Here is a 144,179-nt window from a genome sequence, read left to right on the forward strand (position 1 = left end):
CTAAACCACGTTGATGTCCAAAAAACAAATAACGTGCAACGTGTCAGCGGTGTGGAAATCAACATTAGTATTAGTCAGCATCCATGAGAGCTATCTGTGCGCTAGCTGTAGTTGAAAAAACTTTTTTGTGTAATTTTCTTCCTACTGGGAAAAGGAACAGAAAGAGTAGGCTAGGTGGAAGGAAAAGAAACGTTTTGAATTAAATGTTTTTTGTATTAAGAACAGGTCCAGATAGAAACTCGCCCGCGAAGGAGTGAATACGAGCAAAGCCTGTTAAAGACACATCAGTCAAACAATAGCCTACGTATGCTCAAATCGTTTCAAAATAGTAACACTCTGCAAATAATTTTTAATTTTATATATTGCACGGCATGTATTTTTATTTGTTTATTGTTGCAATATTAAAGGAAAGCACACTGACTTTAAGTGCACCCAAAACTTACAAATGATAGGATTTACTCTCGCTTATGCCATTCCAAACCTGTTTGATTTTCTTTTGTGAAACACAGAAGAAGATATTTGGAAGAATACTTACTATTGTCCGTACTGAAGTTAATGGGCCCCGAATGGTAACCATTTGGTTACCAACATGTGTTACACAGAAGAGAGAAATGCAAATATGACACGAGGAACAACATAAAAGTAAGACATTTTTGGGTGAGCTATCCTTTTAAGGGGGCATCGTCCCTCATCTTTCCCCACATATTTACAGAACTTTCAGAATCTTAAAAAAAAACACTGAACAAATATGAAGCAACAATTGGCTAATCAGTTATTTAAAACAAAGGAAATTGTGCAATGAGCTCTGTCAGTGTGAGTCATAAACAGCAGGTTTAACTTGCAGAAAAATATTAAAAACACTTTTGAGGAATTACTAGTGACGTTCGCTGACTGTGCAAACCAGTTCATGTTAACCAATCAACATCATTCAGCACAGGAGCTTTAAACCCCCCTGCTGCTGACCAAGCACTGCAGCGGACAGACAGACTTCAGTGCGTTTCATATTTTTATGAAAGTGAGCAAACGTGAGCAATGTCTGCAAACAAAGAGGGGATGCACTTCAATCTCATCGACGGGCCTGACGATGACTGCAGCAGTCCAGAGGTGCGATATTCAGGTATGACAATCATAGCATTTGCTGTCTTAATGTTTACAGGTACATCATGTGTAATGAGACCAATGTACACTGAAAAAAAATTATTCATTGTATTTACAAAACAATTTTAAGTGGTTGCAATTAATTTATTTTAGCTACATATATTTTATTTTAGCTATATATATATATACATTAAGTTATACATTAAGCAAAAACAAAATTTTGTTTATTTTTCAAAAATCTGTTTTTTTATTAGGTTATCATGTTTTTACTGTGTTAGTTAGCTGTATTTGTTCATTTTTGTTTTTACTTAATCCTTAAAAACCCGACTGCAGAAACTCCAGTTTGACCACCATCCACCATTATTGGAAAGCATACTGATCAATAATGATCAGGGTTTGAGATAACCTTGCAAAAAAATAAATAAATAACAAATCTGTAAATGATTCACTGAAATGTACCACATGTATTCCAGAAAGAATTCAAAAGTTTACATTTCTTGTATATTTCTTATCAAAAAATGTTATGTCAACATCCCTCATTCATTTATTTTGTACTGTAAAATTGTAAAATTCATTTTTTTGTACTGTAAAATTGTGCATTTAGAAGTGCAAGTTTTTATACAGTTGTTATATTGTAAATCCAGTTGTTTCACTTCTTTCTAGTATTTCAGAACCCAGATAAAAGTAGAAAGCAATTTTGCCAAGATCCCTTCAAGGTGGCAACCGCATGTCTGACTGCTTTCTGCCTCATCTTACTCATGATCCTGGTGGTCACAAGTGTTCACAGCGGTACTTCTCTTTTCTCACTTACATGACTTTAGTGTGAGTGTGTTTATTAACAGGTCTGGCCATTAAAACACATTTCCAGATTCAATTAGATATGAATCAATTCTGATTCACAATAATTCCAATTTGCAGTCAATCACGATGCCCATTTGTCATATATATATATATATATATATATATATATATATATATATTATGCAAGGAAATAGCTCGATGCATTATGGAAATGTTCATTTTAAAATTAAAAAACTTTACAGTATTACAGTAATTATTACAGTAAAAATAGAGAAACTTTTACTATAACATACTATTTAGTCTTTACTTTAAATTTAAAGTTTAATTTGCAGTTTATTTCTAATTAATTGTGAAGTTTACCAGCATTTTCTGAGTGCAAATTATTTATACACTAATTTTCTTTTTAGTGAATATGTAAAATTCTTAGAAAGTGAATTTTAATATCCATTTAAACTTAAATTATAATGACAATCTTACTATTTTTATCTCTTGAAACCTCCTATCATTAAAACACTTCTGCTTTCATTTCTGTTCTTGCGGTTTAGGCAAGGCACGATCTGATCAGGATTCTCCGTCCAGCACTGCTGAATTGCACATGCAGAAGGGCTGCGCTAACGTATCGGCTCTGACTGAAGAGCTGCAGGCCGTGAAGAAAGAAAAGAGTGAACTGGAGAAAGAACGGACGCAGTTGAAAAACAGAATCACTGAGCTTGGTTAGTGAGGTGCAAGTGCATGCATCAATGCATTTAACAAACAAAATCTGTTGCATTTCATAACTTTAAAATGTTGGGTCTTTTTAGAGGCAACCCCTGCACCACAAACCACTCCATTGCCAACGAAAAGTCCCTGTCCTGAAGACTGGAAGCACTTTAATGGCAGCTGTTACTACGTCTCAGAATACAGAAGGAGCTGGTCGGACAGTCAGATGAACTGCAAGCGGCAAGGAGGACATCTGGCCATCCTCCTCACAGCTGAGGAACAGGTATAGACTGCTCTTTCATTTGCATTTATGTTATAGAATGTGTGTGTGTGTGTGTGCAGATATATATGCTGTACATCTAATGACCTCAAGTAACACTGACCTTATTAGACATCTATATTGGTGTAAAAAGAACAGCATCTAATGGCCAACAATATAGAAAAGAGGAAGGGATCTTAGATGAAATGTGAGCCATTACAAAGGATCCTAATTCTTTTTTAATTGATTGACCTTTTGACCTGAAGACGTTCATATGGAACCTGCTGCCCCGTGGATACTGGAACGCTTTCTGGTTTGGCATAAGTGATGCAAAAGTAGAAGATGACTGGTACTGGGTGGACGGAACTAAACTAGTTGGAGGGTAAGAACATCAAATGTAAATCTTTGTAAGATTAAACTCTTGTGCTGGAAGTCAGATCCATATGGAGTATTGTAAACACTTCAGTGTTCTGACGCATCTCACATGGAGTTAAAACTGCTGAGTTATATTTTTTCATTTTGTCTTGTGGTGATATACTGAATCATCTCATCCTTCCTTTTTCTTCTTCCTCTTTGTTAAAAAATTATAATAAAGAAAAGCAATAAAGTAATATTTTGCGTAAAATAATTTTCTAATCATCAATACATCCTCAAAAATCATTTATATATTCTCAGTGTTTAATGCTCATTTGAAATTCATATGTTAGTGATTACTTGGGAATCAGAAATTGATATTTTACCCTTTACATATATACATATTATAGGGAAAATATTACATAAAACATTTATTTTTCTCTTATTTTGTGCTTATTTTATGCAAAGCAGACATGTGGTTTACAGCCTGATTAATGTATTATACAATCAATCAGGGTAGAAAATGGTTATATGAAAATAAAACAACAACTGTTTTGAGTGCAAGAACCATTAAGTGGACTTATACAGTGAATAAAAAACATCCCAAATGCAATGTCCCTTTTAAAAACTTAAGAAAAACAATATCATAAAATAAGACGCATGTCATTAACCTTAGTATATTAAACATATTTTAGTTTCATTTTATTTTGCCACTGTTATTTTAAAAATGTTGCTACTTCCACTGGTTAAAACCCTGACCTCCAAAAAAAACCTTCTTTTTCCTCCATAGTTTCTGGGAAGATGGCGAGCCAAACAACCATATTAATGAAGACTGTGGCTACATGATAAAAACAGATGTGTTAAGCCGTGTGGCTACCAAGAGCTGGTATGACGCGCCCTGCCACATGTCTTTGCCCTGGATCTGTGAGAAACAGGTGTCCTCGTGATCTTCTCTCCCACCACCAACATCAACAGACATTCACTGATTGTTAGTAATGCAAGCTATAATGCAATTTCCATTGCATTTAGAATGTCTTGGGATTTTCAGTCAGTGTTTTAGTCATGGGTCAAAAAAAGCAATTAACTGTTCATTTTAACTGTGTATTCTGATAACATATGTGCATTAATCTACATTTAGCTGTGCTTTTTAACACTGGATGATTTAGTGAATTCATTAACTAGGCAATTTTATAATATGTTGTGTTTGCTTTTTTTGGGGGGGGGGGGGGCGGTCATATTCCATAACAATAAAAATATAACAGTCATTTTATAAAATGCCCTGTTTTCTTAAAACTTTGGTTGGCAGTTCTACTTGCACTCAGTAGGGCGCAGCATTCAGTCAAGGTTTTGACCGGAATCACATGATGCGTTACGAATGGATCTGTCCATTTACCCAGTATTTTCTTTCTCTCATTAAATTTAATTGGCAAGTTTTCCTGCATTAATATCGGCAAACGTATCTCTATCATGTTATGAATGTTAAAAATAATCACAATAATCCCTAAAAGCCGTGCCTTTGTTGTTGTTTTTCTAGGCAATGTGCATCACTTTAGCTAAGGTTAAAATGATGTAAGCAGATAAACATCAAATTTCATTTTTGGGTGAACTATCCCTTTAAGAGCATATCCAAACAAGATTAATTAATTTAGACCATTTAAACCACACTAGTTCAGAAATGTGACCTGCCAAACTCTACAGTGAACGTTTTTGGAATGCAATACAAAGACAATCTTTTTATCTTCTTTATCTATCTGTTTTGGCATACAAAACAGGCCCTTGCCCTGTCAAGATCTGTATGCTGCTCGATTTAAGCGTTTGCATAAGGTGCACGCATGGATGCATTTTGGATCATGTCCTTTCACGTCCCAGCGGAGTGTTTTTTATGACAGTGCCATGACTGATTGCCACAGTTACACATAGTGAGGCCAGCTGCTTAATCAAAGTACTATATTTTACGTACATCAGCTTAATCTTAATCACAGTCCATAAACAGGTCATGTACTGAAGGAAAACAGCACGTAGGCTGCATCGTGTTCTGAGCTCAATAAGACCTGTTACGGCAAAACACCATTATCAACTATGATAGCCATGGCTTTTAAATTCTGCTATAAGATTAATTATGCTCATTGCACCAGAACAAGCAGGGCTATAACTCTTCACACTAAGAATTCTAGTAGCCTATTAGATGGAGATAATAAGATTAATGCCAAATATTGGCAGAATCGTAAAGTAAACGGTAAAACTGTAATAAATTTAAACGTTTTCAAACATTAGTTTGCAACAGCAGAAACAAAAAAAAAAAAAAAACTGAAAGGGGCACCGGAAGTTGTGCTCACATTAACACAAGAGAATGCTGACTGTAGCACACAGCATTTCCCCACTTTGTTCCATAAACAGTTCCTTTTTTGGACTAGTGTTTTTCTGACCCATCCATTTCTTAGCTAATGAGATTAGAACAGCTTTAGTGGAACAGGGTTCCTACAGAGTTTGGAAAAGTATGAAATTTGATTTAAGTAATTTTCAGGTCTGTAAAAGTATGGAAAAGTAATAGAAAGCGTATAGGAAAATATTTGCGCTTCCAGACTTTTGCCCCCATGTGTTTTTTTTTCTCTTTAATAGATATGTAAGAATTTTATGAAAATAAGTTTATTATACAAGAAGTAGCAGCTGTTTAGTGATTCTTTAGTGATTGTCAAACAGGAGTGGTGCACTCGGTGCAAGGTGTACTTTTTTTCATTTTGCATTTTGGGTTTCCTATCATGATATACTTAACACCATATTACATAGCCTCAAAGACCTTTCCAAAAAAAAATAAAAAATACAGACTTTGTGTGCACAAGAAACCATTACACTTAGCATATAGGACAGTGCACACTGACCCAACTATTGTGCCATCAACCCATTTCATGGTATATGACATGACATACTGCCCTAAGCCACATTTTGAACACTTTTTTCTTTTTTCTTTTTTACAAAACCAGTGTTTTTTTTGTTTTTTTTCGACCCTTGAACTTGGTAAATAGGACAATGCACCCAGCAATATTATGCCATCAGCCCATTTCCTGTCATGGCTTTTCTGCCACCTCAGAGGCTAAATTGGACTTTAGACCTTGATATTAGAGGTACTCTACTACTATAAGGAAAGCCAAATTTTGAGCATGTAAAACTATTAATTCATGTGCATCCATACTTTTGTTTTTTCATAGCAAGATAGCAGTGATGCACAAAGGGTTATATAAAACTAGAAATTGTGTAAGCATGCAAAAAAATTCCCATGCACATGTGAGTAGTTTCTCGAGGGCACAAAAAAGGTTCTTGTGTGCATGCAAAAGTCTTGCAAAAGATGGCCATGGACTCAGCTGCTCGGATTGAGTTGGGCAGGTCATTCCACCAGGAGGGAACATTTAATTTAAAAGTCCGTAAAAGTGACTTTGTGCTTCTTTGGGATGGCACAATCAAGTGATGTCGATTTGCAGAACACAAGCACATGAGGGCACATGAGTCTGAAGTAATGAATTTAGGTAAATGGGTGCAGAGCCAGTGGGGATTTTGTAAGCAAACATCAATACCTTGAATTTTATGCGAGCAGCTGTTGGTAGCCAGTGCAAATTGATAAACAGAGGTGTGACGTGTATTCTTTTCAGCTCATTAAAAATTAATCTGGCTGCAGCGTTCTGGATTAATTGTAAAGGTTTGATAGAATTGGCTGGAAGACCTGCCAAGAGAGCATTGCAATAGTCCAGCCTGGATAGAACAATAGCTTGAACAAGGAGTAGTGCAGCATGTTCTGAAAGAAAGGTCCTGATCTTTTTGATGTTGAATAAAGCAAATCTGCGGAACTGGACAGTTTTAGCAATGTGGTCTGAGAAAGTCAGCTGATCATCAATCATAACTCCAAGGCTTCTAGCTGTTTTTGAAGGAGTTATGGTTGATGTGCCTAACTGGATGGTGAAATTGTGATGAAACAATGGGTTTGTTGGACCACAAGCAGTTCTGTCTTGGCAAGGTTGAGTTGAAGGTGATGGTGCTTCATCCAGCAAAAAATGTCTGTTAGACAAGCTGAGATGCGAATAGCTACCGTCGGATCATCAGGATGGAATGAGAGGTAGAGTTGAGTGTCATCAGCATAGCAGTGGTATGAAAAGCCATGTTTCTGAATGACAGAACCTAATGATGCCATGTAGACAGAGGAGAGAAGTGGTCCAAGAACTGAGCCCTGAGGCACCCCAGTAGTTAGATGCTGTGACTTGGACACCTCACCTCTCCAAGATGATTGGAAGGAGCTATCTGATAAGTAGGACTCAAACCACTGAAGTGCGGTTCCTGAGATGCTCTTTGTCAGTAGGGTTGACAGAAGGATCTGGTGGTTAACCATGTCCAAAGCAGCGAACAGATCAAACAAGATAAGTATTGAAGATTTGGATTCCGCTCTTGCCAGTCTTAGGGCTTCAACAACTGAGAGCAAGGCAGTTGAATGTCCACTTCTGAAGCCAGATTGGTTGCTGTCAAGGAGGTTGTTCTGTGTGATCAAGGCAGAGACTTGGTTGAACACGGCTCATTCAAGTGTTTTTGCAATGAAAGGAAGAAGGGAAACTGGTTCTCTAAAATAGATGGGTTGAGGGTGGGTTTCTTAACTGGTGGAGTTATACGAGCCTGTCTAAATGTTGAAGGAAAAACACCAGTGTAGAGGGATGTTGATGTGAGTGAGTGCAGGTACAACTGCAGGAGAAATGGCTTGAAGGAGAAGAGATGGAATATGATCAAGCGGACAAATAGTAGGATGATTAGAAAGGATGAGTTTGGAGACTTCTGCCTCAGAGAGTGAAGAGAATGATGTGAATAAGTGTATGTTTGCTGGTGTTTACATATGTTCTGTAAAAAAAAAAATATTATCAGTTGGAAAATGATATATCAGCGACAAAATTATAAATCGGTCGGCTCTACAAAAATCTACTAAGAGGTTTGGAAATTTGAGCCTGGAAAAGTATGACATTTTGAAATGGAAAATATGTAGGAACCCTGGTTGAAGGTGTGGTTGATTTTAAGCACAGGGCTGAGAAACACTAATGTTGCACTGATGCAGCTTGTTTAGCTTGTTGAGTTAACATTCATGGGTACATCATGTTCTCAGCTACATTATTACATGTGTATTATGTATGGTATTTCACTGGAATACACTGTTTATAATAACAACAGGTTATCTGTGTTAATGAGAAAATATTAGATTTATTTCATTCATATGAAAAACTCAAACAACAAGGGTCCTTTTAAAAATGATAAATATTGTGAACAATAAGTATACACATCTTGTGGTCATTCATTATACAATGAAACACAACTGTACAGTGCTATTAATAAATGCTTACATTAATGTTTTTCTTGAATAGTGTTGATCACACTTCGCACATCAAGCATGATTTCAAACTGTCCAGCCTCTTTAGAGGAAAAATACACCTTGGGCCACATCTTCCTTATTTTGACACTTCTCACAATTCATACACTTTTTCTGACCTCTCATCTTCTTATCCCAACTGCATTTCTTCTGCCTTCAGTATTTATTTCTATGTAATACAAACATTTCTCTCTGCCTGTTTTAAGCTCTTCAATCAGGTTCACATGCATTTGATCAACTCTCGCTACTCCAGGCTTTCATACTCACACGGGACTCTGCATCCCTGAGCTTTTGCTGAAAAATACCCACTTCAGCGGCACCACAGTAATAACTTGTTTTGTACTAAGGAATCTACTGTATGGAATCTTAAATTCTTCAACATGCAGTTTAAGTGTTCCCAGACAACAGTACTCAAAGAGAACTGAATAAGGAAATGCTGTCACTGGTCCCTGAATGCATTCTCAATGGCACCCTTTCTTGGCAATCTCTTGAAGGCATTTGTCATGAATTTAAGGCAACCAGCTTCGGTGTTTCACTTTGCAGCCTTGTACGCAGCTAAGTTCAGCGGCTCTTTGCTCGGGACACACCAGTCATCAGCTTCCTGGTTGAATTTGTAATGGCGCAAGGCGGTTTGGTTGAACACTGGAAGCTTCTCTACTGAATCTGTAGACAGGGCCTGCGGGAAGAAGACTGTGGATTAATGATTTGAAGACTGACAGATCTAATGTCCAAAGTTTAAAGAATGTCAACAAACTCAACAGATAAGGCTAGTGTAAGCAAAACTCTCATTATGATATGCCATCTTGCTGTTTGTTTAACACTTCGCCTAAAAGTGCAAAGTCGTGCATTACTCATTGATCCAAACCCATATGACTGACTTACTTTTGAGGAACAAAAAAGGAGAAGTTTATCATAATGTTGACGCAGCCCATTTAATGATAACAAAGCTTATACCTCATATAGGTTTGGAACAACATGAGGATTCGTTTCAGAATTTCAATTTTTATGCAAGCTAACACTTTCGAAGATGTTTTTACCTTCAGCTGAATTGCAGCATCTGTACCATAGCCCTCCATTGGATAAAGCTGGAGATCACCTTGGAAGTAGCGTGCGTACAGGCGGGAGATGGGAAGGCCGTAACCAAAGCCAGCCTGAGGAAACAACAGGCAGGTTTGACTTTCAGTTTTATATGAAAAAACATATGCACCTGCTATTATGTAGTGGCCTAAGCTCTTACCATTGGGGTCCGCCGATAGTCACCAATAGTAGGTCTGGGCGCTGTTGAATACATGTAGCTAAAAAGTCTATCAATCTTCTTAAACGGAACGCCACCGCCCCTGTCACTGATCTGGAACATGAAACATGAATGTTTAGAGAACAATGACGTGTTTTGTGAGTTTCATTACATCAGATGATTAATATGAGTGGGTTACATGACTAAGACTGGGGGATTGACCGTTGTGTATGTGTAATAAGATAAATATAATTTTGCAAACATGGATATTCAGTAGCATTGCAACTCAATGTCTGCTTTGTTGCATGCTTCAGCCACCAAAAGGGCAAAGGTTAATAGTATCGTTACTACTACTCAGAGCTGGTTTCTGTTCATAACAACAAATGATCTCGAGAGTGGTTAGAATATTAATCTTTAGGACAGTTTATATAACATCATTATCAGTTATCAGTGAATCTACGGTGATGTTACTGTGTGAGGATGGAACCGGTGGTTAAGAAGAATGATTCAATCAAGGCGGTGGCCTCATATTCTAATTAAGGGTTTTATAGGTTAAAGATATTGTAGTAATCTCGCTGCCCAAGTTCTGTAAAATTATCATATTTGAACTATCATTTACCTTGATTGACAGGTCCTCTCCACCTAGAGCAACCATGACTTTGATTGGTGGCAAGGTGCTGCTTGTTTCATGATTCTCAATTGTGGCCCTCATTGCGTTCTAGAGTGAAAGAGATTTAAGAATAATTTATTTATAATCTAAATCTGGTTATCATTCCATATGCATCTGTATTATGCAGAAATAAAGCACCATGCCCACCTTGAAGAGCTCAAAAACCATGTGGAAGAGATGAGAAGGAACATATGATATCTCGATTGGCCGTGACTTGTTCTTTGCTGCAATGGAGAACAAACATTATAAAAAATACTGCGGTTTGGGGACTAAATTTAAATGATTTAAAGCAGCCCAAAACCATCTGGAGAATGTATTTGATTCCTCACTGTTTATCTCTCTAAGCTCCAGCTCAGGGGATCCGAGGTAATACTGCTCACAGAGCATTTTAGCGCTCTCATATGCATCTAAAGCAGAACACAGGATGTTAGTAATAAATTTTGCACTTGTCGCTAAGGTCATATTTGCATCGCGAGTCTGTAACAGTTTCGCATTAGAGCACTCACCTCTAATTACATTTGTGACGTCGCAGCAGGAGTCAATGCACCCGATGCTGCTGGGATGTCCTGGATTTGTGGAGCCATCAAAGATCAAAGCTAAAGATATATTACAGGAAATAAAAGGGAACAGAGGGTTAGAGGTGTACTGCAAGCTAATCATTCTCTCATATCCAGTAAATAATTAACTCAAACTAAAGCAGACTGGATTTTTCAAGATCTAATGAGCTGTAAGTGCTGAGAAAGTGATTACTGATGCCAAGTCCAGGTATTAGGACTAGCACAGATTTAGATTTAGGACAAGACTGGCTTACTGTGCTGGTTGATGAGCATGCGAATGGAGATGCGGCTCATGTAAAAGCGGTCCAGAAAGTACTGAATGTTTTGACATGTCACAGGATCTGCCCCAAACGCATCCCTATACTCGATGACACCTTCAGCCATGGTGGGTACCACATCATTGTGCCTGTTCCTGATGGTCACCAGAGTGTCCACAAATCTTTGGAGACAAACAGCAAAACAACTCTATGAATCCTGCCGTTTTATATTTTTTAACAATACTCTTCTGATAAAAGATGTATGTGGCTTGAAGAACCTACTCAGCAAGAACTTTAGGGTCATTGGGACTCTTGTCTTGGAATTCTAGGATATCCATCAGGCTTTGGATAAACCTGAGAAAGCAAGCGAAAAGACAAAGGGAATGAAAGATTGTACTGTACACCACCATAAAAGCAAGGTTTTTTTGGAATTTATTTTTTATTAATGCCACTGCAAAGTTACAATAAGACTTTTTCATCTTCAATAACACCCTCAAACTAAATGAATTTTTTCATGCTTGCAGGAACGATTTGCAATTTTTAAGCATTTATCAGTGTTGTTAAAAAACGTATTTTTTGGTTTTGAAAAATATAATTAAAAAAAAAACTAAATTATATACTACTGTTAAAAATAGTTGTGTTTCAAAACAAAGCTGAAATGAAATAACATAATAAATAAATAAACGTATTTAAAACTAAGTTGTTTAAATATTTTTAAGTACTAAAATGATTAAAACTAAATCTGAAATTCAAATAGACTAAATTAAAACCATTTAAAATGAAGATGAAAATAAAAATATAAACATTAGATTAAATATTAAACAACTTCTAAAGTCTTACAAAAGCACAACAATTACTAAAGCTAAACTGAAATTGGAACTTAATATAGAAATTATAAAGCTAATAAAAATATTGTAAAAATATTTTACACTATAATTATTTCAGATACTTATTTTAAATATATTAAAATAAGCCTCTATCTGCTGAAGATGAACCAAAAACAACTGATAGCAGCTCTCAGTGATATGTGTCGGGTCCCCGCTATAATAACAGCAACATTCACAAATGCTTACAGAACAAGCGGGAACCCAGTGGGCCTGTAGCTTTCTCTATTTCAGTTTTATCACGTGATAGAAAGTCTAAGGCCTTCTCAAGCCGAAGGGCAAACTCATCTAATCTGCGGCCTATTTTGCATCAAACTAAGATTGATGTAAAGACACAAAGCACTGCCATCAAGTTAGCACTTTTAAACATTCGCTCACTAAAAAATAATCAATGACTTTATAACCACAAACAATCTGGATTTTATGTTTCTAAATGAAACATGGCTACAACCAGAATTCCGGAAAAGTTGGGACGTTTTTTAAATTTTAATAAAATGAAAACTAAAGGGATTTCAAATCACATGAGCCAATATTTTATTCACAATAGAACATAGATAACGTAGCAAATGTTTAAACGGAGAAATTTTACACTTTTATCCACTTAATTAGCTCATTTAAAATTTAATGCCTGCTACAGGTCTCAAAAAAGTTGGCACGAGGGCAACAAATGGCTAAAAAAGCAAGCAGTTTTGAAAAGATTCAGCTGGGAGAACATCTAGTGATTAATTAAGTTAATTGATATCAGGTCTGTAACATGATTAGCTATAAAAGCTTTGTCTTAGAGAAGCAGAGTCTCTCAGAAGTAAAGATGGGCAGAGGCTCTCCAATCTGTGAAAGACTGCGTACAAAAATTGTGGAAAACTTTAAAAACAATGTTCCTCAACGTCAAATTGCAAAGGCTTTGCAAATCTCATCATCTACAGTGCATAACATCATCAAAAGATTCAGAGAAACTGGAGAAATCTCTGTGCGTAAGGGACAAGGCCGGAGACCTTTATTGGATGCCCGTGGTCTTCGGGCTCTCAGACGACACTGCATCACTCATCGGCATGATTGTGTCAATAACATTACTAAATGGGCCCAGGAATACTTTCAGAAACCACTGTCGGTAAACACAATCCGCCGTGCCATCAGCAGATGCCAAATAAAGCTCTATCATGCAAAAAGGGGCCAAGGCTCATTTAAAATGGACTATTTCAAAGTGGAATAGTGTTTTATGGTCAGACGAGTCCAAATTTGACATTCTTGTTGGAAATCACGGACGCCGTGTCCTCCGGGCTAAAGAGGAGGGAGACCTTCCAGCATGTTATCAGCGTTCAGTTCAAAAGCCAGCATCTCTGATGGTATGGGGGTGCATAAGTGCATACGGTATGGGCAGCTTGCATGTTTTGGAAGGCTCTGTGAATGCTGAAAGGTATATAAAGGTTTTAGAGCAACATATGCTTCCCTCCAAACAACGTCTATTTCAGGGAAGGCCTTGTTTATTTCAGCAGGACAATGCAAAACCACATACTGCAGCTATAACAACAGCATGGCTTCGTCGTAGAAGAGTCCGGTTGCTAACCTGGCCTGTCTGCAGTCCAGATCTTTCACCTATAGAGAACATTTGGCGCATCATTAAACGAAAAATACGTCAAAGACGACCACGAACTCTTCAGCAGCTGGAAATCTATATAAGGCAAGAATGGGACCAAATTCCGACAGCAAAACTCCAGCAACTCATAGCCTCAATGCCCAGACGTCTTCAAACTGTTTTGAAAAGAAAATGAGATGCTACACCATGGTGAACATGCCCCGTCCCAACTATTTTGAGACCTGTAGCAGAAATCAAAATTGAAATGAGCTCATTTTGTGCATAAAATTGTAAACTTTCTCAGTTTAAACATTTGCTATGTTGTCTATGTTCTATTGTGAATAAAATATTGGCTCATGTTAGGGCTGGGCGATATACAAAAAAAAAAAGATATCTCGATATTGTCACATTTTTTACGATATTCGATATATATCTCGATATGTTTGCATTTAAATAATAAAAAATAAAACATGATTTTCTTTTGCCCATAAAAAAAAAAACATTTAGATTAAACAGCTAATTTAAGCAGTTAAAAAATCTAGACCAAGAGATCACTTACTGCTTTTTATTAATGAATACATGTAGGCCTATATGTAACTGAAGCAGTGCAAATTAAGTAACAGTTACAGAAAGTGCATTCTGTCAACTTTTGTTGCAATTTTAGTGCATGCAATTCACAATTTAAACTATGCAACTGGGATAAGTATTTTATTTACATTTTTTAACAAGTTTTTAAGCTAAGAACACAAGTCTGTCAACTGTCTGTGGTTTTAAGAGAAGCTCTGTGGCATGAAACTATGTTCTTACTGAGTGTACTCACTATGTACTCACTAAAAACCCTCTTAGATGGGGAGCTAGTTGCTGAAGCACATAGCTATTTCTTATATATAAATATATATAAATGAATACCAAAGACTTTTGCATTTTCTTTGTCTATATTATGGAAACTGGTAAACATATCAGTGAAATTCCCCAATAGTAATTCCAAATGGCCATAGCCTATGTTTCTCTATTCAAACATCAGCGGTCGAGTAAGTGCATTTATTTTGCGATCACAAATGCAAACAATACAGTTGAGATCTCACGACAGAACACAGACCGGCTGAACGACGCTTTCATTAGATCGCTCAATTCCAGCTTGTTAGTGTTTTCAGATTATCGTCAGCGGCTCTTCCGCAATGAGGAGTGAGCACGTGCGCATGGTTGCCAGATTGCTTAAAATAAGCAAACACCGGGAAGAAAATGTATCCTTGTAACAGTGGAGCTCTGATTGGGAGATTTAAACTCTTGTTATCTGGCAACAGCTATCATTACAGCTCTCGTAGTAGAGGGGCGTAGAGCAGTCAGCAGTTACAGGTTCCTTTTTTGGCCATTCGGCGCGTTCTTTTGGGAAAGTATGCTTGAATTTGAAATATTCGATATTCCCGATATATTCAAATTGTACATCGTCGTCAAAATTATTCCGATAGTATCGCTAATATTTGATATATCGCCCAGCCCTAGCTCATGTGATTTGAAAGTCTTTTAGTTTTCATTTTATTAAAATTTAAAAAACGTCCCAACTTTTCAGGAATTCGGGTTGTAGAAGACAGCTGCAGTGCAACAGTCCTCAATGAAGCAGCCCCTCCTAACTTCACTTACATGAGTGTCTGCAGGACTGTTAGGAGAGGTGGAGGTGTAACTGCTCTATTTAAAGATGTCTATCAATGCAAGCAAGTGTCATTTGGTCAGTACTTGTCTTTTGAATATCTAGGGATTGTGCTGAAAGGTGCTCCACGCATTCTGTTTATTATTATTTACAGGCCTCCAAAATACTCTCCAGCATTTGTTGAAGAGGTCACAGAAATTTTATCAATGATTTCCTCAGAGTTTGACTGTTTTGCAATTGCAGGGGATTTTAATATTCACATAGATAATGCAGAAAACAAAACTACAAAAGAAATGATAATGGTTCTAAACACTTTTGACCTGATTCAGCATGTGCATGGACCAACACACAAAGGTGGACATACTCTAGACTTAATCATCAGTAAGGGTCTAAACATTTCATCCATTGTTATTAAGGACATAGCACTATCTGATCACTTCTGTATTTTCTTTGATATATTGATCTCTGCTACCACAGAATCTAGATGTGTTCTCGTTTATGCATCTCCTTCTGGAAGAGATAGAAGTGTACTATTTATAGAGGCTATATCTTTAACACCAAGCATTTCTGCAGACTCTGTTGATATTCTCCTTGATTCCTTCAACTCAAAAGTTAAGAATGTTATTGATGATATTGCTCCAATAATAGTCAGTAAGAAAACAAACAGACAGAAATCAGTTTGGAGAAGATCAACAGCAGTTCAGACTATGAAAAGACAATGCAGAAAGCAGAGCGGATGTGGCGGAAGACAAAACTTGAAATTTAATATAGCATCTATAAAGACAGCCTTCATGCTTTTAATGTGAAACTAGCCAGAGATAGACAGAATTTCTTCTCAAACCTTATAAACAGTAACTTAAATAACACTCGTACTCTTTTTGCCACTGTTGAGAGACTGACAACACCCCCCCCCCCCCCCCCCCCCCAAGTCAGATTCCCAGTGAAATGCTATCAGACAGCAAATCAAATGCAATGAGCTTGCATCCTTCTTTTCTGAGAAGATCATCAATATCAGGAAGGCGATTAGCACATCCTCAAGTAATGCAGAGGTCAGACAGATTAGGCCACAAAATCAAAAAGATACTATGTCGATTTTTGAAGCAATTGATAGCAAAATTCTGGAAGACATAGTGCAGCACCTAAAATCATCAACCTGCTGTCTTGACACACTTCCCACATTTTTTTCAAAAGTGTGCTTAACTGCTTAGAAGCAGATCTTTTAGAAGTGGTGAATGCCTCACTTCTTTCTGGGACGTTTCCAAACTCCCTAAAAACTGCAGTTGTTAAGCCCCTCCTGAAAAAGAGCAATCTTGATAACACCATTTTGAGCAATTTTAGACCAATATCTAATCTTCCTATTATAGGCAAAATTATAGAAAAGGTGGTTTTTAATCAGCTGAACAAATACTTACACTCAAATGGATACCTGGAGAATTTTCAATCTTGTTTTCGACCGCATCACAGCACAGAGACAGCACTCATTAAGATAATAAATGATATTCGCTTAAATTGTGACTCTGGCAAAATATCGGTGCTGGTTTTGCTAGATCTCAGTGCTGCGTTTGACACTGTCGATCATAACATACTACTAGAGAGACTGGAAAACTGGGTTGGGCTTTCTGGGATGGTACTCAAATGGTTCAGGTCATACTGAGAAGGGAGAGGCTATTATGTGAGTCTAGGAGAGCATACGTCTAAGTGGACGTCCATGACATGTGGAGACCCAAAAGGCTCAATTCTTGCACCGCTCTTGTTTAGCCTGTATATGCTTCCACTAAGTCAAATACTGAGAAAGAACCAAATTGTCTATCACAGATGATACCCAGATTTACCTAGCCTTATCTCCAAATGACTACAGCCCAATTGACTCCCTCTACCAATGCATTGATGAAATTAATTGTTGGATGTGCCAGAAATTTCTTCAGTTAAACAAGGAAAAACTGAACATTGCATTTGGAAACAAAGATGAAGTTTTCAAGGTGAATGCATACCTTGACTCTAGGGGTCAAACAACTAAAAATCAAGTCAGGAATCTTGGTGTGATTCTGGAGACAGACCTTAGTTTCAATAGTCATGTCAAAGCAGTAACTAAATCAGCATACTATCATTTAAAAAACATTGCAAGAATTAGATGTTTTGTTTCCAGCCAAGACTTGGAGAAACTAGTTCATGCCTTTATCACCAGCAGGGTGGACTATTGTAATGGGCTCCTCACCGGCCTTCCCAAAAAGACCATTAGACAGCTGTAGCTCATCCAGAACGCTGCTGCCAGGATTCTGACTGGAACCAGAAAATCTGAGCATATCACACCAGTCCTCAGGTCCTTACACTGGCTTCCAGTTACATTTAAGATTGATTTTAAAGTACTTTTACTCGTATATAAGTAACTAAATGACCTAGGACCGTAATATATTGCAAATATGTTCACTGAATATAAACCTAACAGACCACTCAGATCACTAGGATGGAGTCAGTTAGAAATACCAAGGGTTCACACAAAACAAGGGGAGTCCGCCTTTAGTTACTATGCCGTCCGCAGTTGGAATCAGCTTCCAGAAGAGATCAGATGTGCTAAAACACTAGTCTCATTTAAATCTAGACTCAAAACACATCTATTTAGCTGTGGATTTATTGAATGAGCACTGTGCTATGGCCGTACTGATTGCACTATATTTTCACTGTTTTTTTTTTTTTTTTAATGTAAAATAATTTTCTAACTGTTTTTAAATTCATTTCAAGTAAATGTTTTAATCATTTTAAAATTTTAAAATTGCTTGTTTTATTTTTGTTATTTTTTTTTCTTCATGATTATTTTACTTTCTTTTATGTAAAGCACTTTGGATTACCATGGTGTACGAAATGTGCTATATAAATAAACTTCCCTTCCCTTGCCTTACCTTGCCTAGCTATTAATAAAAACTATAGATTTTTTTCACTTTTTTATTATTATTATTATTATTTTTATGTTAACTGCTTCTATGCATGAGTTTCTCTCCTGGTTGTTATTCTCGAGTACACTAGAACCTACTGTTGTTCCATGTCAGTTCTCGGAAACAAGTCTGCGCGCGCACCTTCTCATATTTCACTTTCTGAAGTGATCCGCAGGATCCGTTACATAATCGTTCCCGCAGTCTAGTAAACAAGTGGGGGTGTGCAACGGTATTTTAACACCAAACTACATCCAATAGGCTCGTAAGCAAGCATTTACACGCACGTTTTTTAAAGAAAATGTTTTAGGCTAAGATTTACACCACAACTTCATTTCACAGGGTCAAGAACCCCAAACTATAAACTAGCGTAGAAAATTAGTAAGGAGGAGAAGTGCTATAGTAAGAAGTAATGTGATGATTCCTATAAGATTAGGCTACAACTTTGTTCCTAAAATGCAAGTTGTAGCCTAATGGAAACCGGATGAAGCTTGATCGTGAACTTTAAAATGCTGAGTGTGTAATGTACAGTAGAAGTGGCCTCTACTAGGAAAACACCAGGCTGAGGAACTGGGGTAAAGTTCATCGTTCAGTTAAGAGGCGTGGGACACATTACATAATGCACGCGTGTAAAATAGTTTTTTTTAATTATGATTGATATTTGTAGTAATGTATTAGATAACGCACAAACATGATTTATCTTGCTGTCTTAACTCAAACTACAAGACAGATGGGACTTTTAAAAAGTTAGTTAATACTTTTTTGTCTGATAACCCAGGGCATCCACTTACCAGCTGTGAACTAGTTGAACGGATTGAGTCATTATCAGTTTGTCTGGTAAAAGGTTGATCTCCTTCAAACTGTTGCTTAGTCTGACGGGGAGCTCATGTCTGAGAAAAGCGAAAGATGTTTTCTCGCACGCGTTTGTGGATCCTGAAAAGACAACGCGACAGTCTGAAAACTCCAAAACTCCAATATTAATGAAAAACAAACATAATACTCGAGCAAATGTATTTTATAACAAAAGGATTATCGAATGTTTTGTGCAATACGCATGCTAAGTGTGCACAATTAGCTATCACTGGAATTAAAACATTGCATGCAAAAATATTTTGCATAGGCCTATAGCCTGTATATATATATTTTAACTTACCGAAATCCAGAAACTGCTTCATTGACAGCGGTGATGGAGAAAATTTCGCGTAGTAATCGATATGCTTTGGTGCATTTAGCATTGCAGCATTCCTCATTATATATCTTACAAACTTCATCTTGGATGATCTAAATATCCGAACTCAAAACAAAAACGTTGTATGTTGTCAGATATCTAAACAAAGCCGTCGCTTTTCAGTGTAGAAGTTTTCAGTATATCCTCGAGTTTCGCGAGCAGTTCTTTATTCAGTCTGGGGTTGTCTTGTCTTGAGTCCCCTGTTGTTGTTGACAACTCTTTTAAAGTTTGTGTTCTTGCACAGTGACACGCCCACAGCACTACGTTGATATCGATGGTGACCAATTGGAGAGAGGAAACGGGTACACGTCAACTCTCAGGATCGCGATCAACATGCTTCCATCTACGTGATGTCTGTACTGTAACATGGAAAAGCATGCGATAGCTTCACAACAAAATGCCCCATAGAAAGGTCAAGTGTTACCGATCACCCAGTTGGACCCGAGCACAGGAATGTGTTTTGGAGCAGTGGCAATGCATAAAGCACGTAAATAAAAGAATAAAGAAAGAAAAAAAGAAAGAAAGAAAAATTGCTGTGAAAAAGTATGCCAAATGCACTATTTAAAAATGTAATAAAATGCAGTGATGCATCTTAGAAATGTGCAATATGCAATATTATGGTAAGTAGGTTATAGGTCAAATAATTAGAGTAGGACTGTGTTATTAATGGAGAGCTTATTTGACATCCCATGATGAGATGACTTCAGATGCTTGTGAATGAAAAAGGAATTAAATGAATGTCAAGGGTAAACAAGAGTAGTGTTCTTGCTTTAGAGCAGTTATAAATAATATAAATAAATATCATTTAAAAGGATCAGTGAAGCTGATGCATATAAAGGTTTATTTTATTAAAAAAAAAAACATTTTTACAAATGCATAAACAGGTTTTTTACATACAGTTCTGCCAATGAATGTTATCACAAAAGTTTTATATATATAAAATATATGTCTAACTTTAAAAAAAATTATAATTTTGCTAACTTTCTTCAAAATAAATGTTACTTGGTTAGAATTTTGTTCAATTCTATCATGTATCATTTAAAATAAGTGTGACTTTATTATCCAAATAATTTCTAGGGACACATATGCTCTATACCGTACATATTATAGGAGCTATTAGTTTTGTCATCACTGATAGATTAAGTCCTGTACAAGGTGAGAAGACGTCAAAAATAAAATAATCAGCTTTTATTTACTTATAATAAAGAATAAATATTTAATCATTAATCACAAAGATTACAGGGGTAAATCACAGCACCTTAAAGAAAAATGATAGGCTATATGAAAACAGGTCTAGATATTATTGGAGAAAGGAAAAACACTTTAATGCAAAGAAGTCAATCACTGTATACACTGAAGTGACATTTGAGACGTTAAAGAGGACAGTAAACAAGACTACTGAGAAAACTTGCATAATAGGCTAACAGTGTTGAAACCTAACTAAACGTCTCATGGCTGCTCCCTGGAGGAGGAAAATAGACTAACAAATTACAAAAGCACTGAGCTGAGGAAAGGTGTTGAAAAAGATATAGAATAATCTGTCTTTAGGCTACCAGTTTAACGAAACAAGAAACGAGTGACCACATACCAAAGGAAGTACCAGTCTGAACTGGCCATATGAGTCAGTATGAACTGCAAAACTGGACTGTGTACACATCACCCTATTAGGATGTCAAATGTCAACTCTAGTTCACATAAATATTGTTTTTTTTTTTCTTTCAAGCCCTGAAAAGTAGGCTAACTTTAAGTAAACTCCTTCCATATTTCATAATCTGATGGCTTCTGCAAAGAAATGTGGAGAAAAATGAATTAGGCCTATTAAATTGTGTAAAACCATTTAGGCCCAGTTGAAATTTATGAATGAAATAGTTTAGGCACAAAACTTGTCAACAGCGCCAAAAATATTTATTTTATTTTATTTTTTCACATAGGCTAATGTAACGTTAAAACAATTATTTTCTGATTAATATATGACATAGATTTTTCAAAAGCTTATTATTGAGGTAAATATTCAGAACAATCTGAACCAAACTGTCCTAAAAGGGGAAGGATGACAGGAAAGAAGGATAAAAAAAACTGTGCAGGAAATGTTGAAATCCACAGTGATAAATAAAAGGAACCTTGTTCTGGGATGCAATTTATTTCAAGTCGGAGATACATGTGAAAAAGGTCTAGCATTTCTGATCCTAATAATCACTTAATACATTTGATTAGACGCATGGCTTTTCTGCTGAGTAGCCTGGTACTGCTTTTAGGAGTCCTAGGTAAGTCCTTTTAGAGAAAATAATTGAATTCTCTTTCTTTTATATCATGCTACTGCTTCATCAAACATATATGTTTTTGAATATAATATGCTATAATAACATTGCAATAGGTTATCTGAAGGTATAACAATATCGTCGACAATGTAGTTATCAATTATTGTCTAGAGGAAATTCTATCATGGTGAGCATTCGCTTTTAATAAACATTAAAAAAAATAGACTGTGTAAAAGCATGAGTGAATAGTCAGAATAACATCATAAATCACTATACATCACAATATACAAAAATAAAACATCTTTAACTAAAGTATTTGTTATCTGTGTTAGGTTATAGATATTTCTTCTCTAGTAGTACAAAAAAATAATAATTTCAACATTCATCAATTAACTGACGTCAATGTGATTTTGACGTAATCATGCTCGTCGGACATTGCGACAGAGGAGAATTTTAAACGTGCCCTTAACAAACATCCTCTTTTTTTGCCATGTGTTTTGAGACAATATGAAATTTATTGAATTATTAAGTATAGCAGTTAGACTCAGGCTCTCGATTTGGCTGAACACTGAACAGTTTATTAACTCATCAGCGCTTTGAATCAGTGAAAGTTTGTCGAAATCAATCGACTGACAGTCCCATCTACTGGCCGGACTGTTAAAGAACAGACTATATAAAAAATACTGTGTGTCGATGTCGAAATCAGTGACCAAGAGGTCGCTGTAGAACGGTGCAACGAATTACGATAACAATGTTTCCTTGTGATTAGGTGATCTTACTGTGTATCTGTTCTTCAGATTATAAAAAGGTAAGAAAGACATGGTTCTTTAAAGAGTAGACTGAATGGTTCTTAATCTATAGCATCGCTGTAAAGAACCGTTTAAGCACTTTTATTGTTTTAAGAGCGTGTTCTTATCAGAGACATACATTTCTAGGATAGAAATGGTTACAGATTTTGTTATTGTCTTTGTGGCCTTGCCAGATTTGGTGAACTTGCTGTATGTGTGCAGTTGTTCACATAAGTCTGAAATGCTTTTGGGGATATAAAATAAATAAGGTTAGATATGATTGAGTGAATTTGGGTAGCATTAAAGTGATTCTTTGTGAAGTAGAAGTGGGTAACAGGGTTTTAAACTGTCTTGTGCTGCCTTGTCATTCTTGACCCTATTTCTGCAGCTGTTTACATTGAAGCAAAATGTTTTTTTTTTTGTTTTTTTTTTTTTTATGAAACCGAGAAGACTAGACCTCACCAGTGTGTATTTGAGTAATGGTAAAACCATTGTGTGTGAAGTAGCCAGAGCAAACACATTTTTTTTATATCATATTGCTGGGTGAGATTTCCAAAGAAAATATTACTAGAGAATATTAAAATATTGTGACTCCCAGGAAGCAACTCTCTATGGACAGTCAGCAAGATAACGGCTCAGAGTGGAGGATCTGTCACCATTCCCTGTCACTACCATAGTCTTCATAAGAACTTGGAAAAGTTCTGGTTCATAGGCAAGAACTGGCTTTCTTCCTTGAAACTGCGACCTACCAACCAAGAGAAGCGACCCGGCATCAGCTTTTACAACAACCCAGATGAACTGGTAACAACCCTGACCATGACAAACCTGCGCAGCAGTGATTCGAACCGCTACTGGTGTGCAGTCAAAACACGAGGTTCCTATCTCAGAATATCTCTAGAACTTACCGTCACTGAGGGTAAATGATTTTGAGATACTTAAGTACCACTAGTACAAAGCATTTGATAGTTCATCAGTTAAATCACTTATTGATTTTGTTGCTTGATTATTTTCAGGTACTCCAGATCTGTCAGCAGCCAGCAACATGGTGTCAGGTGAAGAGGGTGGCAATGTTACTGTACAGTGTCTCTACAGTGACAAATTTAAAGATACTGAGAGAAAATGGTGCAGAAGTGGAGATCTGCACTCCTGTCAAACGGCTCAGGATATAGAGCCATCCCTTGGTGCAGCTCTACAGATAAATGATACAAATGATGGCGTTTATACAGTGACACTGACAGGGCTGAAGAAGAAAGATGCAGGCTGGTATTGGTGTATGGCTGGGGATGTGCAGGTTCCTGTTCATATCAATGTTGATTCAAGACAACCCATTACAGATGCCAACACAAGTAAGAAATGATCACATTTCACATATCATTAACATGTACATTGGATTAACACCACACATCCTTACCAGACACGACACTGCGTAATTATATATAAAAAATAAATAAATAAAACAATTGGGAATTTATACCTCATAATTTTTCAATAATGAGTTTATATCTTGCAATTCTTACTTTTTCTCAAGATTGTAAGTTTATAGCTCGCAAATTTGATCTCTATTCTCAGAATTGTGTGATATAAATTTGCAATTGTGAGTTAAGTTTCGTGATTTATATCTCGCAATTTTGACTTTACAGCATACAAATGCACCTTTATATGATGATATTCTCACTTTATAATGCTCAACTGCAAGAATTTGTGAGATGCAAAGAAATGTCAGTCATTTTTTTTGTATGTGTCTGGTGGAAACGGGCTTCCATTCTCAAGATTATAATAGCCATAGTTATATTTACAGTGGGTAATTTACCTTAGATATTAAAAATAACATCCAGTGAAGTTCAAACTGTGAGGTCTATGTAACAAAACAAAAATTTCCATTACAAAGATTGAACCAGTAACTGATTAGGCCATGTATTTGAAATAATATAAAAATGCTTTATCAGCGATTTATTAATTTGAATATGTACTTATCCATTTTGTTGTGAGTTTACACTATTGGCAATGGACCTTTTGCCCACAGAATTTTGCTTGTGTCATTTGAGTCTGCAGTTCAACAGAATAGCAAAAAAATATCTTAAACACATTTGAAACAGGTTTCTCGAAAACTCCCTCATCAGTCATTGGATGGCTAAACCGATAGCCCCGCCCCAAACTCATGACATTGGTTGAGCCAGGGTTGCTATGTAGGGGTGACCAAACAAATACATTTTTTGAGTGAAAAGTTTTTAGACTTTGGGTGGAAATCATCCAATGTCTTCTCTCAACACATCAAGCTAGATAAGAACAAATATTTTATAGACTCTAATTTCATTTCTTTGGGGCTGGCTCTTATGTCCTGAGTTCTTAGTTTTATAATATTCAAGAAATTACACACTTCCCCTTTGAAGGTAACAGGATCACATGCCAACAAATGGATTTCATAATGAGTTTCTGGGTAAATCACAACAGCACATTCCATTTCTGATATAAAATGTAGTTTAGGAAAACAAGCAGCAATGTGTCAAATATGTCATATCTGTTTTTTTTTGTGTGTTTTTTTTACAGGACCTTTCATGTTTACGACAGCACAATCTTTCACTTCATCTAGCTCTTTTGATGTACACAACCATAATTCAGTAGCAACACTTGCACCCACACAATCAAAATTACCTGAAAGTACATCAGTTCAGACAGAAAAAACTGACCAGACATCTACGGCATCACCGGAGCAGTTTCATTCAATGACACAGTCCTCATCCTATCCAACCACAACGGAGAACTCAAAACATGACCCATCACACAGCAGTAGTACAGTTAGGACAACACTAACCAGCAGATCAACAACTCCACATGTTGACAGTAACTCTACAGTTACTCTGTCATCTAAAGATCTGACATGTGAACCCAAAACCCCTTATGAAAGCAGGTAAGGTCAAAATATACTTCTGTAAAACATAAGTACTACTGTATTTAACATCTGTTTGGATCTATTTGATACTGCTTAAGTATAAGTCTAACAAATTCCTTATTTGTTTCAGAGACTGTATTTGGGTGATTGCACTAGTTTGTGGTGCACTGCTTATATTAATCTTACCTGTGATTTCCTGGAAATTGTGGTCATGGCATAGTAAGACCTCTTATTATTATTATTATTATACTCCTGTTTTATGATGCATGTTATTATATCATACACTTAACTGTTCAATAAGCATTCACTTGTCAGTATTTACTATAATTTGTTTCTCGTCTATACTTTAAAAATAAATAAAATAATTTTTTTCTGACCATTTCAGCAAATGCAATCACAAAAGAGGAAGAAACAGAAATAACACACCTCACTGTAAGTAAATCTTTAACAATTTCAGAAATATTATATAACAAAATGCTAAATACTGTTTTGAGAAATAAAATAAGTAAAAAAATTAAAATACTCATTTAGACCGCAGAAACAACACAATGATAAACTTTGAAGACTGTAGATTTTATTTTTATGATTTTTTTTTTATTTTTGTTAGGCAAATGACAGCGTTGATCTGCTGGGCAATGAATGGACAAATGCTTCAGTTGTGCAGTTCAGCACAGACTCAAAAACTGTCCTAATAATGTAACCTGTTGTTACCTCCGGAACACAAAGATGGAAGAGGCTTTATCCTGTCTCTGTGTCAAGAGCCACTCTCCTGCAGAGTTTAGTTTCAACACCTTTTAGTTATACCTGAATCAACTAATCAATGTATTTGAGTTGGCTTGAAAATGACAGCCAGGTGTGATGGAATTAAACTTTGCAGGTAAGTGACTCTCCAGAAGCATGAAACGGTCACAGATGGACAGCCGGAAGTTGGTGCTCTCCACTTGTATAATTAACCTACAGCCTTTCATGTGGTATTCATATGGTTAAAAAGTAACCTTGTCTTTCATCCAACTCCCTACAAAGCTGTCAGCACACTTAAGAATCTGAAAAATAATAATGATGTCCAAAACGCAACCTAATCTTTAGTTTGTTTATAATTATATATTTTTTTTTAATATAATTTTGTATTATAACGCAAAGAGATTTATACATATTTAATTAGGGCTTAATTGTCCAAAACATTTTTAAGGTGTAATTTGAATGATCTATTTGGTTAAAAAAGGCCTGGTCACTCACCTAGACAGAAAACTTGTATTACATTAAATTAAATAGAACACTAAAATTAAATTTGTTTTGAGAAACCAGCCCTATGTAGGTCAACATAACTTGTCGTACTGGTTCAGGCTTCATAGAATTTCATCAAGAATGTAATCTCCATAAACAAATATTTTCTAAAGATATTAGATATTTTCTAAAAAAAAAAAAAAAAAACAGTTTTCTTACTATATGAACCAGTTTTATAAGGAAGCTGTGTCCTTTGATTCAACAATGCAGTTTCAGGCTTGACATCTAAAGTAACTACAGTATAGTTTTGTCTGACAGTCAGGATTTGTCAGATGTAACTTAAAGAAAGTTCTCTTTTGTCTCTCCTCCCCAGTCTTCACTTCACTTCTACTTGTTTTTTCTTTAAAGAAAGTTCATCTGTTTGTTTGCATACCTTCTGAGTAAACTTATAACTCAATACTAATATACTTAGTTGGTGTATGTGAGAATATTATATATTATATGTACAAACCTTTCAAGCAAAGCTTATTATAAAGACAGTTGAATGGAGCAACATGATACAATATATGAAAAAGGAGCACTAATAATGATTAAAGTGTAATACAAACATAAAAGTATTTTTTATTTCATTTTACTATTACTTTAACTGCACAGAATTAAAGGGGTACTCCACTCCAGAATGAAAATTTTGCAATTAATCACGTACCCCCATGTTGTTCCAAACCTGTAAAAGCTTTGTTCGTAGAGTGCAGTATCCCTTTAACAATTCCCAGTAAACAAACTACATCACAAACAGGACCAAACACTGTGCACTTGGACTACTTAATGATAAGATTGTGTCATCAAGGGATGAGGCTTCTTGAGTAGGCCATAAAGGAAATTAGCACCATTACATTTCGAGAAACTAATAAATTAAAGAATGTTTCATTGACTCTCTCTTTGCTGGCTCTTTTCTCTCCCTTTCTCCATCTCCCACTCCCTCTTTCTCTCTCAGGTACTATTTTACATACATGCTGGGTAGAATGAACTGTCTACGTTTTAGTGAGTGAGTGAAGTGAGTGAAGTGACATTCAGCCAAGTATGGTGACCCATACTCAGAATTTGTGCTCTGCATTTAACCCATCCGAAATGCACACACACAGAGCAGTGAACACACACACACACACTGTGAGCACACACCCAGAGCAGTGGGCAGCCATTTATGCTGCGGCGCCCGGGGAGCAGTTGGGGGTTCGATGCCTTGCTCAAGGGCACCTAAGTCGTGGTATTGAAGGTGGAGAGAGAACTGTACATGCACTCCCCCCACCCACAATTCCTGCCGGCCCGGGACTCGAACTCACAACCTTTCGATTCGGAGTCCGACTCTCTAACCATTAGGCCACGACTTCCCTTTGAACAACCTTCATCTATTTTTTACCAATTCGAGTGTAACCACAGCAAAATGTTATTAAACCATTTCAATGATTCATTATGTGCTAACTACACTCAAAAAAATATTTATGCCTAATTCTTAAGAATTTTGTATTTCAATTGCATGTAAAATTTCCATCCATTTTGATTACATATTTTTTAACATAAACTAATAAACTTTGTGATGCAAATTTGCCAACCTTATGTAAATGAAACAAGTCGGTCATAAGATTTATGTAATAGTACCAATTTATGTAATAGATCAACATGCTTCCATCTACATGATGTCTGTACTATAACATGGAAAATCATGCGATAGCTTCACAACAAAATGCCCCATAGAAAGATGATACAGCTGGATATTATGAGGTCAAGTGTTACCCATCACCCAGTTGGACCCGAGCACAGGAATGTGTTTTGGAGCAGTGGCAATGCATAAAGCAGGTAAATACAAGAATAAAGAAAGAAAAAAAGAAAGAAAGAAAAAATTGCTGTGAAAAAGTATGCCAAATTCACTATTTAAAAATGTAATAAAATGCAGTGATGCATCTTAGAAATGTGCAATATGCAATAATATGGTAAGAAGTTAATAGGTCAAATAATTAGAGTAGGACTGTGTTATTAATGGAGAGCTTATTTGACATCCCATGATGAGATGACTTCAGATGCTTGTGAATGAAAAAGGAATTAAATGAATGTCAAAGGTAAACAAGAGTAGTGTCTTTGCTTTAGAGCAGTTATAAATAATATAAATAAATATCATTTAAAAGGATCAGTGAAGCTGATGCATATAAAGGTTTATTTTATTTAAAAAAAAAATTATACAAATGCATAAACAGGTTTTATTACATACAGTGGCGGCCATGAATGTTATCAGAAAAGTTATATATAAAATATATGTCTAACTTAAAAAAATTATAAATTTGCTAACTTTCTTCAAAATAAATGTTACTTGGTTAGAATTTTGTTCAATTCTATCATGTATCATTTAAAATAAGTGTGACTTTATAATCCAAATAATTTCTAGGGCCACATATGCTCTATACCGTACATATTATAGGAGCTATTAGTTTTGTCATCACTGATAGATTAAGTCCTATACAAGGTGAGAAGACGTCAAAAATAAAATAATCAGCTTTAATTTACTTATAATAAAAAATAAATATTTAATCATTAATCACAAAGATTACAGGGGTAAATCACAGCACCTTAAAGAAAAATGATAGGCTATATGAAAACAGGTCTAGGTATTATTGGAGAAAGGAAAAACACTTTAATGCAAAGAAGTCAATCACTGTATACACTGAAGTGACATTTGAGACGTTAAAGAGGACAGTAAACAAGACTACTGAGAAAACTTGCATAATAGGCTAACAGTGTTGAAACCTAACTAAACGTCTCATGGCTGCTCCCTGGAGGAGGAAAATAGACTAACAAATTACAAAAGCACTGAGCTGAGGAAAGGTGTCCTATTGAAAAAGATATAGAATAATCTGTCTTTAGGCTACCAGTTTAACGAAACAAGAAACGAGTGATCACATACCAAAGGAAGTACCAGTCTGAACTGGCCATATGAGTCAGTATGAACTGCAAAACTGGACTGTGTACACATCACCCTATTAGGATGTCAAATGTCAACTCTAGTTCACATAAATATTGTTTTTTTTTTCTTTCAAGCCCTGAAAAGTAGGCTAACTTTAAGTAAACTCCATCCATATTTCATAATCTGATTGATGGCTTCTGCAAAGAAATTTAGAAATGTAAGAAAAATGAATTGACCTATTAAATTGTGTAAAACCATTTAGGCCCAGTTGAAATTTATGAATGACATAATTTAGGCACAAAACTTGTCAAAAGCGCCAAAAATATGTATTTTATTTAATTTTTTCACATAGGCTAATGTAACGTTAAAACAATTATTTTCTGTTTAATATATGACATAGATTTTTCAAAAGCTTATTATTGAGGTAAATATTCAGAACAATCTGAACCAAACTGTCCTAAAAGGGGAAGGATGGAAAGAAAAGGATTAAAAAAAACTGTGCAGGAAATGTTGAAATCCACAGTGATACATAAAAGGAACCTTGTTTTGGGATGCAATTTATTTCAAGTCGGAGATACATGTGAAAAAGGTCTAGCATTTCTGATCCTAATAATCACTTAATACATTTGATTAGATGCATGGCTTTTCTGCTGAGTAGCCTGGTACTGCTTTTAGGAGTCCTAGGTAAGTCCTTTTAGAGAAAATAATTGAATTCTCTTTCTTTTATATCAAGCTACTGCTTCATCAAACATATATGTTTTTGAATATAATATGCTATAATAACATTACAATAGGTTATCTGAAGGTATAACAATATCGTCGACAATGTATTTATCAATAATTGTCTAGAGGAAATTCTATCATGGTGAGCATTCACTTTTAATAAGCATTTTAAAAGAATAGGCTGTGTAAAAGCATGGGTAAATAGTCAGAATAACATCATAAATCAGTATACATCACAATATACAAAAATAAAACATTTAACTAAAGTATTTGTTGTTTGTGGTAGGTTATAGAGATATTTCTTCTCTAGTAGTAAAAAAAAAATAATAATTTCAACATTCATCAAATAAATGACGTCAATGTGATTTTGACGTATGGTTTATCAGCGATTTATTAATTTGATTATGTACTTATCCATTTTGTTGCGAGTTAACACTTTTGGCAATGGACCTTTTGCCCACAGAATTTTGCTCATGTGTCATTTCTGAGTCTGCAGTTCAACAGAATTGCATAAAAATATCTAAAACACATTTAAAACAGGTTTTGCGAAAACTCCCTCATCAGTCATTGGATGGCTAAACAGATAGCCCCGCCCCAAATCATGCCATTAGTTGAGCCAGGGTTGCTATGTAGGGGTGACCAAACAAATACATTTTTTGAGTGAAAAGTTTTTAGACTTTGGGTGGAAATCATCCAATGTCTTGAATGCGTTAGTCTTCTCTCAGCACATCAAGCTAGATAAGAACAAATATTTTTATAGACTCTAATTTCATTTCTTTGGGGCCGGCTCTTATGTCCTGAGTTCTTAGTTTTATAATATTCAAGAAATTACACACTTCCAGAGGTGGGTAGAGTACCCAAAAACTGTACTCAAGTAAAAGTACTTCTAGAAATATTTACTCAAGTAAAAGTAAAAGTACTAGTCTTGAATAGTTACTTGAGTAAGAGTAAATAATCGGATAAAAAATCTACTCAAGTAGTTAGTTACTAGTTACTTTGGGTCATATATACTGAGCCTATTTTTACTCCAATTTATGTAATTTATTATAAAACCTTGTCTGTTTACTTAAGTAACAGATATAGGTGTCATGCCATAACATATTTTTAATACGACTGACTTTATATTAAATGTGAATTTAACATTGAAAGTTAATGTGATATAAATATTGCTACTAATCTTTCATTGTTCAGAAAGAGAGCAAATAACATTTACATTATTAAAGATCATTTTCACTGACAGTCTAGATTTCAATCACTCTCAGAAACTCCCATTAAAATCACTGAAACTGTTAACACTGTGAAATCAATATCTTAAAGGGACACTTCACCCATTTGCATTTAGCTTTGTATTGTTAGAAACCCAGTCATATATTATAATGATCATGGATTTTCCCTTTATTTTTCCCTGAGATGGGAGAAATAAGGATTTAAGTGTTTTACTTCCTGCTTATTATGACGTAAAAATCGTCATTTTGCGTCATAATAAGCAGGAAGTCAAAATTCATTGAAAAGTGTAGAGACTACAGAGACTAGCTTATTATTATTCCAGGGGGTGGGACCCACTCACCCTACAGGCCTATTACAGATCAGTGGGTGGGACTAAACTTACAGAAACGAAAATGAAAATCCGCCATCTTGTTTGGAAGCTATGTAGCTAAGCTAACAAGCGCTTATGGAGTCAGATTTACGAGAATGGCTGGAGGAACAACTCATGATACGGAAGAAGAGGATTTTCTGTTGCTCGAAATAGATGTTCGTGGCTATCTATATGAGCCACAATATAGCGCAGAGCAGCTGAGGCTGATGGAGGAACAGGAGGCGGCGGCTGCAGCCGAGGCCGGAGACCTGCCTGTCGCGTCCGAGGAGCCCGGGCATGCTCGAGCTGGTGCGGACTGGTGGTGGCTGTGCTCTCGTTGTGCGCCTACGGACACAGAGCTCGAGTCCGTCTGCTGCAAGAATTTGAAAGATGCCAATTTCTCCTCGAAGAAATGTCTGAGGCAGACAAGGACACGGATGTTTGCGTTGTGAACCATCCTAGTTTCGCCCCGCATATGGACAGAGGCGTCCTGGAGACATACTTCAGAATTCCGAAGGTAAACTGGAAACGCCAGCCGAAGCCTGCACAAATGGACGTCTAACTGTAAAATAAGTGTTTCAATTTTATTTATTATTCATTTCGTGAAATGTACACAATTTCTTCAAGCATTATTATCACGAAATGATTCCCGGTTAATAAGTTACGTAACGTCAACTGTAAACTTTTTGTGCAGTACCTTTTTTAATGCACAAAAAGCTTACTGTGGCATTGTTTACTACTGTGGCACGTAAATACCATACATCGCTAACTGTGTCCTCAATGTATTGTAGACAATATCGCCTAACAGCGGTGTTCTGGATTAGTGGGAGTGGCTTGTGGAGTTGTGCAAATGTGTTGCATTGTGGGAGTTGTGGTTTTACATACAAATGAGCCCTAAAGTTACTTTCTGTAATAACTCGGTCAAAAAGGCACCAAATTCGAAAGTTTTAATAGATTTCGACTACATATATGACCCACTTTCAATGAAGATCAATGTTCCCACGGGTGAAATGCTCCTTTAATTAAAGATTCGTACACACATCTGCACTTTGTTGTTTCTGACGAGAGAGGTATTCAGTCAGTGAGCGAGTGAAGGAAGCACAGGCATTTCAGCGATGACTCATCTGAACACCTCTGATTGGCCAATGCTTTAATAAGCTCAAAAGAATCATGTGTGATTGGTTATAATGCGCAGTGCCGTAAAAACGCGTCTGTCTCTGGCTCAGCGCCAGCAAGCAATCACAGATCTGAATTCAGCAGCTGATGATATGACTCGCTGAACGTCCTCACGCCGGTGTGATTGTATTAAAATTAATAAAATCTTAATCGGCAATTTTTTGTCTTTTGGAAGCTGCATTCAACTTGACCCCCCTCTGTTATAAGCCACACACGTACAACAAACTAATGTCAGAGGTATCGTGTACTGTAATCGAATGTAGCCCAAGATATTACCTGTTGAACAGTAGACAGCACACGCGGTGTTCATCTAATAAGGATCTCCATCGCTAGCAAATAATAGCCTTTGCAGATTTGCTTTCAATTCAGTGCAGTTCCAGCCATTTTTTCAACGCTCTTTCTGTTCTTAAACGTTACAACTCTGAGTGAACCACTTCAGATGCTCAGCGCGTGCGGCAGAGAACTGAACGACTCATTCAAACTGATTCATGAACCAATTCACTCGTTTGCCAATTGGTTTGATCAAGCCTTTGAACAGAATTGACTCAAAAGAATGAATCATTCGCGAATGAGCATCGCTCATTGTCCAGAGAAAAGTAGACAGCACATTCCATTTCTGATATAAAATGTAGTTTAGGAAAACAAGCAGCAATGTGTCAAATATGTCATATCTGACTGTTTTTTGTTGTTGTTGTTTTTACAGGACCTTTCATGTTTACGACAGCACAATCTTTCACTTCATTTAACTCTTCTGATGTACACAACCATAATTCAGTAGCAACACTTGCACCCACACCATCAAAATTACCTGAAAGTACATCAGTTCAGACAGAAAAAACTGACCAGACATCTACGGCATCACCGGAGCGGTTTCATTCAATGGCACAGTCCTCATCCTATCCAACCACAACGGAGAACTCAAAACATGACCCATCACACAGCAGTAGTACAGTTAGGACAACACTAACCAGCAGATCAACAACTCCACGTGTTGACAGTAACTCTACAGTTACTGTCACACTGGCGTAGCCACGGGTGCAAGGGTGTGCCTGTGCCACCCACAGTGGCAGCTGGCACACCTAAAAATAGATGCAGAATTATTTTTTTATAGTCTCAATAAAAATGTTTACTAAACTTGGGCTATTGTTGTTTACTTATAAAAAAATATATTAAATCATATATATTACCCTTTCACGCTTAAGTTCAAATATTTTAACTGACCCCTTGTTTCCATCCCTTACGAAAAATAACCATGGTTTTATTATAGTAAAACTATAGTAACCCATGGTTTTTTGGCGTGTTGACTTCCATTTGTATAACCACAGATTTACTACAAATACCATGTGTAGCGGGGCGAGGAAATCGGAGGATATCGACTAGCGACTACGCCACCCTGGAATCTTGCCAGGGACAATACTATGGAATTTCTGCTTTAAGACAACACAGGTTCGTTCACAGTAAAGTGGCAGGAGACGTGGATACAAAAATATATATAAATTTTATTTAAAATAAGATACTTTGTATAAGATTCACAAGACACAATCAACAACAATTTCACTATTCAGCAAGACACACACCGAGCGACCTGAGAAGTCAGCGAACAAGGAGCCGAGGCAGGGCAGGGGATAAAGGGCACATAAGGCCTCCACGGCAAGTCACCTTGCCCGTACACCTGTGCGCGCGCGCGCACACGTACACACGCCACTCATGACACAGCACTCGTGAGAAAGACCACCACCAGCAATCCGCCCCTGCTTTACGCACTCAGCTCCTGTAACGACAGAATGAAGTTACACAGAGAATTGTCAGTTGAAACACTCAGAATCGTCACTTTACAGAGACAACGAATGGAATAGAGGTGTTAACACTTTCAATTTAAACCTTACAGATTTGAAATCAAAATACAAAAAATAACTAGTACAAAAGAAAAAGATATAAACCACAAACACACACGCATACACACACACGTAATACACAAACACAAAATACAACGATGTCCGTCCAAATGTTAACAGCAAAGCAACAGCGCCTTCGGACAGTAGTTCCACGCAGTCCAACCGCAAGAAAGCTAACCGGCCATGCAGACGCCACCCATATGTACTTGATGCATCTTAAGGGTACGATTCCTGGGAACCAAACCAGTCAGGCAGATAAACGCATACATGCAGACTAAGGGCTCGTCCAGTTGATCGGGAGGACAGCGTGTGCCAGCGGAAACTAAGCACTTCCATATTGAAGTGTAAACATTCATACTCGCCGTACTTCTCACCTCAAACTTTGACAGAGGAGGAACAACCTCACACTGCCAGCTGCAGGAAACTCGTACGCCACTCTGAAAATAGGCTAATGTTAGCTACATTAGACAACCCAGCTAACATCACACAACATACTTGGATGGCGACCGAATGATGACCCGTGAAGGGGCGGTGACTCGTTAACACCATAGCCAGCCCATTTATATATGCTGCTACAGCCCACTGATAGGAGGAAACTCAACAAGTGAACTTACCAACCACATGCAGGCAGGAAGAATTTCATTGGCCCTGCCACACATGGTTAAACTATGGTTAATTTAGCAAAACCATGGTTAATTTGTGGTTACCATGGATTAACTATAGTAACAATGTTTTTTTGGTTTCATTTGTAGTAAAACCATGGTTAATTTTCGTAAGGGATGGCGACGCGTCATGATTGTCACGTGACACCGCAGCCACAATAACTAACATATGTATCGCTATTCGTTTTATTTAGTTTTTCATTTTTTTATTAAAATATATACACAAACTTGCTTACCATGTCAACTATCTGATATTCCGATTCTTCGTTTAAAAACCTTTATAAATTATCTTGATCTGTAACGAGATGAGCGCTGCAGTTCAGAGTCCTGTCAGCCGGATTTAACGGAACTTACAGCACTTGAATTCCCCAGTTTCTCCCGAAATACATGAAAGTAAGTGGCTGTTGAACTGGACGAAGAATAGAGTAAACTTTATTGTTCTGCTATGTGTATCTGATATATGAATAAAACACGTCGGCAAATTACATTTGATTAGATAGTTTTTGCTGCTTCCATAGACATCAGTGGGTATTTTACAAACTACAAATGCATTGTTTTACTAGTGATTACGTATATTTAAATGTATGAAACCTAAAATAAACATTATGTGGTTGAAAACACAGCATATTAATTGTGATATATGACAAGCGCTGAGCGCGTCCGTCTCTGGCTCAGTGCCAGCCAACGCGCGAAAGCTGTTTGAATCTGGCAGATCTGTGATGCCACTGAACATTCTAAATCATACTCTCAGGGGCACAGAAATAAGAATCCAATATATGGTGCATTAATGCTAAAAATGTTAAATGTAATGTACATTTTAAATTAATTTTGTTAAAATATATCTGCCGACATTTAGGACTGCCAACCAATTAGCAAACAGCAGCTGACTGTGACCCTAGCAGCTCCCCAGAGATCTTTGCCACGCATATAAACCGTCTATGATATAAACAGATAATTTTTGATTGCACATTGCTAGCTACTAGCAATATGTTGCAGAGCTCCTTTCTTAATTTTTTTTTAGCAAAAAACCTCGGCTTGATGGACAGCTGGACACAAGGCCTAACGTTACACCTGATGAGGATGTTTCTCCCTCCCCGGGCCCAACATCAACAGACAGTGTTGCCAGATTGGAAATGTCCAAGTATCGTACCAGAAGTTCAAAATTATTGTATTTGGAAGAAAATTATTACATTTAACAATTAACTACATTTTGACACGACCTGCAAATTACCACTAGGAGTATGGTTGGACGGAAGCAGTGCGACAAAAATACTATCCCATAATTTTGCACAGTAATCTGACAATAAATGTGGCACACCCAAATTTTCATATGCACACCCAGAGTCTCTTTTCTGGCTACACTACTGCTCTGTCATCTAAAGATCTGACATGTCAACCCAAAACCCCTTATGAAAGCAGGTAAGGTCAAAATATATTTCTGTAAAACATAAATACTACTGTATTTAACATCTGTTTTGGATCTATTTGATACTGCTTAAGTATAAGTCTAACAAATTCCTTATTTGTTTCAGAGACTGTATTTGGGTGATTGTACTAGTTTGTGGTGCACTGCTTATATTAATCTTACCTGTGATTTCCTGGAAATTGTGGTCATGGCATAGTAAGACCTCTATTATTATTATTATTATTATTATTATTATACTCCTGTTGTATGAGGCATGTTATTATATCATACACTTAACTGTTCAATAAGCCTTCACTTGTCAGTATTTACTATCATTTTTTTCTCGTCTATACTTTAAAAATAAATAAAGAACTAAAATATATAATTTTTTGCTGACCATTTCAGCAAATGCAATCACAAGAGAGGAAGCAACAGAAATAACAACAGATATATAATAGAAATTTAAGAATTTATTGAAAATAAGTTTATCATACAAGAAGTGGTTATTGTCAAACATGACTGGTGCACTCATTTTGCATTTTAGGTTTCCTCTCACGATATTCTTAACACCATATTACATAGCCTCAAAGACCTTTCCAAAAATAAAAAATATACAGACTTTGTGTGCACAAGAAACCATTACACTTAGCATATAGGACAATGCACACTGAGCCACCTATTGTGTCATCAGCCCATTTCACAGTGTTTTCTTTGGCAGCCACAGAATATGTGTTAAAGAGACCTAAGGCCTTGAAATATGGCATACTGCCCTAAGCTACATTTTGAACACTTTTTATTTTTTATTTTTTTACAAAACCAGTGTTTTTTTTATCGACCGTTGAACTTGGTAAATAGGACAATGCACAACAGCCATATTATGCCATCAGCCCATTTCATGTCATGGCTTTTCTGCCACCGCAGAGGCTAAATTGGACTTTAGCCTTGACATTAAAGTTAATGTACTACTATAAGGAAAGCCAAATTTTGAGCAAGTAAAACTATTAATTCATGTGCATCCATGCATTTGTTTTTTCATAGCAAGATGGCAGTGATGCACATAAGAAAAGGGTTGTATAAAACTAGAAATTGTGTAATTCCCATGCACATATGAGTAGTTTCTCGAGGGCACACAAAAAAGGTTATTGTGTGAACTTGAATTAAGGATATAAACAAGGTAACTGTGTTGTGTATTTTCTGGTAATCTAATGAACATGCAGATCATGAGGATTCGTGTTTAAAATAGTTTTTTTTTTTTACAGTTTAATATTCGCAGACTAGTCTATTTCATGATTTGACTTAAGTGTACTGACCAGTTTTTTTTTCTCCAAAAAAAGGCAAATTCCATGAAATTCCACATTATACAGTAAAATCAGTTTTTATGAATGGATCCCGCGATTTCGTTTGCATAATCCACATCATGGGGGCCCTACTAATGTAGCAAACGAGTATGATCAGCTCAGTATGAGAGTAAAAGACTGGGACACTGTTTATTTACTTAGCATTGAGTATCTCCAACTAGGTGACATATGTTCATTTTACATAATGTACATTTACATTATATTTACATTTAGTCATTTAGCAGACGCTTTTATCCATAGCAACTTACTAATGAGGATAATGGAAGCAATCAATATCAGATACTGTATAACAAATCTCAGTTAGAATAACGCAGTACACAAATCAAGGGCTTTTAAATAATATAATAAAAAAAAATTAAAAAACAGATAGAATAGAAAAAAGAATAGAGCAAGCTAACGTTAGGGGTCTTTTTTTTACTTTTGTTAACTGTATAATAAATGAAAAGAAAACAAGTAGAATACAAAAAGATTATAAAGCTAGTTAGATTTTTTTAAAGAAAATAGTGAGTGTTAAAGTTAGAGGGTCAAATAAAGATGGGAGAGATGTGTTTTTAGTCAATTCTTGAAGATGCCTAAGGACTCGGATTGAGTTGGGCAGATCATTCCACCAGGAGGGAACATTTAGTTTAAAAGTCTGTAAAAGTGATTTTGTTAAAATCATTAAAAAATAATCTTGCTGCCACGTTCTGGATTAATAATAAAGGCTTGATAGAACTGGCTGGAAGACCTGCCAAGAGAGCATAGCAATAATCGAGCCTAGACAGAACAAGAGCTTGAACAAGGAGTTGTGCAGCATGTCCCGAAAGAAAGGGCCTGATCTTCTTCAGGGGTGCAAACACATGTATGGTCAAAAAAGAGAGAGGTAATCGAAGCCCCCGCCCAGCGGCAAATATCCAGATACTTACATTGCCACCAACCCCTGCCATCCCCAGCCCACCCCATAGGCACAGACTAAAATGAAATTCTGAAAATCAAAATACACAGACGCTAATTTGTAATATTCAATTTCATTTTTTATTCCGAAACATAAACTCTCAGTGAACTATCTTCTTGCTTTCCAACTTCCTCTTCTTCCTGGCCACCTCCTGCAACGTATCCAGGGCCTTGCGTCTGGCTGCATTAATTTTCTTATCAACATGTTTGAGACGTGTCTGCCTCTCTTTGGCCAGAGCAGTGGTCTTGGCCTTCTCTGCACTTTCACATGTAGCACTGCAGCCATACTCCACCTGCCTCTTCTGCTTTGCCTCCATCCTCTTCTCTCTGTCGGTCTTGTCCCTTCTCCCTGCAACCCTAATGTTCTGGCAGAGAGTTTTATCAACTGGCCCCAGTTTGATGTCATCTCTTTTGAACATGCCAATGCCAGTCTTGCCCCTTGACCTCAGCACATATTTGACAGTCTGCACTGCATCAAAGGTGGAGATCTTCATGCTAGATCTTTTAGCATCAATCACATCTCCCATGAGACTAAAGGAGGACTCTACCAGTGGTCCATGGAAGATGGAGAGGGCCCCTCTGATAACCTGGCTGAGAGCTGGATACTTCCCCAAACTCATGACATGGGCCCACCATTTCACAATGTCATCTCCATCTTCATACTTGGCCAGGTTGGGGTCCACATTGTACCTAATGATCTCCTGGGTGATGTCACACACACACACACACACGGAACAGAGAGTGCGGCGGCGCACACGGAGCGGAAAAGACCCGCTCATGAAAGCTGCGCGAGAATGAAACCCGATCCACATATTTTCGGCTTTTCAATAGCAGCCGCAACAGGAAATCATAAAAACGAGGCAAAAAAAAGTGCTGCGTTAAATGCGTTTTTTTTTTACGCGTTAAACATTTCAAATTAATCGCAAAGATTAACGCGTTAATTCCCCCAGCCCTAATTAATATTAATAAAACATCCTAACTATCAGCATTGGCGTGTTCTACCTCTTTTACTGACGGCTTACAAAATGAAACAGGTAACGTTAGCACCACAACCATTATTTGCACTCGCACAAATTAGCAGTAACTTACTCCTGAATATATTTTTAGGTTACCGTATATATCGACGGATTACATTTTTCACGAGCACATGCGACCAAAATGGTTGTAATTTCGAGCCTAACAACTTTTTCTATGTAGCTACAGCCATCCATAATTTGATCTGCTAGCAAGCACTAACGTTAGGTCTTTACATGTGAACTTGATGAAGGCTAGCTAAATCGTACTGAATTACATGACTAGTAGATTACATAACATTATAAACCAAAAACATGCTTACCTCCAGTCATTGATGATCTCACCAGTTTCCAGTAAAACGGGAAGGTGCGGCGCCGAACTCGGGTCTCAGGGAGAAATAATGCTGCAGTGGCAGATATACCGCAGCGAGAAGAAACATAGTGGTTCACACCAGCGCGCATACCGGTGCTGTTTTGGCGCGCAGTGTTCTGATTTGCTCATTTACTTTTTTGGTGGAGGCAATCCTGAATTACTGATGCTGAAATTATAATCTGACACTCTCAGACTCTCAGACACCTCACCTCTCATGACAGGAGGGAGGAACTATTGTCCCGGAAATGTTTCCGGGTGGGGGCTGTTTTGGTGTGACACCGGGCCGGTTCCGGGGTTTCCGCCCATGGATTTTGTCTAGACGCCGCGATGTAATGAAGGGATGAGTTGCAGCTGTGCAATGGGAGGGAAGTTGACAGCGATTGGGACACAGACTGATCAGGGGAATATAAAAGGGACATTGTGATCAGAAGAGAGGAGGGACGAAGCGGAAAAGGACCAAGCGGGAAAGACAGATTGGGGAAAGACAGATTGGGGAAAGACAGAGCGGGGAAAGACAGAGCGGGGAAAGACAGAGCGGGGAAAGACAGAGCGGGAAGGACTAGCGCGGCGGGAAGGTAGAACTCTAGTCGCAGTGGATAGCGTTTCTAAATTAGTTAAAGACCTGGATTGAAATCTCTTCGTAATATTCCTCATAGTGTTGGAGATTTAAGCTCTAGATGGTAGATGCTGCCGGTGGCGACCGTGAGAGAGGGCTGTGAGTTTGCTGTGGACTGCAGTGCCTAGTGTGGAGTGAACACGTGTGATTCTTTGAAGTGATCAATTGTATGCACGAGTGTGGGTGGATAATCCTGCTGTCTGCTCTGAAGGGAAGCCGCTGCGTGTGAAGATTGCATACTACTGTCTGTTCCATAAACTGTTGTCGTATTGTGAAGAGAGGCCGTGGAGGGAGGCGATTCGATCATTGTCTGTTCTAAGTTCCGCTGTTATATCCTGAAGATAAGTTGCTGTGAAAAGTCTCTTGTTACAAGTTGTTCCCTAGTCTGCCGCTGCCCTCTTGGAGGTGAAGCTGTTGGTCTGTCAGTGCCCGCTCTGAGGAGAAGCCGTTGGTCAATTGCGGCCCATGTTGAAGGAAAGCCATTGGGTACAGATCTTTTACCACTGAACGTTCCGGGATCTGCGGGCACATTCTGGAAAAGGAAACTGCTGGGTGAAGTATTCTACCATTGTTTGTTCCATATTCTGTTATACTCCGGAGATAAGCTGCTGTGTGGAAGCTCCTCATTAGACTGTCACTTTACCTGCCATCCGCTTCGAAGGGAGACCGCTGAGTGAAACCATCTTACCCTTGAACGGCCCACTACCTGCTGGCATATTCTGAAAGGAAACCGCTGGGTGAGGTATTTTACCTTTTGTATGTTTGATTCAGTTGTCATCCTCTGCAGATACGCTGTTGTGTGAATGTCCCTTAATACAGTCTGTCACCTCACCTGTTGTCCAGCTGGTGTAGAAAGGAACTGCTGTTAGCTCGTTTGTCACTGTTGTGCAGGTATTAGTCATTGGCTGTCCCGAGGAGGAATCATTACTTGCATCGAAAGGATGGGAGGGACTTGCGGAGTGGAAATCTTGTTTTATTTGTGCTGCTATCTGCCCTGTGGAGGGATTGAGTGGCTTCCCGTTCGGCTATCTGTTGGGTTGAGACCATTGTGCCAAAAGCCCCCACTGCTGCTGAACCAAAGAAACTGAGTGGGAACTCCTTCAACTTGTGTTTTAGTATTTAGGGTTTTAACTTTAATATAATTGAACTTTTATACTTACCTGGTTGTCCGTCTGTGGTGTCTCTGGGTAACTCCTCGAGGTAGTACATTTGGTGGGGATCAGGAACCGGCCCGTGACAAGGCATTTCTTGCTGGATGAAGGACCATCACCTTCAACTCAACCTTGCCAAGGCAGAACTGTATACAATATATCTGCATCAGGCTTGATATATCTGTATCTATATCGATACAAATCTGAGAGGTTTGGAAATTTGAGTCTGGAAAAGTATGACATTTTGAAATGGAAAATATGTAGGAACCCGTATTGAAGGTGTGGTTGATTTGAAGCACTGGTCTGGGAAACACTAATGTTGAACTGATGCTGCTTGTTTTATATGGTTTTCTTACCAAGTTCACATTCATGGGTACATCATGGTCTGTTACATTACACGTGTGTTATTTGCAGTATTTCACTGGAATACTCAGTTTATAAAAAAAACAGGTTATCCGTGTTGATGAGAATTTTAGATTTATTTCATTCATATTAAACTCAAACAACAAGAGTCCTTTTAAACAATGATAAATAGTGTGAACAAGTATACACATCTTATGGAAATTAATTATACAATGAAACAACTGTACAGTGCTATTAATGCTTACATGAATGTTTTTCTTAAATAATGTTGATCACACTTCACACAACAAGTATGATTTCAAACTGTCCAGCCTCTTTACAGAGGAAAAATATACCTAGGGCCACATCTTCCTTATATTGACACTTCTCACAATTCATACACTTTTTCTGACCTCTCATCTTCTCATCCCAACTGCATTTCTTCTGCCTTCAGTATTTATTTATTTGTAATACAAACAGTTCTCTCTGCCTGTTTTAAGCTCTTTCCACCTGCTTTAATCAGGTTCACACTCATTTAAATAACCTCTCGCCCCTCCAGGCCTTGACACTCACACGGGACTCTCCATCCCTGATGCTGAAAAATACCAACAATAGCAGCACCACAGTAATAACTTGTTTTGTACTAAGGAATCTACTGTTTGGAATCTAAAATTCTGGCAAAATGCAGTTTAAGTGTTCCCTAACAACAGTACCAAAAGAAAACTGGAAAAGGAAATGCTGTCACTGGTCCCTGAATGCATTCTCAATGGCACCCTTTCTTGGCAATCTCTTGAAGGCCTTTGTCATGACTTTAAAGCAACCAACTCTGGTGTTTTTACTTTGCAGCCTTGTACGCAGCTAAGTTCAGCGGCTCTTTGCTCGGGACACACCAGTCATCCGCTTCCTGGTTGAATTTGTAATGGCGCAAGGCGGTTTGGTTGAACACTGGAAGCTTCTCTACTGAATCTGTAGACAGGGCCTGCGGGAAGATGACTGTTGATTAATGATTTGTAGGCTGACAGATATAATGTCCAAAGTTGAAAGGATGTCAACAAACTCAACAGATAAGGCTAGTGTAAGCAAAACTCTCATTATGATTGTGACGAGTGGGGCGGGGCCGAGGGACATGGGAGCGAGGCCGGGGGAGTGATTGGAGATGAACTACACCTGTTCGACCCACCGGTCTCGAGGCCCATGGAGGAGATGGAAGGATATAAAACTGGAGCGACGACAGTGAAGGACGAGAGAGGACCAGGCCTGGGCTTTTAGTTGTGTTTTGGGTTTTATTTGCGCGCACCAGTCGTCCGTGAGGGGCTGGTGCGCTGTTTTGTGTTTATTTTGTTATTAAAATGTTTTTGATTGTCCGCCGGTTCCCGCCTCCTTCTTCCGGATGAATATGAAGGTTGATAGCGTTACAGTGGTGCCGAAGCCCGGGAGAAGGAGGGACGCGCTGCTGAAGATCCCTCGCCGCTGTGGTGAATCCGCGGTGCCATCGAGCTGGCGAGGAGTGTGCCGCCATGGACGCTCGAGGCGGTGGGCTGGAGCGAGTTGCCGGGGACGGGCGAGCTCGCTACCGGCCGCCCACGATGTGGAGAGACGGCTGCCGTCCGTGAGGGAGCGGAGGAGTCGGCGCCGTTCGCCAGGTGGCCGGAGCCTGCTGCCATCCGCCGGAACGGGGAGGAGCAGGGAACGGGGGACTCCTGCCGGCTGCCCAAAACCGGAGGAGCCGTCGCTGTCCACCGGGCGGCGGAGGAGTGTCGTGCCGTCCGCCGAGGGCCGTCCAGTGCCACCGCCAGGCACCGCGGAGGAGAACACCCAGCTGGTGGAGGGCCCAGCAGCGGTGCGTCTGGGAACCGGAATTTTTTATTTTTTTTCCTCTCTCCCCTCTCTCGTCTCTGTCGCTCCTCCTTCCATCTCCTTTTCTCTCGCCTCGCCTGTCCTACCCCCAGGTTCCCGCAGGTCCCCGTGAGCGGCCCCCCCGGAGGGAGGGGGGGGGGGGAGTAGAGCGCAGTCTCGGGAGTACCCCCCGGCCTGCGAGGGGCGATGGGGGTATGTGACGAGTGGGGCGGGGCCGAGGGACATGGGAGCGAGGCCGGGGGAGTGATTGGAGATGAACTACACCTGTTCGACCCACCGGTCTCGAGGCCCATGGAGGAGATGGAAGGATATAAAACTGGAGCGACGACAGTGAAGGACGAGAGAGGACCAGGCCTGGGCTTTTAGTTGTGTTTTGGGTTTTATTTGCGCGCACCAGTCGTCCGTGAGGGGCTGGTGCGCTGTTTTGTGTTTATTTTGTTATTAAAATGTTTTTGATTGTCCGCCGGTTCCCGCCTCCTTCTTCCGGATGAATATGAAGGTTGATAGCGTTACAATGATTTGCCATCTTGCTGTTTGTTTAAAATTTTGCCTAAAAGTGCAAAGTCGTGCATTTACTCATTGATCCAATCCAATATGACTGACTTACTTTTGCGGAACAAAAAAGGAGAAGTTTATCAATGTTGACGAAGCCCATTTAATGATAACAAAGCTAAAACCTCAGGTTTTGAACAACACGAGGATTAGTTTCACTATTTAAATTTTTAGGCAGGCTAACCCTTTTGAGGATGTTTTTACCTTCAGCTGAATTGCAGCAGCTGTACCATAGCCCTCCATTGGATAAAGCTGGAGATCACCTTGGAAGTAGCGTGCGTACAGGCGGGAGATGGGAAGGCCGTAACCAAAGCCAGCCTGAGGAAACAACAGGCAGGTTTGATTTGCAGTTTTATATGAAAAACATATGCACCTGCTATTATGTAGTGGTCTAAGCTCTTACCATTGGGGTCCGCCGATAGTCACCAATAGTAGGTTTGGGCGCTGTTGAATACATGTAGCTAAAAAGTGTATCAATCTTCCTAAAAGGAACACCACTGCCCCTGTCACTGATCTGGAACATGAAACATGAATGTTTAGAGAACAATGAAGTCTTTTGTGAGCTGCATTACATCAGATGATTAATATGAGTGGGTTACATGACTAAGACTGTGGGATTGACTATTGTGTATGTGTAATAAGATACATATAATTTTTCAAACATTGATATTCAGTAGCAATCCAGCTCAATGTCTGCTTTGTTGCATGCTTCAGCCACCAACAGGGCAAAGGTTAACAGTATCGTTAATACTAGTCAGAGCTGGTTTCTGTTCATAACAACAAATGATCTCGAGAGTGGTTAGAATATTAATCTTTAGGACAGATTATATAACATCATTATCAGTTATCAGTGAATCTACGGTGATGTTACTGTGTGAGGATGGAACCGGTGGTTAAGAAGAATGATTCAATCAAGGCGGTGGCCTCATATTCTAATTAAGGGTTTTATAGGTTAAAGATATTGTAGTAATCTCGCTGCCCAAGTTCTGTAAAATTATCATATTTGAACTATCATTTACCTTGATTGACAGGTCCTCTCCACCTAAAGCAACCATGACTTTGATCGAAGGCAAGGTGCTGCTTGTTTCATGATTCTCAATTGTGGCCCTCATTGCGTTCTAGAGTGAAAGAGATTTAAGAATAATTTATTTATAATCTAAATCTGGTTATCATTCCATATGCGTCCGTATTATGCAGAAATAAAGCACCATGCCCACCTTGAAGAGCTCAAAAACCATGTGGAAGAGATGAGAAGGAACATATGATATCTCGATTGGCCGTGACTTGTTCTTTGCTGCAATGGAGAACAAACATTATAAAAAATACTGCGGTTTGGGGAATAAATTTAAATGATTTAAAGCAGCCTAAAACCATCTGGAGAATGTATTTGATTCCTCACCGTTTATCTCTCTAAGCTCCAGCTCGGGTGAACCGAGGTAATACTGCTCACAGAGCATTTTAGCGCTCTCATATGCATCTAAAGCAGAACACAGGATGTTAGTTATAAATTTTGCACTTGTCGCTAAGGTCATATTTGCATCGCGAGTCGGTAACAGTTTGCATTAGAGCACTCACCTCTAATTACATTTGTGACGTCGCAGCAGGAGTCAATGCACCCGATGCTGCTGGGATGTCCTGGATTTGTGGAGCCATCAAAGATCAAAGCTAAAGATATCACAGGAAATAAAAGGGAACAGAGGGTTAGAGGTGTACTGCAAGCTAATCATTCTCTCATATCCAGTGAATAATTAACTCAAACTAAAGCAGACTGGATTTTTCAAGATCTAATGAGCTGTAAGTGCTGAGAAAGTGATTACTGATGCCAAGTCCAGGTATTAGGACTAGCACAGATTTAGATTTAGGACAAGACTGACTTACTGTGCTGGTTGATGAGCATGCGAATGGAGATGCGGCTCATGTAAAAGCGGTCCAGAAAGTACTGAATGTTTTGACATGTCACAGGATCTGCCCCAAACGCATCCCTATACTCGATGACACCTTCAGCCATGGTGGGTACCACATCATTGTGCCTTATACTGATGGTCACCAGAGTGTCCACAAATCTTGGGAGACAAACAGCAAAACAACTCTATGAATCCTGCCGTTTTATATTTTTTAACAATACTCTTCTGATTGATGATGTATGTGGATTGAAGAACCTACTCAGCAAGAACTTTAGGGTCATTGGGACTCTTGTCTTGGAATTCTAGGATATCCATCAGGCTTTGGATAAACCTGAGAAAGCAAGCGAAAAGACAAAGGGAATGAAAGATTGTAGACAACAATAAATTAGTTTTTTGTTGTTGTTGTTTTTTTAATTAATGCCACTGCAAAAGTACAATAAGACTTTTTCATCTTCAATAACACCCTCAACCTAAATTATGTTTCATGCTTGCAGGAAAGACTTGCAATTTTTAAGCATTTATCAGTGTTGTTAAAAAAAATATTTTTTGGTTTTGAAAAATAACATTTAAAAAATACAAAAATTAAGAATGTATTTAAGTTTTAAAATTTCTAAAATGGTATATCTGAAATAAATGAAAAAAAAACGGAATAAATTATCTAACACTATTAAAAATAGTTTTCCATGTTAAAATAAAGCTGAAATAATAAAAATAAATAAAATATTTAAACAAAAACTTCAATTTACATACGTTTAAGTACTACAATGATTAAAACAAAATCTGAAATTAAAACTATTAAAACTGTTTTCAGTATTAAAATAAAGTTGAAAATAAAAATATAAACATTAGATTATAAATTTGAACTTATAAAGCACATAACACAATTACTAAAGCTAAACTGAAAATGAAAACTATATAAAAATTAAAAAGCTAATAAAAATAGCTATTATTATAAACTATAGATTTCCTCTTTTTTATGTTAACTGCTTCTATGCATGAGTTTCTCTCCTGGTTGTTATTCTCGAGTACACTAGAACCTACTGTTGTTCCAAGTCAGTTCTCGGAAACAAGTCCGCACGCGCACCTTCTCATATTTCACTTTCTGAAGTGAGCAGCAGTATCCGTTATATCCGAGGGTCTGCAACGGTATTTTAACACCAAACTACATTCAATAGGCTCGTAAGCAAGCATTTACACGCACGTTTTTTTTTTTTTAATTTAATGTTTTAGGATACGCATTTTACACCACAACTTCATTTCACATGGTCAATATCCCCAAACTATAAACTACAGTAGACAATTTATAAAAAATTAGAAGTGCTATAGTAAGTAATGTGATGATTTTTATAAGATTAGGCTACAACTTGGATCCTAAAATAAAAGTAGTAGCCCATTGGAAACCGGATGAAGCTTGATCGTGAACTTTAAAATGCTGAGTGTGTAATGTACAGTATAGTTGCTTCTGCTTGGAAAACACCAGGCAGAGAAACTGGGCTAAAGTTCATCGTTCAGTTAAGAGGCGTGGGATATATTACATATGCACGCGTGCAAAATAAACCATTTAAGTGATGATTAATATTTGCAGCAATGCACAAACATGATTTATCTTGCTGTCTTAACTCAAACTACAAGACAGATGGGAATTTTCAAAAGTTAGTAAATACCTTTTTTTTCTAACCCAGGGCATGAATTTACCAGCTGTGAACTAGTTGAACGGATTGAGTCATTATCAGTTTGTCTGGTAAAAGGTTGATCTCTTTCAAACTGTTGCTTAGTCTGACGGGGAGCTCTTGTCTGAGGAAAGCGAAGGATGTTTTCTCGCACGCGTTTGTGGATCCTGAAAAGACAACGCGACAGTCTGAAACCTCAGCTTTGCTGCAATAGAGTTAAAAACTGAAATATTAAGGAAAAACGTACATAATACTCAAGCAAATTTATTTTTTATAAAAAATATTATCGAATGTTTTGAGCAATACACATATCAGTGTGCATCACTGGAATGACAACATTGCATGAAAAAATATTTTGCGTAAAAAAAAAAAACTTACCGAAATCCAGAAACTGCTTCATTGACAGCGGTGATGGAGAAAATTTCGCGTAGTAATCAATATGCTTTGGTGCATTTAGCATAGCAGCATTCCTCATAATAGTCCTTACAAACTTCATCTTGGAAGATCTAAATACCCGAACTCACAACAAAAACGTTGTGTGTTGTCAGAGATTAAAACAAAGCCGTCTCTTTTCAGTGTATAAGTTTTCAGTATATCTTCGGATCTCGCGTGCAGTTCTTTATTTATTCTTTGGTTGTCTTGTCTTGAGTCCCCTGTTGTTGTTGACAACTCTTTTAAAGTTTGTGTTCTTGCACAGTGACACGCCCACAGCACTACGTCGATATCGATGGTGACCAATTGGAGAGAGGAAACGCGTACACGCCAACTCTCAGGATAGCTATCAACAAGCTTGCATCTACGTGTTGTTTACTATAACATGGAAAATCATGCAATGACTTCACAGCAACGTGCTCAAGCGTTACCCATCACCCAGTTGGACCCGAGTACAGGAATGTGTTTTGGAGCAGTGACAGTGCATAAAATAATTAAATAAAATAATAAAACAAAGAAAGAGACAAAATAGCTGTGAATAAGTATGCCAAATTCACTATTTAAAAAATATAAAATGCAGTGATGCATCTTAGAAGTGTGCAATAGGCAATAATATGGTAAGTAGGTAATAGGTCAAATAATTAGAGTAGGTCTGTGTTATTAATGGAGAGCTTATTTGACATCCCATGATGAGATGACTTCAGATGCATGAAAAAGGAGTTCAATGAATGTCAAAGCTAAACAAGAGTAGTGTCCTTGCTTTAGAGCAGTTATGAATAATATAAATAAATATAACTTAAAAGGATAAGTGAAGCTGATGCATATAATTTATTATTATTATTATTATTATTATTTTTACAAATGCATAAACAAGTTAATTACCTACAATGCCGCCCAATATACTGTGGCATTTAAACACTTTTGGACACTTATTTGAATGCTATCTCAAAAGTATTTTTTTAATAATTTAAAGAAAAATTATAGGCTATATAAAAACAGGTCTAGGTATTAGTGGAGAACGAAAAATGCTTTCATTCATAAAAGTCAATCACTGTAAAGACTGAAGTGACATTTGAGACATTAAAGAGTACAGAACACTTTCAGGCGGCTTGAAAAAGCCTAGTCAGAAAGTTTGAAGTAGTTTTAAAAGCTTAAAGTTTGAGGGTTTTCAGTTTTAACTAATTTAAAGTAGTTTTAAAGTTTTGTAGTCAATGCAACCTATTAGAAAAATAAATAGATAGATACATAGATGAGAAATTGTACACTAGCATGCTGCTAACATGATTGTCAAGTAAATAGTATGTCGCTAGCATGGTTAGCAAGTTACTATCATGTCGTAAATGTTTTTCCAGCATGATTTAGCATGTCACTAGCATGTTGGTATCATGACTAGCAAGTGACTAGCATGTAATTATCATGATTAGCTAGTTACTAGCATGTCACTAACATGTTTCCAGCATGATAAGAAAGTGACTAGCATATTGCAAGCAAGTTTCCAGCATTATAAGCAAGTGACTAGCAAGTCATTAGCATCATTACCAAGTGACTAGCATGATGTTTAGCATGATTATCAAGTTACTAGCATGTTGTTAACACGTTTATATGCTAATCCAGCTAAAACATGTTGATTCAGTAAAAAACAGCTAAAACAACAGTTTCTAGTCTAATTAGCAAGTTACTAGCATGTTGTTAACACGGTTCTAAAATAATCCGGCTAAAAGCGCTATAACCAATTTATTCACTAAAAGAAACAGCTAAAAAAACATCTAAGACCAGCGTGACAGTTGCCAAAACCACTTTAAAACCATGTGTGGCGAGTGGGGCGGGGCCGAGGGACGTGGGAACAACGAGGGAGGCCGGCAATGATTGGGCAAATCAGTGGCACCTGCGGCCCACTGCCGGTCTCGAGTCCCACGTAGGAGATGGAAGTAGGAGGCGGGAACCGGCGGACAATCAAACAACATTTTAATAATTTAAAATAAACACAAAACAGCGCACCAGCCCCTCACGGACGACTGGTGCGCTCAAATAAAAATCACAACACAACTAAAAGCCCAGGCCTGGTCCTCTATCGTCCTTCACGGTCGTGGCTCCAGTTTTATGTGTGCATTGTGTGCATCCGTGTCCGCGTTATTTGACACCTGATGACACGCGCGTTCTCTGCGTCACTTGTTTGGGTATAGAGCATGTACGCGATGTCTTTGAGGAGACAATATGCCTTCCATTTCTTCATGATCTCCATACAGAGATCAAAAAGAAATGAAAGAGGTCGTTTCCTTCTCGCATCCATCGGTTTCGGCATTAAAGGAAATCTGGCGACATCGAGTGTGCGAAAACGGCTATGAGGGGATGCCCCCTGTATAAAGAGCTAAACATTTTCTTTTAGCAGGGGAAACATCCTCTCTTAATCTCCCTCCTTGCCATCTAAGCCCCTTCAGAAAATCATCTCGCTTAAATGGCAAGGCATATGCAGCAGCAGGTCAGGCTGTGGCTTTATTACACACGATGGTGGTGCTTTAAGCATATCAGGCTGATCTGCTAAGAGACCTGAATAGAGGCAGGGGCCTTTTTTCAGATCATGTAGCCGAGCTGCGCCACACCACGGATCTCTCTCCGTGCTACCAAACAGGCCGGCTCCGCCATGGGCAGGACTATGGCGGCCATGGTGGCAGCAGAGAGACATCTGTGGATGAACCTGGCAGACATCAGGAGGAAAGAAAAGGCTTTCTTCTTGATGCTCTGGTTTCACCTTGTGAACTTTTCGGTATTTCTGTTGAGACGGTGATTGAGAAGTTCAGGGAGACGAAGGTGTGCTCTGCTGCTTTCAGATCCTTTGTTCCAGGAAGGTCCAGGTCTGAGCCCACACAACATAGGGGTCCTGGTCTGTCTCAATCTGAGGATCAAAGACGGGCACAGAAGGCTAGTGTCATGACTTGCGCTCCACCCCCACCTGCGGGCAGGGGTTAGAGGAATTGTGGGTCACGAGGAGGTAAGAAGAACCTAAGGAGTGTGATCTGGATGAGGCAGCGTTCTCGTCCGAATCGGAGTGATACCGAGGTATCTACTCGTTCACTTTGGGGATTGTTTCCTTAACAACTTAAAATCCTCCCCTTCCTAATTCCCCTGTAACCACCAACTCGCCACCTGATCGAGGTTAGCTGGAAACCTTTCGTATAACAGTCTCCTATGCTGGACCTATAAAGTTTTTTATGGTTCTATGTTCATAGCAACCACCCTACTGATGGTCCAGACTAAAAGGAGGCGCCCCTTGAGCGGGGCTCCAGTGCAGGAGGGTGGGTGAATAAATGTAACCCTCTCTGTATATACTTATGTGTATTAAATTGCTGGTGGTTACATGTCTACTAATAAACTCTGTGAGTTTCCTTTGCAGTGTGCAATTACAGTGTTTACTAAACACTCGCCAGCACCAGCCCTCCGGCTTAATGTTCCGGTATTAGGCGGCTGAGATCACAGGTTTCTGAGGGAGCCTCCTTGATCATCAGGCCTGGCACAGCACTGCAGGGAATTTCATGGATGTCCGGCCAGGTCACCCTGAGGGGTCTCCTGGCCACTTAGTGGTGCTGTCGCATCTAGCGGGAAGTGGAGGTGGCAGTTACAGAAGTCTTCTTGTATATGCTGCCTCAGGTGATGCTCCCCTCGTCTGAGGTTTGTAAAATTTGAGCTTGTCTCTCCCATGCGATTCAGCACTTTTGCGATGCTTAGGAACCTTTAAGTACACAAGCTAAGCTTTGTGTACTTTCTCAAAACCACACGGTGGTCAGTGTGCACGTGAACACTTTGCGCACTTTCTAAAATCCATGTAAGTTGTAAGTGTGCACACAAGACTCTTGTGTGCACGCACTTTCTGAAATCCTGTACTGTAAGGGTTACACGCTCCACTTCGTTCCCTTTCTTGAGGTGATTAGTCCTTGGTTCCTTGGGCTTCATTCAGCCAGTGTGTATTTGTTTATACACCTCAAGTATCACTTCCCTCAACATGAGGGGCAATTTGGGTGATTCTCGTGGTAGTTTAGCAGTGCGCCCCTTTTTCCAAGAAGGGTCGCCTATGAGCGCGCTACTCTGAGCTCAGAGTTCTCCTCTCATATGCGATTGAATTCTCTGTTTTTTCACCAGAGAGCTCCAGTATTGTTTCCATAGATGACTCTCAAACATACTGTTTTGAGATGCACCATTCCATCTATGAGCTGCTCTATCAGAGTGCCACGAGAGCCCCTCCTTAGAACAGTATTTGTAAATCCATGCTATGGTAAGTGTGCACATGAAGTCTTTGCACACTTTCTGAAATCCACACTGTGGTAAGTTCGCATAGTATTCGCATTAGTATTCTGCGTTCTTTCTAAAATCCTATATGGCGAGGGCTTCGCGCGCTTGCTTCGTGCCCTTTCTTGAGTTGGTAAAAGCCCCGTTCATTTTGGGCAACACTCCACTTATGTATCCTCGGATACCTATCTAAAACAGGGTGTTGCTACTAGAAAACTGTTGAGACAGCTCTTTCAGCAAGCTTATGCGAAAGCTAGCGGTAGCCCCTGTGTGACAGGCAAGACTTGGTATAAAATGCTAGGTTCTTAGCCGTATCCCTTTAAAGGAATCTTTTCTGATTCCAAGCCTTCAGCTCTTCAGCCGAGGCCCTACAGGTAAGTTGGGTATGTAGCTTAGGCCTTTGGCCGTAAGGGGTACTGTCACAGACAGCCGTCTAAACATCCCAGGGGCAACTCCCATGGAAATGGTAGAGTTGGTACTTCTCGCCATGATTCTGGCCTTCACTCCCATCAGCATGGCGGCGTGGGTATACTGTTCCCCATAGCGACCCCTAGAGGACGCAGTTTGAAGTTCTCTTGAAAGGGAACGTCTCAGGTTAAGAATGTAACCAGTGTTGGGGAGTAACTAGTTACATGTAACGGCGTTACGTAATTTACAAAATAAATGTAACTGTAATCAGTTACAGTTACTAAGAAAAAAATTGTAATTAAATTACAGTTACTTATGAAAATTTTTATGATTACAAAGGGGATTACATTTGAATATTTACACACATCTTCATCCAGTTTATTTCTTTCCCAAATTGCACTAAGACATTCGGCATTAATAAGACATTAATCTCCGAGGTGCGGAAAACACAGTTGGCTTTGTAGAAACGAGTAATAAAAACGGAATTCAGCCTTACTAAGTCAAGCAGCAACAGCCCATTGCTCACAATCACTCAAAATACTGTATAAACGACATCATTATTATCTATTGTAATGTTACAGTAGTAATTTAGCAGACAGATAATGATATTTTATCATAGGTTTATGGGGAGCTGGTGCAGACAAAAACACACAGGATAATTAATGTAGCCGATGGTATGGCACTAACTGTGGTTTAACCATGGAATTTGTAGTAAATATAAATACAAAAGGTAATTAATTTGCCAAAAAACAAAAATGCATTTACAAAACATGGTAAAAGTCAAATAAAAATCTTCAGAATTAAAGTCATGAGAGAGATGGATAATGGAAGTAAAGGTGCAGTTCAGGAGAGAACTCTTAATTATGTTACATGTCCCCAACATAAGGATTGAAATCTTTTTCATGTCAGGTCCATACACAAAATAGGGTTGTCCATGTTTCAGAATGTGTTGGGGGTGTATGAGTGTGAGATTTCCCAGCCTTATTTTTTTCCCCAGTCCGCCCCTCATGGAAATTAATGGCGCAGACATGCGGTTTCATTTACTACACATAGGCCTACTGAAGCTGGCAGTGTTTTCAGCCTCTGCCGCCTCAATATATGAGTACAGGAACACAAACATAATCTCTAGAACTGCTCTGAGTCACTTCAGGACCATTTGACTTATTTTGAGAAACTATCATCATATCATATACAAAGAGACAGCAGTTTCAAAAAGACACCAATGTTTCAGGAGTTTAGTACACAGAATAGGACGCATGCTTATTAGATAACCGTATTTGAGTTGATGTATATGCTTTTTTTTTATTAACAATTTTTCCCCAAACCATTGTTAGATGCAGTGTTTCCTGTATGCAAAGATTTGGTTTCAAAAACAGCATCTATAAACTATTTCTTTTGATTTTAAATTGGCATTGAACTTCAGATCAATCTCAAAGTAAAAGGCAATACTAAAGTCTAATTGTGTGGTAGATCTGTTCAAATGTGATCATCTTAATTCAAGTGATGAAGGATGGTGAAAGTCTGACAGTATTGAGCACTACGTTAAGGTTAAACCTGCATGTTGTAAATGTTTGAAAATGATTAACAGTTGCAAATAACATTCATTAGAAATTTAGAAAAGTAATTAAAAAGTACTCAAAAGTAATTAGTTATATTACTTTATTAAAGTAATTAAAAAAGTTACACTACTATTACATTTTAAACAGGGTAACTTGTAATCTGTAACCTATTACATTTCCAAAGTAACCTTCCCAACACTGAATGTAACCATGGTTCCCTCAGTAGGGAACGAAACACTGCGTCCTCTAGCTCCCTGCCATGCTTCGGACGCAAGCTTCAGACGAAGAAGTGAATGACGTGTTCTCCCGGTGCCTGTTTATAGTCGCACCGGTAGTGACGTCAGAGGCTGTCGCCGGCCAGCAAGTTGGTGTTTTTTCAATGTATGCTTCAGACACGGGTCACGACGAGGTGTTCCCCATAGCGATCCCTAGAGGACGCAGTGTCTCGTTCCCTACTCAGTGAACCATGGTTACATCCGTAACCTCAGACATTTATTCAGTTAAAAAATACAGACCAGACCAGCGTGACAGTGTCCAAAACCACTTTAAAACCATGTTAAAAGCATGTTTCTAGCCTGATTAGCAAGTTACTAGCATGTTGTTAACACATTTCTATGATAATCCAGCTAAAACCAGTTTATTCAGTTAAAAAATACAGCTAAAAAACAGGTAAGACCAGCATGACAGTGTCCAAAAACACTTTAAAATGTTAAAAGCATGTTTCTACCCTGATTAGCAAGTTACTAGCATGTTGTTAACACGTTTCTATGGGGCTGTTTACACCTGGCCACTTCATGCGTTTTCTCAGATCGGATAGCTATCTGATTTATCAAAACGGTTCCATTTACACCTGGTCACATGAATGTGTTTTTGCGAAACGGATTTAAATCCGATCTTCAATTCCCGCGCTATATGCAGATTTAATGGAGTGCACGTCACCGAAAGCAACAGATATGAGCTGCATTTTATTGATCATCAGCTAAAATTTCAAAATCAAAGACCGCAATAAGAGAGAGCGGCAACAGCACTGGTAAGATAATTTCGTTTCTCTACTATTAATGATGATGATTGTGTGTTAAGCGTTCGCGACTTACTTTCACTTTGCGATAGTTTGCACGTTGGTTTAATGAATATATGCTCAGTTTCTCATCTGGTGGTGCGTGTTCCAGTAGCGTCGTCATATCTGGCTATAACATTACATATAGCCTATAACACGCCCTCACACGTTTATTTTTTTTTTAGCATTTTGGGGAGGAGTACAATTTACATATGTGGTTTTAACAACCAGATGCATTTACACTTGTCTAGTTTTGTCTGGAATGCGGCCCAGACCACCTCCTGAAGTGGTTTGAGCGATCGGATTCAAATCAGTCTCAAATGCGTTTCGGAGGGCATTTACAGCTGGTCTTTTCACGATCGGATAGCTATCCGATCTGAGAAAACGCATGAAGTGGCCAGGTGTAAACGGCCCCTATATGATAATCCAGCTAAAACCAGTTTATTCACTAAAAGAAACAGCTAAAACCAGCGTGACAGGGGCCAAAACCAGTTTAAAAGCATGTTTCTAGTCTGATTAGCAAATTACAGTACTAACAAGTTGTTAACATCTTTATATGGTAATCCAGCTAAAAACAGTTAATTCAGTTAAAATGATCAGAGTGAAGGTAATCAGTAACCACGCCTCCAACACAACCACACACACACACAGAGAAGGTGAGACAGTGAATTCATGAACTGTGACAGGGTCGCCACCTGTCCCGGTTTTACTGGGATTGTCCTTCTTTTTAATAACCTATCCCGGGAAATTTTATCCACTCTCCCGGGACACTGAATGTCCCGGTTTTCGAAAGGCAACTTGAATATGTATGTTCAATTAACTATTTTCTCACTTGAAATAGCCTATGCATTGTGCACAGAGTGGTCGGTGTCTCTCATAGGGTGTCTCTTGTGTGTGGAATGCGCTATCATTGGCTCTGGGACGGGCGTGTCATGTGACGTGACGTAGATTACATCATCTAACGCGTCTATCTTGGCAGCTAGCCAGTTACTACAGGCGGCAAATTGAAGCAGTGAAGAAGATTGTACATAGTCAACATCGTTTTTGTTAGAGTAAACATGGCCGGCGAGACGGAGGACGAAGATGACAGTGTGTCAACAAAGACTGACAGGCCAGTAAAAAAGAAAATGAAACGTTCGACCTACTTTGATAATGACTGGATGAAAAATGACAATTACTCCACATGGCTAAAGCAAACACCAGGCGATCCACTATATGCTACTTGCTCCTTATGCTCAGTTAAAACTTTAGCAGGGCAACTGAATCCACCGAGCTGTTGAAAGTACGTTAGTTGTTTTGTTTTTTTTCCATACCAGTCAGTAATGCCTATGCAGAAAGAATGTTCAGTCATATAGAGGATGTTTGGTCCGATAAAATAAACAGACTGTCAGTTGCAATGGTAAAGTCTGAGCTTCAGGTCAGTTTGAATTTCAAATTGTCATGCACTGAATTGAAGACATTCATTGAAAAACAGAAGCACTGATAACTGCAGCAAAGGGAAACGCCAAGTATAGATAGAAGACTAGGTTAGCTAAGGCCTATTTATGTATGATTTTGTTATTCCAATGTCTGATTGAGACATACTTAATAAAAGTGGACATTCATATTCTGGAAATACTAGACCACTCCCTTATTGATGATTACAATCAACAGGTAGGTCCTCCTGGGAGCTCCAGGAGGCGCTCCTAGGGGGAGGTACTTTCACGGTTCCCGAATTAACGGTCTAACCTTCTCTGTGTGGAGGCGTGGTTACTGATTACCTTCACTCTGATCATTGCCACCTGCTGCACTCATCACCAGGGCTATTTAAACCTATGTCTCACCCAGCCTTGTTGTCATATTGTTGCAGTGTGTCTGGTGGTTTCATCTGTTCATGTGTGTCCTGGTCTTGGTTCTTCGTTACGGATTCCTGGATCCTGCCGGGTTGGTTCGCCTATTGTATACCTGCGTCGCTGTCCTGAGTGGTAGTCTCTTCAGCCGGCCTTGCCTGCTTCAGTCCTGCTGTACTCCCCTGTGCTTTGTCCAGTGTACTGTTTTTCACTACTTTTGAGAACTGGAGTATAATAAACATCCGTTGTTTAACTCTCTATTGGATTCTCTGCCTTTTTCTTGTCACTAGACAAATAATGAGCATCTAGTCAGGAAAGCTCCACACAGCTCTGGCTCATCCGCATATCTTTCAGGCGTTTATATCCTGGGCACGTGCTGGCTGGTGACGTTGGTAGGGTTGAGGGGAACAGGTGGTGGGGTGGGCGCAGCGGGCGATCTCAGCTGTTGAATTTGGGTAGTGAGCTCGGACACCTGCGTCACTAAAGCTTGTACTGCCTGAGCGGTGGCGGAGACCTGTTCCTCCTGATGTTTAATCCTTTGGTTACTCGTAGTCAGGTATTCTTGTAGCTCTGCCATTCTCGCTGGATCCATCAATGGTCAGATGTTATGTTACGTCTAGTGACAAGAAAAAGGCAGAGAATCCAATAGCGAGTTAAACAACGGATGTTTATTATACTCCAGTTCTCAAAAGTAGTGAAAGACAGTACGCTGGACAAAGCACAGGCGAGTACAGCAGGACTGAAGCAGGCAAGGCCGGCTGAAGAGACCACCACTCAGGACAGCGACACAGGGATACAATGGGCGAACCAACCGGCGAGATCCAGGAATCCGAAATGAGGAGCCAAGACCAGGACACACAAGAACAGACGAAAACACCAGACACACTGAAACAATCTGACAACAAGGCTGGGTGAGACAGAGGTTTAAATAGCCCCGGTGATAAGTGCAGCAGGTGGCAATGATCAGAGTGAAGGTAATCAGTAACCACGCCTCCACACAACCACACACACAGAGAAGGTGAGACAGTGAATTCATGAACCGTGACAATGACTCCTAACCCTAGGGTTGTGGGTTCAAGTGTCGGGCAGGTAATACCACGACTGAGGTGCCCTTGAGCAAGGGACTGAACCCCCAACTGCTCCCCAGGCGCCGCAGCATAAATGATGAAGTTAGGTGACGTGACATTCAGCCAAGTATGGTAACCCATACTCAGAATTCATACTCCGCATTTAACCAATCCAAAGTGCACACACACAGCAGTGAACACACAAACACACACACACACACCGTGACCACAAACCTGGAGCAGTGGGCAGCCATTTATGCTGCAGTGCCCGGGAAGCAGTTTGGGGTTCAGTGCCTTGCTCAAGGGCACCTAAGTCGTGGTATTGCCAGCCCGAGACTCGAACCCACAACCCTAGGGTTAGGAGTCAAACTCTCGAACCACTAGGCCACAACTTCCCCAAGTCATGCCCACTGCTCCAGGTGTGTGTGTGTGTGTGTGTGTGTGTTCACTGCATTTAACCCTTGCAAAGTGCACACACACAGCAGAGCACGAATTCTGAGTATGGGTCACCATACTTGGTTGTATGTATGTCACTTAACTTTTTTTTTTATTTTTAGGCACAAATCTTGTCAATAGCGCCATCTAGTCACGGATTTCAGGAACGGGAGTTGACATTGTTGAACAAATATTATTACTCAACTGCAAATGAATGCTTGAGTTCTAACTTATAAATCTAATACAAATCTACATTTACATTTTGTAACGTGCATAATCTGCATTTGGTTTATTCGTTAAATAATGCTGGGTTTTAGAAAAGAAAAATATTTATTTTATACCAAACATCACATAGGCTTATTTAACGTTAAAACAATTATTTTCTGATTAAAGATGACTTTTTTTTTTTAAAGCTTGGGATGCAATTTATTGCAATTTATTTCAAGTCGGAGATACATGTGAAAAATGTCTAGCATTTCTGATCCTAATAATCACTTAATACATTTGATTAGACGCATGGCTTTTCTGCTGAGTAGCCTGGTACTGCTTTTAGGAGTCCTAGGTAAGTCCTTTTAGAGATAATAATTTAATTTTCTTTATTTTATATCAGACTACTGCTTTGTCAAACATATATGTTTTTGAATATAATATGCTATAATAAAATTACAATAGGTTATCTGAAGGTATAAGTATATCGTCGACAATGTATTTAATGTTTTTATCAATAATTGTCTAGAGGAAATTCTATCATGCTGAGCATTCACTTTTAATAAACATTTTAAAAGAATGGATTGCATAAAAGCATGGATAGTCAGAATAACATCATAAATCACATACATCACAATATACAAAAAGAAAACTTTAACTAAAACTTTAACTAAAGGATTTGGTATGTTATAGATATTTCTTCTCTAGTAGTAAAAAAAATTCAACATTCATCAATTAACTGTTAATATGATAATAGTAATCATGATCGTCGGACATTGCAACAGAGCAGAATTTTAAACGTGCCCTCACCAGACATCGTATTTTTTCCCATGTGTATTGAGACAATATGACATTTATTGAATTATTAAGTATAGCAGTTAGACTCAGGCTCGATTTGGCTGAACACTGAAAAGTTTATTAACTCATCAGCGCTTTGAATAAGTGAAAGTTTGTCGAAATCAGTCGACTGACAGTCCCATCTACTGGCCGGACTGTTAAAGAACAGACTATATAAAAAATACTGTGTGTCGATGTCGAAATCAGTGACCAAGAGGTCGCTGTAGAATTTGTGTTTGAAAGAGATTGGCGCAACGAACATAATGGTTCCTTGTGATGTGGTGATCTTATTGTGTATCTGCAGCTGCACTCTAAAAATAAAAGTGCTTCACGATGCCATAGAATAACCTTTTTGTCTAAATGGTCCCATAAAGAACCTTTAACATCTGAAGAACGTTTGTGTTTTACAAAAGGTTCTTTGTGGTGAAAAAAGGTACTTCAGTTTATAAACTGTAAGAAAGACATGGTTCTTTAAAATAACCTTTGACTGAATGGTTCTTAATCTACGGCATCGCTGTGAAGAATCTTTTAAGCATCTTTATTGTTTTAAGAGTGTGTTCTCATCAGAGAAATATACTTTCAAGGATACAAAATAAATACGTTTATGTATCACCAGATTGAAAAAGAAGATGGTAACAGATTTCGTTATTGTCTTTGTGGCCTTGCCAGATTTGGTGGACTTGCTGTATGTGTGCAGTTGTTCACATAAGACTGAAATGATTTTGGGGATATCAAATAAATAAGGTTAGATATGATTGAGTGAATTTAGGTAGCTTTAAAGTGATTCTTTGTTAAGTAGAAGTGGGTAACAGGTTTCCAAAGTGTCTTGTGCTGCCTTGTCATTCTTGGTGACCCTATTTCTGCAGCTGTTTACATTGAAGCAAAATGTTTTGTGTGTGTGTGTGTGTGTGTGTACACGGGTTTAGATCTGGTTTGAACATTGGGTGGGTTGAAGTGTGGGTATGCCTTCTGATACTGTGATCATGGTATAAATATTGGGGGGTGGGTTGTAAAAGCATAGATTTAAATATTGGGGGTTATCTCCCCCCATCCCCCCCACAAACTACGCCCCTGTGCTTTTTGAAGCTTCTGAAAGTCAGCCTTCATTGTATAAACAGAAGCCAGCAGAACAAACTTTACCAAAATCAAATCCTCTGTGTGTTTTGGTCTTTCACTATATGCTCTCGCTGCTCTGGGGCCACCGATGAGGAAGAGACCACAGCAGCAACTGGTCCTGATGAGACAGTAAGAGCTGGAGCGATGGAGCATCTCATCCATATCTCTGGACCATTTCCGGATGCTGCAGTGGACTTCTCCATCCTCAGTGCACACACCAGTCTGCAGACATTTTCATAACCTACACAAATACACACACACACACACACACAATACAAAAAGTCATTACTTTATTGTTTTGTTTCAGGTATTTCCTTTTTTCCCCTTTCCTTGCAGGTCCTGCTCCACCACAAAAGATCTGCAGCAAATGCACAGAAATCAACAATAAGAAAAGTGCTGTTATGCAGTAACTTTGAAATTACACTAATTAAAAAGTTTCATTTATTTTTGTAGTGTACTTACACAAATCCTTTGATGGCCGCATTCCTTCATCAGTCACTCTACAGCAGATAAACATAATCTGTTCCTGTATCTCCCAGACAAGAGTCAGTCTCCTCTGTGATTTATCTGTGATATACTGCATCTGCATGTTGAGTTAGTAAATGATGTAACTCGCTTTTTATCCAACACAAATGTTCCTAAAATTATCAATATTGCAAATGGACAAACAAAATAGATAACCTGTGTTTAGTTACTGTATGTAGATTTGTTTGATTACATGACTTACACTCATCTAAAGCAGTGTTGACAACAATGAGTGAGCTCAGATGCCTGTTTCATGTCTGTTAAATGTGCTCACCTGCAATACTTATCAAAGACTATCCTGTCAGATGATAGACATTTAGTAATAGTCTTCAAGATGTATATATTGTTTATGTAAATCCACTTTTGAGTCGTGTACTTAATGGAGCTCCCCTGTTAGTTATTCATTATAAAACGTGTTTTTACAGCACAATCACAAATATGCTGTATTATCTAAGTAACAAACAGGGTTTAGATTAAGCCAGGATCAGACCATGGCTCAATTAGTCTTGCCTGTGAAACCGGAGGATAGCGTTTTACACCTTTTGCTTATATGTTGCTGACTTTACACCTTAGATTTAATAGATTATTAACTCCAAAATCAATACCACTGTATGAAAATAACTTGTACTCTTAAATTTAAATAATTATTTCGTGAAAAAAATATATTCTCACCATTGTAACCAGGCGGCAAGGAAGTCGACCGGAAGTTGAAGTCGGCTGCGAGTTGCCATCTTGTAGCAGAACTTCACTTGCGTTAGCATCCCATTGACTTTGCATTCATTTTGGTGTCACTTTGACAGCGAATAACTTTACATCTGAGGCGTTTAAAGACTCCATTTGTCCATTATTTATTTCTAAAGATACACAACAATGTATACAGGGCTCCATTACCTTCTATGTTACATTATGGCCCCGTAGAAACAGTTTTTGTAAAAAAAAAAGGCTAACGATTGCGTCATAACCACTCGACTCTCTGTCGCACAGTAGAGAAATTACCGTACAGACAGGAGGAGAAGCTCGCAGGCAATTAACTTAATATGGCGTACTGGCGTTACATTTTAAAATACTATACAAAATAATTAATCAGAATACTTACTCCAGCTCACTCACGCAAAAGAACTCCCCGCTCAAGCTCGCCGTCTCTGCAAGATTAACGATGGCAGTTTTCACGCACAGCTACTAGAAGATTTACATCTGTTAGACAGGTTGCTGACGTCATCAAGCTTAGTTTGAGTCTGCGCGTCAGAAACGGAAGTGCTAAAAATTGCTAAAAAGGGGCTTCACTTGTCTCAATTGAGTTCCAATGGGGTCGCTGCGTCCATTTCTTTTACTGTCTATGATTGTAACTCACAGCAAGCTGTCATATTCGTCTTCTTTCCAGTTTAACGGCGGTTGGCATCCAGCTTATTGGTGCAATACCGCCCTCTTCTGTTCCGGAATGTGGATCAGATAATAGGCCTAAAACTAAACGTACACATCACTCACATTGTTCCCTAACATTAATATCTACATACACTAGGGTACTCTTCAAATACAGTTTCTCCAAACATGTTTATTATTTTAGGTAGTCATTATCAAGATAATCCATGTCCAAGAGTCAATTTCCTCGGATGACATGATTTTTATTCGTTCCTTATTTAACACGATGCTATAAACACACACTGACCTCATCGAGCTTTTATTTTGGCACTTCTGGCATTTTGAATTTGCATATTAGCTAAATATGTTTTTTGTGTGTCTTTGTGTAAACGGGCGTAGATTTGGTTTGAACATTGGGGGGGGTTGAAGTGTGGGTATGCCTTCTGATAATTGTGATCATGGTATAAATATGGGGGGGGGGGGGGGTTGTAATGCATAGATTTAAATATTGGAGGGGATCTCCCCCCCATCCCCCCACAAACTACGCCCCTGTTTGTGTATGAAACAGAGAAGACTAGACCTCACCAGTGTGTATTTGGGTAACTGTAAACCATTGTGTGTGTGAAGTAGAAAGGGTAACAGATTTTTTTTAACATATTGCTGATAATTTTTTCTGTGAAAAATTCTGTTTGAGATTTCCAAAGAAAATCTTTCTAGAGAATATTTTAATTTTGTGACTCCCAGGAACCAACTCTCTATGGACAGTCAGTAAGATAACGGCTCAGCACGGGTGGACTTTGTCAGGTCGGCCCACTGGTCCAAGGACGGTAGCCAATGGCACGGTCGAAGGGTTCCTGCGTGTCACTGTCTTCCCTTATGCAACTTATTTAAATTAAATACATCTCTTTATGTGTATTACCTATGTGTTTTCATCTGACTCCAATTATGAAAAAGGGTTTACCCCCATTTGGTTATTTATAAAGTTGACTACGTGTTTGATTATTCTATTTAACCCTTAGTTTGAATTATACTCGTTCATTCGGAAACCTATAACCTTTTTGAGTCTCGCACAAATCGGGATTACGATCTCTTAATCACAAACTCGTCAGTCTTGGTCATTAGACAGAGGCAATTGACTGATACTTTTATAAGCCGCAACATGCTTGCTTATTCCTAAAAGTATGTTATTCAGTCCCCATAGATCTGTACACACTTAATTAAAGTAAGACTATGTCTATCCAGAGGTCATGACCATTACCATAGAACCAAGCTGATCAATTTAACTTCTTCTAACGGTAACTTTACATAATCATGCCGTGGTTTCCCACGTACACTTAGTTAGAATAATATTACAATAATCAGAGGTTGAGGTGTCACAAGGTGACGATCTTTAGGGGCGGAACCAAAATTCGGGAAGTTTGGTTCCGCCCGGAAGTGTTTCCGCCCGGACCGGAAAAACAGAACACCGGAACTTCCGGTAGCGCCGTAAGAAGGAAAATCAGGGAATTCGATGCACCTGTGCCTAGTTAGGGACAGCGGTTGGTGATTGGAGGATACGCTGGACAAGGCAGTACTTAAGGCCAAGTTATTTCACAGTCTGGGAAGCTCTCTTTGGTGTGTGTGAAGCACTGGGTTGTGCCCGTCTTGGTACGCTGCTGGTAGCTGTCTAACTCTCTCTCTCCCTCAGGCTGGAATTGTATGATTGTGAAGACATCGCGAACCTTAAAGGTTGAGAAGTGAACAGATTATACGGCGAACTGAGACGACGTGAAAAAGGGGATTGGAAGTGGCATTGATGTGAGTACAAAGAGCCAGTCGAAAGTGCCCTGTATATTGACCTGGCGTTGTGTAGATCTCTCCAGGAGGAGGAGGGTGGCCCTACCCCTAATATAGTGTGGTGGGAGAGCCGAAGGAATACTTATTGAAGTAGTCGCAACGACGACATCACTAGCTAGGCCGCATATTCCATCGCCAGATCCGAACCAAGCGAAGTGAAGGAAGACGGGTGTCCTTTCCGTACACTGAGTGTGGTGGGTGAGTCTTCGTGCTGTGAAAACCTATAATTTTGACGTGGTGTTGTATATTGCTGTGGGCTGCTGTGTATTGCCATGTGTCCTGTCAGATAAACCCCCGCCTTCACGCACTTCGGCGTGGGAGGACAAGGAGATTGCTGGCCCTAGCCTAGTTCAGTACAGTATATGTTGTGAGCGTGCTTCAGATCTCCGGAGATAGCACGGTACGCTGTGTCCAGCCCAGAGGTGAAAGCCATCCAAAGCAGAGTAACTGTGTTTTGTGTCCGAGTTGATACCTGTGGAGAGGAAAGGAAAGAGAGTGAGTAACACAAGGAGAAACAGAGGAAACCTGTACTTACAGTACGCTGTGTTCAGCCCAGAGGTGAGAGCCATTCAAAGCAAACTAACGGTGCTATTGTGCCCAAGTTGATACCTGTGGAGAGGAAAGGAAAGAGAGTGAGTAACACAAGGAGAAACAGAGGAAACCTGTACTTACAGTACGCTGTGTTCAGCCCAGAGGTGAGAGCCATTCAAAGCAAACTAACGGTGCTATTGTGCCCAAGTTGATATCTGTGGAGAGAAAAGGAGAGAGAGAGTGAATAACACGAGGAGGAATAGAGCGAACCCTGTACTTACAGTACGCTGTGTCCAGCCCAGAGGTGAGAGCCATTCAAAGCAAACTAACTGTGCTATTGTGCCCAAGTTGATACCTGTGGAGAGAAAAGGAGAGAGAGAGTGAATAACACGAGGAGGAATAGAGCGAACCCTGTACTTACAGTACGCTGTGTCCAGCCCAGAGGTGAGAGCCATTCAAAGCAAACTAACTGTGCTATTGTGCCCAAGTTGATACCTGTGGAGAGAAAAGGAGAGAGAGTGGGTAACACGAGGAGAGACTGAGGAAACCTGTACTTACGCCGCTGCCTGTGGAGAAAGAGAAAGCGAGTGAGCACCCAAGGAACGAACTGTGTGAACCAGTACTTACTGTGAGCTGTAATCAGCGAAGAGGTGAGAGCAAAACCAAGCTGAACTAACTGTGCCTGTGTGTCCCAGCCGCTGCCTGTGGAGAAAGAGAAAGCGAGTGAGCACCCAAGGAACGAACTGTGTGAACCAGTACTTACTGTGAGCTGTAATCAGCGAAGAGGTGAGAGCAAAACCAAGCTGAACTAACTGTGCCTGTGTGTCCCAGCCGTTGCCTGTGGAGAAAGAGAAAGAGCGTGAGCACCCAAGGAACGAACTGGGTGAATCAGTACTTACTGTGAGCTGTAATCAGCGAAGAGCCGTTGCCTGTGGAGGAAGAGAAAGAGAGTGGGCACCTCGAGAACGAACTGAGTGAACCAGTACTTACCGTGAGCTGTATTCAGCGAAGAGGAGGAAGAAGGAGGGCGCTACGGATACCTAAGACTCAGGCCGGGGCCCGAGCCCCACGCCCCGGATCCCCGTGGCCCCCTTGCTCCCTGACCTCTTCCCGGCCATAGCCCATCTGGAGGGCCGAGTCAGAGTTTAGTTTTAATTGCCCTTTCCCTATTCCCTAAGCTATTTTTAAATATTTAAATAAAGATTGTTTTATCACTTACTTGTTCTCGTGTTGCTTGGCCATTGGGTCGGGTTTGGGGACCTCCTCGAGGTGGAAGTTGAGAAGGGGTGTGGCTTAGTTAAAGCATAGCCAGCCCCTGGGTGTGACAGATTTGGCGTAGTCGGCAGGGTTTCCACCTCGAGTTGAGTAACCAAGGTCGTCCAATGACCGACAACGCGGGGCTTTCAGCCCAACCCCGTGCCATGCCCGTTTTTATGGGGAGCCCCTGGATTCAAAAATATGGGGGGACAGAATCCGAGGTACGATTGTCTGAATGGAAGGCTCAACTAGAGTACTTGGCCGACCTACAGGGCCTTAGTGCAGCCCAGCGGCTTCAATTTGTGTTAAACTCCCTGGATGGAGAAGCGCGGCGAGAGGTGCATGCCGCCCCCGAAGCCGTTAGAGCCAACGCCCAAACCGTGTTCCAGTTCCTCACTGAACAGTATGGTGACCACACCCCCGTAGCTGTCCTTCGCTCCCAGTTCTTCAATTGTAAGCAGGGCCCCCGCCAACCGATTAGAGCTTTCGCCCTGAGGTTGCGAGAGCAATTCGCCCGACTACAGACCCGTCGGGACCACGGGTTGGGAGATGGAGAGACTCTATTGCGGGACCAGTTTCTTCTGGGGTTGAAGGAGGGTCCGGTGAGACAGAGCCTACGTATCCAGTTTCGAAGGGACCCGGGTCTTACGTTCGAAGATCTGAAGAAAGAGGCACTGGCCCTGGAAGGTGATGAGACTGAGGTGAGTGGTTCCCCAGTGTGTGCGGTTGTCAGTGAAGTAGCACCAGCACAACCCGGAGGCCCTGACTGGAAGCAAGCACTGAAGGCTGAACTTTTGAAAGATGTCCGCGATCAGATGTCTGAACTGTCTAAAGCCCTCGTAGGAGAATTGCGCCAAGGACGGGCGCGGGAGGAACCACGGCCGGCGCCCCGAGACCGAGTGTACTCAGAGGGAGGCCGAGAGCCGTTCAGGCGCCCGAACCACTTTAACCGGCCCCGTTTCGAATGGGACGAGCAAGGGCGACCCATCTGCAACCGCTGTGGCAAACCAGGTCACTATAGCCGCCAGTGTGGGCCCCGCAGGGCGTCAGAAGGGGGTTTTTAGGTCGGCCGGCCACTGTGGGTCGTGTGGCCGGGACCCCTCGAGAAGACCCTGGAAGAGGATATGGCTCTAGGAGCCAGATGATTGGGCGTAGCCCCGTGGCGAAGGTGAGAGTGTGCGGCAAGGAGATTCAATGCCTGGTAGACACAGGCTCCCAAGTGACGTTGTTTGCTGAGAGTTTATCCGAAGAAGTGTTTGGGAAACAAGGGGCACCAGGGGCGGAGGCCCCCTGGCTTACTCTGAAGGGCGCAAACGGCCTCGACATCCCATATATTGGCTACCGATTGACGGACCTAGAGGTTCACGGAGTGATGGTCCCCCAGAAAGGTGTGATTATCGTGCAAGACCATTGTCTGGGTGCACATCGAGCCCTGTTGGGCATGAATGTCCTCGCTGATTGCTGGGAAGAGCTATTTCGGGCTAGGCCCGTATCGAAGATACCACCTGCAGAGAGGCCCAAGTGGGAGTGTGTGGTAGCTGACTGTCGAAGGGTGCAAATGAGCCAAGTCCGCAGGGAACAGGAAGAGGTAGGAAGAGTGATGTGTCGTTGTGCTTTGTCTGTCCCCGCAAAAAGTGAGGCTGTTGTGTGGGCGCGAGTACCGCCCCGAAGAGCGGGCCCAGAAGAGTGGGTGCTGGTGGAGCCCCATGTGGATTGTCCACAAGTGGAAGTGGCACGAGGACTATCGACGGTCCGGCGGGGGAGAGTCCCCGTGAGGATACGGAATGTACATCCATACGCGGTGCAACTACATCGGCACCAACGATTAGCCCGTCTGACAACGGTTACATCCCACCAAGTAAGGGAAGAGAGGGATATTAGTTTTCGTCAGGTGTGCCCCACTGTCATCGAGGTGGCCCTGACACAAGTAGACACCCCATGGGGTGGTATGGAGAGGAGTGTGCCGAGCCACCTGGCGGGTGAGTCGTTACAAGGGGAGGATTTAGAGCAGGCACAGACACAGAAGTTACAGGCCCTCCTTCGGAGATGGCAGCATGTGTTCGCCACCCACGATGAAGACTACGGATGCACCCAGGTGGTACAACATCATATACCTACCGGGGATGCAGGGCCCAGCCGGGAGAGGTATCGCCCAATTCCGCCCACTTTGTATACCGAGGTACGTACACTCCTGCAAGGCATGCTGAAGCAAGGAGTTGTTAGGGAAAGCAGCAGCCCGTGGGCGGCCCCCATAGTGCTGGTGCAAAAGAAGACGGGGGCTTGGAGATTCTGCGTGGACTACCGTAAGCTGAACCTCGTGACTAAGAAAGACGCTTTCCCTTTGCCACGGATCGAAGATTCGCTTGCCAGCCTCACGCAGTCGGCATGGTACTCTACCCTAGATTTGGCCAGTGGCTACTGGCAGGTGCAGGTGGCCGAAGCAGACCGGGAGAAGACTGCCTTTACAACCCCGTTTGGACTATTTGAATGGGACCGGATGCCTTTCGGGCTCTGTAACGCTCCGGCCACCTTCCAGCGGCTGATGCAGCGGTGCTTGGGAGGTCAGTTAATGGAGTCAGTATTAGTTTACCTGGATGATGTGATTGTCTACTCCCCAGATTTTGATTCACACCTGAGGCACCTCGAGGAAGTCTTTCGGGCCATGGAGAAGTACGGATTGAAACTACAGCCCAATAAGTGTCACTTACTACGGAGAGAAGTCAACTTTCTGGGCCACGTGGTCAGTGCGGCTGGAGTGTCCGTAGATCCTGGAAAGGTATCGGCCGTGAAGGACTGGAAGGCCCCGAGGACAGTGAGGCAAGTGCGATCCTTTTTAGGATTTGTGGGATACTATAGGCGTTTCATAAAGGACTTTTCAAAAATTGCTAAACCCCTTAATCAGTTGCTGGTTGGCACAGGTCGTAACCGGGGCCGGGGGTCGCCCAACGTAGACTGGGATGCAAATTGTGAGTCGGCGTTCCAGACATTGAAGCAGGAGCTGCTACAGGCCCCTATCTTGGCATACGCAGATTTCACAAAACCATTCCTTTTGTATACAGATGCCAGCAATCTCGGGCTGGGAGCGGTGTTGGCTCAACGGCAGGACGGAGTTGAGAGGGTCATCGCGTACGCCAGCCGGAGCCTCCACCCAGCCGAGAGGAACGATGCGAACTATAGTTCTTTCAAATTGGAGCTGCTGGCGTTGAAGTGGGCCCTAAGTGAGAAATTTAAAGACTACCTCTGGGGTGCCAAGGTGACGATCATTACAGACAATAACCCATTAGTACACTTACAGACGGCGAAGCTGGGAGCCGTGGAGCAGCGGTGGGTGGCCCAACTGGCCAACTTTGACTATCAACTACAGTACCGACCAGGGCGTGAACACATGAACGCGGACGTCCTCTCAAGGCTGCCCGAAGCGGAAAGCCCCGGAGGGGCCAGCCCGGAGGAGGGCTATATGGTAGGAGCAGTAGAGGCACCAGGCAGCAGACAAGAGGCCGTGCCTGAGAACTGGGGATGGGATCCCCGTCGGTGGAGGGAGAGACAGGCCAGGGATCAAGATGTGCGGCTGGTAAGAGAATGGCTGGAACAGGGCCGACGGCTGACGCCAGCGGAGAGGTTAGCCCAGACGGATACTGGGAGGAGGCTGCTGGGGCAATGGGACAGGCTGGAGCTGAGAGATGGCGTTTTGTGCAGAAGGGTCAGTGACCCGAAGTTGGGCGAAGAAGTACGCCAGATCGTGGTACCCGCAGATGAGGTAACGGCTTTAGTTTCGGCGTACCACAACCAGTTGGGGCATCAGGGACAGGAGAGGACCGTGTCCCTGCTTAGGAGATTCTTCTTTTGGCCCGGGCTAGAGGCATCGGTGCACGCCCTAATTCAAGCTTGCCCGAGATGCATATTGTTTAAGTCCAGACGGGAGGTCCGAGCGCCAATGGTACCCATCCATGCGAAGGCCCCCCTTCATATCATGGCTATGGACTTCTTGACACTGGGCCGACCACGAGATCGCTACCAGAACATCTTGGTAATAACGGATTTGTTCACAAAGTACGCTTGGGCTATCCCCACCCTCGACCAGACTGCAACCACCACCGCTACAGTTTTATGGCGGGCCGTCTTCCAGACGTTCGGATGCCCGGAGTTTCTGCACTCCGATCAAGGAGCCAACTTTGAGTCCAGGGTAATTAGAGAACTATGCCAGTTGTACGGTTGCACGAAAACTCACACCACTTCGTATCATCCTCAGGGGAACGGCGGCTGTGAGAGATTCAATCAGACCCTATTGGGGCTGCTGGGGACCTTGGACCAACAACGGCAGGACGATTGGGTGAGTGCCTTGCCAAACCTCCTACAGGCCTATAACAACAGTATACATAGTACTACGGGTTACGCTCCCACTTACCTGATGTTTGGCAGACACATACGAATGCCTACTGACCTGGTCCTAGGAGTGATAGCCGACCAAGAGGAAGCAAGTGTAACGGAGTGGGTGGGGCGCCATCACCAGCGCTTGCATTTCGCCTACGAGCAGGTGTCGAAAAGGATACAGACGGCAGGAGAGAAAAGTAAGCGGTTGTACGATCGGACTGCTAGAGAAGCCCCTCTACTGCCAGGAGAGAGGGTGTTGGTGAGAGATAATCGGCGGCAGGGGAAGGGGAAACGGAGTGACCGTTGGGAGGCCACCCCTTATGTAGTCTGCCGGCAGCAGAGGCCGGGGCAGCCGGTCTATACCATCCGGCCAGAAGGGAAGTCAGGCCCCGACCGTGTGGTGCACCGGAACATGATTCGCCCATGCCCTAACTACCCTGAAGCCGTGGAAGAAGTCCCCACGGAACCTGTACCAGCGGCCCCCTGGATTGAAGGTTGGGCTGTGGTACCAGGGAGACCCGTGGTGGCACCACCTCCGATCGCCCCGAGAGAACCAGAAGCAGCCCCTGAACAAGCTGAGCCCGATTCACCAGTGAGACGATCCCAGCGAGAGAACCGAGGCCGACCCCCTGCCCGCTATGGGGAGTGGACAGCCCGAGGACGTTCTAGGGACTAGAACGGATTGGCGGGGGAGGATGTCACAAGGTGACGATCTTTAGGGGCGGAACCAAAATTCGGGAAGTTTGGTTCCGCCCGGAAGTGTTTCCGCCCGGACCGGAAAAACAGAACACCGGAACTTCCGGTAGCGCCGTAAGAAGGAAAATCAGGGAATTCGATGCACCTGTGCCTAGTTAGGGACAGCGGTTGGTGATTGGAGGATACGCTGGACAAGGCAGTACTTAAGGCCAAGTTATTTCACAGTCTGGGAAGCTCTCTTTGGTGTGTGTGAAGCACTGGGTTGTGCCCGTCTTGGTACGCTGCTGGTAGCTGTCTAACTCTCTCTCTCCCTCAGGCTGGAATTGTATGATTGTGAAGACATCGCGAACCTTAAAGGTTGAGAAGTGAACAGATTATACGGCGAACTGAGACGACGTGAAAAAGGGGATTGGAAGTGGCATTGATGTGAGTACAAAGAGCCAGTCGAAAGTGCCCTGTATATTGACCTGGCGTTGTGTAGATCTCTCCAGGAGGAGGAGGGTGGCCCTACCCCTAATATAGTGTGGTGGGAGAGCCGAAGGAATACTTATTGAAGTAGTCGCAACGACGACATCACTAGCTAGGCCGCATATTCCATCGCCAGATCCGAACCAAGCGAAGTGAAGGAAGACGGGTGTCCTTTCCGTACACTGAGTGTGGTGGGTGAGTCTTCGTGCTGTGAAAACCTATAATTTTGACGTGGTGTTGTATATTGCTGTGGGCTGCTGTGTATTGCCATGTGTCCTGTCAGATAAACCCCCGCCTTCACGCACTTCGGCGTGGGAGGACAAGGAGATTGCTGGCCCTAGCCTAGTTCAGTACAGTATATGTTGTGAGCGTGCTTCAGATCTCCGGAGATAGCACGGTACGCTGTGTCCAGCCCAGAGGTGAAAGCCATCCAAAGCAGAGTAACTGTGTTTTGTGTCCGAGTTGATACCTGTGGAGAGGAAAGGAAAGAGAGTGAGTAACACAAGGAGAAACAGAGGAAACCTGTACTTACAGTACGCTGTGTTCAGCCCAGAGGTGAGAGCCATTCAAAGCAAACTAACGGTGCTATTGTGCCCAAGTTGATACCTGTGGAGAGGAAAGGAAAGAGAGTGAGTAACACAAGGAGAAACAGAGGAAACCTGTACTTACAGTACGCTGTGTTCAGCCCAGAGGTGAGAGCCATTCAAAGCAAACTAACGGTGCTATTGTGCCCAAGTTGATATCTGTGGAGAGAAAAGGAGAGAGAGAGTGAATAACACGAGGAGGAATAGAGCGAACCCTGTACTTACAGTACGCTGTGTCCAGCCCAGAGGTGAGAGCCATTCAAAGCAAACTAACTGTGCTATTGTGCCCAAGTTGATACCTGTGGAGAGAAAAGGAGAGAGAGAGTGAATAACACGAGGAGGAATAGAGCGAACCCTGTACTTACAGTACGCTGTGTCCAGCCCAGAGGTGAGAGCCATTCAAAGCAAACTAACTGTGCTATTGTGCCCAAGTTGATACCTGTGGAGAGAAAAGGAGAGAGAGTGGGTAACACGAGGAGAGACTGAGGAAACCTGTACTTACGCCGCTGCCTGTGGAGAAAGAGAAAGCGAGTGAGCACCCAAGGAACGAACTGTGTGAACCAGTACTTACTGTGAGCTGTAATCAGCGAAGAGGTGAGAGCAAAACCAAGCTGAACTAACTGTGCCTGTGTGTCCCAGCCGCTGCCTGTGGAGAAAGAGAAAGCGAGTGAGCACCCAAGGAACGAACTGTGTGAACCAGTACTTACTGTGAGCTGTAATCAGCGAAGAGGTGAGAGCAAAACCAAGCTGAACTAACTGTGCCTGTGTGTCCCAGCCGTTGCCTGTGGAGAAAGAGAAAGAGCGTGAGCACCCAAGGAACGAACTGGGTGAATCAGTACTTACTGTGAGCTGTAATCAGCGAAGAGCCGTTGCCTGTGGAGGAAGAGAAAGAGAGTGGGCACCTCGAGAACGAACTGAGTGAACCAGTACTTACCGTGAGCTGTATTCAGCGAAGAGGAGGAAGAAGGAGGGCGCTACGGATACCTAAGACTCAGGCCGGGGCCCGAGCCCCACGCCCCGGATCCCCGTGGCCCCCTTGCTCCCTGACCTCTTCCCGGCCATAGCCCATCTGGAGGGCCGAGTCAGAGTTTAGTTTTAATTGCCCTTTCCCTATTCCCTAAGCTATTTTTAAATATTTAAATAAAGATTGTTTTATCACTTACTTGTTCTCGTGTTGCTTGGCCATTGGGTCGGGTTTGGGGACCTCCTCGAGGTGGAAGTTGAGAAGGGGTGTGGCTTAGTTAAAGCATAGCCAGCCCCTGGGTGTGACAGAGGCTCACCCTATTCAGATTGATCTAACAACACTGTTGTTCTGAACGGAAAACCCACTATTAGCCCCTACCCAGCAAACATTTGGACGTCTTTTGACCGTTGAAAAGACGTCCGTCCGACACATCCCGTCATGGTTGAAAAATAGTTCCAAAATGAAAGTTGAACCGACGTCTTTGACGTCTTCTGGACGTGAACTGCACGTCTTTTCTGCACGTCTCCTGGACGTCTAAATGCGTCGTCTTCTGGACGTCCAAATGCGTCGATTTCTGGACGTCGTCGTTTAAATGCGTTGCTGCATAGTTTAAGTGTATGTACAGTATATAAGCCTGCATATAAAATAATCACACACCCACTGTGTAATATCGTGAAAGGCAATCAATTATGTCTTGAGGTTTAACACATCTTGACAAAAGTTCTAGATCAGTCCAGTCAGACATGAACGTCCATAAAACATCTTAATCAAGTGTACATCACAAACAATAACACATTATTTGTGGACGTATGCAAAAAAGAAGCATGTTCTGATTTAGCACATTTTATTGTTTTTGAACAGTTTAGCATCTGTTAACCAAACTAAAATACCAATTACAAAATACTGAATTATTATATAAAGGGATAGTTTACCCAAAAATGAAAATTCTGTCATTTACTCACCCTCATGTTTCAAACCTGTATACCTTTCTATGTTCTGACAATATTGTTTTCACGTTTGCTTTACTGGGACAATGACAAATAAGAATCTTCAAATGTTAAACTATATAGAACCGACATGAATTAAAATATTACATTTATGAGAATGCATTAACGTGTTTTCGACTAAAATCTTAAAAGATGGTTTCTTTTTATCATGTCTTTATTAATCTTGTCATTGACTTACACAGTTGTCTTATAAACACAAAGATATTTGGAAGAATATTTGTAACCAAGCAGATCTCACAATCCATTAACTGCCATTGTAGGAAAAAATGATTATGATCGTAACATAAGAGTGAGCAAATTATGACTATTTTCATTTTTGGGTGAACTATTCCTTAAACACATTAGGGGAGAGTGGGGTGATTTGTGCCAGTGGGGAAGTTGTGCCACCCTCTGTTTCTAGGGAACCATAGAAGAAATCGGTCATGTGTCCACACATTTTTGATGACTCAGCCATTTCACTCATCCTGCAAAGAAGAGAGCCTTATTGCATGAGAGGTAAGCACATTTAAGTTAAAAAAAAAACATTTTTTTGCCTTTCAAAGTAAAATTTCTATGATCATGATTTTTTGATTGTTGTGTCTGAACAGTTATAGACAAGTTTGAAAACATTTCACACGTTTTAGTGCTTTGGTAAGCTACATTATGAGTCTATACAGCTAGCATGATGTTAGCTCAAAACTGATGGATGATGCATTTTTTCTAAAATGGTGGGGTTGGGGTGATTTGTGCCAAAGGGCCTGAGTTAAGTTGTGCCAGTGGCACAACTCACCCCCACTTATAAATATTTTAAACATATTATTTTATTGTATTTGTGCATTTTATTCTTAAGTTTTATCACTAAAACTATGTGAGATTCTTCACTTTATACCAAAAATAGAAATATACCACGTCATGCCACGGAGTTATACGAGGAAGACAGGCAGGGCTTCCACTCCTCTACAGGACCCCATCAATGCTAACAGACAGGCCAAACCCAGAAGAGCCTTCCACCAGTTCTGCTGCTGACCTGCCTGGACCATCACATGAGAAGCCAACCCATTCCACAGGTCTTGAAGCAGGTCCAGACACAGGGGAGCCACCCACTTCTCCGGAACCAAATCCTGAGCAATCTTCAAGTGACAAAACTGGTTCTTCTGCCCATTTTGGTTATGTATCTCCAGAAGCCATACTTCCCTTGCCAAAAGCCACAGCAAGAAGGCCCAGAATGAAAAGAAAGTAAAATCAAAAATCGCGACCGAAACACCTGAGAAGATGGAACTGGAGAGGGTACAAAAAGAAAGAAGAAAGAAAGAAGATAAAATGGCTGAAAAGGAAAAGAAAAAGAATGAAAGGCAGATGAAAAGGGCTCTCAAAGAATCAAATCAAACTAAACTCAAGAAAATGAAGAAAACGGTTGTGTACAGTAGCTCAGAAGAAAGCACCATGGCCATTCCCCTTAATGACACCACTGACGATGATAAAGCAGAGGATGACCTGGAGAACACACGCGACAGAGAAAATGAAAGGGGTGAAAAGAAGAAAAGGAATGAAAATAAGAAGATAGGGACTAAACCAACCAAACCAAAAAAGAAAGTGGTTGTCTCCGGTAGCTCAGAAGATAGTGACATTTCCATTCCACTTAACGACACCACTGACTATGAGAGTTCAGATGTCCAGAATGATTATGATTATGATGATGGTGACAAGGATCTGTCTGCTGGGGACTTTGTCATTGTGAACTTTGCAGGCAAAACCAAATCCTATAACTATATTGGATTGGTTGAGAAGGTTGATGGTGCCGACATCAATGCAAAGTTTCTAAGGCAAAGTAGTAAGAGGTCTGTAGATGGAAAGCCAATCTTCACTTTCAAAGAAAATGATGAAGGAGTCATCCCTAGAGAAGATGTGCGTAAGAAACTACCCACACCACAAAAACTTAGAGGTACAGCCAGAAGGGAGCAGAAATGTATATTCCCCTGTAGCATTGACAAGTGGGATGTTATGTAGTAGGCCAGATCTGTGAAAAGGATGGCGTTCAGTATGGTCTTCGTTTGAATTTCATTTCGTTCTGAACATATGTTCATGTGGCGCTAGGCCTTGTTTAAGAAAATTTGCCTTCGATGTCATAAATGACCTTTAAATAGAATTTGCTGGGTGTATTTTTTTTCATTTTGAATTAAACTTTGTTCTGATGTGTTCATGAAGCGCTAGGGCTTGTTTTAAGAAAATTGACCTTTGATGTGCTCATGTGGCGCAATAGGCTTGTAGAAAATTGCCCTTTGATGTTGTAAAATGACTTTAAATAAACCTTAAATGAGTAATTTTGTATTGAATTTTTCTAGCTTTTATAAAGCATTACAGTTTCTGAGATCAAAATATACTGTTTTACTTCAATAATCAATGGTACAATTTACCCCAATGCATTCTCTACAAAGGCACAATTTACCCCGCACCTGGGGCAAGTTGTGCCACAAGACTATATTTCTTAAATACTATATCTCAGATCGAAAGTGATTGTTCCCAGAAATGCACCACATCCTGAAATATATGTTCATATTGTAGTTGGAACCATTGCTATCATGGCCTCAGCTTAAAGTCACTTTAAGTAAAAACTGGCACAACTCACCCCACTCTCCCCTACAGTAGTTTGGCTCATTTCTTGTAACCTCCACCCTCATCTCTTCCTGGAGCGAGCTTCAGGTGTTCTGTCATCGCTGCATCAATCTCAGAGACTCTAATTCTTCACAGCAGCTGAGGGAAGAGAATATATTTACTTATTATAATATATTTATTAATAAATAAAATAAAACATTTGAGATAAATGACATGCACTTATTTTCAAAATATCTTTATGGTCTAAAGCTAAAAAATAAATAAATAACCTTGGAACAAGATGAATGAAACATTAGAAAAAGGTAATCAACATGCATTAGATTGTATTTTTATTGTATAAAAGATGTTGTGTTTTAATGTGTTGCCATTGAGATACACTCTTAACTGGGTGTGTAACTGTGAGAAAGTGAACAGGACACTTCTGATAAGACAGGTGGGCTGTGATGTCCCCTGAATAATTAATTAAAACGTACCAATAAAAATTACATCAATATAAGTAACTGTTAGCCTGCTAACGTTAGCGAGTTTTAGCCATACTCAGTGAATTTCAGGTGACAATGTGGGCATCATGTCTCTCGGTTCCTTCGTGTCAAACAAGTAAAACTCAAGCACGTTAATAAAATACAAAATGTACTTACCCAACAGTAGTTGTAATTATATCGATAAATCTCCCTCCTCGAGTCCTCTTCGAGTCCTCTCCTCATGGTTGCCTGCTAGATGCTCCAGAGGTCTCGCGAGATAATCTATCCTATTGTGGGATTTTGTAATATCTTTTTTTTTTTTTTTTACTTTTTTTTTATTTAACAAAATGCACAGGGGATACAGAATCAAGCACAAAAAATAAAAAATAATACAGTACACTCAAGAGTAAAGCAAGGCAGTAGATAAGGGATAGTCTACTAAAAAAAAACAATTCACAAAAGATTCATAGACATTACAAATACAAAAGATGAATAAAGGATTTTGTAATATCACGAAATATATTACTATGTTTTGTGTCTACATCTTGGCAGCACCATTTTAGCAATTACATACAACTCAGACCGAAATGGTGACCGGATATATATCTGTTTTACATGTATATGCATAGATTCCATAAAAATAACAACGAATACATAAAACCGGTTGAAATAATTACTAAATTGTAGCATGGCTTTGCAATCACTTAACCAAACTGGGCAGTTTGTGATTATAATTTATTTAAACAAGATAAAGTAAATATATTTACTTTGTATAAAAAAAAATTGTTTTCCTGCTAGTCTTGCTTGGAGCTCTTTTCACAACCGTGACGAGACGTGTAAAAGACGTCAGTGGACATCTATTCACAACCTCTTTAAACCTCTTAAAAACTACTTGGTGCACTTAAATTAATTATTGCAGTATTAATCAAGGTGTAAGCACAGCTTTTGCATATTCCACAAGGATTTCATAGAGGGTCATGATCGGACGTGTAATGCACGTGTAAAAGACGTCAAATTAGTGACGTCATCTCACAACCGATTCACAACACGGGTAAATATTGAACTACACGCAGCTAAAAGTCAAAGTAACAATTATACATGCAACACCATAGAACTATAGACATGTACAAACATATCTGAATGCATTTTTAGGAAATGTTCTGTGTTACATATTTCTACCGATTTATGCCGTCCTACCGCGACTATTTTTGGCCGGGGACACGACGTCGCCGTCGGACCAATGTTTGCTGGGTACAGTTTAAGTACACATGACTAATGCCAATAGTTAGTCGGTGCTCTAAAACTTCAGTCAACGTGCCCCGATGTTCCACAAACTGAGTTTTAGTCCGTTTCTAACCTGAGCATAGATTTGTGATATTATTGGCTTAATATAATTTACTAGAGTTAATCATTTCAGGGTCAGGGTCAATCAGAATAATTTCTAACATAATTTATTAACCAGGCAATAGAACAATAATTCAAATCCAATTCCAACAATAAAACATAAATCCATTTAGACATTAATTCGGAAATCAAAGAATATAAAAGTATTTACCTGGCAATGAAAAGGACTACACACAGCAGTTGTGCGGGAGATCTGTCTACAGATTCCTTGAACCCTTTGCCATCCTTCGTTAAATACTCAGATAATTTAATCTTGTCAAATGGTGGTGTCTGTCATTATAATTAAGTTTTGGTCCCCTATTCAGGGGGTCACAAGTGGTCAATCAGAATTTGAATGGATCATTGATACTTATTAGAAAAGGACACTTATTTACATACAGGAGGTAGTTTGCATGAAGGACCTGGGGGAGGACACACCTTAAGTGACACACAATATTTCTTGTTCTCTAGAACTTCTTGGGAGTTTGCACTATGTCAAGAGAATGGGACCATTTTACCAGGCATACTGAGACATTTCAAATACCAGGGCTCTCAAGTGTCACGCATTGAGCGTGACAGTCACTCATTTCGGTCTCAAAAGTTATCTGGTCGCGCCACTCTCACTATGGAAACCGGCAGGAATCAAGCGCGTCTCCCCTGGAGTTCTTTAATCGAGCCTGCCACTTATCAGCCAATCAGAAAATAGCACTATTGTATCTGGGTAAGATTTAACGCAACAACCAATGAAAAAAAAGCATCCTGGAATTTTTTTCACCATCTTCCTCGTTCACCCACAGAGGAAACCACTGGAGCTCCGAGCATCACTTTGAGCACAAAGTAATGATCTCCTGTTACAACAAATTCACAACTTGTTGTCACAAACAATGACAACTTGACTGCTGTTAGAGAATGTTTCCCAGATAATTAGCATCAGTTTTTCATGAGTGTCTGTTACTTAGCCAACAGTTTTACAGCCTGTTCACTGACAACATCTGCTCAGAAAAAGTAACGTTAGTCTAGACCTAGTCATATTTTCGTTATCACACGATGACTGACATATTGTCACATTATAAATATATCTCTCTCCAATAGGCTTAATAATTTTATTAGCACTAAATTAATTAAAGTGTATTGCATAGTCGATGTTATAGGTCACTTTTAAAATCATGCCATATTTTATAATTATATAATCCTGGCTATGAATGCATTAATCATTGCATCTGTCTTTCAAAGATGTCAGGAGGGTGTCACTCTTGCCTGTCTTCAAAACTTGAGAGCCCTGTAATACCAAACATATATAGTCACTTGTTGTATACACTTAGCATTGCATAGATTTAGAGTGAGTTTTAGGTGAGAGAGAAAGGATTGTGAACATGAGTGAGGAGGGAGTGTGGTGGTGAGGTGTGAACTGCTAGGCGTGGTGCGTTTCCGATGGCACCGTTACTTATGCAAGGAGGATGTTCAGGAGAGTGTTCAAATGTTAATTATTAAGAAAGTCCTTTATTGTCTTAGGGAGAAGTCGTCCCTCAGTCCAGACGGTCTGACTCCAATCTTACAGTGGAGGATCTGTCACCATTCCCTGTCACTAATTGGCTTCATAAGAACTTGGAAAAGTTCTGGTTCATAGGCAAGAACTGGCTTTCTTGCTTGAAACTGCGACCTACTAACCAAGAGAAGCGACCCGGCATCAGCTTTTACAACAACCCAGATGAACTGGTAACAACCCTGACCATGACAAACCTGCGCAGCAGTGATTGGAACCGCTACTGGTGTGCAGTCAAAACACAAGGTTCCTATCTCAGAATATCTCTAGAACTTACCGACACTGAGAGTAAATGATTTTAAGATACTTTAGTACCACTACAAAGCATTTGATAGTTCACCAGTTAAATCACTTATTGATTTTGTTGCTTGATTATTTTCAGGTACTCCAGATCTGTCAGCAGCCAGCAACATGGTGTCAGGTGAAGAGGGTGGCAATGTTACTGTACAGTGTCTCTACAGTGATAAATTTAAAGATACTGAGAGAAAATGGTGCAGAAGTGGAGATCTGCACTCCTGTCAAACGGCTCAGGATATAGAGCCATCCCTTGGTGCAGCTCTACAGATAAATAATACAAATGATGGCGTTTATACAGTGACACTGACAGGGCTGAAGAAGAAAGATGCAGGCTGGTATTGGTGTATGGCTGGGGATGTGCAGGTTCCTGTTCATATCAATGTTGATTCAAGACAACCCATTACAGATGCCAACACAAGTAAGAAATGATCACATTTCACATATCATTAACATGTACATTGGATTAACACCACACATCCTTACCAGACACGACACTGCGTAATTATATATAAAAATAAATAAATAAAACAATTGGGAATTTATACCTCACATTTTTCAATAATGAGTTTATATCTTGCAATTCTTACTTTTTCCTCAAGACTGCAAGTTTATAGCTCGCAAATTTGATCTCTATTCTCAGAATTGTGTGATATAAATTTGCAATTGCGAGTTAAGTTTCGTGATTTATATCTCGCAATTTTGACTTTACAGCATGCAAATGCGCCTTTATATCATGCAATTCTCACTTTATAATGCTCAACTGCAAGAATTTGTGAGATCCCAAAAAAATGTCAGTCATTTTTTTTTTTGTGTTTGGTGGAAACGGGCTTCCATTCTCAAGATTGTAATAGCCATAGTTATATACAGTGGGTAATTAACCTTAGATCTCAAAAATAATATCCAGTGGTGTTCAAACTGTGAAGTCTATGTAACAAAACAAAAATTTCCATTACAAAGAACCAGTCACGGAGTAGGCCATGTATTTGAAATAATATAAAAATGGTTTATCAACGATTTATTAATTTGATTATGTACTTATCCATTTTGTTGTGAGTTTACACTATTGGCAATGGACCTTTTGCCCACAGAATTTTGCTCATGTGTCATTTCTGAGTCTGCAGTTCCCTTTCATAGGTCACTTCAATGCTGCGGTGACGTCACCACTATGGGGAACACCTTCGGTGTGACGAATGTCTGAAGCCCTATACCATCCCGCCAACTCTATTGGCCAAATAGCGCGTGGCACCGCCCATGCATGCGTACGCATATATATACCTGGTGCCACGCGCCATTTCACTCAGATTTCATTCCTTCAGTAATGAAGCGAATCTTCTGTGCCCTATTATCTCGCGTTTAACAGCGATCGTCACGAGCAGTATACTCTCCTCAACCACGGACGCGATGAGTCAACGAAATGTAGGAGCCGTATGATGGGTTATCACGAGGAGGCACTTATGAGAGGTTCGTTGCAGCCTCTCTACAGGTTCTCTCCTTGATAGCCTACGGCTACAGTAAAATATATATATATATATATATATATATATATATATATATAAGAAGTATCCGCGCTCTGGAGTGTATTTCTTAGTCGCCTCGCGTCTAACCCCCACCGTTTCGCTTCTGCGGTCGCCGAGGCCCCGCACGAGGTGTTGGTTAGGGGCGATATGTGCGGCTTGACTATGAATATAGTGATGCACTGGAGTTCCATGTGCTCGCTCTTCCCCACTTGAGCGTGTTTATCAGCAGTTTTGCTCTTCAAACTATGTTGTCCGAGCTGCGGCCTCGAACTCTGAGTAGGCTCTGGCCGGCATACGCGGTTCTCTCCCTCCGAGCGGACAGGAGAAACGCGCCTCTCCTTCCTCAGTGAGCTATTTATATGGCTACTCGCATGGTGGATTACGGCCCACACAGCCGCCGCGTTTTCGCTAGCGGCTTGGCCCGATGTTTATCTTGTTGGATTAAATCCTGCCATGGATACGCTTCAGGATTATATACAACGAAACGCAGCGAGTTTGACACACACGCCTTTCTTCATGTTAACACGCCAGGGACTATGCCCTTCACTGAGAGTGCTGTTGGACTGCTAATGCACATCTACCCTCTCACTGCAGTCCCCACACTCTAACTTTGACTGTCTCGCAGCAAATGCACCCCGAGCGTCATTGAACTGAGCTATCATTCGCGCGCCCCCTCAGACACTCTGCACAATCCAGCCTTCAGAGTGTGAGGGATGGCGCGGAGGCTGGCAAAGATGGCCAGTGTATGACGGTTCACACAGCCACCGCGTTCTCGCTAGCGGCGTGGCCCGATGATATCTTGTTGGATTAAATCCTGCCATGGATAAGCTTCAGGATTATACACAACGAAACACAGCGAGTGTGACGCATGCGTTTTTCCTTCATGTTCTCTAACATTGACTGTCTCGCAGCAAAGGCACCTCGAGCGTCATTGAACTGAGCTCTCATTCGCGTGCCCCCTCAGACACTCTGCGCAATCCAGCTTTCAGAGTTTGAGTGACGGCGCGGAGGCTGGCAAAGATGGCCAGCGTATGACGGTTCACACAGCCGCTGCGTTCTCGCTAGCGGAGTGGCCCAATGTTTATCTTGTTGGATTAAATCCTGCCGTGGATACGCTTCAGGATTATACACAACGAAACGCAGCGAGTTTGATGCATGCGTTTTCCTTCATGTTCTCTAACATTGACTGTCTCGCAGCAAAGGCACCTCGAGCGTCATTGAACTGAGCTCTCATTCGCGCACCCCTCAGACACTCTGCACAATCCAGCCTTCAGAGTTTGAGGGACGGCGCGGAGGCTGGCAAAGATGGCCAGTGTATGACGGCTCACACAGCTGCCGCGTTCTCGCTGGCGGCGTGGCCCGATGTTTATCTTGTTGGATTAAATCCTGCCGTGGATACGCTTCAGGATTATACACAACGAAACGCAGCGAGTTTGATGCATGCGTTTTCCTTAATGTTTGCCAGGGACTGTGCCCTCCACCAGAGAGTGCTGTTGGATTGCTAATGCACATCTAACCCTCTCACTGCAGTCCCCACACTCTACATTGTCTGCCTCGCAGCAAACAGTGCTTCGAGCAGCATTGGATTGAGCTGTAATGCCAAACGTTCCCTCAGACACTCTGCGCAATCCAGTTTTCAGAATTCGAGGTGCGATTCAAGGGTCCTGCACAGATGACCCATTTTTGACGGCTCGCACATCCGCCGCTTTTCGCTAGCGGCAGAGCCCGATGTTCAATCTGTTTGCCTAATTCCTGCCGTGGACACGTTTCAGGATTATACACAACGAGACGCAACGGCTCTTATGCATACACTTCCCCTGTGCACGAACGCCACAAGCTTTTCGTGCCCGGACATTTTAACATGTATGACAGCGTTGCAGGAAGCGGGAATTTTGAGACCGCTAGTATGATCTCGGGCCGTGTGTGAACGCTTGCCCGATATTTCTCTATGGGTGTTACGCACGATTTGTCACGGATACACCATTCAGTTTCAATAAGGCCCGCCTCCTTTCCGCAGAATTCTTTCCACGGTGGCGAAACCTATGGAAATAGCGGTGCTGCGACAGGAGATGTCAACTCTGCTGAGCAAAGGGGCTATAGAGGAAGTACACCCCTCTTAGATGGAGGCAGGGTTTTTACAGCCGTTATTTTGTGGTGTAAAAAAAAAAAAAACACGGCGGATTACGACCCATTCGGGATTTACACCATCTGAATCTTGCACTCAGGCCGAGGAATTCAAGATTTTGATGATCATCAGGAGACTCAGGAAGTTCCTCAGATTCGCTTTAGAGGGCAAAGCGTATCAGTACTTCTCAAAGTGCATGGATGGATCTCTGGCCCCGTTGTGGCCCCAGGGCGTTCGTGTTTTAACTATTTTAGGCGATTGGCTGGTGTTAGCGCAATCGCAGACTCAAGCACACTCTCATGGGGATCTTGTGCTGAATCATTTAACAGCCTGGGCTTACGCATGGAGTGTTTCACCCCGTTGTCTCCGCATCGGACGATCCCGGTGACACGGCGGTGTGTGATGTTGCTAAAACTATGTATATCAACCGAATTCTCCTGACCGGAGTTCGGCTGGGGATTTGCGCTTCCCGAGAGACTTTCACGACTGATGCGTCTTTGACCGACTGGGGAACTGTTTGTCAAGGGAGTTAGGCACATAAACAGGTTGGAATTACTGGCGGTTTTTTTCTGACTCTCCAGTATTTCTCGAATCTGCTGATCGGCCGTCATGTGCTGCTCAGATCAGACAACACAGCAGTTGTGTCATACCTGAATCATCAGAGAGGATTATGCTCTCACCCCCTGTGCAGGCTGGTGAAACATGTCCATTCTATCGATCCGAGCTGTTCATGTCCCCGGACTCGCTATCAGGAACTGGGTTCAGCTTAAAAAAAAACATTAAAATATTTAATCTGCATTTACCATCGCTTTCCGACAATCTGTACTACATACCGAATTCCGGAAAAGTTGGGACGTATTTTAAATTTTAATAAAATGAAAACTAAAAGACTTTCAAATCACATGAGCCAATATTTTATTCACAATAGAACATAGATAACATAGCAAATGTTTAAACTGAGAAAGTTTACAATTTTATGCACAAAATGAGCTCATTTCAATTTTGATTTCTGCTACAGGTCTCAAAATAGTTGGGACGGGGCATGTTTACCATGGTGTAGCATCTCCTTTTCTTTTCAAAACAGTTTGAAGACGTCTGGGCATTGAGGCTATGAGTTGCTGGAGTTTTGCTGTTGGAATTTGGTCCCATTCTTGCCTTATATAGATTTCCAGCTGCTGAAGAGTTCGTGGTCATCTTTGGCGTATTTTTCGTTTAATGATGCGCCAAATGTTCTCTATAGGTGAAAGATCTGGACTGCAGGCAGGCCAGGTTAGCACCCGGACTCTTCTACGACGAAGCCATGCTGTTGTTATAGCTGGAGTATGTGGTTTTGCATTGTCCTGCTGAAATAAACAAGGCCTTCCCTGAAATAGACGTTGTTTGGAGGGAAGCATATGTTGCTCTAAAACCTTTATATACCTTTCAGCATTCACAGAGCCTTCCAAAACATGCAAGCTGCCCATACCGTATGCACTTATGCACCCCCATACCATCAGAGATGCTGGCTTTTGAACTGAACGCTGATAACATGCTGGAAGGTCTCCCTCCTCTTTAGCCCGGAGGACACGGCCTCCGTGATTTCCAACAAGAATGTCAAATTTGGACTCGTCTGACCATAAAACACTATTCCACTTTGAAATAGTCCATTTTAAATGAGCCTTGGCCCACAGGACACGACGGCGCTTCTGGACCATGTTCACATATGGCTTCCTTTTTGCATGATAGAGCTTTAGTTGGCATCTGCTGATGGCACGGCGGATTGTGTTTACCAACAGTGGTTTCTGGAAGTATTCCTGGGCCCATTTAGTAATGTCATTGACACAATCATGCCGATGAGTGATGCAGTGTCGTCTGAGAGCCCGAAGACCACGGGCATCCAATAAAGGTCTCCGGCCTTGTCCCTTACGCACAGAGATTTCTCCAGTTTCTCTGAATCTTTTGATGATGTTATGCACTGTAGATGATGAGATTTGCAAAGCCTTTGCAATTTGACGTTGAGGAACATTATTTTTAAAGTTTTCCACAATTTTTTTACGCAGTCTTTCACAGATTGGAGAGCCTCTGCCCATCTTTACTTCTGAGAGACTCTGCTTCTCTAAGACAAAGCTTTTATAGCTAATCATGTTACAGACCTGATATCAATTAACTTAATTAATCACTAGATGTTCTCCCAGCTGAATCTTTTCAAAACTGCTTGCTTTTTTAGCCATTTGTTGCCCCCGTGCCAACTTTTTTGAGACCTGTAGCAGGCATTAAATTTTAAATGAGCTAATTAAGTGGATAAAAGTGTAAAATTTCTCAGTTTAAACATTTGCTACGTTATCTATGTTCTATTGTGAATAAAAAATTGGCTCATGTGATTTGAAATTCCTTTAGTTTTCATTTTATTAAAATTTAAAAAACGTCCCAACTTTTCCGGAATTCGGGTTGTACATCCCTCCAGGCATCATTTTTTAGCTGGACATTTCTATATATGTCCAGGCTGGAATCATATATAACCGGAAAGTTAGAGACCGCAATAATACAATTTTCCTCCATTTTCGCGCCTGGAACTTTAAATATGAAACCATAGCAACGGCCATACACAAATTCTCGCCGCAGAGTTTCCATTGACTGCTGCCCCGCGTTTTGACGCTCTCATTTGCATAAAGTATCCACCGAGATACTTTTTTGACGCGCTGCTGTTGACCAAATCGACGCGACGCGACCCATCATGCTTTGCGGGGCGTTTTTGCTGCCTGACGTAGTTCCATAGGAAATGAATGGGCTTTTACGTCGCGTCAGAAATCGAAACGCTGGTGGACAAGCGGCTTTAGGACAACACTATGGAAAGCCAAAGTAGTCACAAACGCCTGCTCGGGCGTCTGATTGCATCTTGGCACGTCAAAAGCGCGCGATTTAACAGCAAAGCGCACGTCCTTGACGCGCGATTTGCCATAACAACGCGCGTTCTTAGCGTGCGCTTTGGGATTGTGGACAACACGCGCCAGAAACGCGCGTTTTGGTGTATCCAAACGCGCGTCCTTGACGTGTGATTTACTGTAAAAACGCACGTTCTTAGCGTGCGCTTTGGAGTCACCAAAGACGCGCGTTTTTGACGTGCGTTTATCATAATAGAAACGGGCGTCCAAGACGTGCGTTTTGAGTCGGACAAAACGCACGTTTTGAACGTGTAAACAGGTCAACCAAACTGGCGGTGCAAACGTCTTTTGAAGTATCCAAACAGGCGAAAGGAACGTGCGCTCTCGTAGTGTTTTCAAAATGGTACGTCGGAAGCGTGTGCTCACTTCATAGGGCAGGAGTCTGTAATGCTTTGTCCGCTATATATGGGCTATTACGGTAGCCTGAGGCATGGCTGCCGCATACATATATATATATATTTTCCACTCAGTCATAATGAGGGATGTTATGTTGTTTAAACGACACATTTTAATTGTATGTTGTTAAGCTTCATTAAAGAAATGTGTCTGATACACTCTCTATTATAGATCAGTGGTGTTGTACAGTTTAGCCTACATGATGTCAGTTGTTGTTAATTTTAGCTGCTATCTAACTTTACCTGTGTAGCACCATGTAATGATATTATGTCATGGCCATGAGTTTCATGCGTAAACAAACCTGTGAGACCATAACAACAAGGTATTGTCAGAGTTGGATTCATTAATGTTTTATTTTGAATTAAGACTATTATATTAATATATATATTTTTTTAAATTATTAAATTATTATAATGACCATAGGCCTTGTCTACCGGCTGTATGCGATCGTCAGCATTCAAATTAAGTTTATCATGAATAAATGTTATATAAAGTGCATAATATAAAATAGGCCTAAAAGTAAAATATTTGATCATTGTCTTGTGAGTCCATTAACTAACTGATCGTCTTTCCCCCATATTATTTCTATATTATTATTATTACACTATTATTATTGGTTATATTTTTTCACCTTCATTTCGATCTCCTTAACGTTCTGAATACTTTTGTAAATAATAGCCTACTGTAAATGCTGGACACACCAATCATGCTTTGATTATGCTGACTGGATTTTTTGCTGGAATTGATTATGCTGACTGGATTTTTTGCTGGAATGCAGTCAAAGTCATACGGGTATTCTATAGTCTTTAGTTTAAATGTAACATATATTTCATCTCATTTCATCTAAATAACGAGACTGTCCTCCTAAAAACGACCACTTATGTCGTTTGTGCAAGTATCAAGCGCCCTCTAGCGGCCTTATGACAGTCTCGTTTGTCGGGTGTGTCGTCACCAAATAACCTTTGAATCGGGTTTGTAAAAATATTATTTGGCATCTTATTATCTTACATTCTCTGCAAACAAATTGAAAATTTATTATTTATTTACTTATTTTCAATATTAAGCCATTTTGTTTTAAAGAGGTTTTTCTGTTATATATATCTATCAGTTACTTTATCAATCAGTACTTTTTAAAAGTTGTTTATCCACTATAATATAATTTTTATAATAACTACTTTTTTGTTTTTATTTCTTCATAGTGACACAAAAACTGGAGAGAGAGAATGGTGTTATGGGCGTTATGTTTGTCTGAAAAGTTTGGCATATAAATAAACACTAATATGGAAATTACTACAAATGTGTGTAATTTTTATGCCTGTGTTTTTTAAATTTTTTTATTATTATTTTACTATTTATTCCTATAGTTCAACTGGTAGGGCTAAGAATGGCAAGATCGGACATACACCTCCAATAAACACAGAAGTGATTAAATGTATACATTCAATACACTATTATATATATTATTTATTATATATATTTTTTATACATTATATGCAAAAATGTTGAGCTTAAATATTGTACATTAATTATTATTAGTGTAAAGAATGTGTACAATGGGAAATATTAGGCCCTTGTTTGAAAATAAATAACTGTAATCAAAAAATCTATTGCTGAATCAGGTTTACCCCACAATGCAAATCTGTCGTTTTAGTTTTATATTTAGTGGGGGGAAATAAACTGAACCTTTCCATTCACCACAAGAACCTGGAAGAGCCTGTCATGGATGACCATATATGGACAAGTAAGTGTGAGGCTTCTGCTCAACTGGGTTGCCATTGGCTTTGAAGTACACTTTCTTTTAACCCAAATAAAAAAAAAACGTTTAATGTTGCAAAGTAATTTTTGCTGTTATTATTACGTCAGTAATACCTTCAGTTAACAATGATGTATTGCTATATTGTGAAAAATTATTCTCTATTCTCATCATTGGCAACAAACTGTTGAGACACATTTTTAGATTGTCTTAGCAAAAACATACCATTATGTAAGTTGGACGTCATACTTATCTTAGTATTAAGACATCATAAAATCTACATAAGTGCCCATTTGGAAAAGGCTCAATTTATTTCATTAGATTAAGGGCAATAATACAGTGCTGACAGTAAACAAAGACAACAAATACATATTGTGACACTTATTGTACTATCATACAAGGCCAATGTGTCATTCAGTAAGACAATGTGTGACAGTGTGCAGTTTATGGTGCAAAAGTCATACAATTCATGCAATGCAAAGAATCATAATATAAAAGACCTAATTCATAAATCTCTGTAAAGAATGTCTCATCTTTGTCCTGCTCAGGTGCTAGACATCAGTAATGTGCATGATCATCTTCATTATAATACAGAACAGGACTCATGTTGATCTTTCCTTGATTCATCTCCTTCAGTTGTGCATGAAGTCCATGCAGTCTCTTCTAATGCAGCTTTCTGCCAGCTCTTCATCTAACTGAATTTCATTAATTTGACTAAATATTAATGTCTTACTTAAAACAACCATTGTGATTATATGTGTTGTTCACAAAATTAAATGGTGAATTTACCATTTACCAGAGAGAGAGAGAGAGAGAGAGAGAGAGAGAGAGATTCACAAAGAGCTGCTGGACACTGAATATTGTTATAGGAGCTGGAGATGTGTGTGATATGAAGAAACTGCAAAACAGAAAATAAAAGAAAAACACTGAATTACAATTACATTACAAAAAGGTATTAAAGCCATGGCATTGTGGTTAATGTGTTCTAACTATAAATTCCACAGTAAAACAGTTATCATGGTAAATAATATGGTAAGTGTTGTGGTCACATTCGTTGCCATCGACACACATTCGTTCACTGCCATTCGCAACAGATTTGAAAAGAAAACGTCAAACTGCACTTACTTTGACATTAAATGCAGAGAATCAGAACAGTAGATTAAAAAACAAAACATAAAATAAAATAGTTTACACACCTGGACAACGACGCTCGGTAAAATGTTGGGTCAGCCAGAGCCACATCTCTACATGGCTCTTCTTCTTCTTTGATTTTAATGCCGGGTTACGAACTAACTTCCAAGGTGCATACCGCCACCTACTGTGATGGAGTGTAAAAAAGAATGAATTTATGCTATTATATAGACCACTATTCTTAATAAATCTCATGACTGCATGCATTTGTTTCCTTGAATTTAGAGCATCATTTAATAAGCTAGTTATATTAAATTCTTGGCATCCTACTGCTTGTAATTCTTCCTTAAGAATCCTCCTTTGTATTTTGTAAGTCTTGCATATCTGCATAACATGCTCTGTTTCCTCTACTGAACAGACATCACATAGATCTGTGTCATGTTTCCCTATAACGTGTAAAGTGTGATTTAGATTTGAATGTCCTGTTCGTAAATGTTTGAAAATAACTTGCTCTTTTCTACTTAAGTTGTGAAGTATTTTGCTTTTCTTTATGGTTTTTGGAACCTTGTGTCGACCTGCATGACATGAGTCCCAAACTGTCTACCATTTTTCTAACGCATGCTTCTGAAATTAAATGTTTTCCTTCTGATCTACTGAGTGCAATCTTTATTTTTAATTGATTATTTGGCAATCTTGTCTGCTTCCTCGTTACCTTGAATTCCCACGTGTGCTGGTACCCACATAAATTTAATTATTATTCTTATCTGTCGTAAACCGTATAACCTTATCATGATTTCAGTTAACATGTCCTATTTGTTTCCAATGATTGTAAGCTCAAAAGGACTGCCATTGAATCAGAACACATTATTACTTTATCCGGTCTAACTTCATACACCCACTCTAGTGCCATTAAAATAGCTATCCTCTCTGCTGTATATACTGAAGCACCATCTGTTATCCTTCCAGCCTTCCTCACCTCAAACTCTGGAACATAGTATGCAGCCCCTGTCCTTCCAGTCTCTTTACTCTTTGACCCATCTGTATAAATTTGAAGAAACGTGTGTAGTATGATTTTTTTTTATATACTCATATACATATGTATTTAACCTGAGTCATTCATTACCCTTCTGTTTTCATGTAATTTTATGTCTATTTCCAGTTGATCTATTATCCAGGGTGGAATTGGGGATACTACCACTATTGGAGCAAATGATATTGACTCTAGCCCAGCTTCATTAACCCACTTCTTTATTTTCCATGCAAATCCTTTACCAGTTGCATTTAAAATTTCCCAGCAATCATTCATAACTTCCCTTACAGGATGACTATCTTTTTTGTCCTAGCAGGTTTACCCAGTATGCCATTGCTAGTTTCTGTCTTATGACATTTCTGATGTCTCTACTTGTAATGCTGCAATGGGTGTGGCTTTAACTGCTCCTAAAATTAGTCTTAATGCTTTAGCTTGCATGACATCTAATTTATTTAACAACGTTGATGATGCCGACTCATAAACAATACATCCATAGTCTAGGGTTGATTGCATAAGCCCAACATAAATGCTCTTTATTGACTGTTTATCAGCACCCCAATCTTGACATGCTACTGTGCTCATTACATTTAAAATTTTTCCACATTTCTTTAATATAAAATCTACATGGTCCTTCCATGATAATTTGTCATCAAACCATACTACTTAAATTTTGAAACTTTATCTAAAGAAGACCCATATAATTTAAGTAGTTGATTCTCTTTCATTTTCATCCTTGTAAATATTTGGTAACATGTTTTAGATATTGAGAATTTAAATCCCTATTCTAACGACCATTTTTCAACTACTTCTATAGCTTCTTGAATTTTATTCATATTAAAAGACATATTCCTTCCTCTTTTCCACATTATACCATCATCTGCGTATAACCCAGTGCTGATTCCCAGAGCCAATTTTCCAAATATATCATTATATTAAATAATATAGGAATAATCACACTTCCCTGAGGAGTTCCGTTTTCCACACTTAGAATTTGAGATACTTCACCACCCACTTTAACTTGAATTTTTCTGTCAAATAAAAAACTTAAAACCAAATTATACATTATTCCTTCTATGCTCTTCATTTTAATAAGTAATCCCTCCTTCCACAACATATCATATGCTTTTTCAATATCAAAGTAAACTGCCACTAATCTCTCTTTAACCGCTTTAGCTTTCTTTACATCTGTTTCCAGTTTTACTAATGCATCTAATGTTGATCGTACTTTCCTAAAACCATATTGAGATGTCAAGGCTCCCTTGCTCTCAAGTACATAATTAAGCCTGTTTACAATTATTTTTTCCATCACCTTACATAAATTTGATGTAAGCGCTATTGGTCTGTAATTCCCTCTATATGGCTCTGGGTCACTGCTCTTTTTTGTGATAGGTAACGATGGTAACGACAGTCAAAGGTAATGACGACACACCCGACAAACGAGACTGTCATAAGGCCGCTAGAGGGCGCTTGATGCTTGCACAAACGAAATATGTGGTCGTTAATGAGGACAGTCTCGTTATTTAGATGAAATGAGATGAAATATATGTTACATTTAAACCAAAGACTATAGAATACCCGTATGACTTTGACTGCATTCCAGCAAAAAATCCAGTCAGCATAATCAAAGCATGATTGGTGTGTCCAGCATTTACAGTAGGCTATTAGTTACAAAAGTATTCAGAACGTTAAGGAGATCGAAATGAAGGTGAAAAAATATATATAAAAAATATGACCAATATAATATAAATACAAATATAACCAATAATAATAGTGTAATAATAATAATATAGAAATAATACGGGGGAAAGACGATCAGTTAATGGATATCACAAGACAATGATCAAATATTTTACTTTTAGGCCTATTTTATATTATGCACTTTATATAACATTTATTCATTATAAACTTAATTTGAATGCTGACGATCGCATACAGCCGGTAGACAAGGCCTATGGTCATTATAATAATTTAATAATTTAAAATATATATATTAATATAATAGTCTTAATTCAAAATAAAACATTCATGAATCCAACTCTGACAATACCTTGTTGTTATGGTCTCACAGGTTTGTTTACGCATGAAACTCATGGCCATGACATAATATCATTACATGGTGCTACACAGGTAAAGTTAGATAGCAGCTAAAATTAACAACAACTGACATCATGTAGGCTAAACTGTACAACACCACTGATCTATAATAGAGAGTGTATCAGACACATTTCTTTAATGAAGCTTAACAACATACAATTAAAATGTGTCGTTTAAACAACATAACATCCCTCATTATGACTGAGTAGAAAATATATATATATGTATGCGGCAGCCATGCCTCAGGCTACCGTAATAGCCCATATATAGCGGACAAAGCATTACAGACTCCTGCCCTATGAAGTGAGCACACGCTTCCGACGTACCATTTTGAAAACACTACGAGAGCGCACGTTTCTTTCGCCTGTTTGGATACTTCAAAAGACGTTTGCACCGCCAGTTTGGTTGACCTGTTTACACGTTCAAAACGTGCGTTTTGTCCGACTCAAAACGCACGTCTTGGACGCCCGTTTCTATTATGATAAACGCACGTCAAAAACGCGCGTCTTTGGTGACTCCAAAGCGCACGCTAAGAACGTGCGTTTTTACAGTAAATCACACGTCAAGGACGCGCGTTTGGATACACCAAAACGCGCGTTTCTGGCGCGCGTTGTCCACAATCCCAAAGCGCACGCTAAGAACGCGCGTTGTTATGGCAAATCGCGCGTCAAGGACGCGCGCATTGCTGTTAAATCGCGCGCTTTTGACGTGCCAAGATGCAATCAGACGCCCGAGCAGGCGTTTGTGACTACTTTGGCTTTCCATAAGTGACTACTTTGGCTTTCCATAAATTCGCCTCATTCGCGCGTCTAGTTCGCGCGAATAGAGCGCTTCGCGCGAAACGCGCGTTAACTGCGAATGGTGCTTTTTGTGCATTTAGTGTTTGACGCGAATTCTCGTCTGCCGCCCGAGTTGAAAAATTTGAACTTTGGCGTCAATTCGCGCCGCGTTAACCAATCAGGAGCCTGCTAGGAGTCATTCATTCAACAGTATGTTCTTGCAGCCTCCGGTTGTGCAGGAATACCCTTCTCCACTCATTCAACAAGGAGGAACGACTGATGTTGTCAGTGAGCAGTCAACCAGAGCTATATTACAAAAGTTCATTTTTCTACAGAGACAGGAATAAAAAGGAGCTATATATATATATATATATATATATATATATATATATATATATATATATATATATATATATATATATATATATATAAACATATTAATAGATAAATTGAATAAAGGCCAAAGATAAGAAACGTTTCATTTTACCCCAAACGAATTATATTTTATCTTGAACCACTAAAGAGACATCAGAGCCAGCGGCAAATGTCAGAAGATCTAGCCGAGGTGAGGCTGCTCTCGGCGGATACATGATGACGGAGCTCCCGCTGATCGCATGGAGCTCATCTCCGAGATCGGCGAAACACATTTTTTAAATAGACGCTGTCATTATAAATAAACCGCATATTTGAGTTTAAAACAACTACATTCTCGCCTGAAATACTTTTAAAACTACATTTCATGACACAATAACAGTAATATTTAGAAAATTATCCGAATAAAAATGGCGGTTGAAAGTGCTGTGTGAACTCAGCTGGCAGAAGCCCCCCCATGATGCGAATTCGCGTCTGTTGTGAAGTTAATTTCACGCGCGAATGAAGCGAATTACTCGCGCGAATGAAGCGAATGATCTCAAAATGGTCAAGCGACAAACTAGACGCGGTAGACGCGAATTTGACGCTCTATTCGCGTTTGGTGTGGACACAGCATAAAGATCTGACATGTGAACCCAAAACCACTTATGAAAGCAGGTAAGGTCAAAATATACTTCTGTAAAACAGAAATACTACTGTATTTAACATCTGTTTGGATATATTTGATACTGCTTAAGCAGTGTTGGGGAGTAACTAGTTACATGTAACGGCGTTACGTAATTTAATTACAAAATTAATGTAACTGTAATTAGTTACAGTTACTAAGAAAAAATGAGTAATTAAATTACAGTTACTTATGAAATTTTTAACGATTACAAAGGGGATTACATTTGAATATTTACACACATCCACATACAGATTTAACTGATTTCTTTCCCAAATTGCACGGACTATGAGACATACGCCCTAATAATTTCCGGGATGCGGAAATACAGTCTGGTTTATAGAATCCAATCATAAAAACGAAATGCCTAACGCGGACGGAATGTGCCACATTTTGGATGACTATATCAAAAGTAGGTCAGTACACTTGAATCAAAACATGACATCGACTAGTGTCTGTGAATATTAAGCTCCAAAAATGCAATATATGACTCCTGCACGTTCCGCGTGTCTGTGGAAATCAGGCGCGGACTGGACACCGGGAGAACAGGGACAATTCCCGGTGGCCTGGCAGTCGATTTGGTCCTCTATTTTAATATTATTATTGTGTAATTGCCTGCCGAATGTACTAAAGCGATCATTTGCGAATCTGCCATTTAATAATTAAATCTCTAAAAAGTCATGAAGTGTTAGTCATGACTCGCGCGCTCTCCGCGCCTCCGCCAAACGGTTTGGATCAGACTCAGAGTAATCAATGCGAGAGAGAGAAAATAGAGTGGACTGTGGAAGCGCACAGCTGGAGCAGAGAAGCAGAACTACTGTTCAGGGTTTCAGGTCAGTTTCATCTGTAAAGATGCTTTTTTGTCTTTGTTTTTTTTATTTATTTGATCAAGCAGCAGCACGTTGCTCATCAGTCATCACTCAAAATACTATTTAAAGGACATCATTATTATAAACGTTATTATTAACGTTTTATTATTTTACTATAAACCCAGAGAAAATGTTTAGCTACTATTGTTTAACTGTGGTAACCAAAAATGTAAAATTATTTTACAAATGTATTTATTTAAAAATAAATACAAATCCATTTGCAAAATAAAAAACAAAACAAGGTTATTGTATTTTTATATAGGCTAATAAAAGCATGGTCAATTTTTGTAAGGGAAAAACATGACTCGTGTACAGTATTAGGATTTTTCTATAAACATATTGTAGTATTGTAGAGTATTGTATTGTAAAGTATAGTTTTGTTCAATCTTGAGTATTAAAGTCATGAGAGAGATGGATAACAGGGCAAAATAAAGAGACTGAAGAGAAAAATGGAAGTGAAGATGCAATTCAGGAGATAACTTTTAATTATTTTGCATGTCCCCAAATTAAAGATTTAAACCTTTTTTATGTCAGGTCCATAAAAAAAAATAGTTTTGTCCATGAATTTGTTTGTATGAGTTTGAATTTTCCAGTCTGAATTTTTTTCCCAGTCCGCCCCTCCTGAAAATTAATGGCAAAGACATGGTTTCATTTACTACACATAGGCCTACTGAAGCTCGCAGACCTCTGCCGCCTCAATATAGGAGTACACGAGCACATAAACATAATTTCTAGAACTGCTCTGTGTCACTTCATGCATTTTACTTATTTTGAGAAAACTATCATCATATCATATACAAAGAGACAGCAGTTTAAAAAAAACACCAATGTTTCAGGAGTTTATTATACAGAATATGACACATGCTTATTAGATAACTGTATTTGAATTGATATATATGCTTTTATTTATTATTATTTAATTTTCACAAATTTAGAAAAGTAATCAAAAAGTACTCAAAAGTAATTAGTTACATTACTTTAATAAAGTAATTGAAAAAGTTACACTACTATTACATTTTACACAGGGTAACTTGTAATATGTAACCTATTACATTTCCAAAGTAACCTTCCCAACACTGTGCTTAAGTATAAGTCTAACAAATTCCTTATTTGTTTCAGAGACCGTATTGGGTGTGTGGCGAGTGGGGCGGGGCCGAGGGACGTGGGAACACGAGTGAGGCCGGCAGTGATTGGGCAAATCACTCGAGTCCCACGTAGGAGATAGAAGGATATAAAACTGGAGCGACGACAGTGAAGGACGAGAGAGGACCAGGCCTGGGCTTTTAGTTGTGTTTTGGTTTTTATTTGCGCGCACCAGTCGTCCGTGAGGGGCTGGTGCGCTGTTTTGTGTTTATTTTGCTTTATTAAAATGTTGTTTGATTGTCCGCCGGTTCCCGCCTCCTTCTTCCCGATGATTAGCAAGGTTTAATTCATTACAGTGGTGCCGAAACCCGGGAGAAGGAGGGAAGCGCTGCTGAAGATCCCTTGCCATCGAGCAGGCGAGGAGGATGCCGCCATGGACGCTCGAGGCGGTGGACAGGAACGAGTTGCCGGGGACGGGCGATCTCGCTGCCGACCGCCCATGATATGGAGGGACGGCTGCCATCCGTGAGGGAGCGGAGGAGTCGGCGCCGTTCGCCAGGGGGCCGGAGCCTGCTGCCTCCATGAAGGAATCCGGAGGAGCAGGGAATAGGGGACTCCTGCCGGCTGCCCAAAACCGGAGGAGCCGTCGCCGTCCACTGGTTTGGCGGAGGAGTGTCGTGCCGTCCGCCGAGGGCCGTCCAGTGCCACCGCCAGGCGCCGCGGAGGAGATGACCCAGCCGGTGGAGGTCCGAGTAGCAGTGCGTCTGGGAACCGGATTTTTTTTTTTTCCCTCTCTCCCCCTCTCGTCTCTGTCGCTCCTCCTTCCATCTCCTTTTCTCTCGCCTCGTCTGTCCTGCCCCCAGGTTCCCGCAGGTTCCCGTGAGCGGTCCCCCCCGGAGGGAGGGGGGGGGGGGGAGTAGAGCGCAGTCTCGTGGGTACCCCCCGGCCTGCGAGGGGCGATGGGAGTATGTGGCGAGTGGGGCGGGGCCGAGGGACGTGGGAACACGAGTGAGGCCGGCAGTGATTGGGCAAATCAGTGACACCTGCGGCCCACCGCCGGTCTCGAGTCCCACGTAGGAGCTGGAAGGATATAAAACTGGAGCGACGACAGTGAAGGACGAGAGAGGACCGGGCCTGGGCTTTTAGTTGTGTTTTGGTTTTTATTTGCGCGCACCAGTCGTCCGTGAGGGGCTGGTGCGCTGTTTTGTGTTTATTTTGCTTTATTAAAATGTTGTTTGATTGTCCGCCGGTTCCCGCCTCCTTCTTCCCGATGATTAGCAAGGTTTAATTCATTACAGGGTGACTGCACTAGTTTGTGGTGCACTGCTTATATTAATCTTACCTGTGATTTCCTGGAAATGGTGGTCATGGCATAGTAAGACCTCTCACAAGAGAGGAAGCAACAGCAATAACAACAGACCTCACTGTAAGTAAATCTTTAACAATTTCAGAAATATTATACAACAAAAGGTAAAAATACTGTTTTGAGAAAAAATAAGTAAATAAATAAGTAAAAATATATAATTTTTTTAAAATACTCATTTAGACCGCAGAAACAGAAACAACACAATGATAAACTTTGAAGACTGTAGATTTTATTTTTATAATCTTTTTTTATTTTTATTTTTTTGGTAGGCAAATGACAGCGTTGATCTGCTGGGCAATGAATGGACAAATGCTTCAGTTGTGCAGTTTAGCACAGACTCAAAAACTGTCCTAATAATGTAACCTGTTGTTACCTCCGGAACACAAAGATGGAAGAGGCTTCATCCTGTCTCTGTGTCAAGAGCCACTCTCCTGCAGAGTTTAGTTTTAACACCTTTTAGTTGTACCTGAATCAACTAATCAATGTATTTTTGAGTTTACTTGAAATGAACTAAACTTTGCAGGTAAGTGACTCTCCAGAAGCATGAAACGGTCACAGATGGACAGCCGGAAGTTGGTGCTTTCCACTTGTATAATTAACCTACAGACTTTCATGTAGTATTCATATGGTTAAAAAGTAACCTTGTCTTTCATCCAACTCCCTAACAAAGCTGTCAGCACACTTAAGAATCTGTCCAAAATGCAACCTAATCTTTAGTTTGTTTATAATTATATATATTTTTAATATAATTTTGTATTGTAATGCAAATAGATTTATACATTTTTAAATGGGGCTTAAGTGTCAAAAACATTTTTAAGGTGTAATTTGAATGATCTATTTGGTTCAAAAAGGCCTGGTCACTCCCCTAGATAGAAAACTTGTATTAAATTTGTTTTGAGAAACCAGCCCTATGTAGGTCAACATAACTTGTCGTACTGGTTCAGGCTCCATAGAATTTCATCAAGGAAGTAATCTCCATATCTAAAAAAAAAAAAAAAAACAGTTATTGTACTATATGAACCAGTTTTATAAGGAAGCTGTGTCCTTTGATTCAACAATGCAGTTTCAGGCTTGACATCTAAAGTAACTACAGTATAGTTTTGTCTGACAGTCAGGATTTGTCAGATGTAACTTAAAGAAAGTTCTCTTTTGTCTCTCCTCCCCAGTCTTCACTTCACTTCTACTTGTTTTTTCTTTAAAGAAAGTTCATCTGTTTGTTTGCATACCTTCTGAGTAAACTTATAACTCAATACTAATATACTTAGTTGGTGTATGTGAGAATATTATATGTTATATGTACAAACCTTTCAAGCAAAGCTTATTATAAAGACAGTTGAATGGAGCAACATGATACAATATATGACAAAGGAGCACTAATAATGATTAAAGGAAGTGTAATACAAACATAGAAGTAATTTTTATTTTATTTTACTAATACTTTAACTGCATAGAATTAAAGGGATACTCCACCCCAGAATGAAAATTTTGTAATTAATCACTTACCCCCATGTTGTTCCAAACCTGTAAAAGCTTTGTTCGTAGAGTGCAGTATCCCTTTAACAATTCCCAGTAAACAAACTACATCACAAACAGGACCAAACACTGTGCACTTGGACTACTTAATGATAAGATTGTGTCATCAAGGGATGAGGCTTCTTGAGTAGGCCATAAAGGAAATTAGCACCATTACATTTCGAGAAACTAATAAATTAAAGAATGTTTCATTGACTCTCTCTTTGCTGGCTCTTTCTCCATCTCCCACTCCCTCTTTCTCTCTCAGGTAATATTTTACATACATGCTAGGCTATATCTTTGGCTATATCATTTGGCTATATCTTTATTAAACACTGAGTATGTTTTTCAGTAATTAACTTCAAAATGTTATTTTTTTAAATTTATGAATCAATCTTTCTTTGTAATTATTTGTACTTATCTTTACTCTGCATTACCATAATTAACAGCTGCGAATGTGCTATTATTCCTCAGATGAACTGTAAAGAACAAGCTTAAGAAAATTGTTGTTACGTTGACTGAACTTGTAAAACAGTTACCAATACTCAAGTTTTCATAAGAACTTCTAGTTACCTCTACTAAGAGATAGTGTGTTCTATCAAATCAAAAATGAGCTAATTTGCTGCATACTACATACTCATGGGCAAAGCGAGACTGTGATGCCAATAAGAAAAATTAACATAGCTATCAATGTCAATATATCCATAAGACATTTATAATGTAAAAAGAGCAGGTTGACATACATGTACTACATATTCATTAATGACTGTCTTCATGTCTTCATTGAGGGAGATACTTGAGCCCCTTGGGATTTTAGTCCTCATTCTCAAACATGCAGAACAACAAGATCCCCAAAACACAACATTATAGTCATTGATTTACTCAGACATAAATCTGAGTTAAAAATCTCACTCAACTAATGCTGTAACTATACAATAAACCCTGTCAATTGGTACATTAGTATATTACAGTGATTTGTAAAGAAACATTTAAATTGCATGTAAAAGATTATTATTTTTGAAATAAATTTCTAATTATATTTATTATTATTATTATTATTATTATTATTATTATTATTATTATTATTATTATTATTATTCTCTAGTTTGCTGAAATACAAACATTTAAAGAGTGGATTTCATTACTATTTATTTAAGACTAATTTATTCAAAATGACATTACATTACAAAAAATATTGAAGAACAGGTGCATTGATATTAGTGTAATACGATATCAACCGCACTAATAATACATGTATATACAACGAAATCTATCAAATAATATACACGAGTACATATAACACATATCTTACCTTGCAAATAGATAATGATACAGGCAGCTCCAAATGCAAAATGGTAAGGAGATTCAGAAGAACGGTTCTTCTAACGCAGCTTTTTTTGAATTTGCACATTCATTACCAAAGCGGCTTTCTACAGCTCACCGTGCAGTACCGCCACCTACCGATTGGAGTAAGCCCTTCCATTTGTATATAAACTAATCTCATACACTTTAACTAATTGGATCTGACTTGTTTCAGAGCCAGTCTCATTTAAATCCACATATTTAGCTATTGTAACTGCGCTTATTTCCGTTGTTGGTATAAGTGGCAGTGGGTGGTAATAAACAAGAAATGTGCAGTTTCATACAATCGTGCTGATAACGTTTCTTTAGTCCTTTGGCAATCCTACAGACTGAACCACTGTAGGGAAACCAGTTATACAACTGTAACTATTTATCTATCCTTAAGTTTAATGTGAATGTCATCCTCTCCATATTTTGGACACCGTTTCCAGCCATTCAGTTTTTGTTTGAGGTTCAAATTGTAGCCACTTTCTTGTTACAACTTTCTTGCTGGCTGCTAATAATATCTTTAAAAGGTATTTATCTTTCTTCATCAAATGAGCTGCTAAAGTGCCCAGATAAATTGTAGAAAAAGAACAATCAATCCCCCCAACGGAAATTAAATGTATTACTTATATTACCCCCTGGCAATAAGACTGAATGGCATCTCACTTAACTTAATAAAATATCACATTCACGACTAGACTATAAGTTATGTAAAGTCCCTGATTCATGTAGGTTGGTCTCATAAAGCAGCATATTCCAGTCAGAGCTGAATTACTTGAAATTTCCGTTTCTGTGGTGATGTTTGGATTTGGGTTAAAGGTGCAATGGGGGTTGTCTTCAGAAATATTTTTTGTTATGCTGGTTGAAACTCTCTTCACATCCCGATAGCATTGCATCCCGATGATAAATGTATTTATCTGTATTTATTTATCCTTTGGAGGGTGTAGGACCAAGAAATGTTCATTTAATCAAAATGCTCTTTCAACTTCTGGATTTGCATACCTCTGTGCTCCCTGTTCGCGCAAACAGGATACTCATCAGCACATTCATGCATGTTGTGCAGACAGAGCGAGAATGGCAGACAAACATCAACAATCCCATCTTCCTTCCTGTTATTCTAGTACTTTTACTAACTGTAATATAAAGTTTTCTCACAGGTGAATGACACATGATGCATATTTTGCATGTCTCTCTTAGTTTACAAACCTGTTTCAGATAACCATGCTTGTTAGAAGTGAGCTACAGGCATGGCAATTTTTCCGATTGACATGGTCCCTACACAGTGTTCTTTGCTCCCTAAACCCTGATCAGGGAAAGTTTACTTCACTTCGGAACGTACATTTACGGACTTGCGCTGCGCAGAAGAAACTTATTAGAGAAGCGTGACATAATATAAAACATAATGATGTAATGTTGTCTCTGGCATTCTGGTCGGTATATGCATTCAGGGGGCATGGCTTTGGATGATGATTGCAGGGAGGGAGGGACAGTCATCAGGCTAAAATGATCATTTTCCAAGGTCTACTGCAACTTTAACCACTAATGTGAACTGTATTTCCTATCAGAGAAGACAAAAGTTTAACAAACGATCCAGTCTAAATAGAGTGCTGCAGTGATGAGGTATTTTTCTAGGTCTTCCCGGAAGATTGCATCATGGTAAGATGGCATCCATATCTACAGTTCCATTCACACAAAACAAATCAGATGTTTCCACTGGCTTTGGATTATTGTAGAAAATAAGTTCTGTGACCAGGTTTATGATTCTTACATATTTTGTCCATCATGATAATCTTAACAAATGAATGCAAACTACAAGAGGAGTCATGACCTAGTGGTTAGAGAGTTTGACTCCTAACCCTAGGGCTGTGGGTTCGAAGCTCGGGCCAGCAATACCACAACCTAAACAAAAAACATATGGTGCATAGATTCAAAATATACAAAGATAAACGAGATCCGCACTCATCCAAAATGCAGCTCACAAAGCTATATAACATTTATTGTTTAGAGGTCACACAAAGTGTGAAAAGAAGTGCACAAGTGCAAAGCTTTTTCTGTTATTAACTCTTCCTCAGTGCCATGTTCTACCAAGCAACACCTGCGCTAATTAAAACATGTATTACCGTAATGCCCCAATATCACAAAGATCTTTAAACAAATACACATATATTTCAAATCTATAACAAAATACTGCAAACATATTTATAAATCATCCCAAATGATCCATACAACCACATCAACAAAATGCACAAACAAAATATACATATACATCAATAATGATCTAATAACTCCAACAGTAGTTCTAAACATCAGCTTTCATGTATACCGTCAATAAGCTTTTTTAAAAAAATCTATTGGATGTGTATGTATGTATGTATATATATTATATATATATATATATATATATAAATATATAGCTATAATTTTTTTCTTGCCCCCATGACTCAAATGTCGCCCCTGATAATAATAATAATGTTATCAGTGTCTGTATCACCAAATCAAATCATATAAGTTTAAATCTCCTGTTAAAGTGGGTGATTGACAGGTGAACTTACAAAACAATTTACACTTTATTAATGTGGTTTATTCTTCATCTGTGGTATAATGTTAATTACAACAAAATAATAATAATAATAATTTCAGTTTATCCTGCAAGTCTGCAGAAAATAACAAAGGTTGTTGACAATAATGTGCTTACATTGAAATAGTAAACATTAACGGGATACTCCATCCCAAAATGAAAATTGTGTCATTAATCACCTACCCCCATGTTGTTCCAAACCCGTAAAAGCTCTGTTTATCTTCGGAACACAGTTTAAGATATTTTGGATGAAAACCTGGAGGCTTAAGACTGTCCCATAGACTGCCAAGTAAATTACAGTGTCAAGGTCCAGAAAAGGTATAAAAGTCATCGTCAGAATACTCCATCTGCCATCAGATGTGCAATCTAGGTTATATGAAGAGACGGGAATACTTTTTACCATATGCTGGTAGGATATGCTGTTTTACTGTTCCTGTGGTTCAGTGGTAGAGCATTGCATTAGCAGCTCAAATGGTTGTGGGTTCAATTCCCAGGGAGCACATGTTAGGTAAAAAATGTTAGTCTGAATGCACTGTAAGTTGCTTAGGATAAAAGCGTCTGCTTAATGCGTAAATTATATACATAGGATACAGTGATATGGAGAGACACAGAGGAGACCGTTGACAAAGGTCATGTACAAACCACAGTTTTTTTTCTTCACGTACAAAAAGTGTTCCCGATGCTTCGTATAAGTGACAATATTTTCATTTAGGGGTGGAGTATCCCTTTAATGTAGTTATTTGCAGGTTATGACATTACAAGTTATTTGTGGTTGTTGGTTAATGCCCATTTCCAAAGGAGGTGAAAAGTCTCTCTACTCATTACCAGGGGCGTAGCAGCAGCTTTAAAAAGAGGTGATTCTGTCCCCCGCGCTTTGTTTGACCCACCACCGATATTTCCGCCAGTGTTCTCTGGTTTGTTTATTTAGATTTGAGTTGACTAACATTCAGCCAATCACAAGACGAATAATCTCTTGGGTGCATCTGTCATGAGCTTCAAATCTCCTGTTGCGCTCGCGATTTCACTTTGCTCTGGCCGTTGAGGGTCACATCATCCCCCCCCCCCCCCACACAGTCTTTTAAAATGGCTGCTTCGCTCCTGCTCATGACTTACCTCAACGTTCACTCAGCATCTGTTAAATTGGCCTTAAGCCCAGAACCAGCTGTTGAGATCTTTGACCACTTTGTAGTGCTTATTCCTTCTAATATGATCACAAATCCAACAGGCATGTTCAAGACCAAAGTATGTTGCCTTTGAAACAAAATGTTCTCTCCAGGTGAAGTACTGCATATATAGGTCCTCGTTTTGGTCGAGGTGTTTCAGATGATCGGCCAGTTCTTTTGGGGATGGAAAGTAATCCACATGAATGAAGGCTTTACTTGGTATGAACAGCTCATAGTTTTCTCTGGGTGGGCCAATAACAACAGGAACGGTACCAAGCCCTAGAGCATTAAACAGCTTCTCTGTAACATAGTCTCTATGAATGGAATTCTCAAAAGACAGGTAGAATTTGCAACTGGACACTAAACTGGAATATTCCTTATCATTAACTCGTTTGTTGAAGTGCCCGCCATAAGTTGACACGTCAATGAATTTCACTAACTCAGTATAATAATGTGATCGCTTAAGGTCTGGGCTATAGTGACTTACTATCCAACAAACTAATTTGTCCTTCTTTGGGATAGTATATTTTTTCTCTTCCTCTGTGCTTTCTGTGATCCTACTGTAAGGTACTGGAATATCCGAGTCCCAGCGGTAGCTTGAAGTCAGATTAAATAGATCCTTTAGCAAGGGAATTTGATTTGTATAAGTTGGAGACTCCATATTCCACCATACCCACTTCTGTAAAGCTGGTCGTAGGAGTTGTGGCATGTTGGATAAATCCCCACTAATATCTCTATGATGAATCATTACCCCATGTGCTTGATTAAATAGACCTCTGTCATCCGTTAAATGGCAGCCATGGATACCGAAAGCCGAACTGCAGGGTCTTAAATCAAAACTGACGCCAAAAGGCCACATCCAGATTAACACAATGGTGTCTGGTTCTTCTTTCTCTTTAGATGCTGCTATCAGATGTTTGTCCAAGGTGATGTCTGGGCTGCACTTGTAGTTATGCATCTTAAGAACACTGAGGCAATTTTCTGTGTTATTTATCTGGACATGAGCACCAGTGAATTTGCTGAAAAAGTTTTTGGTTGAGTCGTGGTACAGGTACATGTAGATTGTAAGAAATGCCATCAAAAATGTGGCGATTGTAATGTTCCTAGTGGTTTTTGAAATAGTTGTTTTCTCCATCACTAATGTAGAGAAAAAGATGTAAAATTGATTAATATCTGGCTTGAAATATGTGACTCTGGACAACAAAACCAGTCATAAGGGTCATTTTTTTAAAAATAAATAAGCGTTCTATTTGTTTGTTAGGATAGGACAATATTTGGCCGAGATATAACTATTTGAAAATCTGCAATTAACTGGTGCAAAAAATGTAGATGTTGAGAAAATCGCCTTTAAAATTGTCTAAATGAAGTCCTAGCAATGTATATTACTAATCAATTACATACATACATTTATGGTAGGAAATTTATAGAGTTGGTCCGATTCCGATACTAGTATAGGAAATATCACCGATACCACAACAAATTCTGGCATCGGCGAGTAAATGAACCCATATACCGATCCGATACCATTTTCTTAAACAAGACCTAGTTATGACCGCTAGCTTTGCCTAACCGCTGCACGGTTCTTCTTCGCTGCTCAGAATGCATTGCAAACACAATAAGTTTTACTGTGTTGCCACAAGCAACCCCTGTTTAGAGCAGCTAAGAAGAAGTGAAAACGCGTTACCAGCACTGATCTATATATGACTGGATCGCTCATTGCGTTCTAAACTGCCAACAGACAGGGAAGCCACTTCTATATTACAGATCAGTGGTTAGCAGTATGTCCGCTGTTTAGCAGTATTTCATACTGGACCAACCAGAAGTCGGTGCTGAAAATGTAAAAATGTGATGATACCAGCGTCTCTTTAGTACCGTTAGTAAGTTACAGACTCCCGAGTATACTCGGTACCCTCAGCTGCGTTCAGTCACTTCCTTGTAAGTCTAAAGGTGCATTCAAGTCAACTTGTATAGATCGTATTTACGAGTTGAATGCACATGAACGCAACCACAATATCGTAAATACCAGTGGGGAGCTCTGGATTTTCTTTAAGCCCCGATCTGTACGAGTTGGGGGCGTGTCAGTGATTAACATGGAGGAATATACAATACTTAAAGGTATTTAGCTGTGATATTGTCAGACTTTTCTATTTACAGCTCAGTAAGTTAATCGACGAAGCAAAATGTGATGGCACTATAATATAACAATGCAACTTGTAACAATAAAGTTGGCAATGGCATCATAAATTAATTTAAAACATTAAAAAATGAGGTATACCTAATGCACATTGTTCTTCATTTTCTAGAACAAGAGTTTAAGAACATTGCTGTATTTTTGTATTTTTAATTAAGAGAAAGTACTCCGCCATCTTGCTCCGACCAAAGTGACTTGAACGCACATGCCGTCGTAAGCATGACTTCCCACCTCGTGCGTACGAACTTCCCAGTAGGACTTGAACGCACCATAAGCGCTGAACTCCAGACTGTAGCCGAATATATACTAGTGTCTGTGAATATTAAATTGCAAAATACAATTTAAATATTACTCCTTCAAATTCTACATCTCTGTGGGGTGACGGGCGCAGATGCGTGGGAGCTTGCTATTTTGTAGTCTCTGCCGTGTGTAACTATATGAGGACACGAACACATAAAGCGTCACTTCATGGAATTTACCGTTTCATTTGAGAAAACTGTCATATCATAAACACCAGCATCTGCGCCCGTCACCCCACAGAGATGTAGAATTTGAAGGAGTAATATTTAAATTGTATTTTGCAATTTAATATTCACAGACACTAGTATATATTCGGCTACAGTCTGGAGTTCAGCGCTTATGGTGCGTTCAAGTCCTACTGGGAAGTTCGTACGCACGAGGTGGGAAGTCATGCTTACGACGGCATGTGCGTTCAAGTCACTTTGGTCGGAGCAAGATGGCGGAGTACTTTCTCTTAATTAAAAATACAAAAATACAGCAATGTTCTTAAACTCTTGTTCTAGAAAATGAAGAACAATGTGCATTAGGTATACCTCATTTTTTAATGTTTTAATTAAGAAATCTCTGATAGCCGAGGCACTCCTTAATTAAAATGTCTTTAATGAAAAAATGACATGTCCTAAATGGACAACTTTAAAGTTGTCCATTTAGGACATGTCATTTTTTCATTAAAGACATTTTAATTAAGGAGTGCCTCGGCTATCAGAGATTTCTTTTCTCTACACTGCCTTTTTAAATAATACGTCTCTATTAATAATAATAATAATAATTATGCCTAGACGGTTGCTTGTTTTTTACTTGTTTTGTTGTAAAGAGATTATCTGATTAATATATCATTTTTTTATATTCCTAAACTTATTTGTTGCAGTTTTTTTACAGTTATATTGTAAAACTAAAATACCTTTTTTAGTTTGCGGTGTTATATGTTTGGCTGTATTTGAAGTTCTTTTTTGCTTAAGAAAATAAATAATATTACTGTCAAATTCATGTCAGATAATAAAAATACTGTAATAAATACAGTAGTTCACCATGTATTTGTTCATGTTTTATTAAGGGATAAGTCTGAAGCACACCATAAAATAATTCTAGCAATTTACACAGGGCTAGTAGTATATACAGCTGTATATACAGATACACACCCAGGTATCGGAATCGGTATCGGGAAGAGAAAAAGGGTATCGGAACATCTCTAGAAATTTACAAAATATCTTCATGGAACATGATCTTTACTTAAAATCCTTATGATTTTTTGCCTAAAAAATATATATATATATATAATTTTGACCCATACAATGCATTGTTGGCTATAACTACAAATATAAACATATTATAACATGGGCTTTAAAATATATAAATGATCATCTTGAGTTGCATTGGAAAATATTCAATAACATTTTATTTTACATAGTCCTTGTTAATTAAATATTGTTATTATACTGAAAAAAAATATTTTAGCTATATTTAAACTAATTTAGTTGATTAACTTTCAGCAAAATGTATTTAAATGTATATAAAATAAATTGATTGCAACCACAAATTGCTTAAAATAATTTTTTAGTAAATTCAATGAATCATATGCTTATGCTGGTGATACATGTGGCAACTTTTCGGGCAATGTTGCCTGGCAACTTTGGTTAATGTTGGCGTCAACGGGCAACCAGGTGACACACAGGGCCCCATGACTAGCCGTTTACACCTTGATCAAGGAAAAATAAGGGACACCCACCACACAAAAGAAGAAATCTTGAAGAACGTGGGTAACTAAACAGTTTCTGGTCCTTAGCAGCTTCCACAGTAGAGAAAAAAATATATTATCATTGGGGACCAGAAACTGTTTGGTTACCCACATTCTTCAAAGTATCTTCCATGTTTAACTGAAGGAAGAAATTTAAACATGGAAGATACAGGTTTGTAACAACTTGTGTGTAAACTAGGATAACATTTTTGGGCTTTCATTTCTGGCGTTTCGTTTCTCTTTTAATAAAAACTCAGGTTACATGTAGGCTATATCAGTTTATTAAACAAATTATCTTTTTTTATATGTATTTTGTATTTCAACTGAAAAAAAAATAAGTTGACTTACCTCTATCGGAAAAGTCGAGAGCATCAACATGTAGTAGTCTTGTGTGAATCATGTCCTGTTAAACCAGTCCTCTGATACTTGATGCCATATATATGTTTGACGCACTTGTCAGGTGAGGTGCTGCAGGTGACGCATTGCTGGTTTTGCATATTTTTGGATATTAAAATGTGTTGACCAGACACTTGCGTCTTTGTTAAAGACTATGTGCTCTCCAGTCTAAAATGCATTCATGCATTTAGCAGACCCTTTTATTTATTCAGTGACATACATCAAAAGCAATCTGTAGTAGTAGAGACAACAAATTGCATGGTATAGGTGAGGTAAAAATCAGTCTAGTAAATAAGTCTAATCGAATGTAGAAGAGTAGCCTCAGTTGTTCTTATTATTTTACAGATTAAACAAATAAATTAAAAAACACAGTCGATTTCACAAACCTCTTATGAAAAACCATAGGCATAATTTTAACTTCACATAAATATAACCTCGTCAGTTACGTGATTATTGCAGTTTGTGCCTTTTGTTCTATTCTGTTGCTCCCTTGAAACTATTAGTAACGCCGCATTTTTTGAATATTTCCTTTGTAAGAAATGTACTCTGATTCTCTTTGTGAGCGTTTGCGAGTGTTTGTGTGTGTGTGTGTGTGTGTGCGACTGTGCTCTGAGGTAACTCTCAAAAGCTCTGACAGACTAGCCTACCTTGTTTGTTACAACTGGCTGGAGCAGCAAATTGCAACTCAGTGAAGTGTCGTCCACTTCAGTTATTTTAGATATACAAAACATTTCGTTATGCTGCTTAATACTTTAAACTAGTATTTGTTGAAGAAATGAAAAAAAAAAATGATTCATTGAGTTTACAAAAAACTTTTTATGGTAAGTGGTTGCAATCAATTGATCTATATTTAAATAAACTAATTTAGTTGATTAACTTTCAGCAAAATTGGTTTATTTAAATGTAGCTAAAATAAATTGATTGCAACAACTTACCATAAACAATTTAGTAAATTCAATGAATCTTTTTTTCAGTGAATCATAAACACATTTTTTTTAATTGTTTACTGCACTGTTATTCTTAGTTCTTTCTTTCTTTCTTTTAATTTATTTCAGACATGTTAATAAGTTCCTACACTTTGTTTCCATAACATACAGCCAGTCTTTAACTCCCACATGAGATTGAGCGCATAGACACATATGTGCATCGAAACCCTCATCCATATCCATATGAACATACATGTATATATCCACACATACCCACACCTACGTGCATACATACATACCCATATACATATAGACATATACAGGTACATATACATACCAACATGCATATACATTCGCTTACATATATACACAAACGCATACATATGCACACAATCAATTACACACTAACACTCTTTAACATGTCTGAAAAGGGGTTGGAAGAAGTAAAAAACTTATTTAATCCTACCCCCTCTCCAGTATTCAAAACTTGCATTTGCAATAATCATCCTGTTTCCAAAGTCTTATAATCTACGGAAAAAATAATAATAATAATAATAAACAAATAAATCAGAGAAAATTAATGTAAACATATATCAATAGAAAGTAATTAATATTATTCTTATAGTAAATTCTAGAGCCTTGACTTCAAATCCTTATTCACATCCCCCTACCATGCCCACATACACATTCATATGCATACACACCTACACAAAAATATCTCGTCCCACTCACATGTACAGTTATATCTACACCGTACTAGACCTCAATTCACCTCTAGCTTTCATCTCGATACTTCACAAAAATCATTAGTCTAAACCTCTTTTTAAACAAACTCATACTTGGACATAGCTTAAGTTCTTGACAGAGTTTATTCCAAACCCTAACCCCACAGACTGAAATGCACATCCTCTTCATGGTTGTTCGAACACCCTCTATCCTGAAGTTGCACCTTCCCCTGTTATCATAACCCCCTTTCCTATCCGTAAAAAGTTTCTGTATATTATCTGGTAGTTGTTTGTTCCTGGCTTTAAACATTAACTAAGTAAATTCTACCAGATCTGAAAATTTTAGTAGGCAGGAATTTCTAAATAACTCATTTGTATGATCCTGAAAACCTGCCTTGTGTATTATCCGGATGGCTCTTTTCTGGAGTGTGCACAACGGTCGGAGTGAGGATTTGTAGGTGTTACCCCAGGCTTCCACGCAGTAATTTAAATAAGGCAGAATTAATGAAAAGTATAATATATGTAATGCTTTTATATTCAAGAACTGTTTGGCTTTACCAAGAATGGAGATACTTCTGGATAATTTAGACTGAACATGATGAATGTGTGGCTTCCAGCTGATCTTGTGGTCGATCATCACCCCCAGAAACTTAATTTCAGTAACTCTATCAATATTTATACCATCTATCCCCATTTTTACATTGCTGTTCCCCTTATGCTTCCAAAACAACATAAATTTAGTTTTATCCAAATTCAAAGACAGTTTATTTAAGTCACACCATTTCTTTACTTCGATCAGTTCTGAGGTGATGTCCTCCATAAGCTGTTGCAGGTTTTCCCCAATACCCAAAATATTTGTATCGTCAGCAAATAGAACATATTGCAGTATTTTTGATACCATACATATAGCATTCATGTATAAGATGAATAGTTTAGGACCCAGCACTGACCCTTGGGGGACACCACAAACAATGTCCAAGCATGATGACTGAAAATCACTTATTTTCATAAATTGTTGCCTGTTACTTAAATAACTTTTCATCCATTGTATACAACACCCCTGATACCATAACCAGTTTCTTAAATAATATTTCATGATTTATTGTGTCAAATGCTTTTTTAAGATCGATAAAGACTCCAACTGCAAATTTCTTTTGGTCTATGGAACTGGTGATTTCTTCTATTAATTCCAAAACTGCCAATGAAGTAGATCTTTGTGATCTGAATCCATATTGACTTTCAGCAAGTAATTTGTGTTTGTCAATAAATTTGTCTAATCTGTTAACAAACAGTTTTTCTAAGATTTTAGAAAACTGTGGTAGTAGGGAAACAGGCCTATAATTGGTGAAATGGTGTCTGTCCCCAGTTTTGTCTAATGGGATGACTTTTGCGGTTTTCATGCTATTTGGAAATTTACCAGTTTGAAAAGAAAGATTACAGATGTGTGTCAATGGTCGTACAATTGCTTCAATAACCTTTTTGACTATTGTCATATCAGTACCATCACAGTCTGTTGACATCTTGTTTTTACAATTAAGTACAATATCTATTATTTCTTTTTGCTCCACTGCCGTGAGAAACATTGAATTTGAATTTCTACATATTAGTTTCTCATTCCAATCATCTGCTGATACATAATCAAGGATTTTTCCTGTCAGTTTAGGTCCACACTTACAAAGTACCTATGAAAGTTATTAACTACATCGTTCATATCATTTATGATTTCATCATTATCAATAAAATACTGTGGATAATAGTTTTTTCTATAGTGTTTCCTAATTACATTGTTTAATATATTCCAAATACTTTTAATGTTACTTATATTCCTATCTAATAATTTGCTATTGTATTCCTGTTTTGAGATCCGTAATATGGTTGTCAATTTATTTGTATATTTTTTATATTTATTCTCAGCTTGTTCAGTTCTATTTTTTGGAATTCTCTGTAGAGTGTATTCTTTTTTTTACAGGCATTTTTCAATCCTTTTGTGATCCATGGTGTATCCAAGTATTTATTTCTTTTGATGATTTTCCTAATTGGACAATTTCTATCATGTGTTAATTTAAAGGTATACAAAAAGTTTAATATGCTTCATATGCTAGTTATTTACTTATTAGCGGCTGATGACTCTGTAGTCTCGCGCATTCAAGGAAAATAAGGTGTGCACTTATTCACGCTTACATATGATTAGCTGAGGTATGGAAATGCATATTTGGCATGCTGTCCGGGGAAGGGCTCCAGTAAGTCAAAAAGACTTAATTTGAATTCTATGTTCGCCTGAAATTATTTACCATATTACAAACTTTTTACAACTTAAAAATAGATTAATAACTATCACTACCATATCTATGTACTTGTAAATACAGCATTCTTTTTTTGTTTTTTGTTTACAAATACTGTACCGATGTTAATCAGTAAATGTAAGGCAAAACAACAAAGAGGGGAAAAAAAGTTCACACCTGTCCATCTAATCTACACTCCATTTGTGAATAATTTAGTTCTTCTGCAGATCTGAAATGCAGTCTATTCTCTGGAAAATAAACAAACGTACAAACAGGAAGATTGAACAATATGACACTGAACAAGCTGTGGATAAACTTTTATCAGTGCCAGCTTATATGGCTAGACTGACTGCAAACATCACTAGATGAACATGACCGATAATTAAATGACTAGTTACCATATTCATGCAGCAATACTATATAGTATAGGACAACCTTTCCACAACCCTTGGTCATCTGAACAGCAGATGCACTGTTTAAAAACAGAAGAAAATGAATGCAATTTTGTGGTTTTACATGCAAATTTAGCCAACGTTTATATTATAGATCAAGTTCATACACTGTTAAAATGCACCAACAAAGGCTGTCTTTGACACAACGCTATCCTACAAAACCAATCCATAGGTGGCATGTGGACAAGGCCTGCATTTAACCAGATCACAAACAAGGCAAGCAGCATAGCCGTGCCGTTCTGTAACGGGAAAAGCCAGCATTAACAACGCGCCACAAAGTACGAGGATTATTGCAGGACGACAACCCCAAACTTGAAAAAAAAAAACATGGTTCATCTTTAGATTAAATTATAAAAGGCAATCGACCTACCGGTTTCCCAAAGGAGGATGTGTTACGACTGAAGGAGCCATGCTGATTTATTAATGGCAGAGCATCTGTTGGCACTTTTGGACCTTTCTTTCACAAACTTACCGGAGGGTAATGAAGTCCAACGAACCCCCTGAGAGAACTTAAAGATAATGGTTGTTCCCTGAAAGGGGCACAACCAGGACAAAAAAGACAAAAACATCTAAATCGAACAGTTTTTTACAGTTCAGCTCACACTCAGACACTTTCTGCTCTGAGTGATTATTCACAGTGTTAATAAGGTGCAGGCTTTGTGTCTGTAAATGTGCATGTGAGAATGTCTGTTTATGAGCGTATGGGTCTGTGTGAAGAACCCTCGTCGCCAATTAGGGCTGTGCAAAAACAATTTAATGCGATTTTCATGCGCATCTCGTCGGTAAAGGCGTTCTGTGATTAGAAGTACATCTCCAGCACGTGCGTTCAGATCAGGATTGCAGGTTTTCAAAGCAAATCCTGCCCACTTGCTTCTCAAAACTAGCCCAATTGCGTTTCAAGGAGGTTCCTCGATAAAAATTGCGTAAAATTCGCATTGCAGGACAGGAATAAAGAAAAGATTGAACTGTCTTTGGCACCTCAACTATCTAACTTTCACATTATGTTCCTCTCAAATTTGTGATTTGCTTCTGTAAGCCCTTCATGTTAGACAAGGGGAGGGGCGACAGTGATCGTGCCTATAGTATCTGCCTTGCATCTCATTATGGAAAAAGACATACACCTGTGCTGTATTTCTAAGGGAATCCATAAAGGTCTGAGGTCTGTTGTTGTGAGCGGGAAAACTTTTTATGTGAATGCTGCTGAGCTTCTTGCCGAGGCTACCGTGCCGGGATGTGGGTTGGATGTTTTTATGCGATATGCGTGAAGCGACTGGGAGGGATAGTTTGTAGCTGTGGGTTTCCCTAACTGAAATTAGGTGTTGTTGCATGCGGCTGAGGCTTCTCCTTCGGTGCTCTTTTTAACATTCTTTCCCGTTTTTGACATCGTGCCAGCTTGTATTAACTTAATATAGTACACTATGTTGTTTAAGACTATTGGGGTTAATGTAAAAGTAAACTTTTAGAATAAATGTGTGGGAAGGCGAGAGCACCCTACTGTTCACATGCTTACCTAACCGGAAGTCCCCGGTCAAATACACTATTAATCATATGTGACACCCATCCCTAACCTGCTGCTCTGACCTCTTGAGGTTTTAATGTGAGTTGTTTATTATACAAGAATAAAAAGCCATATCTTTATTAATCGAGGTTGTGCTTGAGTCTCCTTGGCTACTGAGGCCCAAACTAATTTTGTCTAGTCAGGAACCTGTTGGTCTCTTTTCCTACTCCTGTTTTGGAGTGTTACACTTCCACCTGCAAATTGCTTTGTGTATCATATTTGATAAACCAATACAAATAAAATGTTTAAATTAACATGTATAGTCTCACCATTTTAGCAATTTTGAATGCAGTAGGCTAAGGTAAGTAGCGATAGTTCATGGAAGAATGTGACTAATAAATGTATCCATTATATTTTGAATAAGTAGATTATCTTAATATCAGAACCTTAAATTTTCTCTGGATTTGATGATAAATACATGTCTGACTGTTGGAACGAACCCAAAAAAAAAACTAGAAAATCGCATTCATGATGATTTATGGTGATTTTATATCAGTTAGACCAGTTTCTCAAGTTTAGGAATAGGAATGTTGTCCCATTATTTGTCTAATATACTGTAGGCTTCTAGTTGCTCAACTATCTTAGGTCTTCTTTGTCACATCTTCCTCTTTACGATGCACCAAATGTTTTCTATAGGTGAAAGAGCTAAAAACCAGCTAAGACCAGTTACAATGAGAATGACCAAAACCACTTCAAACCATGTTAAAAGCATGTTTCTAGCCTGATTAGCAAGTTGCTCACATGTTGTTGACATTTTTATATGCTAATCCAGCTAAAACCAGTTAATTCTGTTAAAAAATACAGCTAAGGACCATGTAAGACCAGCGTAACGGGCCAAAACCATGTTAAAAGCATGTTTCTAGCATGATTAGCAAGTTACTAGCATGTTGTTAGCATGTTTCTATGGTAATCCAGCTAAAACAAGCTAAAACCAGTTGATTCAGTAAAAAACAGCCAAGACCAGCGTGACAGTGGCCAAAACCACTTTAAAACCATGTTAATCGCCTGTTTCTAGTCTGATTAGGAAGTTACTAGCATGTTGTTAACATGTTTCTATGCCAATCGATAAATGCTAAAACCAATTGATTTAGTAAAAAAAAAATAGCTAAGACCAGCGCGACAGTGGCCAAAACCACTTTAAAACCATAATAATAGTCTGTTTCTTGCCTGATTAGCAAGTTACTAGCATGTTGTTAACACGTTTCTATGATAATCCATCTAAAACCAGTTGATTCACTAAAAGAAACCGCTAAAAAAAACAGCTAAGACCAGCGTGATAGTGGCCAAAACCACTTTAATAGCATGTTTCTAGCCTGATTAGCAAGTTAATAGCATGTTGTTAACATGTTTCTGTGCTAATCCAAAACCAGCTAAAACCAGTTGATTTAGTAAAAAAAAATAGCTAAGACCAGCGTGACAGTGGCCAAAACCACTTTAAAACCATGTTAATAGCCTGTTTCTAATCTGATTAGCAAGTTACTATCATGTTGTTAACATGTTTCTATGCCAATCCAAAACCAGCTAAAACCAGTTGATTCAGCAAAAAAAAAAAATAAAAAATAAAATAAAATGCTACAAACCAGCTAAGACCACGGAGGGAGACCAGCCAAATAGGGTTCCACCGGTCCCTTAAAATACGGAATCTTCCCGTATTTGAGAATAAAATAGCGTGTCCCGTTTTGAATCAATAAATCAATACGGGATGGGGTTTGTCCTGTATTTTCGGAGTTGTCTTCAATGCAGCATCTCACGCAGATCATCCCACCGGCATTTTGAAGAAACGTCCTATTCTGCCCCTGATTGGGTAATACTCGCTGCCATCGTTGGATTGATTGGTTTGTTTCAGGTTCACAGGCAAACAGAGACAGAGGAGGCCGGGTCTCTTGGCAGAGAGTCGGTTTGAAAGAATGACGGAGGCTGCTCCAGATAACCCCCCCCCCCCTCCCCCACGTCCAGCATTGAAACAAAAGCGGATGCAAAAGTACCGACGAAAGTGGGAGGAATCGAATACTCGGCTGGAAAGTGTCAGCGGAAATGAGTACCAAGTATGAAGTGTGGATTCTGACAAATCTAAGGCTTAGCCGGAGAAGGAGAAGGAGCAGTCGACCCTTCCGTCGCCGTCAGTCCGTGTCCATTTTTGAATGGGATTGAATGGGAGGGCAGACGACAGACCCGTGGCGACGTCACGCCGACGTCACTGTTGGAACCAATCATAGGCGGCGATGTGACGACGGCGTACGTGAGAAATGTATCAAAATAGGCTTGTTTGAGATGAGAAAAATCTGCGCAGAACTGATCACTGGTGATCAGCGCGAGAAGCATGCTGGTTAGAAATGTGTCCGAGTGACGTCCGCCTTGCTCTGATGTCATGCTGACGTAGGTCAAAAATCTCTTGCGAGCGCAAGGCGCACGTGTCGGATTCTGCAGTCGCGCGCAGTTGCTCTCCACCGACTGCGCTAATCAAAAGCACAATGGGAAACGACTTGCTGACGACAAAGATGAATGCTCATTGGTTTAAACAACTGTGACGTATTGTTCTCTTTTAAAATGTTTGATTTTAAAACTCTAATATCATGTTTTATGTTTATATGTTATTTGTGAATATTCCCGAACTATCTGACAGTGAGATTTCTTTGGGTTATGTAATTTAATTTTTATAAAAAATAAATAAATAAAAACACATGTCTGTATTAAAGAAAAAAAATATTGATAAACACGTCTTTGGTATGTAATTAAATAGGAGTCTTGTTAATTTTATTTATTTTCATATAAAAGCAACAGAACTTGAATTACATCCAGTTTATTAGCAACACTGTGCACAAGCGTGAATCCCGCGATAGCCATCTTTGATCTCACAGGTGTCAGATCCACTACGAGAAGAGAGATCTGTCCGGCTTGCCTGCGCTTTGTTCACTCCTCCTCTCACTGCAGCCGCCTACTCTCGCTTACATTTCAGGCGAGGCGAGGCGCATCTCAAACAAGCCTAATAGTATGTGTACTAAGTACATCTGAACTAGCTATGTCGCCTTAGATGACGCCTGATATATACATCGTCTCAATATACGTCGCCTTACACGAAATGTAAAGTTTGCATTACAGTAGATGTATTTGTAACAGGTTGTTACTTTTATTTAGATATTTCCCCAAAAGTGGTAATAGTGCATAATAATTACTGCATAGTAAAGTCTATTTTATGTTTGAGAATTCTGTTTATCTGTTAAGTTGGTGTTGAAGTGAAGTACAGCACATTAATGTTCAGTTTGCGTGGATGCTACAAAAAGTAGGGAAAAACTGAGAGGAAATGCATGATTTCTGCTTGAATTACATTTCTTTCTTGTTTCCTTGTGATCTCGACATAAAAGAAGTTTAATTTTAACAGAAATAAAGTTGTATTTATATTAGATATTCATTAGAAATTCGATCTTTAACATTATTGCGTCGAGAACAAAGTCGTTCTAAGCAAACATGCTTAGGTTTATTAATTTATAATATTTGGGACGCTAAGGCTGTGATATTAATATTGTCCACCAGATTGCGTCATGGGATTGATTTTAACCCAAATATTTTTCTCGAAGTTGTAATCCTTATGAATTGAAACAAACGCGATGATCTACTTCATTTGCATAACTATGGTGCGCTGAGAGTATAGTTTTATATAATTACAGTACATAGAAATCTTTGAATTTTATATTTATCATTACAATAACTTTTATAGACATAAAACATACAAGATAGGATTATATACAACCCCAAATCAGAAAAAGATTTTTAAAATGCAATAAAATTAAGATCTTATAATAAAATCGCAATTGTATTGTTTATTTGATTGTCAAAAGTGCAAAGAAAAGATTTTCAATGTTTTCACTGACCAAATAATTGGTAATCTGTAAATATAAGATAACTGGGACAGGGACATGTTTAACACTGTGTACCAGCAACTCTCTTTAAAATTACAATGTTTAATTGTTTGTAAATCGAGGATACTAGATTTTTTTTTACAAGACTTCAGCTGCTCATCAGTCTGTGGTCATCATTGCCTGGATGTCTTTTTCATGATGGGTTAGGGTTCATGATGTTCAATATAGGAGACAGATCTGGACTGATCTAGCACATTCACTCTGTCTCTATGAAACCAAGCTGTTGTAGCACATGAATGAGAGAAGGACAGAATGAGAGCTGGCGTCGTCTTGGTAGTATATGGCAGTTTATGTCTCTGTCGAATGCCAATGACATGTAATGCCTCCATGTTAGTGTACCCTCACACATGCCAGTCACCCATGCCTCTTGCTCTGATAAACCCCCATCCAATAACAAATGTTGGACTCTAAGCACGTCACACATTTCCATTGTCTCTGACTATCTGAGAGAATCCGTGGCATCACTGCATAGAATTGATGTATAGTTTTCTGATGAGTCAACCTGATACCCTGACCTATTACCAATTTACTCTGATTATAGACAGTTTGAACCCTTTAAAGCCCTGAGGCTTCACCTCAGTGAAGCTATTGTTTTTGCTTTGACATACCAAAATAATGACTCATAACTCAAAAACTGTAGCAAGGAGAGTCAAAAGGATGGTATCATTTGATACAAATCTTTCTATATTTTTAGAGGGAAAAATCTTTGCCCTCTGAATATTCTCATGTGGAGAAATAGATGATAAAATGTAAGAGAAATTTGTGTGGTCAAGGGATATTTTTTTATATCTCTCTTATATTTATCTCAAGATAAATTGAGCGCAGCGTTAGTTCAGTCAGGCCATGGAGGCAAGGCTGTGAACAGCTGATGTGGATATCTGTCAAATCGCTCCAATCACCATCTCTCTCCTATTAGACACGGGACATATATATATACGTGGCACTACTGCTCGGTAAGTATGCTCAACGGCTCGCAACCCTCCCTCCCTCCCCATTATAAGCATGAGCATATTACTGCGCATCTTCTGGCTGTCGTCTTCTTTGTTTCAGATCACTAAGGCTTCCTAAATCTTAGCTGGTATGGACCTCACTGCTGAGAGACACTCATCTTCATAACCAGGCATCAGGATAGACGTCCCAATGCCACATCTACATGATTATCACAGTTTGCTTTAAAGACTATTAAAAGTCTTAATTGTTATGTATTTATAAATTCATGGTTCCAGGGGATAATGTTAAAGCTCTTGTATGTTCAATTATTCTGGGAGCAAGAACCCCCATAAGGAACCATACCGCCAAAGATAAATTGTTCAATATACTCAAGTAAACTTGCCAAAGTGGTTCCTGTCTGAAATAAGGTAGGAGAAATTTTCATTTTTGGTGATGTTCTACGTGATTCATTCATGTATGTGAATTACAATTTATGGTGATATCATGAAGTAATCAAAAGTTACAGCATTTGGAACCAAGGTAGCCTTTCTCTTAGTCCTTGACAGTTTAGAAATATTTGTTCTGAATGTCAAGTTTAGTCAAAGTCCTAAATAATTACACCTGTTTTATTTTACTATGAGACCTTTCAAATTACATATGACAACAACTAACTGAGCTGTATGATGTTTCTGACATATTAGGGTAAATGGCACAAAAAAAAGATTTTTTTAAAAATTTTATATAGTTATATAAGTTATATAAAAGATAAAATACAGAAACATTCTAGGTTTTATATTCTGCTTGCCAAGTGTTCAAAGGATATTTCCAACTGATTTCTGTAATTCATGGGTTTAGGTATTATTATTCACACGCGAGACAAAATGGGTTGTTTTGATTTTAGACTAATTTCAATTGTGAGAATCTGCTGTAAATAATGATATGACATTTTCCACAATCAGAGCATGAGTTATGAAATGACCAGCATAAAAATCCACGAGTAAGTTACACAATATGCACACTTGGAGTTTATAATTCAATGATGATTATCTTTAGATCTATGACAGATTATGGTAAACTCTTTTTAATAAGGAGAATTTCCTGAAAGTAATGACATCCAATTATGAGCATGTTTCGAGAAGTTATGAATAGAAACTTGTAGCATTGGGCCTTTTTTTCTTTGCTGCGTCATATGTGCCCCTGTGACCCTGTCTGGTTTAATGTGTTGTGCTTTATGAGGAATATCTATCTATCGAACTGATCGACTGATTATGGTAAATTTTGGATTATTAATCAGAAGAATTTTCTGAAAAGAATGTGCCATTTTTCAAGATCTATGCATGTTTGGCAGGAGTGCAACCTCTGATTTTTTTTAAATATATATTATTTAATTAATTAATTAATATTTTGCTCAGCTACATGTCATAATTAATTTTTGTGTATTATAGCTTTATGAGAGATATCTTAGGATCTAAATGATGGATTTTCTGCAAATAATGACGGGCCTTATTCTATGATATATGATGTTTCATGAGGTTATGAATGAAATCGCCATTACAGATACCTTTGATGTTTTTTTGTTTTTTTTTCCAAGCTCCTGTGTAGTTTAATGCGTGTTAAACTACGGCGGCACATATACTAAAATTGGATCGATACAGAGAAGATTAGCATGGCCCCTGCGAAAGGATGACACGCAAATCCGTGAAGCGCTCCATCTTTTTGGGAAGTCGTGGCCTAATGGTTAGAGAGTCGGACTCCCAATCGAAAGGTTGTGAGTTTGAGTCCCGGGCCGGCAGGAATTGTGGGTGGGGGGAGTGCATGTACAGTTCTCTCTCCACCTTCAATACCACGACTTAGGTGCCCTTGAGCAAGGCATTGAACCCCCAACTGCTCCCCGGGCGCCGCAGCATAAATGGCTGCCCACTGCTCCGGGTGTGTGCTCACAGTGTGTGTGTGTGTGTTCGGATGGGTTAAATGCAGAGCACAAATTCTGAGTATGGGTCACCATACTTGGCTGAATGTCACTTCACTCACTCACTTATAACTTCATGAGGAATATCTTTAGATAATGACGGATTATGGTGATTTTGGGCTCTTTTTAATCAGGAGAATCTAAATAATGGTGTTTATTTTTGTTTTATGTTTTATGAACAAAAAAAAAAATAAAGCCCAAAAATAATTTTACTTGCATTCATTAGAGCTGAGATATTCTAAGCTTTTGGGGGTGGTGTTAGCGCAGTGGATAAGACGCATGCCAGTGGTGTGAGAGGCCCGGGTTCGAATCCACTGTGAAATGCCAGTGTGTCCCTGAGCAAGACACTTAACCCCTAGTTGCTCCAGAGGCGTGCGACCTCTGACATATATTGCAATTGTAAGTCGCTTTGGATAAAAGCGTCAGCTAAATGTAAATGTAATGTAATTTTAAATAATTTTTTGGTTATTTAATTCAGGGGTTACTTACTAATTTGATTATTTTTCATGCAGGAGGTGTTCTTTCACTTTCATTTTTATTTTATTTTTTAAAATTATTATTATTATTATTATTATTATTATTTTACAGCCATCAAAATTAAAATGTGTTTATATTTACAAAATATATTTAATCTTTTAAATTCTTTTATTTGTACTTTTGTTAATTAAATAACAGTTAAGATTAAAGATTTTATTATAAAACATTTACAAAAGCTCCAACCAATAATATATTTGTTATTAAATGATTAAACTTTCATCTGAAACATCACATGGTTTTCTTCTTATGACTTTTACTCAAGTTTAAATATTTAATAACCATTTTTTAAAAAAAATGTGTCTATTTTGTATTTTTTAAGTCATCAAAACTTTCACTGGCACGTCATCGGACCTTTGGTCATCGTGGCCCCGAGGGATCCCTTATTTTTCTGTATTGAAGGTGGCAACCCTACAGCCAAAGTAACTGATTCAGCTTAAGCTGTTTTAGCTGTATTTTCAGTAGGGAGTTTTTAAGCTTCGCTATGGCTGTAGACAGCTAAAATACATCATAAGTCTTATATTATAAAATTTTCACCCTCTCATTGAAAGTCTATGGGATTTTTCAAGCCAATTTAACAAGACTACTGAGAAAACTAAGGCTTCAGGTGTTAAAACCTAACTAAACGTCTCATGGCTGCTCCCCGGAGGAAGAAAATAGACTAACAAATTACAAAAGAAGTGATAAAAACAGTTCAGACATAGAACAAACCTCAAGCATTGAGCTGAGTAAAGGTGTCCTATTGAAAAAGCTATAGAATAGTCTGTCTGTAGTCTACCAGTTTAACGAAACAAGAAACTAGTGACCACATACCAAAGAAAGTACCATTCTGAACTGGCCATATGAGTCAGTATGAACTGCAAAACTGGACTGTGTACACATCACCCTATTAGGATGAGTCAAATGTCAACTCTAGTTCACATAAAAATATAAATATAAATATATATATTTCCTAGCCCTGAAAAGTAGGCTAACTTTAAGTAAACTGCATCTCTATTTCTTAATCCAATGGCTTCTGAAAAGAAATGTAAGACAAATAAAGTAGGACTATTAAATTGTGTAAAACCATTCAGGCCCAGTAGAAATTTATGAATGACATAGTTTAGGCACAAAACTTGTCAATAGCTCCATCTAGTCACGGATTTCAGGAACAGGCGTTCCCTTTCAGTCGGTCACTCTCGACGCCACGTCGGTGACCGACGAATATGGGATATCGCTTCGATAGACCAATCTACTTCGAGTGTAAACAAAACAAGCCAATGCACATTGGCATGCAATTATTGCATCCAGCTGCCGCTGATCACTGCGTGAGTATAAGAAGGCAGCAGGTGCAATGCATTCCAGCTTTTCGCTTTGGAGCCGAGCGTTAGTATCGCTCTGCTCAACTGTGTCTGCTGTGAACTACGAGTTCAGCACGCTCTCGGAAGCTTTGTGTGTTGGCGAGACGGCACTTCAGCGGCGGTTGTTCCTGTGTCGAGCGGATTGCACACTTCAAGCTGCACTACCCCTGTCGTGTTGCAAACGGCCAATTCCCCTGTGCGCCTCAGCACTAAAAGAGCATTTCCTAAAGAGCAAATTTCTCTGAAAGAGCTTCACGGGTGCGTCTTTGTAAAGACGACGGATCGTCCTTATAAGGAAGCCGTTTCACCCTTGCGTTTCTGAGTGCGGTCGTTACCTGGCAACGGGTGATGGTCACGATCGCTGCCTCACGTGTCTGGGCGTCGAGCATGCTGAGGTGGCTTTCGTGGATGAGTCATGTTCGCACTGCGGGAATATGACCATCTCGGAGCTGCGAACCAGGCTCCACTACCTTCAGGGGGGGCGGAGTCCCATTGCTGACATACGAGAACCACTTCCAGCAGTAGTGCGGATGGTTTGAGGGTCACAGTGGTGGCAAACCCCACAGGGAACCAATCCTCTGGGGATAAGCACTCCTCTTGCACCTCCGATCCAGTGGAGCAACCCACGGAACGCACTGGGCTCTCTACAGCGAGCGTACCAGTGGTATCCAGTGGGCCTCCCCCCGACCGGATGTCGATCTCAGCATCAGAGGGAGAGCTGTCGGACGAAGATTCGGCTGCGCTGCCGCCCTCTGGGATGGTGGCAAGGCCTGAGTCGGACCCCGAAATGTCAGCTATGTTTTCCCGTGCCTCCTAGAGAGTAGGGCTCGAGTGGAATCCTCCACCGCGTCCCGAGCCCTCGCGGCTGGATGATTGGTTTCTCCAGATTTCCAGGCATGCTGTGGTTTACACGGATGCCTCCACCACCGACTGGGGGGCCACGTACAACGGGCATGCAGTCTCAGGGGTTTGGACGGCCCCGCAGCTGCAGTGGCACATCAATTGCCTAGAGTTGCTAGCAGTACACCTTGCCTTGAACCGTCTCAAAGGTCTCTTATGAGGCAAGCATGTGCTGGTCCGAAAGGACAACACTGCGACCGTTGCGTACATCAACCGACAAGGTGGTCTGCGCTCCAGTCGCATGTCGCAACTCGCTCGCCACCTCTTCCTTTGGAGTCAGAAGGTTCTGAGGTCACTTCGTGCCGTTCACATTCCAGGCCTGCTCAATTGTACAGCCGACGAGCTGGCTCGAGCAATGCTCCCGGGAGAATGGCGACTCCATCCCCTGACGGTCCAGCTGATTTGGAGATGGTTCGGATCCGCTCAGGTAGAATTGTTTGCTTCTCCAGAGACCTCTCACTGCCAGTTGTTCTACTCCCTGACCGAGGGAACTCTCGGCACGGACGCACTGGCACACAGCTGGCTGTGGGACCTACGCAAGTATGCGTTTCCCCCAGTGAGCCTTCTCGCACCGACACTGTGCAAAGCCCGGGAGGACAAGGAGCAAGTCTTGCTAGTAGCGCCGTATTGGCCCACGTGGACCTGGTTCCCCGAACTAGTGCTCCTTGCGACAGCCCCTCCTTGGCCAATTCCTCTGACGAAGGATCTACTGACTCAGAGATGGGGCACCATTTGGCACCCGCGTCCAGACCTTTGGAAACTCCATGTCTGGTCCCTGGACGGGACGCGGAGGTTCTAGGTGACCTACCCCAAGAGGTAGTGAACACCATCACTTCGGCGAGAGCACCGTCTACGAGACACGCTTATGCCTTGAAGTGGAACCTGTTCGTTGAGTGGTGTTCTTCTCGCCGAGAAGACCCCCGAAGATGCCTGATTGCGGTCGTGCTATCCTTTCTGCAGCAAGGGTTGGAGCAAAGGCTGTCTCCCTCCACCCTCAAAGTCCAGGTTGCCGCTATTGCTGTGTACCATGACCCCGTGAATGGGAAGTCTCTGGGTAAGCATGACCTCATTGTCAGGTTCCTTAGAGGGGCCAGGAGGTTAAATCCTTCCCGGCCCCCCTGTATACCCTCTTGGGACCTGTCTCTAGTGCTTAAATCACTACAGCAGGGCCCATTCGAGCCTTTGCATTCAGTTGAGCTAAAGTTTCTTTCATTGAAAACTCTGCTCCTGCTTGCACTGGCCTCCATCAAGAGGGTAGGGGACCTGCATGCATTTTCGGTCGACGATTCATGCCTACAGCTCGGGCCGGCTGACTCCCAGGTAATCCTGAGGCCCCGGCCTGGCTACCTGCCCAAGGTTCCCACTACACCCTTCAAAGACCAAGTGGTGAACCTGCAAGCGCTGCCCCTGGAGGAGGCAGACCCAGCCCTGGCTTTGCTTTGTCCCGTCCGAGCATTAAGGTGCTACGTAGACCGGACACAAAGCGTCAGGACCTCAGACCAGCTCTTTGTCTGTTACGGAGGCCGGCAGAAGGGGAGTGCCGTCTCTAAGCAGAGGATGGCCCACTGGATTGTGGATGCCATAACCCTGGCTTATCAGGCTCAGGATGTGCCCTGCCCATTCAGGTTGCGAGCTCACTCAACTAGAAGTGTTGCATCCTCCTGGGCGCTGGCTCGTGGCGCCTCGCTGACAGATATTTGTAGAGCTGCGGGCTGGGCGACCCTAACACGTTCGCTAGGTTCAATAGCCTTCGTGTAGAGCCGGTATCCTCCTTTGTTCTCACCTCAAACGGGTAGTGGCACTGAGAGGCCCCGCTTGCTTAAACCGCTCCAGAGTATCCGTACTGTAGACCCTGTTGAGATCCTCCATCACCCTAAGCAGCTGGACGCGGCGGAACATCCGGCGCCAGACCTTCATGATGAATCCGTGAGAACCATGGAAGGGTGGGTTCCATATTGAGACCTAAGCGGTACTCATATGTGTATAGTCCACGGTATAGCCTTAGAGCCTGTGTTTCCCCGGCAGACTTCTGCCTTCCCAAGAGGGTTTTAATCACCTCAAATTTCTCTGTATACTCCTAAACGGATGCTATATGTGTATTTGCTTCCGAGACCTCCTTCGGGAAGGATGGGGCTTCCGCAGCGTCCCGGCTCCAAGTGGACTGGGTACGTTTTCCCAGTGTTATCCAATCTCACCCAGTGAGGTAGTGCTTTGACAATGATGAGTGGAGCTACTTGTTCTGAGCCACGGCCTACACCTTATAGGGGCGCAGGTGGCTCTCACAGGGCACTGGAAGGGGCAGCACCCATGGCGCTTTGATAGGGATCCCATATTCGTTGGTCACCGACGTGGCGTCGAGAGTGACCGACTGAAAGGGAACGTCTGGGTTACGTATGGTAACCCTCGTTCCCTGAAGGAGGGAATGGAAACGCCACGTCCAGTCGCCATGGTTGCTGTACCGCCGCTGAGCTGCCGGGTCCCCGGCTCGGCTCCTCAGCGAAAAACTGGAATGCATTGCACCTGCTGCCTTCTTATACTCACGCAGTGATCAGCGGCAGCTGGATGCAATAATTGCATGCCAATGTGCATTGGCTCGTTTAGTTTACACTCGAAGTAGATTGGTCTATCGAAGCGATATCCCATATTCGTCGGTCACCGACGTGGCGTCTCCGTTCCCTCCTTCAGGGAACGAGGGTTACCATACGTAACCGAGAAGTTGACACTGCTGAACAAATATTATTACTCAACTGCAAATGAATGCTTGATGATATGTTTTATAAATATTACTAGTCATGATAGTTTTTTGTAAAATTCTGTGAAATTAGTCATTGTACTTATCGGAAGCCAAAAATCATATCTTTGAGGGACATGGAAAAAGTATTGGATTATAGGAAAGTCTTAGAATAACTTTTATGTTCCACAGAAGAAATAAAATCCTGCAGGTTTGGAAAGACATGAAAATGAGTAAATGATTACTCAGTGATTACTTGATTATGAAGTTCTTGATTTTGGTGAACTATCCTTTAAGTAAAATACAAATACATCCCTTTAAGTAAAATCAAATATATTACTATATGCATGAAAGTATACTTAAGATATTACTTATTTTAACTTCTATCACTGGATTATAGAAAAACATGTTCTCTTTCATTTTATTACTGTTTAATACTTGGTAAAATTACAGCTCCGATGATGATGTATTATTTAGAAGGTAAGTGTAATGCAGAGATGTACTTAATGAATAATATATTATTATTATTTTTTTTTTTGGCAGACGTCTGTTGAGGCGACGTACTTATCACGCGTCAGTTGAGGCGACGTACTCTTCTCACACGTAAAAGTACACGACTGTCGACTTCGGCAGGTAATCCTGTCACATTCCACTCGCCATAACCAAGCACAATATGTCGGCGAGTGTTCTCCGCACGGTGGCTTGTCAGATGTGCGACAGCATGCCTTGGGAGAACAACATCCATACACTTTACAATAAGGTTCATTTATTAAACATTAGTGTATTAGCTAACATTAACTAACAATGAGTAAGAAATACATTTGTTACAGTATTTATTAATCTTTATTAATGTGAGTTAATAGAAATAAAGCTGTTCATTGTTTGTTCATGTTAGTTCAGTGAATTAACTTATATTAACAAGATTTTAATAAAATATTATTAAATGTGGAAATTAACATGAACAAAGATGAACAAGTGCTGTATAAGTGCAGTTCATTATTAGTTAATGTTAATTAATGTAGTTAACTAATTAACCTTTTTTTAAAGTGTTAGCGGTTTGTTTATTACGGTTAAGGTGTACAGTCAGACACACAAGCATTATTTTAATAAGAGATATATTTAATAATAAAAATATTAGGCATGCATCGATATGAAAATTTTGGCCGATATCAATATCCGATATTAATTTTTCTGTTATGGCCGATGACCGATATTTACCGATATCGATATGTGTTTTTAAAAAAATGTTTCTGAGATGCTAAAAGTTTGTACATACTGAATTTCTTCCTTTATTTTCAGAATGAATTTTATTTCCAAATAACAAGGTTAACTTACAGGGCTACCATAAAACATAAGTAACCAACATTTACCACTTATCAAGCATGCCAGTATTCATGGCAACATGTTTTCAGCTCTGTGCACTCCAGTTAAACTCAAATTTGAGAAAAAGGCTAAATCAAAATATCTTACACATATCCTGACTGTCCGTGCACATTTTTATGTAAATGTAAATGTCCAAACCCTGAAACAAGGTTTCTACCAAGCAAACATAAAAAACAAGTCAATTTTAAGACCCATCTATAAAAATGTTCAAACAAAAATGAGAACTGTGACATAACCGTAATTCAAAAGACATGGTGGTCTTTATACATTCTCCAACTTAAAAGCAGCAACAATTTACTCAAAAGTAAATGTCTCAAACAAACAGGGTTTCCACCTAACACTGTGCAGTAAGTTAAAGTCCAGGCCTACTTCATCACCAAAGGCAGGTTTTTTTTTTACAAAGAGAAGCATTTCTGCTTTCTCACACTGGATCCTGTTTCTCTTTTCATCAACAATATGTGATGCAGCAGAGAAGAGACGTTCGCTGTCCACACTTGTACATGGAGCTGAAAGGTACTTGCGTGCTGCTTTAGCCAGGGCAGGAAAGCGAGACATGTTGTTTTTCCAATACTGCAGTGGGCTTTCATTTCTGGGGATGAGGGGCTCACTCAGATAGCCATGCACCTACAGGAATGTAGACAAGTGTATTACTATGCATGTCTGATCAATTACCAGCAGTCTAGACATTACTGTCCTCCTCCCCTTTGATGAACTTTGCTCTAAAGAGATGACCAGTGCTTAAGGTCAACAGGGGGCAGAGAAGCATTACTAAACAATATTCTTTATAACAATTAGCTTTTTATTTTAATTTTTTTTTGTATATTTATTTTAGTAACTCTATAGAATTCACAGCATGTTAATAATAAAAAAGAACTGCACAAAAGACTTCGTTATTTGAATTAAAGAGTAAGACTGGGTCTGATAATACTATACCTGCACACTTATGTGGCTTGTCAGGCCTGCCTGCTGTTCCATGGTCGAGTTTTCCTCCAGAATTTCATCATGCATGTCAAGCAGCGACTTTCCCCCCTCGTCACTTGTTCTTATCTTCTTCTCTTGCGGTTCTTCTGTGTCCGGTGTCTCCGTTGCGCTGTCGCTGTGCGTCATTTTGTCCACTTGTTGCTGGAGCGTCTTTACCGCTGCGCTGTCGCTGTGCGTCATTTTGTCCACTTGTTGCTGGAGCGTCTTTACCGCTGCTTGCTTGGTGACTGTGTCAAAATAACGGTCTTTGTACCGCGGGTCAAGGATCGTTGCCAAATAGTAGATCGGCTCAGAGAAGGCGCTTCCAAATCGCTCGTTCACAGCGTCCAGTAGTGTGTGCTTTGCTGTGCGGACCCCACTGTCTGTGTCAGCTGTCTTGCTCAGCAAACGTTTCAGTGCCACAACAGACGGAATCACGTCCGCAGTAGTAGCCTGATGTGAGCTGATCTCCCTCGTTAATTGTTCAAATGGAATGAGAAGCGTGGTCATGTTTTCAATGAGGCCCCACTGATGTGCACTTAAACGCGCAGGCAGCTCATGATCTGCTCCATACACACCAAGCGCGCGCTTCTGATCCAGTAGACTTTTCATCATAAGAAAAGTACTATTCCATCTTGTCACCACATCTTGTTGTAGCATCATGGTTTTCGAGCCTAACTCTTGCTGTATGTCTCTCAGCCGAGAGGTAGCGAGTTGAGAGTGGCGAAAATGTCCGACAATTTTCCTCCCGATCGCCACACAGTCAGAAATGCTCCGCTGGCTTAACACTCCGTCATGCACTGCTAGCTGCAGCGTGTGAGCCATGCAGCCCAGGCTTTTAACGCGCACTCCTCCATTGCCTTCTGCATATTCCGCACATTGTCACGAAGCACAACATGCACATTGTCTTTTTTAATTTTCCACGTAGCAAACATGCAGTCAAATGCGCCGGCGATGGCGACTCCCGTATGCAATCCTGCAAACTCGTGCGCATGTAAAACAGCTCTCTTCATTTCAAAGTTTTCATTAATCCACTGAGCAGTAAGGCTCAACATACTCATCTGACTTATATCCGAGCTCCATATGTCCGTTGTGAAGCTAATGTCAGTCACATTGTCCAACAATTTGTGGATATGCGTGGCCACGACTTCGTACAAAGCAGGGAGGGAGACGTCGGAAAAGTAGCGCCGACTTGGCAGACTGAAGCGGGGTTCAATATGCTCTATCAACCGCCGAAATCCCCGGTCCTCCACTACAGAAAAAGGCTGGTCGTCAAGAGCAATCATTTCCATTACCTTGTCGGTTATTGATCTGGCTTTTGCGCAGTCCTTGGCAAATTTCTTGGTCTTGTCAAGTACCTGCTGTATCGGACTCCCAGCTGCTTTCGTGTTTGCCTGCTGACTAATGTTAGCAGCATTTTTTTCCTGCAATTGTTTGTGTAGGTCTGGGTGGCGGTTTTTCAAATGACATATTAAATTTGTGGTGTTGAATGACTTGACGCGGCACCCTCCTCGCATTACCTCGACTTTGCAGGTATTGCAAACTGCTTTTCGAGTGTCTTCTTTCGACACTGTGAAAAAAGCCCACACCGCTGACATTTTTTCGCCTCTTCAGTTTAACATCCCACAAACATGTGCTGCCTTTGACACTGACTGACGCTGTCGCGTATCACGTGCACAAACAAATACACACGACCAAATCCCCCTCCCCCTCCCTCTCCCGACACAGCAACTAGATACACATCGGTTGTGGTTAACGGCCCAATTTTACTCATCGGACCGATGCCGATAGGTTCAAAAATGACGAACATCGGCCGATATCGATATTTATGCCGACATATCGTGCATCCCTAAAAAATATAGTGCCTATGTGAAGCAAATAAACAACTAATTTAAATGATTGCATTCTTCAATAGGCTAATGTAGAATAAACAATAGACTATATAAAATAGATTAACTTACCAATAATAATAACAAGTTTTACTTGAATTTAGAAATGTTTGTAGATTGGTTATTTATTATGTGGTTTCACTGTTTGGATGGTGTTACTGTCTGCAAACAATGACAAATATTTTATCCAAAATCTGTGTTCACGCCACCTTATACAATTACTAAAGTTCATTAGCAATTAATATTTTAATAAAAACATGTTTTAAGTTGTGATTTACCACCACTGGCACGTCATCGGACCTTTGGTCATCGTGGCCCCGAGGGGTCCCTTATTTTTCTGTATTGAAGGTGGCAACCCTACAGCCAAAGCAACCGATTCAGCTTAAGCTGTTTTGGCTGTATTTTCAGTAGGGAGTTTTTAAGCTTCGCTATGGCACTAGACAGCTTAAATACACCATAAGTCTTATATTATAAAATTTTCACCCTCTCAGTGAAAGTCTATGGGATTTTTCAAGCCAATTTAACAAGACTACTGAGAAAACTAAGGCTTCAGGTGTTAAAACCTAACTAAACGTCTCATGGCTGCTCCCTGGAGGAGGAAAATAGCCTAACAAATTACAAAAGAAGTGATAAAAACAGTTCAGACATAGAACAGACCTCAAGCATTGAGCTGAGTAAAGGTGTCCTATTGAAAAAGCTATAGAATAGTCTGTCTGTAGGCTACCACATAAAAATATAAATATATATATATTTTTCCTAGCCTTGAAAAGTAGGCTAACTTTAAGTAAACTGCATCTCTATTTCTTAATCCAATGGCTTCTGCAAAGAAATGTAAGACAAATAAAGTAGGACTATTAAATTGTGTAAAACCATTCAGGCCCAGTAGAAATTTATGAATGACATAGTTTAGGCACAAAACTTGTCAATAGCGCCATCTAGTCACGGATTTCAGGAACAGGCATTCCCTTTCAGTCGGTCACTCTCAACGCCACGTCGGTGACCGACGAATATGGGATATTGCTTCGATAGACCAATCTACTTCGAGTGTAAACTAAACAAGCCAATGCACATTGGCATGCAATTATTGCATCCAGCTGCCACTGATCACTGTGTGAGTATAAGAAGGCAGCAGGTGCAATGCATTCCAGCTTTTCGCTTCGGAGCCGCGCATTAGTATCGCTCTGCTCAACTGTGTCTGCTGTGAACTACGAGGTTAGCACGCTCTCGGAAGCTTCGTGTGTTGGCGAGACGGCACTTCAGCGGCGGTTGTTCCTGTGTCGAGTGGATTGCACACTTCAGGCTGCACTACCCCTGTCGTGTTGCAAACGGCCAATTCCCCTGTGCGCCTCAGCACTAAAAGAGCATTTCCTAAAGAGCAAATTCCTCTAAAAGAGCTTCACGGGTGCGTCTTTGTAAAGACGACGGATCGTCCTTATAAGGATGCCATTTCACTCCTGCGTTTCTGGGTGCGGTCGTTACCTGGCAACGGGTGATGGTCACGATTGCTGCCTCACGTGTCTGGGCGTCGAGCACGCTGAGGTGGCTTTCGTGGATGAGTCATGTTCTCACTGCGGGAATATGACCATCTCGGAGCTGCGAACCAGGCTCCGCTACCTTCAGGGGGGCGGAGTCCCGTTGCTGACAGACGAGAACCACTTCCGGCAGTAGCGTGGATGGTTTGAGGGTCACAGTGGTGGCAAACCCCGCAGGGAACCAACCCTCTGGGGACCACCACTCCTCTTGCACCTCCAATCCAGTGGAGCAACCCACGGAACGCACTGGGCCCTCTACAGCGAGCGTACCAGTGGTATCCAGTGGGCCTCCCCCCGACCGGATGTCGATCTCAGCATCAGAGGGGGAGCGGTCGGACGAAGATTCGGCTGCGCTGCCGCCCTCTGGGACAGTGGCAAGGCCTGAGTCGGACCCCGAAATGTCAGCTATGATTTCCCGGGCCGCCGAGAGGGTAGGGCTCGAGTGGAATCCTCCACCGCGTCCCGAGCCCTCGCGGCTGGATGATTGGTTTCTCCAGATCTCCAGGCATGCTGTGGTTTACACGGATGCCTCCACCACCGACTGGGGGGCCACGTACATCGGACATGCAGTCTCAGGGGTTTGGACGGCCCCGCAGCTGCAGTGGCACATCAATTGCCTAGAGTTGCTAGCAATACACCTTGCCTTGAACCGTCTCAAAGGTCTCTTATGAGGCAAGCATGTGCTGGTCCGAACGGACAACACTGCGACCGTTGCGTACATCAACCGACAAGGTGGTCTGCACTCCCGTCGCATGTCGCAACTCGCTCGCCACCTCCTCCTTTGGAGTCAGAAGGTTCTGAGATCACTTCGTGCCATTCACATTCCAGGCCTGCTCAATCGTACAGCCGACGAGCTGTCTCGAGCAATGCTCCTAGGAGAATGGCAACTCCATCCCCTGATGGTCCAGCTGATTTGGAGATGGTTCGGATCCGCTCAGGTAGACCTGTTTGCTTCTCCAGAGACCTCTCACTGCCAGTTGTTCTACTCCCTGACCGAGGAAACTCTTGGCACGGACGCACTGGCACACAGCTGGCCTTGGAACCTATGCAAGTATGCGTTTCCCCCAGTGAGCCTTCTCGCACAGACACTGTGCAAAGTCTGGGAGGACAAGGAGGAAGTCTTGCTAGTAGTGCCGTATTGGCCCACGTGGAACTGGTTCCCCGAACTAGTGCTCCTTCCAACAGCCCCTCCTTGGCCAATTCCTCTGACGAAGGATCTACTGACTCAGAGATGGGGCACCATTCGGCACCCGCGTCCAGACCTTTGGAAACTCCATGTCTGGTCCCTGGACGGGACACGGAGGTTCTAGGTGACCTACCCCAAGAGGTAGTGAACACCATCACTTCGGCGAGAGCACCGTCTACGAGACACGCTTATGCCTTAAAGTGGAACCTGTTCGTTGAGTGGTGTTCTTCTCGCCGAGAAGACCCCCGAAGATGCCCGATTGCGGTCGTGCTATCCTTTCTGAAGCAAGGGTTGGAGCGAAGGCTGTCTCCCTCCACCCTCAGCTCTTTGTCTGTTACGAAGGCTGGCAGAAGGGGAGTGCCGTCTCTAAGCAGAGGATGGCCCACTGGATTGTGGATGCCATAACCCTGGCTTATCAGGCTCAGGATGTGCCCTGCCCGTTCAGGTTGCGAGCTCACTCAACTAGAAGTGTTGCATCCTCCTGGGTGCTGGCTCATGGCGCCTCGCTGACAGATATTTGTAGAGCTGCGGGCTGGGCGACCCTAACACGTTCGCTAGGTTCTATAGCCTTCGTGTAGAGCCGGTATCCTCCTGTGTTCTCACCTCAAACGGGTAGTGGCACTGAGAGGCCCCGGTTAGTGTCGGCTTGCTTAAACCGCTCCAGAGTGTCCGTACTGTAGACCCTGTTGAGATCCTCCATCACCCTAAGCAGCTGGACGTGGCGGAACATCCGGTGCCAGACCTTCATGATGAATCCGTGAGAACCATGGAAGGGTGGGTTCCATATTGAGACCTAAGCGGTACTCATATGTGTATAGTCCACGGTATAGCCTTAGAGCCCGTGTTTCCCCGGCAGACTTCTGCCTTCCCAAGAGGGTTTTAATCACCTCAAATTTTCTGTATACTCCTAAACGGATGCTATATGTGTATTTGCTTCCGAGACCTCCTTCGGGAAGGATGGGGCTTCCGCAGCGTCCCGGCTCCAAGTGGACCGGGTACGTTTTCCCAGTGTTATCCAATCTCACCCAGTGAGGTAGTGCTTTGTCAACGGTGAGTGGAGCTACTTGTTCTGAGCCACGGCCTACACCTTATAGGGGCGCAGGTGGCTCTCACAGGGCACTGGAAGGGGCAGCACCCATGGCGCTTTGATAGGGATCCCATATTCGTCGGTCACCGATGTGGCGTCGAGAGTGACCGACTGAAAGGGAACGTCTCGGTTACGTATGGTAACCCTTGTTCCCTGAAGGAGGGAACGGAGACACCACGTCCCGTCGCCATGGTTGCTGTACCGCCACTGAGCTGCCGGGTCCCCGGCTCGGCTCCTCAGCGAAAAACTGGAATGCATTGCACATGCTGCCTTCTTATACTCACGCAGTGATCAGCGGCAGCTGGATGCAATAATTGCATGCCAATGTGCATTGGCTCGATTAGTTTACACTCGAAGTAGATTGGTCTATCGAAGTGATATCCCATATTCGTCGGTCACCGACGTGGTGTCTCCGTTCCCTCCTTCAGGGAATGAGGGTGACCATACGTAACCGAGACGTTGACACTGTTGAACAAATATTATTACTCAACTGCAAATGAATGCTTGAGTTCTAACTTATAAAACTAATATAAATCAAAATTTTAATTTTGTTACGTGCATAATCTGAATTTCGTTTATTCGTGAAATACTGCTGGGTTTTAGAAAGGAAAAATATTTATTTTATACCAAACATCACATAGGCTAATTTAACTTTAAACAATTATTTTCTGATTAATATATGACATTGGTTTTTTTTAATGCGTATTATTGAGGTAAATATTCAGAACAATCTGAGGCCAAACTTTTCTAAAAGGGTAAGGATGGAAAGAAAAGGATAAAAAGAAGGATAAAAAACTGTGCAGGAAATGTTGAAATCCACAGTGATACATAAAAGGAGCCCTGGCTTGGGATGCAATTTATCTCAAGTCGGAGATACATGTGAAAAAGGTCTAGCATTTCTGATCCTAATAATCACTTAATACATTTGATTAGACGCATGGCTTTTCTGCTGAGTAGCCTGGTACTGCTTTTAGGAGTCCTAGGTAAGTCCTTTTAGAGATATTTTAATTGTCTTTATTTTATATCAGGCTACTGCTTTGTAAAACATATTTGTTTTTTAATATAATAGGCTATAATAACATTACAGTATAAGTTAACTGAAGGTATAAGCATATCCTCGACAACATATTTAATGTTTTTATCGATAATTGTCTAGAGGAAATTCTATCATGGTGAGCATTCGCTTTTAATAAACATTTTAAAAGAATAGGCTGTGTAAAAGCATGAATAACAATAATCAGAATAACATCATATCACTATAGATTGCATTACATTACATTTATTCATTTAGCAGATGCTTTTATCCAAAACGACTTACAGATGAGGACAGTGAAAGCAATCAAAAACAAACAAAAAGGGCAATGATATATAAGTGCTATAACAAGTCTCAGTTAGGTTAAAACAGTACACATAGCATGGGATTTTAAATAATATTAAAAAAAAAAGAAAAAAAAGAAAAAGAAAAAAAGAAAACCGATAGAATAAAAAAAGAATAGAGCAAGCTAGTGTTAGAGACCTTTTCACAAACACACACACACATACAATTGCATAATAAATGAAAAGACAATAGAATACAAAAAGATTAGAAAGGTAGTTAGATTTTTTTAAATAATAGAATTAGAATAGTGAGTGTTAAAGTTAGAGGGTCAAATAAAGATGGAAGAGATGTGTTTTAAGCCAATTCTTGAAGATGGCTAAGGACTCAGCTGCTCGAATTGAGTTGGGGAGGTCATTCCACCAGGACGGAACATCTAATTTAAAAGTCTGTAAAAGTGACTTTGCCAGTGCAAATGGATAAACAGAGGTGTGACGTGTATTCTTTTTGGCTCATTAAAAATGAATCTTGCTGCCGCGTTCTAAATTAATTGTAAAGGTTTGATAGAACTGACTGGCCAAGACCTGCCAAGAGGGCATTGCAATAGTCCAGCCTGGACAGAACAAGAGCTTGAACAAGGCGGGGTGCAGCATGTTCCGAAAGAAAGGGCTTGATCTTCTTGATGTTGAATAAAGCAAATCTGCAGGATCGGACAGTTTTAGCAATGTGGTCTGAGAAAGTCAGCTGATCATCAATCATAACTCCAAGGCTTCTAGCTGTTTTTGAAGGAGTTATGGTTGATGTGCCTAACTTGATGGTGAAATTGTGATGAAACGATGGGTTTGCTGAAATCACAAGCAGTTCTGACTTGGCAAGGTTGAGTTGAAGGTGATGGTCCATTATCCAGGAAAAAGTGTCTGGTAGACAAGCTGAGATGCGAATAGCAACCGTCGGATCATCAGGATGGAATGAGAGGTAGAGTTGAGTGTCATCAGCATAGCAGTGGTATGAAAAGCCATGTTTCTGAATGACAGAACCTAATGATGCCATGTAGACAGAGAAGAGAAGTGTTCCAAGAACTGAGCCCTGAGGCACCCCAGTAGTTAGATGTTGTGACTTGGACACCTCACCTCTCCAAGATACTTTGAAGGACCTATCTGATAGGTAAGACTCAAACCATTGAAGTGTGGTTCCTGAGATGCCTTTTGCCAGTAGGGTTGATAGGAGGATCTGGTGGTTAACCGTGTCAAAAGCAGCGGACAGATCAAGCAGGATAAGTACTGAAGATTTGGATTCTGCTCTTGCCAGTCTTAGAGCTTCAACAACTGAGAGGAAGGTCGTCTCAGTTGAATGTCCACATCTGAAGCCAGATTGGTTGCTGTCAAGGAGGTTTTTGTTTCTGAGAAATGTAAAGACTTGGTTGAACACAGCTCGTTCAAGTGTTTTTGCAATGAAAGGAAGAAGGGAAACTGGTCTGTAGTTCTCTAAAAGAGATGGGTTGAGGTTGGGTTTCTTAAGTAGTGGAGTTATACGTGCCTGTCTAAATGATGAGGGAAAAACACCAGTGTGGAGGGATGTGTTGATGTGAGTGAGTGCAGGTACAACTGCAGGAGAAATGGCTTGAAGGAGATGAGATGGAATAGGATCAAGCGGGCAAGTAGTAGGGTGATTAGAAAGGATGAGTTTTGAGACTTCTGCATCAGAGAGTGAAGAGAAGGATGTAAATGAGTGTATGTTTGCTGGTGATATGAGCTTGACTGATTGTGGTGTGGAAAATTGTGCACTAATGTGTTTAATTTTATTAATAAAAAACGATGCAAAGTTGTCAGCTATTAGAGATGAAGCAGGAGGTGGAGGAGGAGGACAAAGAAGAGAGGAATTTTTTTCAAAAGCATGCGAGAGTAATTTTGTTATGGTAGTATGTCATTTTAGCAGTGGAGACATTAGCAGAGAAGGAAGATAGGAGTGACTGATACACATTAAGGTCAGTAGTATTTTTGGATTTGCGCTACACCCTTTCAGCAGCTCTAAGCTTAGAACGGTGTTCGCGTAGAACATCAGATAACCAAGGGGCAGAAGGGGTGTTACGGGCTAGCCTGGAAGATAAGGGACAAACAGTGTCTAAACAAGATGTAAGAGTGGAGCAGAAAGTATCAGTAGCACTGTTAGCATCCAAAGATGCAAACAGTTTAGGGGAAGGAAGTGAAGATGAAACCAGTGAAGATAGCTGGGAGGGTGAAAGTGTGCGTAGCTTACGTCAAAAGATGACATGTGGAGGGGTAAGTGATGTGGCAGGGACCATGTTGAGGTTAAGAGTGAGGAGGAAGTGATCCGACGTGTGCAGTGGAGTAACCAGAACACGATCAGCAGAGCAGTGTCGTGTATAAATAAGGTCCAGTTGGTTGCCTGATTTGTGAGTAGCAGTAGTTGACACTTGGTTGAGATCAAAAGAGGCAAGCAGAGTGTGGAAATCAGCAAACAGGTTTATCTAAATGGATGTTGAAATCTCCAAGCATAACTAGGGGAGTACCATCCTCAGAAAAGGTTGAGAGCAACAATATACACAAAGGTTGATTGCAATATACACAAAGAAACATTTTTTAACTAAAGGATTTGGTAGGTTATAGATATTTCTTCTCTAGTAGTAAAAAAAATTATAATTTCAACATACATCAATTAACTGACGTCACTGTGATTTTGACGTAATCATGCTCATTGGACATTGCAACAGAGGAGAATTTTAAACGTGCCCTCAACAGACATCCTCTTTTTTTCCCATGTGTATTGAGACAATTCATTGAATTGTAGCAGTTAGACTCAGGCTCTCGATTTGGCTTAACACTGAAGAGTTTATTACCTCATCAGCGCTTTGAATCAGTGAAAGTCTGTCGAAATCAGTCGACTGACAGTCCCATCTACTGGCCGGACTATTAAAGAACAGACTATATAAAAAATACTGTGTGTCGATGTCGAAATCAGTGACCTAGAGGTCGCTGTAGACTGATGCAACGAATTACGATAATATAATGTTTCCTGGTGATCTTACTGTGTATCTGCAGCTGCACTCTTAAAGATAAAGGTGCTTCAGGATGCCATAGATGAACCTTTTTGTCTAAATGGTTCCATAAAGAACCATTCCGTTTGACAAAGGGTTTTTTGTGGTGAAAGAAGGTTCTTCAGATTATAAAAAGGTAAGAAAGACATGTTTCTTTAAAGAATAAACTGAATGGTTCTTAATCTATGGCATCGCTGTGAAGAACCGTTTAAGCACCTTTATTGTTTTAAGAGCATGTTATCATCAGAGAAATACGTTTCTAGGATTTATAATAAGTTAATGTATCGCCAGAGTGAAAAAGATGGTTACAGATTTTGTAATTGTCTTTGTGGCCTTGCCAGATTTGGTGAACCTGCTGTATGTGTGCAGTTGTTCACCTAAGACTGAAATTCTTTTGGGGATATAAAATAAATTAGGTTGTGAATTTGGGTAGCATTAAAGCGATTCTTTGTGAAGTGGGTAACATTTTTTTTTTGAGAACAGAGAAGACTAGACCTCACCAGTGTGTATTTGGGTAACTGTAAAGCCATTGGTGTGAAGTAGCCAGAGCAAACAATTTTTTTTATCATATTGCTGGGTGAGATTTCCAAAGAAAATCTTTCTAGAGAATATTAAAATTTTGTGACTCCCAGGAACCAACTCCCTATGGACAGTAAGCAAGATAACGGCTCAGAGTGGAGGATCTGTCACCATTCCCTGTCACTACCATTGGCTTCATAAGAACTTGGAAAAGTTCTGGTTCATAGGCAAGAACTGGCTTTCTTGCTTGAAACTGCGACCTACCAACCAAGAGAAGCGACCCGGCATCAGCTATTACAACAACCCAGATGAACTGGTAACAACCCTGACCATGACAAACCTGCGCAGCAGTGATTCGAACCGCTACTGGTGTGCAGTCCAAACACGAGGTTCCTATCTCAGAATATCTCTAGAACTTACCGTCACTGAGGGTAAATGATTTTGAGATACTTAAGTACCACTACAAAGCATTTGATAGTTCATCAGTTAAATCACTTATTGATTTTGTTGCTTGATTATTTTCACACAGCAAAATCCCCAGTGTTAATTTAACACTCTGAGTGTGGACTCATATAAACACTGAAGCAGTGTTAAAAGTAACACTGAAGCAGAGTTGAAGTTAATGAGATAATTAAGAAGTTAATTGAGTTATGATTGAGCATAATTGAAGACACCTGATGTTAACAAGCAGAATCACCAACCGAGAAAATCACAATTTGTGTGTCACCATTATAGTGGTCAGTGTTTGCTTTAGTTGAGATCTTGAACCCTTAGTTATTAACTTTAGATTTTGTGTGGCTGTGGTAACTGAGTCGTAACATACAGACAGATCAGAGCCAAGGCGATCTTATGGATTTGATTGTGGTTTGGACTAATTGTCATGGAGTGACCTGAGTTCAGGTTTCTTTACTGTGTACATAAATTAAGTGGAAAAAAAAGTGATCCAGCATTTCTGGAATAATATGACATGTTTTTAAAAGTAAGTTCTACATAAAGAAAGAATTCTTTAGTTTAGACACAGAGACATCAATAATCAGCGTGAGCATCACAACAATGGTGACCATCAAAAAAGCATGTTGTAGCCAATAAAAACACATCCATGGCTCCCATCATGCATTGCGGCATTAATAAATTATGAGCTGAACTGTTTTTTTTACTTTTTATTCCAACTATATTTTATTTTTGCTGTTTTTATGTGAATGTTTTTAGTATCTAGTTTTGTGATGTTCAGAGTAGATCTGTTTATCTGAATATGATGTTTGTCACCATTGTTGAGATTCATATGCTGATTCTTGTTATCTGTTGGTGCCTAAATTTAAAACTCTTTAATAAAAAAAAATATCAGAATCGTTTGCAAGAGATGGCTACAAAATGGATAGAAAACACAAACTCTTTCATTGTGGAATCAAAGCTGTTACAATCAATAGCGATCGATAATCTTAGAGAAGAGACTGTAAATGAGCTCAGTGATTAAGGTCAAGCAACAATTACATTAAAACATAATCATCAACACCCGATGATTTTTGCTCTTGGATTGACACACTACTTTAAAATGTAAAAAGCCACAAGCCAAGATCCCAACTAAAGCAAACACTGACCACTATAATGGTGATACACAAATTGTGATTTTCTCGGTTGGTGATTCTGCTTGTTAACATCAGGTGT

The 144,179-nt window shown here is 40.0% G+C and overlaps 6 protein-coding genes, 1 long non-coding RNA gene and 1 other non-coding gene across 8 annotated transcripts in view; 5 read left to right on the forward strand and 3 right to left on the reverse strand.

Moving 5' to 3' along the window:
• The first annotated feature begins 886 nt into the window (after window positions 1–886).
• On the forward strand, window positions 887–4,385 carry zgc:174904 (uncharacterized protein LOC564690 homolog). Its single transcript, XM_059555186.1, has 6 exons — window positions 887–1,117; window positions 1,762–1,887; window positions 2,445–2,612; window positions 2,700–2,881; window positions 3,124–3,239; window positions 4,002–4,385. The coding sequence occupies exons 1-6, from the start codon at window positions 1,033–1,035 to the stop codon at window positions 4,156–4,158; spliced, it is 834 nt and encodes a 277-aa protein (XP_059411169.1). The 5' UTR covers window positions 887–1,032; the 3' UTR covers window positions 4,159–4,385.
• Window positions 4,386–8,408: 4,023 nt separating this feature from the next.
• LOC132145039 (pyruvate dehydrogenase (acetyl-transferring) kinase isozyme 2, mitochondrial-like) lies at window positions 8,409–19,784 on the reverse strand. Its single transcript, XM_059555752.1, has 11 exons — window positions 19,507–19,784; window positions 19,145–19,286; window positions 11,604–11,675; window positions 11,319–11,503; window positions 11,014–11,103; window positions 10,837–10,914; window positions 10,655–10,731; window positions 10,457–10,555; window positions 9,841–9,951; window positions 9,641–9,754; window positions 8,409–9,279 (listed from the first exon to the last, which is right to left on the reverse strand). The coding sequence occupies exons 1-11, from the start codon at window positions 19,622–19,624 to the stop codon at window positions 9,136–9,138; spliced, it is 1,230 nt and encodes a 409-aa protein (XP_059411735.1). The 5' UTR covers window positions 19,625–19,784; the 3' UTR covers window positions 8,409–9,135.
• Window positions 19,785–21,687: 1,903 nt separating this feature from the next.
• si:ch211-264f5.2 (uncharacterized protein LOC570749 homolog) lies at window positions 21,688–100,580 on the forward strand. The gene is made up of 7 exons (XM_059555750.1): window positions 21,688–21,845; window positions 23,226–23,543; window positions 23,641–23,973; window positions 25,175–25,535; window positions 25,648–25,736; window positions 100,113–100,162; window positions 100,372–100,580. The coding sequence occupies exons 1-7, from the start codon at window positions 21,800–21,802 to the stop codon at window positions 100,462–100,464; spliced, it is 1,290 nt and encodes a 429-aa protein (XP_059411733.1). The 5' UTR covers window positions 21,688–21,799; the 3' UTR covers window positions 100,465–100,580.
• Window positions 37,094–37,584, forward strand: LOC132145041 (uncharacterized). The gene is made up of 3 exons (XR_009434425.1): window positions 37,094–37,145; window positions 37,259–37,347; window positions 37,537–37,584. It is a non-coding gene; the product is annotated as an uncharacterized LOC132145041 (long non-coding RNA).
• On the reverse strand, window positions 43,509–49,495 carry LOC132145040 (pyruvate dehydrogenase (acetyl-transferring) kinase isozyme 2, mitochondrial-like). Its single transcript, XM_059555753.1, has 11 exons — window positions 49,279–49,495; window positions 48,926–49,067; window positions 47,490–47,561; window positions 47,205–47,389; window positions 46,902–46,991; window positions 46,726–46,803; window positions 46,544–46,620; window positions 46,346–46,444; window positions 45,730–45,840; window positions 45,531–45,644; window positions 43,509–43,896 (listed from the first exon to the last, which is right to left on the reverse strand). Exons 1-11 carry the CDS (start codon window positions 49,394–49,396, stop codon window positions 43,753–43,755), a joined length of 1,230 nt encoding a protein of 409 aa, XP_059411736.1. The 5' UTR covers window positions 49,397–49,495; the 3' UTR covers window positions 43,509–43,752.
• A 6,041-nt stretch (window positions 100,581–106,621) lies between the features above and the next one.
• Window positions 106,622–132,441, reverse strand: LOC132144848 (4-galactosyl-N-acetylglucosaminide 3-alpha-L-fucosyltransferase 9-like). Its single transcript, XM_059555414.1, has 3 exons — window positions 131,905–132,441; window positions 131,397–131,595; window positions 106,622–107,839 (listed from the first exon to the last, which is right to left on the reverse strand). Exons 1-3 carry the CDS (start codon window positions 132,439–132,441, stop codon window positions 106,686–106,688), a joined length of 1,890 nt encoding a protein of 629 aa, XP_059411397.1. The 3' UTR covers window positions 106,622–106,685.
• On the forward strand, window positions 123,725–123,832 carry LOC132146127 (U6 spliceosomal RNA). The gene has a single exon (XR_009434869.1). It is a non-coding gene; the product is annotated as a U6 spliceosomal RNA (small nuclear RNA).
• A 6,057-nt stretch (window positions 132,442–138,498) lies between the features above and the next one.
• LOC132144849 (uncharacterized) overlaps window positions 138,499–144,179 on the forward strand; it is a 10,067-nt gene continuing 4,386 nt past the window's right edge. The window contains exons 1-2 of the mRNA XM_059555415.1: window positions 138,499–138,608; window positions 142,628–142,945. Of these exons, the coding sequence (XP_059411398.1) occupies window positions 138,563–138,608; window positions 142,628–142,945 (364 nt within the window). The 5' untranslated portion in view covers window positions 138,499–138,562. The remainder of the gene's footprint in view (window positions 138,609–142,627; window positions 142,946–144,179) is intronic.

This window comes from Carassius carassius, chromosome 8 (genome assembly GCF_963082965.1).
Source record: "Carassius carassius chromosome 8, fCarCar2.1, whole genome shotgun sequence".
NCBI lineage: Eukaryota > Metazoa > Chordata > Actinopteri > Cypriniformes > Cyprinidae > Carassius > Carassius carassius.

Bases quoted from the DNA above. Each gene is read 5' to 3' on its own strand.
- zgc:174904 (XM_059555186.1), top strand. From the start codon at position 1,033: ATGTCTGCAAACAAAGAGGGGATGCACTTCAATCTCATCGACGGGCCT. The intron at 1,118-1,761 runs GTATGACAATCA...ACTTCTTTCTAG, and splicing joins TCCAGAGGTGCGATATTCAG to TATTTCAGAACCCAGATAAA. The intron at 1,888-2,444 runs GTACTTCTCTTT...CTTGCGGTTTAG, and splicing joins GGTCACAAGTGTTCACAGCG to GCAAGGCACGATCTGATCAG.
- LOC132145039 (XM_059555752.1), bottom strand. From the start codon at position 19,624: ATGAAGTTTGTAAGATATATAATGAGGAATGCTGCAATGCTAAATGCA. The intron at 10,915-11,013 runs GTGAGTGCTCTA...GTTCTGCTTTAG, and splicing joins CGTCACAAATGTAATTAGAG to ATGCATATGAGAGCGCTAAA. The intron at 9,755-9,840 runs GTAAGAGCTTAG...TTGTTTCCTCAG, and splicing joins ACTATCGGCGGACCCCAATG to GCTGGCTTTGGTTACGGCCT.
- si:ch211-264f5.2 (XM_059555750.1), top strand. From the start codon at position 21,800: ATGGCTTTTCTGCTGAGTAGCCTGGTACTGCTTTTAGGAGTCCTAG. The intron at 25,737-100,112 runs GTAAGACCTCTT...GTCATGGCATAG, and splicing joins GAAATTGTGGTCATGGCATA to TAAGACCTCTCACAAGAGAG. The intron at 100,163-100,371 runs GTAAGTAAATCT...TTTTTTTGGTAG, and splicing joins CAATAACAACAGACCTCACT to GCAAATGACAGCGTTGATCT.
- LOC132145040 (XM_059555753.1), bottom strand. From the start codon at position 49,396: ATGAAGTTTGTAAGGACTATTATGAGGAATGCTGCTATGCTAAATGCA. The intron at 46,992-47,204 runs GTAAGTCAGTCT...TGATATCTTTAG, and splicing joins CATGCTCATCAACCAGCACA to CTTTGATCTTTGATGGCTCC. The intron at 45,645-45,729 runs GTAAGAGCTTAG...TTGTTTCCTCAG, and splicing joins ACTATCGGCGGACCCCAATG to GCTGGCTTTGGTTACGGCCT.
- LOC132144848 (XM_059555414.1), bottom strand. From the start codon at position 132,441: ATGACCACGCTTCTCATTCCATTTGAACAATTAACGAGGGAGATCAGC. The intron at 131,596-131,904 runs GTATAGTATTAT...ACATTCCTGTAG, and splicing joins CAAGCCACATAAGTGTGCAG to GTGCATGGCTATCTGAGTGA. The intron at 107,840-131,396 runs GTGAGAAAGCAG...TCTCTACATTAG, and splicing joins AAAGAGAAACAGGATCCAGT to TGATGGAGAAAACAACTATT.